General features: G+C 44.7%; 4 protein-coding genes and 1 non-coding gene across 7 annotated transcripts; 3 read left to right on the plus strand and 2 right to left on the minus strand.

Annotated features, from left to right (window-relative positions):
- Positions 1 to 14,841: 14,841 nt before the first annotated feature.
- On the minus strand, positions 14,842 to 32,961 carry C9H9orf43 (chromosome 9 C9orf43 homolog). Of its 3 annotated transcripts, none has more exons than XM_040324310.1 (12): positions 32,883 to 32,961; positions 29,039 to 29,252; positions 27,506 to 27,650; positions 26,773 to 26,872; positions 24,709 to 24,809; positions 23,399 to 23,486; positions 22,675 to 22,787; positions 21,328 to 21,532; positions 19,645 to 19,759; positions 16,924 to 17,033; positions 15,905 to 16,019; positions 14,842 to 15,070 (listed from the first exon to the last, which is right to left on the minus strand). In XM_040324310.1, exons 2-12 carry the CDS (start codon positions 29,187 to 29,189, stop codon positions 14,886 to 14,888), a joined length of 1,428 nt encoding a protein of 475 aa, XP_040180244.1. In that variant the 5' UTR covers positions 29,190 to 29,252; positions 32,883 to 32,961; the 3' UTR covers positions 14,842 to 14,885. The 3 variants fall into 3 exon arrangements, with proteins under 3 accessions (XP_040180244.1, XP_040180243.1, XP_040180246.1); XM_040324309.1 differs by having other exon boundaries at positions 16,924 to 17,039; XM_040324312.1 differs by lacking the exons at positions 29,039 to 29,252; positions 32,883 to 32,961 and adding an exon at positions 28,277 to 28,395 and having other exon boundaries at positions 16,924 to 17,039.
- Positions 32,962 to 33,049: 88 nt separating this feature from the next.
- Positions 33,050 to 44,568, plus strand: POLE3 (DNA polymerase epsilon 3, accessory subunit). The gene is made up of 5 exons (XM_040324313.1): positions 33,050 to 33,150; positions 36,537 to 36,611; positions 37,566 to 37,651; positions 40,006 to 40,124; positions 44,189 to 44,568. Exons 2-5 carry the CDS (start codon positions 36,546 to 36,548, stop codon positions 44,371 to 44,373), a joined length of 456 nt encoding a protein of 151 aa, XP_040180247.1. The 5' UTR covers positions 33,050 to 33,150; positions 36,537 to 36,545; the 3' UTR covers positions 44,374 to 44,568.
- A 26,215-nt stretch (positions 44,569 to 70,783) lies between these two features.
- On the plus strand, positions 70,784 to 106,649 carry ALAD (aminolevulinate dehydratase). The gene is made up of 12 exons (XM_040324314.1): positions 70,784 to 70,890; positions 83,898 to 84,026; positions 84,115 to 84,165; positions 91,964 to 92,060; positions 92,336 to 92,471; positions 92,976 to 93,059; positions 96,442 to 96,530; positions 99,548 to 99,603; positions 100,970 to 101,057; positions 102,576 to 102,662; positions 104,731 to 104,860; positions 106,371 to 106,649. The coding sequence occupies exons 2-12, from the start codon at positions 83,914 to 83,916 to the stop codon at positions 106,430 to 106,432; spliced, it is 993 nt and encodes a 330-aa protein (XP_040180248.1). The 5' UTR covers positions 70,784 to 70,890; positions 83,898 to 83,913; the 3' UTR covers positions 106,433 to 106,649.
- LOC120914657 lies at positions 80,713 to 80,871 on the minus strand. The gene has a single exon (XR_005743701.1). It is a non-coding gene; the product is annotated as a U1 spliceosomal RNA (small nuclear RNA).
- Positions 106,650 to 124,245: 17,596 nt separating the features above from the next.
- On the plus strand, positions 124,246 to 130,821 carry HDHD3 (haloacid dehalogenase like hydrolase domain containing 3). Its single transcript, XM_040324315.1, has 2 exons — positions 124,246 to 124,383; positions 130,042 to 130,821. Exons 1-2 carry the CDS (start codon positions 124,248 to 124,250, stop codon positions 130,767 to 130,769), a joined length of 864 nt encoding a protein of 287 aa, XP_040180249.1. The 5' UTR covers positions 124,246 to 124,247; the 3' UTR covers positions 130,770 to 130,821.
- Positions 130,822 to 139,835: the final 9,014 nt, after the last annotated feature.

Raw genomic sequence — 139,835 nt, forward strand, 5'->3', positions numbered from 1 at the left:
TGCAGAGGTTTCCATCCTGTCCAGAGGTATGAAGTTCAACAGTCAAGTTAAGTGCACACGTGGAGCCTGCTGCACAGTGCATGACAGGGCCCACTCCGCTACTAGAAATGGTAGTGGAAAACGCTGGACAGGTGGATGTAGACAAGGCTCAGTGTGTTTCTCCTAAATGCAAGTTACAGAGAAGGTGTACATTGTCACGGGGACCCGAGAGTTAACTGGAGAACAGTTGCAGTGCAAGTGTACACGGTGTACGTGAATTTTTGGAGTTGGCGGCCATCGGTGCTTATAACATTACCTGAAAGGGCCTGGTATGGATTAGAGGGGGACCCCAATTTTTTCCCACAATTTTATTTGCTAGCAATGTTTTTTTTTTTACATTCAGCTGTCAGCGGTGACATTCTGTTGACAGTCATCTGGGTCATTTCTTAACAACAAGCTAATGTTGTAGACACTGGTGGCCGCCGGCTCCATAAATTTGCATCTGAACTGCATTTAAATCTTTGGACATTTGCAGTGAAAACTGAGGGGAAATTCGCACCAGACGTGTGAACCTAGTTTCAAGATTAGTGGGGAGAAATGCCTAGCTCTCTGTTTAAGTTTAGGATTTTCTTCCAGATAACTTCCTGTGAACTCTTCCTTTGCAGACATATCAGTTAGCATTGTTCATAGTTATCTCTTTTGACTACAAAACACCTTCCCTTATGTAATGGAGATGTTTGAGGTGTTAGAATTATATAACACACTCTCTTCCTGGTTACAGTACAGTTGTCACCCTTGGAGAGCAAGTAGGGAAAAACTAAAATACTTTGATAAATGTGCTGAAGGGGGCTTTATTAGAGGAACAGATTTATGGCTGTAGTCTGAACACCTTCTCATAGTCATTCATCAATGTTTTACCTTTTGTAATTATTGGCCCAGATTCAAGAAGCTATTGCGCCCGCGCAACCATAGGTTGCGCGGCGCAATAGCTGTTTTGCTCCCGCGTAGCGAATGCCCCTGATTCAGGAACATCGCTACGCGGACTGCAGCCTAGGATATGACAGGCATAAGCCTCCTTATGCCTTCATATCTCAGGCTGCATTCTTGCGTTGTCCGCTAGGGGGCGCGGCCATTGTAAACGGCGTATAGTATGCAAATTGCATACTACCACCGATTCACAAAAGTTGCGCGGGCCCTGCGCACGCAAGGTACGGAGTTTCCGTACGGCGACTTTAGCGCAAGGTTGCTCCTGCTATAGCAGGGGCAACCAATGCTAAAGTATAGCTTCCCGCTCGTGAAATTTAAATTTCACGTCGTTTACGTAAGTGATTCGTGAATGGCGCTGGACGCCATTCACGTTCACTTAGAAGCAAATGACGTCCTTGCGACGTCATTTGCCGCAATGCACGTCGGGAAAGTTTCCCGACGGAGCATGCGCTGTTCGTTCGGCGCGGGAGCGCGCCTAATTTAAATGATTCCCGCCCCCGGCGGGATCATTTACATTAGGCGCCCTTACGCCGGGCTATTTAGCATAGCGCCCGCGCAATTTACGGAGCTACTGCTCCGTGAATCGCGGGCATATCAAAATATTTGCGTGGGCGCAGAGCAAAAATCGTTGCCCTTTGCCCACGCAAATATTGCGCGGATCTACCTGATTGTATACAAGTTTACAGATTGTCATTGTATGAGAAAAGACATTCCTGCGATGTTTTCAGGTAATACATATTTCAGATGTTCACAATAGCATGGAATAAATTCAGGTATGTGAACTGTAAGTGCTACACATTGTTGAATTGTAAAGAAGACACTGGAATAACCACATTCTCCGTGACATTTTAGCTCTTATGTTTTATTACATACTCAGTGAAACTATGTGCACAACACAGTTTATTGAAAGTGGACCTAAACTCAACAAGTGAAGATTTAAAAGTGATAATTGTGCTGAAAAATGTACCATTTGTCTTGATTTCTTCCCGAAAAATAGCAGAGAACTTCCTGGTATTTGAGAGTTCCTAGGCACTTTTGTACCTACAGCCTCATAGCTTTTGTATAACGGGAGAATAGATTAGATGTGATTCCCTTACCTGCGCAAATACATGCAAATATAAAAAATGTAATGGTTAGATTAGGGGCTGCTCGCTTTGAGGTTAAAGAAAGAAAAAAATGGTAGTAAACCACGCACCCTATTAATCCAAACTATGTTAACAATACTGTGGGCGGAAGTGACGTATCACGCTCGACCAATCCCAACATGTTTCGTCAACACGTCTGACGTCATCAGATGTGACCCCTGATGACGTGCTGACAAAACGCATTGTGATACATCACTTACGCCCACAGTGGAACGTAGGTGGAGTGCAGTTTGGCATCCCTGCTCCCACCTTCTTTACATTTTATGTACACTTTAAGTGGATTTTAAACGCTATTTTAAATAAAAGGCATATGTACTTTCCCATGAGATTGTTCCTTTTTACATTCCCTTACTAACATCCAGATATCTGGTGGCTGTTGATTTGATCGGCCTTTGGAGGCTTCTCTGCTGAACTATTGAGACGAACATCCGGAGTAACCTTGTACCCAATTGCTGTACAGTAAAACCTTGGTTTGAGAGTAACTTGGTTTGAGAGCGTTTTGCAAGACAAGCAAAATGTTTTAATACATTTTGCCTTGTTATAAAAAGCGATGTCTTGATATAAGAGTAGCGTCATGTCACAACTGAGTTTAAAAAAGAAGAGAGGAGCCTCTAAGTGTAGCAAAATGGTTACACTTAATGAAGGTACAACATTTAGCAACTTATTGCTACACTTAGAGGTGCCTCTCTTCTCTTTTATACCCTGTAAAAAAAAATGCTTTAATATACAAGTGCTTTGGATTACAAGCATGTTTCTGGAATGAATTATGCTCGCAAACCAAGGTTTTACTGTATGTGACTCCTGTAATGGGGGTCATATATATCTGGTAAGTAGGCTGTGTGACCGTGTTGGTGTAAGAAGATTTTAGTCACTTGATTGTCGGATCTATGGAAACTTATGCACCACTGAAAATTATTTGATATTTTTTAGACATTTTTCACTTTTTAATAATACCATAATTGGGTTTTTTGGACATTACACATATAGAAAAAATACTGCTATAACGATAAGTACCAAAATAAAATAAAAAGACCAGCATACTGCAGATGTCAGCAGTATGCTAGATCTAACTGCAGAAACTTGATTTTTGGGTGAACTCCCGCTTTAATGGAACTCAACATGTAGATATATGTTGTCCTGTCTGCTACTTGTTACATGTTTATTCATATCCCTGTACTATAGTCAGCTATAATAGTAGTTCTTGAAGTTACATGCTGTGCTGCCACCTTGTGGTTACACATGTAATGACATGTTACTTCTCTGAGTTTAGTAGTTCCGTTTGTTGTTAGTGACAATTCACAACAGAAACAAATGCTGCTGGTGTACATAGACAGTCAGATATCTCGCTGGTCAGATATGTCTGCCTGTCCCCAAACATTTTTTTTGCAGCTAGGATTTGCCTCCTGGATAGCTGATATGAAAGGATGCTTTGTTCCCTTAAGTCCACCAAAAACAAAAAAAAGCAAAGATCAGTTATCAAAACAGAATGCCCTAAAAATTCTTATTGCTAAAACAATTACTACAATAGGTGAAGTGCTCATTAAACATTTGAAAGTAGAAGGTCATCTATGTCACCTACTTAAAGCTGTTGTATACCCCCAAACCAAAAATCATTATGAAATACTTACCTTAGAACGAGGTCCCCGCAGAGCATCCCTGGTCAAAGCAGAGGGAGCTGACACTTTCCCCTCTGCGTTTTCCGAATTCGTGGCTCTGGTGCCGCTGATGGTCAGGAAGTGCATGTAGGGTGAATGTAGGCATGTAGGGTGAATTTAGGAGATATTCATTTTACCTACAGGTAAGCCTTATTACAGGTAAGCCTTATTATAGGCTTACCTGTAGGTAAAAAATATAAAAAAGGGGTATATAACCACTTTAACACTTTAAAGTGTTTAAAAAAAAAGAAAAAAAAACGTATTTTGCTCTCAGCCTCCTCCAAATTCTGTTTTTACCCCTGATGTGATTTGGCTTCCTGTTAAGGGGTAGCTACGTTCATTCTCCATGGTCCCACTGTATGTAGGTGTAGCACCCTGCAGTCTAGGCAGGGTTGCTCTTAAATTTACCCGCCAGGTATAGTTGCCTTAGTCAATTGTTAGGGATCAATTGATTTCACCCTGTCTGGAATTCTGGAATTGCTGCACTTCTCTCTTCTGTCACTGGTTAGCCGGGTACCTGGTGACATTAGATAAGACAAGGGTGATGCAAGGACAGGTTAGGAGTATATTGCGTGTCAATGAGAAGGGGTTTTCTTGGGCCCCTTAGCCTGCTGGGAGAACCTACTGTATATATTTGAGTCAGATGATCAGGGTTCTATGCCACCTGGATGTCTGTCTTGGTGGATGTGCAAAAATACTAACTTTAAACACTTATTCATAGGTGGACTTCATATGATATTTGAATGAGGCCTGCAGCTGCAGGCATCATATAGATATATTTTTTTTCAGCTGGCAATTCCCTCACAAGTAAAAGCAATCATAGCGGCTGTTTAGTCGCTTGATTGCTTTTTCAGGCGACAGGAGGGGACGTTCCACCCCCACCCTCCGGTGCTTCTCCTGGCTCGCCATTGTGCGATTGGGGAGCCGGAGAATAAATCGACAGTGGCAGTTTACCATAGAGTTGGTCCCCGGCCATCTCTATGACCCTCGGAGGCAGGACGTCATGTCACTTCCGGTGCTGGCAGACATAAACACTGTCGTTTTTTTTATCTAGAAAGCCTGAGATCGATTTTATATATATATTATATATATATATATATATATATATATATATATATATAAACATTTCAGGCTTTCCAGCATAGAGGAGAAATCTGGGGACTTGTAGAGTGCAGGTTTTTTTTGTAAAGAGGACCTGAAATGCACTATTTCTATTACAAGTGATGTTTACATTTCTTGTAATAGGAATAAAAGTGATCAAAAAAATAATTTAAGGGAAAGTGTAAAAAACTAAAGCGGGTTTCCCAGCTGACTTTTTACCGCCAGTAAACCCGAGGGGAAAACCGAGAAGCGGCTCGGTAACTTTTTCCCCCTACACATGACCGGGTTTCCCAACAGTAAAACTGCCATGAGAGCTTTGGTCGGGAATCCAAGCCGTGTGTATGCTTCATCGCAGTGTTTCCCATAGGAAAATTGCTGGGTTAAAAACCACCGGCAATCCCCGGCAGTTTTCCTGTCGGGAAAACTGCGATGTACCATACACACGGACGGTTTTCCCGGCCAAAAGCTCTCATGGCAGTTTTCCAGATGGGAAAACCGGTCGTGTGTACGAGGCTTAAAACGAAAATAGACAACATTTTTTTTTTAAAGTGTCCCCATCCCTTCGTGCTCGCACGCAGAAGTAAACGCATACGTCGTAAGTCACGCCCACAAATGTAAGTGGCGTTCAAACCACACATGTGAGCCAGAGCAATGATATTAGCACAAGACCACAAAAGATATTTAAAACATTGCGTATGGAGACTTTTAGATCCCAAAGTCTGGTGCCATTCCACGAGTGTGCACAATTTAAAAAGCGTGACATGTTTTTTTTTAACATTCCGCGTTTATTTAGGAAAAAGATGTAGTTGTAATACAAAGAAAATTATTGAAGATGCAACTGCTAACACCAGGAACATTTAGGCCCAGATTCTCAAAGGACTTACGACGGCGTAAGTCCTCGTACGCCGTCGTAAGTCCGAATGTGTGCCATCGTATCTATGCGCCTGATTCTTAGAATCAGTTACGCATGAATTTTGCCTAGATACGAGCGGCGTAAGTCTCTTACGTCGTAGTATCTTGGGGTGCATATTTACGCTGGTCGCTAGGGGCGCTTCCATATATTTCCGTGTCGAATATGCAAATGAGCTAGACACGCCGATTCACGAACGTACGTGCGCCCCGGCGTATCAAGATACATCGTTTACGTAAGGCGTCGGACCGGCGTAAAGTTACCCCTCATAAAGCAGGGGTAAGTCATGTTAGGTATGGACGTCGGAAACGTACGAACAGCGTCGTAATTTACGTTGTTTGCATAAGTCGTCCGTGAATGGGGCTGGGCGTAGGTTACGTTCACGTCGACTAAGCATTGAGCGGGCGTAATTTACTTTGAAAATTCGACGTGATACTGAGCATGCGCGCGCATGCGCGCGCATGCGCCATTCGTAAAGCGTGTCATTTACGTGGGGTCACGAATCATTTTCATACAACATGCCCCCTACCAGACTACTTTGAATTACGTGCGCTTACGCCGGCCCATTTACGCTACACCGCCGTAACTTAGGACGCAAGTGCTTTGTGAATGCTGCACTTGCCTCCCTAAGTTGCGGCGGCGTAGCCTATACAAGATACACTACGCCCACACAAAGTTACGCCGCCCTACGTGAATCTGGACCTTGGTGTAAAAACATATGAGCATACACACAAGGAAACCAGCCGCCTGCCAGCGCTACACCAATAACTTGCTAAATGACTCTGCATGGCTAGAAATCACTTTACCACAATAACATGTGTAGACAGTCATACCCCTGAACTGGTAAGTCTAAGGCTGCATTCACACCTAAGCGTAGGTCGTTCAGTCGTTTTTTCCGGCGTTTTGTCGCGCGTATTCATGCTTATTTGCGCGTTTGCATACAGCGTCTTCCGACGTTTTTGTACTTCGACGTTTTTTATTTTAGCCAATAGGAAAAATTATCATCTTTTCATCACTTGTTGCTATGTTGGTAGATTTTTTTTATCTTCTGGGTGAAATGTTCTATTGATCTATTGATGTAAACCATCTCCATAGGGAATAATGTATTTTTTCCCCTCTTGAGCGTCGCGCTTCAGGCGACAAAACGCTCAGAGACCTTAAAGAGAGTCCTTTCATCATAAGGGTATAAACACAAACAAATACTTGTTAGCTCAAGGTTATCAGTATCACCTGCTAACGCACTTCATGTTTCACATCATAAAGAGAAGGAAAAAAAGGAAAGGAAAGTTGAGAGATACACAGATATAGAGGTAGTATGAAAAGGATTGTGGCAATCATAGTTAGCTAAAGTATCTATATGAATTTCAGTGAGGTATCAGGGACGGATGAGTCTACAAATTGCTTCGTATGATGAGACTATGTGACCCGAGGAGTTAGAGCTTCACTATAAGCTTGCGAGAATCTGAAGACAAGTCCAGGCTGCCAAGTTTCGTGAAACCTCTCAATTGCATGATTGGCCTGTGCTAGGGTCTCCTCCATTTCATACATTTCTCCAATCTTATGGAGCCAGTCTGCAATAGATGGAACCCGCTGAGTTTTCCAATGAAGTGGGATAAGGGACTTGGCCCCGTTTAGTAAGTGCCGTGAGAGCGATCGTTAATATTTCTTGAACGAAAAATTGGTAACGTACAATAGACAACACGTGGCATTCATGGTGAGATTGGTCTCTGTAATCTGTTTGATCAATCTGATGACCCCTTCCCAAAATGGAGCAATCAATGGGCAATGCCACCAAATATGGGACAGTGAGCCCCTCTCATTCAAGCACCTTCAACATTCTGCCGGAATCTGTGGGTTCCATCTATGCATCTTGGCTGGAGTGTTCTACCAACGTGTCAGCAGTTTATAAGCCGTCTCTTGCACTTTTGTGCTAATTGAGCATTTGTGGGTGAAGATGCATGCATACCTCCATTGCTCAGACGAAATCTCCTGTTGTAGCTCCTCTGACCATTTCCCCCTGAGTCCATCCCAACTGGTCGACTTGGACGTTTGTAGCCATTTATATGCCGCAGAGGTGGCCCTGGGAAACTGTGCACCCCTCCGACAAACGGTTTCCAGCTCTGTGAGAGGCCTGCAAAAATGTTCCCTATTCATCTGCCCCCCTAGGTAGCTGCGTAGTTGTAGATATGCCCAAAAGGGCATATGCGAAAGATTCATTCCCTCCTTTAGAGAGGCCCATGGCTTCAGCTTGCCCTTGTCAAAACAATCCCCGGCCAACAGAGTTTCCAGATGCTGAGATGGTCTGAATGTTGGATTACCCAAGCCAGGAGAGAAGTCGGGGTTGTCTAGGTACAGTGTTAGTGAGCTAAGAGAGGAGGTGATAATTGAGTGTTTGGCTACGCCATGAAAGATTTCCAAAGTGTTTCCCATCAACGGGTGTCTGCGTAGGTCAAGGGGGTAACTCTTCCATGGAATCCAAGGGGAGAATTTCAATGAGAGGGAAGTCAAGTCCGCTTCAAGAGAAACCCAGTCTTTTGATTTATCATGACAATGCCAGTCTAAAAGTCTGGTTATGTGCGAAGCCTGGTAATAATTTTTAAAGTCAGGTAAACCCATACTTCCCATATCTTTAGGTTTTGTCAATAAGGTAAACTTAAGTCTTGGCTTCTGTTGGTTCCACAAGAACCGCAGCAGGATAGACCTTAAAGTGGTAAAAAATCTAACAGGGATTTTAATTGGTAGCGTGTGGAACAAAGAAAGCAACTTGGGCAGGACATTCATCTTGATTATGGCCGCACGGCCAAACCAAGAGAAGTATCCAGTTTTCCATCAAATTAGATCTCTTTCAATCTTTTTGATAAGGGGTGGAAAGTTACGCTCATACGTGGTAGAAAGAGTGGGTGTGAGCCAGACTCCTAAGTACTTAAGAGCCCCGGGATCCCATTGAAAGGTGGAGTTTGCTTTAGTCTGTGCTAGTATCCACTCTGGGAGTGAGACATTTAAGGCTTCAGACTTCAAATAGTTTATTCGAAGATTGGAGACACGACCGTATAAGTTAAATTCCTCCATCAAACTCGTAAATTAAATGACCGGGTTAGTCAAAAAGAACAGCAGGTCATCCGCGTAAGCAGCGGTTTTAAATTCCCTTTTCTTGACCCTGAAGCCCGGAATGTCTGTTAGCATTGACTAGTCTAATAAATGGTTCTAAGGTCAAGATGAATAGTAGCGGGGAAAGTGGGCAACCCTGTCTGGTGCCATTTTTTATAAGGACCCTATCAGAGAGCGTGCCATTAAGTTCGAGTCTGGCTGGTGGGTTTTGGTAAAGAGCAGAAATTCTAGCCATCATATGCAGGCCGAGGCCTATTCTTTCACACACCGCCAGCATAAAGTCCCATGCCACCCGATCAAAGGCCTTCTCCGCATCCGTGGACAGGAGAAGGCCCTCGATGTGCCGCATGGGTCAACAACATGGCTTTAATGACATTATCCTTGGCCACGCGACCCGGCATGAAACCAACCTGCTCCGGACCAATCAGGCCCGAGAGCAGTGGACTGAGTTTGGAGGCCAACATTTTTGCAAAAATCTTTACATCTAGATTGAGCAATGAGATAGGACGGTAGCTGGCACAATCTGCGGTATCCTTACCCGGTTTCGGTATCACCGCCACTAAGGCAGAGAGGAAATCAGGAGTAACCGACCTAGCTTCGGATAGAGAACCCAAAGCTGCTGTAAGTGGATCAGTCAAGATATCAACAATAGTTTTGTAGTAAATGGATGTATATGCATTTGGACTCGGGCTCTTGCCAGTTTTCAGGTTTTTAATTGCAAATCTAATTTCACCGGCTTCTATCGGGCTCTCTAAAAGCGCCACGTTCTCATCCGTTAATTTGGGCATACCACTTCTATCCAGGTATTCCCAGATCAACTGCTGTCTGCCCACTCCCTGGTCTCTCTGCCCTTGCTGCAATGGAAGATTATACAATTTCGTACAGAAAGTATGAAAGTGTTGCGCTATCGCGTCAGTGGACAGTGGTCTAGTCTAGTATGAGGTTATTAGTTGTTTGCTCTCTCAAAGCCCTAGCAAGCAGTTTCCCCGGTTTATTGCCAGACTCATAATACCTTTTTTTTGAAGAACAAGAACCTCTTTGATTTATAGTCAAAGATCTGCTAGAGGGCCTTTCTGGCATTCAACATTTCCTGCGCCGTGTGAGTAAAAAGCAACTGTTTATGGAGTGTTTCCAAGTGGTTGATACGGTCTGACAGGTCTTTGATGTGTTTCTCCTCTCTCTTTTGCACTGTGCTCCCATTCTAATGAGTTCACCCCTGATGGTGCACTTGTGTGCCTCCCACACCATAAGTGGATCTGAGTCAGGTGCATTGTTACGTTGGAAAAATTCCTTCTAGGACGCAGTCAGTGCCGTAAGTAACGTTGGATCAGTCAATAATGATGTGTTCAGTCTCCACGTTTGAGACTTCTGTGAGGGAGACATTGGGTTCAGGGAAAGAGACACGGGTGCATGATCCGAGAAGGACTGAATCCTTATATGCGGACACCGAGGTCAGGTCTCTCTGGGAAATGAAAATGTAGTCTAGACGCGTATGTTTATTGTGAGACGTGGAATAGTGTGTAAAGTCACGTCCCCCAGGGTTCATAAAGCGCCACGTGTCAATCAGTTGTAGTGACTGGAGCATGTGTTTGATTTTTTTGAGAATTTTGTATGTAATACATGTTTTCCCATTGGAGGTGTCAGTTAGGGGGTTCAGGGGTATATTAAAGTCCCCACCCAAAACTAGGCAACCTGATACAAAACCTAGCAAATCCAGGACCATCCTATGACAATAGGAGACATGGGACTTGTTACGGAAGTATACATTGGCCAGCGTGATAGGGGTGGCATTGTAAAGTCCTTTCAAAAAGATGTACCAGCCCTTAGGATCGATCATTGTTTCTTTGAGTTGAAAAGTAGCCTCTTTGCTAATTAAAATCGAAACCCCCTTAGACTTGGAGTCATCATTAGTAGCATGATAGACCTTAGGAAAGAATGAATCTGTCAATTTAGGTACGTGATGTGTCCTAAAATGCATTTCTTGAAGAAACACAAAATGTGGCCTACCTTTTTTGAGCTCTCTCAGTAGGGTGGACCGTCATTCGGGAACATTCAGACCTCTCACATTGTGTGATATCAAGAAGGGGCAACACTCCAGCGATGAGTACGCCATCCGGTGGACTCAGAAGGAAGCAGCCAACTCCTAGCAATGAAACAGAACTGGAGAGAGCCAATCAATATTCAGTAACAACACTTCAATCCGAGAAATGTAAGAACTATGCCAGAATGTATAGAAAAGCAAAGCAGAAATGAAAAAGTAGAAAAAGAAGAAGAGAATTTAGGTGATCAGATCACATGAGAGAAGGGGTATATCCTTCTTGGCAGGTTATAATACCTCAAAAGGATGGTATAGTAGTGTACCCGATACTGTGTAAATCAGATATCAGGACACTTAGAGGGGGTAAGATGGAGGCGATATGTGACCGAATGGGTCAAGCAATTGCCACTGTCGGTACTCGCCAAAAGCGGCAATTCCTGGTGTAAAAAGGAAAAAATTTAAAAATAAAAATAAACAAGATTTCAAAACACAAAAGTTATAACTATGTTTATAGCACACACAGCCTTCTAACTTGGGGCATAAAATTGTGCAGAACAAATACGTATACCCGACTAAACAATGTGAAGGGTTTAACCACGTGGCTAATACCCTTAGCAAACCCAATGCCAGCTCCCCAACATTTACCTGCACCAATCCCTGCCACCCGCCACCCCAGCAGGATTATGATCAAAGTAGACCTAAATCCCCCTGTTGCAATCCCAAACCTGGTGCCTCAAAAAGTACACACATGTATACAGTCTAAATCAATCTCAGGTGAAAGCCCAAGAAAACCAACAGCACCAAAGGAGGTTTAGCAGTTTCAAGTTCAAAGGCTCTTTGGGAAAGAGAGTGGAGGAGTGGAGGGAGGGAGAGAAGGAAATGCCAGAGCCCAGGAATCTCCAGAGGCAGGATAGTTCAGGGCACACCATGGGTTTTTCAAACATGACATTTGCAACTCAGGAAAAGTATGGGTGTTTGGTGGCATGGGGGGTGGGAAAGGGGGCTCCCAGGAGAACAGTCCAAAATCCGGACTGTGAACTCAAACCAAATTCTTCTGGAAAACAGCAGCAGTCATGCCTTACGTGTCAATCAGTGAAAAGCAGTGAAACAACTGACAAGCGAGCCCAGCCGGGATCAGTCCTCATCATGGTCTCTGTAATCTTCTAATGGACGACAGGGTGTCCCAGCCTTTGATCCTCCAGGGCAAAGCGGTTTCTGCTTTTTTGCCTGTCACTTGTCCGGCGTAGAGAAAGGTGATCTTTGAGGGCTCTGTTTCGGTGGGGCAACTGTAAACTCTGCATACCAGTCCGGCAAATCAATGTAGTCCAGATTCAGAGCTGCACAGAAATCTTGAAGGTCATCAGGCGTTCACATAACATGCTGCTGGCCATTACATGAAACAGTGAAAGCGAAGGGAAATCGCCAAGTGTATTTCAATTCCCTTTCCCTCAATTTCTCCAGCAGAGGGCGCAGGGCTCTACGATTTTTCAGAGTAATCTGAAAAAGATCCTGAAAGAGCATGATATTGGCGCTATTGAATATAATCTGTTTGTTTCGTCTGGCCTTGCGCATGATATCCTCTTTGAGAGCAAAGTTCAGTAAACAGCAGATTATATCCCTAGGGGGAGCCGCATCATTCCCCCTCGGTCTAAGAGCCCTATGCGCCCGAATAAAATCAATCTCTCTGTCCTCCTGTCTTTCCAGCAAACTATTAAAGACTCTTTGTAAAGCAGGGATGATTTGGTCTGATTCCACCGACTCCGGAATACCTCTCAACCTGATGTTATTCCTCCTTCCTCTGTTGTCGAGGTCCTCAATGTGCCTATTCATTTCTATGAAATGGCGAGCCTGTGAGGAAGTGACCCTTTCCAACCTGTGGACCGCTTTATCCCTGTGTTTGCATGCAGCCTCAACCGTTGCCATTTTCTCTGCCATTACTAAGAAGTTTGTCTTTAAGTTTAAGTTATGGCTGCCAAGAAAGTGGATTTAATGTCTGCGGCTATCACAGACATGTCAGCATAGGTTAGCGGGTGATCTGCGTGGGATCGTCCCCTACCCGAGTCCTCAGGAGCCGACTGCGAGTCCTCGCTGATGTCTCCCTCATGCTGAGTCAGTGCCATCTTAGACTTTCCCGTTTTGTGGCGGGCCTCTGGCTGTGATTTAAATATGTCTGCGATGTTTCTGGCCGAAAGAGTTCGGTTCCACTTCTCAGGCGAGAGTGCGAGAAGCCGTATAGCCGATTAGCCGTCATCTGGTGCTGGATGGTCGGGTAATGAGCTTAAGAAGGCCGTGTGTGCTGTGGAGCTCTCTCAATGTGCGACCATTCACCTCGCGCGCCAAGCCACCCAGTCGTGACATGTTAGGTATCTATTTACTTGGCATAATATCATCTTTAACTTGTGTTTTTTTTTTTTTGTTCATGAGTGTTTTTTTCCTCAAAAAAAGCATGTTTGAAAAATTGCTGCGCAAATAACGTGTGACATAAAGAATTTCAACGACAGACATTTTATTCTCTAGGGTCTTTGCTAGAAATATATATATATTGGCTTGGGCTGAAAGTGGTACATTCATAACACCATAACAGAAAGTAACTACATTCTTCTTGTCAGATCATATAGAATATCAGCTTGCTTACATATTCTAAATCAGATCATCCTACACCTTTCTGTTGTTGAGGAAATCAGACACAAGGATTATTCTATAACACACGGTGGAGCTGCCCGCTAATACAAAGATATTGGGGGAAAAAATCCAAATAGTTATATCATCCCACCCAATCCCTGGATTATGTTATTCCACAGCACACCACCTTCTGTCCCTAGATATTAAAGGTCAAAGTTACCTTTTAAATGAGGGTGATTCCTACACAATGGAAATTTTTAAACATATTTTGGCCAACGTACCAAATTTGTTATAACCATTGGACTGGTTATCTTACAAAATTAATGAGATAAATTATATTCCTGTCTAACAAATTTGCATTGTACCCTCCATCTCTCACAACTTCTTTGTGTTGACTGGTTCACCCCTTCTTGTTGTGATATGTGGGCATTGTTCTCTGAAGCATTACATTGTGTGCCCAGGCTGAGTGTGGCAAATGCCCAGGGGTGTGTAACTGGCAGTCTTAGCTCACAGCAAGGGGTTTGGATGATGCTGGGAGTCATTCAACACAGCAGCGGGGCAGAGACCACTGGCAGAAGAGTCCACCAAGAGAAGCTCTATCTTATGGAGCAGGTATGTTTTGCAGGAATAGCTTTCTTTAACTTAGTTTGGCAAAAACGTATTTTCGGCAAAAAAACAAAGCTGGAATTGTCCTTACAAACAAATGGAAATTTAAACTGGTAGACCCTTGATGACAGCTGTCAAAGGACAGGAAAGGAAAATGTTCTGGATCTAATGCCGCGTACACACGACCATTTTTCATGATGAGAAAAGTTCACTAAAAACGACCGTGTGTAGGCTCCAAACCTTTTTTCACGACGTGAAAAATGGGCATTAAAAATTTAGAACATGCTCTATTTTTTCTCGGCGTTTTTTACGTGGGCGTTTTTCACGTCGTGAAAAATGGTCGTGTGTAGGCTTTAACGACTGGGAAAAAATGTGCATGCTCAGAAGCAAGTTATGAGAAGGGAAATTTGCATAATCAAGCCCAAAAGGTGGTGCCATTCGAATGGAACTTCCCCTTTATAGTGCCGTCGTACATGATGTACGTCACCGCCCTTTGCTCAAGCATTTTTTTTTTCGATCGTGTGTATGTAAGGCAGGCTTGACAAGAATCACGTCAAGAAAAATGTTGTTTTTTCCATGGCATTAAAAACGGTCGTGTGTACGTGGCATAAAGCGTTCTAATTTTATAGTTATCCTTTTTTTAAAATATCTATCCATATATTGATCAAATATTATAACCGTCCTATTACATATTTATCTACAAGTTTTATTATGAACTCTCTTACATACATAATTCAGTTTATGCCCAATTGTGTTGGGGAGGGAGGGGGAGGATAGGGCTGTGGTGATGGAATTCTCTGCTCAGAGGAACCATGGCCTTCAGTCACTTCTGTATCTTGGCTAATGGGTTCTGAATTGTTAGGCAATTCATTTTCTTTTGGAGACTCCCCTTTCCTGAGAAGGTGTTCACTTTCAAAGTCTGTAATCAGAAAAAAACAGAAAGATATGTACCTGTGTTTTTCTTAGTTTATAACGCATGTATACATTGGGCCAGATTCAGGTAGGGAGCGCGTAACTCTGTGCGGGCGTAGCGTATCCTATTTACGCTACGCCTCTTCAACTTTGACAGGCAAGTGCATTATTCACAAAGCACTTGCTCCGTAAGTTGCGGCGGCATAGCGTAAATTGGCCGGCGTAAGCCCGCCTAATTCAAATGTGTAAGATGTGGGCGTGTTTTATGTAAAATCATCGTGACCCCACGTAAATGACGCTTTTTACGAACGGCGCATGCGCCGTCCGTGAAAGTATCCCAGTGTGCATGCTCCAAATGAACCCGCAAAAAGTCAATGCTTTCGACGTGAACGTAAATTACGCACAGCCCTATTCGCGAACGACTTACGCAAACGACGTAATTGACGGAAAATTTGACGCTGGCCCGACGTCCATACTTAACATTGGCTGCGCCTCATATAGCAGGGGTAGCTTTATGCCGGAAAACGCCTTACGTAAACGGCGTATCTGTACTGCGAGGGCCGGGCGTACGTTCGTGAATAGGCGTATCTAGCCGATTTACATTTTCTAGTCGTAAATCAGTGTACACGCTCCTAGCGGCCAGCGTAAATATGCAGTTAAGATACGACGGCGTAGGAGACTTACGCCGGTCGTATCTTAGCAACATTTAAGCGTATCTCTGTTTGAGCATACACTTAAAGTTGCGACGGCGCGGATTCGGACTTACGACGGCGTATCTACTGATACGCCCGTCGTAAGTCTTTCTGAATCCGGGCCATTGTGCTGTTCTTTTATGACTGACCTGGAGGTTCTTGTGGGGTGTTCTTGACTCCTTGCAGTTGATTAGACTCTGCTTTTCCAGTCTGCTCTCCTGGGAAGTCTTGTTCATTTTTCTTTCTGGGTTCCAAATCTAAAGGCTTTAAGATGAAATGTTTGAGGAACGTGTGTGGAAGATTGCTGCAGAATTTTACCATGGGAACCTGTTATCTAGCACAAGTGTTGTTCCAAAGCCACCCGGTAAAGTCACAGGGACATTGAAGGGTGTTCATGCTGCAGCTCACTATTTTTGCCAGCAGATGGCAGAAGTACACACAATGAAACCAAAAGAAAAGATGCCACCAAGGGGTCTGGTGACACGGTTAGGGGGCCCCTGGCTGCCCAAAGTAAGACTCTCCAATTCCTTCGATGAGGAGAGCCCTGGAATTTTTTATTTACATTTTGAGGGGTCTCTGGAATGCTTTGCATAACTTAGGAGTACTGTATAGGTACATGTGGAATGTGATAATTTGTCTTGTATTATTTTCTTTTTAAGTTTGTCTTTTAATGATGTTTCTCTTTTTTCTAAATTAATAATAAAAAAGAATTTAAAACTAAACTAAACAATTCCTTAGATGAACACAATGAACACTTGGGTCCCCTGAGCAATAACATATAGCTTCTGGCATCAGGGGTCTCAGACACAGGGGAGGGCTGGCAGGGGGGGCAGGGTGGAAATCTCCCCCCGGGCTGGTGACACTATGCACAGCCACCGGCCGTCACTACGTGGACTCTGATGTAAGGTGGGCCTCTGTGCGGACTCTGATGTAAGGGGGGCCTCTGTGCGGACTTTGATGTAAGGGGGGCCTCTGTGCGGACTGTGATGTAAGGGGAGCCTCTGTGCGGACTCTTGTGATCATGAAAAATCTTAGACTGTTTTCCTCGATCCATCACTTTTCCACGCTCTATGGGCCACTTGACTGGACTTGCCCCCCAGGCCTAAGGCTGCCAGCCCTCCCCTGCTCAGACAATTGAAAATTCAAGATAAATGAACACAATACTTACTGCGTCAGATGGTTCCAATTCTGTCCAGGAGGTCTGTGAAAATCCAGTCGAAGAAGGAGAGTCTCTGCTGTCTAAATCGTGTGATCTTTCTGTATAACAATCCACCGAGCCTGTGGCTAAGACAGAGACCTTCTGTGGTCATACTACATATACATCAATATTCTAGCTAAAGACAGTGGATATTGCTATCTTCTCTCTGTACACTTCACAGTATTGTTCCATTGCATGGCCTGAATTCTACCACCCATTCATAAAATGTAGGCCGTGGCATGGAGCCTGCAGCGTTGTATGGAGTTTTCTCTGCCTAACACATGATAGGAGGAGAGGCCAGTCACATGACTTTGACAGGCCATGTGACTTGGCTATCCTTCTGCCTTATTTTATTTTTTAGGAAATACATTTATTTTACTTAGCAATTATAAAATGCTTTATCAATGTGTTGTTTTTAAACACTGTTTTTTGTTAAACAGTGTGGCCATGATGATGCTTTATAAATTAAAATATTTGTGGTGTTATTGTTTGAACTACCTTACAAAGCTCCAAAACCCATCACATCATTACTCGCTCCAGGAATAATTAATGGCAATATACACTTTCGCTGTTTTAACTAGGTAATAATGTAGTTATATTTCCTGTTTTGTTTGTTTGCCTTACCTTGTAATGATGGGCTCTCATGTTGTAGCTGAAGTTTGTAGTGGCATGGCTGACTGATTCCCCTATGCCCATTGTGACAGGAAGTCAGGTAAATCTGTGGGTGTTGTCACAGACGGGACATACATTTCTGCCTTGTTTAGACAATACACCAATTGTTGTTAGGCGACAGCTGCAAAAGTAGCCAGAAAAGGTCTAAGGGTGTTGGAAAACTTCAGCTGTTCAGAATGAGGCAATTAAGGCCTCTATAAGTAATCCAGAGGATTACCCCTGAATTGCTGCATCCTGAGGCTTTGTGAGTAAGGAGAGCAGTGTACTGAAAGTCTTCTGAGAAGGTTAGGAGAGGATTGATTTTTCTGTGTGATAAAGATCAAAAGACTATTGTTTTTCTGCTGTATGACCAGCAGTGTCTGCTCAGCAGTAGGCTGTGCCAGACTCCATAGATAGGTTCCTGTGTGGTGAAGATAGACGCCCCAAGTGGCCAGGGTTTATTTTATGTTTGATTTTGTTTATGCTGTTTGGATGCTTGCACTTGTTTCCAGCAAGATGGAAGAATAAACCAAAATCTTTGTTTTCAACCGTCTTCGACTGCCTGTCTGTATAAATTCAGTGTGTAGTGAACCCATCCAAGGAGTCACACACCCCGCTACCGAGCTAACCCCTTACACCATATATTCATTCACCTAGCTTGTCCCTTTTTGCTAAAAGGACAATCAATTTCTTTCTTCTAGCCACACAAGCGCCCAATCCATGAGTTGCCATTTACTCGGTATTTCATCACAAATGTGGAAGTGCTAATGTGATGAAAACGCGTCTCTTCCTGCATGCTGATCTCTCTGTGAATGCTTTGCCTGTTTCTGACTATGTCATAGCTAATGACTGCACTGGCACCAGTGCTAGACTGAAAGATCCAGAGATTGTGGGATATATAGTTTCAGGGTTTTTTACTCCATATGATCAACACACATCTTATGTAGTTGCAAAATACAAGATGCAGGTAGGAAGGTTTATAATGCCTTTAAACATAAGATCCTTACCATGATCACACAGATATACAAACCTGACACTGCTTTAGGGTGAAAGACAATTCTAGTGACTTTGTCACCATTGGGTCACTTTTAACCTACAGGTAACCTGTAAAAGAAGTGTCGATATACATGCCTTTCCAGCAGCCTCTGAACAGCTGCTGCTTCTCTACTCCTCAGCCTCTACAAGTATTCTCCACTTTCGGGTGATTGGAATACTACCTCCCCGCTCTACAGGACATAATGTATGGGGCAGAAGCAGGAACCACATTGACTGGTGAGGGTAGCAAGTATCCAATTCATTCCACATACGAACAGCAGCTAGGAAAAGGAGATTACAGACTGCCAAAAATGTAAGTATATTCACACTTTGTTTACATGTGACCTATTGACATAAGCCTACTACACATGGGCCAAATGTTTAAAAAAAAAACAGTCGACTCTCGGCCCGTGTGTATGGCAGGTGGTCCGACATAAGTCATGCTGGAAAACTAGCAGCCGACCGACTCCCGATCAGCACTCTCAGCCAATGGCTAAGAGCGCTGCCTGGAGTGTACTGGCGGGGGGCCACCCCCTGTCAGAACACAATAGCTCAGCAGGGGAGATCGCTGTACTAACATCAGAGCTGTAGTTTTTTTTTTTTCCCTGGGTTGAACAAAAAAAAACTAGTGGTGTGTACTGGGCTTAAAAGAGACCATACGGTCACTTAAATGACAAAGTGCACCTGTCACCTACAGACTGCACAGGCCTTAGTTTTATAAGCGTAAATGGTTCACAGAATGCAGTCTGCTAATTTATCGGGAACTTACGTGAGTGTTATTTTAGCTAACAATTGGCTGCCTCCTCTAAGTATAGCGGAAATTCCACAGCCAGCATATTCTATTTCTATTTCCTATTCTATCTGAAACTAAAAATGTGTTATGGCTGGAGTTTCAATTTTAGTTGATCACGTAAAAAACAATAAGATAATACTAATATTTACCTTCATTTATAAGAAAAACTTCCATTAGACCTTGACTTTAATAGTTATGTGAGCTGCATTTACCTGGTGGCTGTATTCTGCTGCTGGGTCCGGTTAGGCCAATATATTTCTTCCACAAGTAAGTTTGGTTCCTAATGCGGTTCAAATCAATTCCTAAATTGTCAAGAGCATCAAGGTTCTAAAAACACAAAATGTAGTGAGACGGCACAATGACCTTGCGATTCTGCAACACATCTAACCGATTGCTTATCTTGTGTGAGCTTTGTTAACTGCGATTATATTGCATGGTCAGCATAGAGGATTGCAAGGATTGGCATGTGGATAAAACAAATCCATCATCAGTTTCATCCATCGTTTCGTTTTTAGAATTTCTGTTGGATCACCTGCAGTAGTAATTGCTCAGGGTATGAAAATGAGTCTCAGGAAGATCTGATTTATTTGGTATGTAAGAGAAGAACCCTTTCTTGAAAACAGCCTGGTGTTGAAATACATTTGTAAGTTGTCATTGCTGACCTCATTCTTAAAATTGTACACAAATAGGACCCTTTCTGATCATGTCCGCTTGTCAGTTATTTAGGCGGACTTAATCGAACACTCCATTTAACCCTATGGAGCAGCGAATGTAAGCGGTGACATGTCTGCTGACACCCGCTGCTATCCAATCCTCTCTGCCAAATTCTGACAGATGGAGATCCTATGTTCTATCCGTCTGGCGGATCGGATCAAATGAAAAATGGACAGGGGGTCCATTTTCCTCCGATCTCCCCATAGAGGATAGGGGGACTCTAACAGGTCTGTCGCGGCCCAGTGACTAGAGAAGTACCTGTCATTCGCCTGCTCAGCGGATCGATTTTGCCTGAGCAAGCGGAGTCCGTCAAACAGACAAGCCCTTGTGAAAGGAGCCTTTTGCTTGGGACCCAGGCACCATCAAGGCAGGGGGGTGACTACATGGGCCCCCTATGTTCCAGGGGGCCCATGCAGCTCCCCTGTACACCTATATAGGATTGGCAGCGGGAGTGGCATATAGAGGCAAATAGCCGCTGAAAGCCTGCTGCTCCTCTTCACCCTCCCCGCAGGCGTTCAGTTTCTGCAGGAAGAAAATAGAAGGGACTGATTCCCCTATATGCTGCCCCTCCAATCCAGCATACTCTTTTTGCTGCCACTGAGCACTCTCCTGGCCCCCCTAGTGCCCCGCAGTTCTGCAGGCTTGCCCTCCCCCTGGCTGCTGTGGGGTGTCAGGATGGAGAGTGGGGAAGGGGCTGGTAAATAGGTAATTTACCGACCCCCTTCCTTTTCTGAATAGACAGAGTCAGTGATCGTAACAGACTCTGTTCATTCATAACTGAAGCATAATAGTCATATGCTTCCGTTTGTGATGAACAGAAAGCTCTGTGAAGAGCGATTTCTGTCCATTCATGCTGTGCAGCAGAGATTAAGGGCTGTTTCCTCAATCTCCTTTCTCTGTCACAAAGGTGAAACATCAGAGGTCTGATATTACAACAAAGCCCCCCAACTGGGCTCATAAAAAAAAATTGTAAAAAAATAAAATGTTAAACAAAATAAAAAGACTACTGACACCAGGGTCACACTTGCTACCAGGTCCTGGCATACTGCACGGGGAATAACTGCACAATTTACTAAGGTCAACAAAAAATATTTTTCTGGCACAATGTTGCAGAAGGTTCAGTGCTGGTTGGATGCACAGACTGACACTATGCTATTTGTGTGTCTATAGTAACCACTGACCTGCTCATCCAGCTTGTATACCGGGCTACTCTGCGAGATGGTTGGACTGCTGCGGTGTTTGCTTCTGCTATCATATAAAACCACACGTCGGTTCTCTGGTGACAGACTGCCCGGGCCAGGATCATGCTGGGATTCTGAATATGAGTGATGCTCATAAGATCTCCTCTTGCTTCTGTTGACCTCCTCTCGGTTTTCCTTTACAGAGCTGAAAAGCAGAAGCTGAGTTTGTATGTTGTATGCCGTGTGTATGCTCCTCGCAGTTTTTCCGATGGGAAAACTGCCCAAAAACCAACGGACAAAAAAAAGAGAACCTGCTCTCTTTTTTCCCGGCTGACTTTTTCCTGGCAGTTTTCCTATGGGAAAAACTGTGATGGAGCATACACACTGTCATGATTACCGACCAAAGCTCTCATCTGAGTTTTCCGGACGGGAAAACCTCTCGTGTGTACGGGGGAAAAGTTACCGAGCAGGTTCTCGGTTTCCCCCCGGGATCTTTTCCCGTCAGGAATCCCGGTCGTGTGTACCAGGCATAAGAGATTACTTTTGATTGGATGCTTGGAATTACTGCACTTTTTACATCACAAGACACAATGGGGTTGATTTACTAAAGACAAATAGACTGTGCACTTTGCAAAGTGCAGTTGCGCTCTGCAAGTACAGTTGCTCCAGGACTTAGTAAAAGAGGACACTTTCCACGTGTAAGGAAAAAAAATACAAAAATAGCATTTCTGCTTGGACATGATTGAATGATGGAAGTCAGCAGAGCTTCTGTACATTTACTGAGCTCTGGAGCAACTGCACAGTCTATTTGGCTTTAGTAAATCAACCTCAGCGTTACCACTTGGAACTCTGAATTTTGAGCTAGTTGCCTCATTTTACTTTGCATTGACAAGGCATTCTGAGACACTTACTACCTCATTTGTGAGACTGCAGCTAGTAGGCTACGAAGCAATATAAGAGGGAATTCAGAGACATTTAGATCCTCCAAAGTCTATTGCCCCGTACACACGAGTGGTTTTCCCGTCGAAAAAAAAGCGATGGTTTTCCCAACGGAATTCCTCTCAAGCCTGCCTTGCATACACATGGTCGCATGCATGGTTTTTCATACAGACAAACGGTTTTCCCGCTAGGATTTTTTCCTAACGAAAAAAAAAAAATCCTACTGTTTTTTCCCGGCAGTTTTCCTGTAGAAAAAAGTCCGATGGAGCATACACGCTGTCGGGATTCTTGGCCAAAAGCTCTCATCTGACTTTTTCCGACGAGAAAACCGGTCGTGTGTACGGGGCATACGAGTTGCTAGTGGCCTTTGTATGAGACAGATATGCAAGCAATAGTGAATTGTCGTACCTTGCTGTCATCCATTTCCTGGAATGCGTCTGTCTTAGTATTGGGGATCTGGTAAGAATCAGGTTATGAGGGCATCCTCCTGTAGGTGTCTTATTCACTTTCCGAATTTTTGACTAACCAAAACAACATGAAAAGTTTATTAAAGATTTATGTAACGTACACTTTTACATTTGGTTTATTAAAAAAACAAAAACAACGCAGAACCTTAAAATCTAACAGGTCTCTCCAGCAATGAGCTATGACTAAGCATCTATTCATGATGTGAAACATGTTAGCTTTTTTGTCCCCTATGTCCACTTTTTACCATTGATTGCAGTGTTGCATGATTTTTTGGATGTTATACAGCTTTGGATTTTATCCTTTGTTTATTTTGTTTCAATAAATCACCTTTTAGAGTGCGGCAGTCCAGAAACATTTATTTTCCAGGTCTCTCCAGCAAGTTATGTTAAAGCAGATCTATACTGCTCCATCATAGCAGAGCTATACTATTTGCTCCATCATGACCCTCCTGCCACATAACAGATAATAAAGGAGATCCTAAAATACCCATTCCATAAACATTTGCTCTGGGATCTAATGCCTGCTGGTTGGGTGGCCCAATGCAACAAGTGATCAAGTCGTGGTTTGGGGCTTGCAGAGGGTCGAGGAATCTCTTCTCATCCCCAAGTAACAGTGCTGGATACCTGAGTGGTCAATCTGTGTAAAATTCAAGCAACTGACTCACCACATCTGGGTCCTGATTTCCCCTTCTCAGCTGTCCAGCCACATCTGTAAATGTCAGCTCTTTAATCTGAACTTTTAAAGGTTTTTCTCTAAATGGAAAAATATATGCAATGCCCCATTACTGACTTTAAAGCTACATTATTTTAGAAAAAAAGGTTAGCAGGTTTTCCATAAGCCCTGGTTCACACTGATGCATTTTCTAAGGTGGTTCAAATCACATTAAACTACATGACAAGTGAAATTACATGATTTTTTAAGGAGTGCGGCTGCCATCTGATTTTGAAAAGGGTCCTGTGCAAGTTTGGTGCATTGCAGTGCGATTCTGAGGTCAATAGACTTCAATGGAAACACTTTCAGATCGCTTATCTGTCCAATTGTCATACTGATTTACAGCAGAATTTCAGTCATTTTTTCATCTTTCCATCTATAAAATTTTCTGCTTTTGTTGTTTTAACTTTGGATAGTAAAACATTGTTTTCTGCCAGTAAATACCTTATACAGCCCACTTCCTATTTCTTGTTTGGTAAAAAGCCAAGGCTTATGACATCATGCACAGCTCTTTCTCTCAATGTCGTGAGAGTTTGCCAGGAAGGGAGGGGGGATGAGTCATAAGAGGGCCACAGAGAGCTGCAGGTGTGTGTTTGTGTAAACAGGGCTAATCCTAGGCAGGGTGCACAGGGTGCTTTGCACCCAGGCGCCTGTAGAGGTGGGGGCGCCAAAGTGGCAGAGTTTTCCCCTCCCTCCTTCTCTCCTTGTTTGTGTCCATCCAGAAATGGAAAGGAATTTTTTATTTTGATTATATTTCATTTGTGCACTATCACACTTGCCTTTAATGAGCACTTTTTTGATTAATTTACAATACTAATTAAGTTTTCATGTCACCCATTGTATTTTATCACATTGTTTGATATAGCACTGCATTTTTTTCACTTGTTTATATATGCCTGGTATCAAGGTTATAGTGTTCAGCAGCTGATTATTTGGTCCAAGCGCAGATAGTCCCCCTTTTTTCTGTGTATCCAAATCATGTCCAAATCGCACCCAGATTGCATCAGAATCACATTGTAACCCCATCATTTTGCACTGCAACATCCTAGGAAATTGCACTGCATCAGTGTGAACCAAGGCTGAATAAGTAGGGAACTGCTAAAATAGTTATTATCCATCTATAAAAGTCCAATGTTTTAACCCCAGAATAATTTTGGACTGTGAAAGGAAACCCAGAGTACTCAGAGAAAAAGTCCATATAAACACTGGAAAAGCATGCAAACTACTTGGTGACAAGTGAACACTAAACCACACAGTAAATACCTCTTTTCTTGTTGCTGGAATTTCTGCTGGGAATTTGGCACCCAAACCATCGTCGGGTGGTTGGTCTTTAGATCTTGTAAGCATGGGTCCACTGTTGCCACCTGAAAAGCAGTGCATTGTGGGTAAAGTATACCAAACTGGAATACCCAGAGGGTGTACCTCATTATTTTACAGCTCTGTGCATTTATAGAAGGAACATAAATACATTATTTATAGCCCATATGTATTCAATTTCCAGAGCAATGTCTAAAGTCATCTTTATACTGTGCTAAACACATTTTCCCATAATCCTTTTTTATGTTTTAGTCCCTTTCATCCACTGCATACTATGTACTTCACACCAGGCTGACAGGTGGAGTACCTGAGGGGTGTCACTTATCTGAGAAAGAACAGGCAGGGGAAAGGTGAATGACACAAACTATATCGGATTTTTTTTGTGCATACAGATTTGTTACGGTTTGATTGCTTAGTCAATCGATAATGTGGTACTTTTATAAGCATGTTTATCAATTGTATTTCTACTCAGACATCACACTCAAGCTCCTGAGGAAGCGTTAATTCGTGAAACATGTAGAGCTTCATCAGGCATCTTCTACTGTTATCAAGTGGAATTGGCCCTCTACAAAAAAATTCCCAAGCTAGCATGGCCCGTATTCATTATTCACAGTTAAGCATGGTGTTGTGATAGAAGAAATGTTATCCTATTGTGTCAAATGTTTTTTATCCATCTTTTGTATGAAATAAAATTTTTACTTTTATGAATTTTCCAAATGCCTAAAAAGTCCATGTTGTCTTTCAATATTTTTTCGGTGGATATATAACCTCATAGGAAAATTTTTGTTAAAATGGATGGTCTGGCGAAAAGTTCTCTTTAACCACTTCAATACCAGGCAATTACACCCCCTTCCTTCCCAGGACAATTTTCAGCTTTTAGCGCTCTCGCACTTTCAATGACAATTGCGCAGTCATGCAACGCTGTACCCAAATTAAATTTTTATAATTTTGTTCACACAAATAGAGCTTTCTTTTGGTGGTATTTATTAGGGATGCACTGATACTGGCCATTTTCGCGCTTATTGGTACTCATGAAGATGCTCTGATACCGGAAACCGATACCGGAAATGACATCACTTGGGAGTGACATCACATTGGTATCACATCGCTGTGTGGGCACGCAATCCCCCTCCATCTGAGGGAAGTTCCTGAACGTCCACTCAGAAGGAGGAAGCGCCCACTCGGCCGAATATGTCAATTGGCCGGGTGGGAGGTGGTTAAAGTGAATTTCTTCATACCCAGAAGTACTATTTTTAACTGTACTGAACAAAGTAATAAGGGAGTGAGGTATTAAAGTGAAGGTCTTAAATTGCCTATTGACAGCAGTTTGCTATACTTTTGGCAATATAGTGTGGATGAGCGAGTTGGGGGTGGAGGAACTTGACTGGCCTTCACAGAGTCCTGACCTCAACCCAATAGAACACCTTTGAGATGAATTAGAGCAGAGACTGGGAGCCAGGCCTTCTGGTCTACATCAGTGCCTGACCTCACAAATGCACTTCTGGAAGAATGGTCAAACATTCCCATAAACCTTGTGGACAGCCTTCCCAGAAGAGTTGAATCTGTTATAGCTGCAAAGGGTTGGCCAACTCAATACTGAACCCTACGAACTAAGACTGGGATGTCATTAAAGTTCATGTGCGTGTGAAGGCAGGTGTCCCACACTTTTGACAATATAGTGTATAACTGGAAAGCTGGTAGTGCCATATTACATGTATTCGTGTCTGAATTAAAAGTCCCAGTGCTACCACAGGCTGGTAGTCAGGGTAGTTGGATGCAGAGAGCAAATGAAAGGCCAGGTAGATATAAGGAGCCAATATCACTCAATAGATGTCTATTTCGATGGAAATATAGAAATGTTTAAATCTGATCATCCACTGGCATAAAAGATTTCCATACTGAGTTCTCAAACAGTGTCAAAGATCCAGCAGTTCAAAGAGCATTTTCCCGCTCCATGTAAACCAGCTAAGTTTGCTTTTCCCAAGCTGGTACTTAACGATCTACGCTTACCTTTCCAGGTTTCTTGGTAGAGAGGAATGAGGCCACACTTTTGGAGGCCACTGTGATTTCACTGTAGGAATTCATGCCCGGAAAGAGGATCTTGTCCATGCTGTGAAAAACATAAATAAAAATAACGTTGACAGCATTTAAGTTCATTTGATATCAGTTTATCCAGGACAACATCTACAAGATGCTCCCATTCGCTTAGTATTGCCCATGTAAACTAGCAATTCTGTCAATAGCAGAAACTCGCAGTCAACACCAGAACACTTACCTGCTTCCATGACTTTCTCACTGGTGAAAATCCTGCAGAATTATGATCACCAGTAGAGCCATAAAAGCAGACAAGTGGTTATTCTGCTCCCCTGGTGATCCTGTTACTGGTAGTTTGCTGTCAGCAAAAAGGTCACTAAGCTGGGTATAAGTTTGCAGAAGAAAATTTTAAATGGAGCTCAAGTTCACTTTAAGCAGGTTACATGTAAAATAACTATACACTGGCATTTGCAGTGATATTTGTGCATCTGTGTACAAGACGACATATCTGTTCTTCCATGGAGGAAAATCAAACATGTTAACACAAGTTCCTTTTAATAAATAAATATATATATATATATATATATATACACTTTTTTTTGGATTAGTGTTCTTCTCCAAGACACTCTTTTGTGGGGTCTGCTTAGTATCTGGCCCCAATGACTGCACAGCCTGAACAGGAACTGTGATATGCATTTTCAAGTATTACCTGAAGGTGGCACTGTTGTAGAGGTTGTACATAGAAGAAGGCAATCTACTAAAGGTAACTAAAGAAGGTTCACCCTGGACATTCTGTTTATTCGGAAGGTTCTGGTTATTTGGCATAGTGGTTACACTCAGCACTGGAAGTCCATCTGTTAAAAATAAAAATCAATAGTTTTACTGGGTGCAGTAAGGGGACAGGTCGTTTTAAATGTGGGGTACATTTGGCTAAAACACATTTTCCAAACTTGGGAATGAATAGGTGCTGATTAGGTGACAACAATATTATAAATGTAAGTACCCATCAAACACAATGTGACTTTAACTTGAAGTTTAGATATGGCAATTTTTACATAGTTACAGTTGTCTAGCTTGGACTAATGTAAGTATGTATGTGCCATACCTGTAGGATCACTCTGAAAGCTGGAAGGCACTGCTACTACAGTGATCTCCACTGGTTCCTGGGTCCTCATGCCATTGGAAGGTATGCTTTTAGTGTGACATTCTATATAAGTTTAGATACAAACTATTATTCATTTCAAAACTCTTTTCCTTGAAGCGTTTCGTGGTCGGCCATCGCTTCTTCAGGACTGGGTAGTTGACAGTATGCATATACAATTTCAGTTGATCTAAAAACTAGATAACAAGCAGATAGGTCCTACTTGTAATCAGACTTGTCCAAAACAGCCATAAAATGGTCCCAGATTTTTTTTTATATATATATATAAAACTGAACACCATATACACAATCATATCACCTGGTATCAAAATAGCCTACCTGGTCCATGGGGGAGCCCCCCTTACAAAAACTCATAGACCCAGGGAGGTAGATCTGCAGATCCTGAAGACTGGGTCAGACAAGAAGTGTTGGGTAAAGGTGACCTCTGAAAACCTCTGAAAACCGTGAGAAACCTGGTCATATATACAGGCTACAAAAAACAAACAGAAGGGCAGGTAGCAAGATCAGGGCCGCTGGTAGGAGGGTACCACCGGCTCTACTGTAGGAGGCCTGGGCAGCAGGGGGAATTGGATGTGGGCAGGGAGGATGATAAGTGCAATTAATGGAAGCAATCCCAGTGTGGCTCTCTTTGCAACAGCTAATATCCAGCTTTATCTCTTCTCTCTCCTGCTGGCTCAGTCCGATTCCGTTAGCTGCCCAGGGCCCCCTGTGTTTCGGGAGGGAAATACAGAGGGTCAATTCCAGTACATGCCTCCTCCCACTAATTGCCATCCCTACCCACATCTGATACCTGCTGCCTTGCCTCCCTGTGTGCCCCTTTGCCCAGCAGCGCAGCTGGCTTCCCCTCCTTTTCCTCCTGCTGGCTGTGCTTCAGGTACACATGGGGATCTTTTCAGGAAGGAAAGCAGAGGTTACAGTGAGTGATCGGTACCAATCACACACTGTGTTCATTCATGCCTGAAGCATTTCAAACTGTGTTTTAGATTACATTAGACTTTTGGGAGATACTGTAAGTTAACGAAGCAACCATGACAAGATAAGATCTTGGAATAAGCTAAGGACCTCAAAGCAAGGCAGTACCTGGATCCATTTGGGGGGTCCTAGTAATAGAACCTAGTGGCCGGTATCGAGGGTGACCCAGTTTGAGCCTCCTGAAGGTCACCCAACACTGCGGATGCTGACATACTGGTGTCTTGCACAAAGTCTCATCCAGGTCCAATAAGGTGGCCATTCCACTCTCAGGGTGTGACAGGTGGGGTCCCTCCACTACCACACATCCATGTGCATGGGGCACCTGAAATACAGATATAGAGAGTCAGGAGTGGTTTAAAATTAAATCCATTCTCATAAACACTTTCAGCTGACACTTAGTGCTCTGGATTGAGACAAGTACACACTATAGAGGGAAATGCTTTGTTCATATTTTATGTCTGAGGAATACAAGTACTTTAACCATTTTTCGACCAGCTATAGCGCAGTCGCCCAGCTCTGGGAGGCCGTCATATGATATCCTCCAGTCATCGTGCCCGCAGTGTTAATTTCGACGACTAAAAAATTTCCGTCTACTAAATTAGCACTATTTTAGTCAACTAAAAGATGACTAAAACTAAAACAATTCAGATGACTAAAATATGACTAAAACTAAAATGGCATTTTAGTCCTAAATACGATGAAAACTAAAATGGCAACTAAAACTGAATCGCAAATTGACATAAAAATGAACACTATTCTGCTGGTCATTTCTAAATTAGCAACACAATTCCATCCAGTAAAAGCAGATAATACAAAGCTCAGAATCTGTAGAAGTCCTTCGCAGGCTTGTGATAAATCCCACAGTGGGTGTTCTGGTTCTGATGCTCTCTCTCCGGTACAGACATTAATTCAAAGAATAGAGCAAGTGTTTCATCAGATTAGGCAACCCGTCAGAATGTGTGACGTTTCGTCGCTACACCCTGCACTCCTCCATAGTAAGGATACACTGAGAAGGGGGCAAGCAGACATCTTGTTACACCCACTGGAGTTTTGCCTTTTAAACGTTTTTTTTAGCAGTAAATATATATTGAATTATTGAATATAGTGAAATACAGTACTTAGAACTCCGGCGGGTGTAACAAGATGTCTGCTTGCCCTCTTCTCAGTGTACGTCACTTCCGTTACAAATTCTGACAAGTCGTATAATCTGACGAAACACTGCCAACTCCAAACGTTCTTGTTGCTTCTTTATTGGTGCATAAAAAGAAAAGTGAGTAAAAATATACAGGGACTCGCGTGTTTAGGCTTACAAGCCTTGATCACAGTACAATCCCATCCAGAGCCTAGAATAATAGCACATTAAAGTTTAACCACTTCCATACCAGGCACTTACGCAGCTTCCCGCCCAAGCCAATTTTCAGCTTTCAGCAGCACTGTCGCACTTTGAATGGCAATTGCGCGGTCATGCTACACTGTACCCAAACAAAATTGGCGTCCTTTTTTCCCCACAAATAGAGCTTTCTTTTGGTGGTATTTGATCACCTCTGCGATTTTTTTTTTTTGCGCAACAACTAAATAAAGGCTGAAAATTTGGAAAAAAAATTACGTTTTTATTTTTTTCTGTTAATTTTTTTGTAAATAAGTTTTCTCTTTCAATTACGGGCACTGATATGGCGGCACTAATGGGCACCGATGAGATGGCACTGATGGACATCGATGAGGTAGTACTGACGGGCACAGATGAGGTGGCACTGATTGGCGGCGCTGGTATGCGACACTGATGGGCACTCATAGGCAGCACTGATGGGCACACATAGGCGGCACTGATGGGCACACATAGGCGGCACTGATGGGCACTCATGGGCGGCACTGGGCACTCATAGGCGGCACAGATGGGCACTCATGGGCGGCACTGATGGATACTTATGGGTGGCACAGATGGGCACTGATAGGTGGGCACTGGGCATGGATGGGCACTGTGGGGTGGCACTGATGGACACTGGGGTGGCGCTGATGGACACTGGGGTGGCGCTGATGGACACTGGGGTGGCAGCACTGATTTTTGCCAGGTTGCCAGTCAGTGCCCATTTGTGGGCACTGACTGGCATCTTTTTTCTTTTTTTTAATGCTTTTTTTTTTGCGGGCTTTTTTTTTTTTTTTTTGCCCACCCTGGTGCTCCAGGGTGGGCATCCCTGGTGGTCCAGTGTGGCGATCCGAGGGGGGGCTGCGCTGATAAACAATCAGCGCGAACCCCCCCTGTCAGGAGAGCCGCCGATCGGCTCTCCTCTACTCGCGTCTGTCAGACGCGAGTGAGGAAGAGCCATCAACGGCTCTTCCTGTTTACATCGTGATCAGCCGTGATTGGACACGGCTGATCACGTGGTAAAGAGTCTCCGCCGGAGGCTCTTTACCGAGATCGGAGATGCAGGGTGTCAGACTGACACCCCGCATCACCCATCGCCGCGATGCGCGCCCCCACGGGCGCGCGCGGCATGAAATCCTGCAGGACGTTCTAGAACGTCCTGTCAGGATTTCATAACCACTTCCCGGATGTAAATCGGCTATAGGCCGGGCGGGAAGTGGTTAAACATGTATTCCACGCTTTACCGCATAAGGATAAGTAAGGGGCATTTAGTCAAAATTAACACTGCGTGCCCTCTGCTACACGTGGACAGCGTGTTCTGTGACTGAGGTAAATAGCCAATCAGCGGCTCTTTACTCCGTGATCAGTGTCCAATCACAGCTGATCGTGATGTAAACAGAAGGCGGTTATCGGCATTTAGGGTGACCACGTGTCCCGGATTGCCCAGGACAGTCCCGTAATTTGCAGGTCTGTCCCGGGCACATTCATTCCAGGACAATACAGTGTCCCGGAATGAAACTGACAAAGCCACCCCCCGGGCCAATCTGATGCCCCCAAAAAAGGCCGCCACATCACCGCTTTACTCACTGACAGGACTTGTCCTGGCCGGGAATACCTGGAGGAGCACAATCCCCGCCCCTGCTTGTGATTGGAGAAATCATAAATCCCGCCTCTTGTGTCCAATCACTGTGCTGTGATTCGTTACAGCACAAGCTGATTTTTGGGAAGGGGGGTGTCCCTGAATGGTAGTTTGGAAATCTGGTCACCCTATCGGCATTCCGTTTCTCACATTGACAGCCTGAGGAAACAAGAAAACCAATAACCGGCTTGTGTAAAAGGTAATCGGTGCGACCCATCAGTGCCTCCTCATCAATGCCCATCAGTGCTGCCTCATTAGTGCCACCACGTCAGTGCACATCAATGAAAGAGAAAATGTACCTGTTTGCAAAATTTTAATTGGTTAAGATAACATGGCGTAGCCTTTAGCACTGACTGTAACTGTAGATCTGCCTCATATGTCAGGAGGAGGGAGGCCAGGTAGGATCTGCCTGTCAGCCTTCTGTCTGCACATGCTGGCCCCCAGCTCCAGAGTGTGCATAACTTCATAGAACAGACCAAAGTAGTTGCTCTTGTGCCTTCTAAGGGGGATCATTTGACACTGCTTTGCCCGCTCTATGAGTGTGAACTTAGGACAGGTCAGTAAGGCCCCTTTCACACCAGTGCGACTTGTCCTGCAAAGTCATATGACAAGTCGTTCCCCATAATTTCCAATCATAACCATTCAGATATGTGTGACTTCAAGTCGCACCGACTTCAAAACCGTCCCTGTACTACTTTGGTCATAGACCTCAACTTTCCACAGGCATTCCCTCAAATCGCAGCAGTGTGTAAGGGCTGATTTACTAAAACTGGAGAGTGCAAAATATGGTACAGCTGTTCATAGAAACCAATCAGCTTTCGTTTTTTGTTTTTTTTTGTCAAAACTCCACTCCTATAGTAAAGTAGGGATAATTAGCAGAGGAAAGATGGCTGAACATTCTGCTTCCCCTCAATTGAAGGGTCCCCCCCGCTAAACGTCAATACACTTACCCAATGCCCAGCTCAGGTCGCCAAGACAACATAGGACGCCTTCCCGCCCCCTCCATCTGCGGGAGCTGATTGGCCGCGCTCGCACACGTGTAAAGGACGACGGAGAGGTGGAACGCAAGGCTGGAAGATGGCTCTGAGCGGTGGAACGCAAAGAAGACCTCCAGGGGGCGGGAGACGAAGAGCACGTGGTACACAGTGGAAGTGAGGACTCCTGGCGGGAAGCGGGAAGCTGGCAGCCCCGTGATCGGTGATCGGGAAGTATTGGAGGGTATGGATGTGTTAGATGAATACCAAACTACACACTGCACGACATAGAGGGCGATATATACTGTAACCCGGAATAGTATTCTAGTAACATTATTAATGATGCCTCAGGCACAGTGCAGCCTCATGGGAGAACAAGGTGCATTGCTACATTATATGTTTACTAAAGGGGCACCTCACCCTGGGATGGAATACAAAGTATATTGCTGGGACTTCAATGAGGATTTCAGGGCCTTTGTCACCACCTGACAGTTCACCGTCTTCGGAAAAATCCAGGCGGACCCCCAACTGGGGATGATGTCATCGGACCCCCAACCGGGGATGATGTCATCGGACCCCCAACCGGGGATGATGTCATCGGACCCCCAACCAGGGGATGATGTCATCGGACCCCCAACCAGGGGATGATGTCATCGGACCCCCAACCAGGGGATGATGTCATCGGACCCCCAACCAGGGGATGATGTCATCGGACCCCCAACCAGGGGATGATGTCATCGGACCCCCAACCGGGGATGATGTCATCGGACCCCCAACCAGGGGATGATGTCATCGGACCCCCAACCAGGGGATGATGTCATCGGACCCCCAACCAGGGGATGATGTCATCGGACCCCCAACCAGGGGATGATGTCATCGGACCCCCAACCAGGGGATGATGTCATCGGACCCCCAACCAGGGGATGATGTCATCGGGCCCCCAACCAGGGGATGATGTCATCGGGCCCCCAACCAGGGGATGATGTCATCGGGCCCCCAACCAGGGGATGATGTCATCGGACCCCCAACCAGGGGATGATGTCATCGGACCCCCAACCAGGGGATGATGTCATCGGACCTCAGGAATTATGTGGTTCTGAGCCCCCCGCCGCCCTGTGAAGATGTTCTTTATTAAAGCGGAACTCCAGACTCATTCTTTCTTTGTTTTAGATTGAGTGAAGATAGGTTAAAGCGGAACTCCACCCTAAAGTGGAACTCCCGCTGATCGGAACCCTCCCCCCTCCAGTGTCACATTTGACACCTTTCAGGTATTTGCACCCATTTCCGGCCACACAGTCTCGGGCAGACTGCGGGCATGACGTGTCTTCCCCCCCGTTTGTTCTGGGAACACTCGGCTCCCAGTACACAGCGGGACCCAATCAGCAGGCTTAGCGTGACTCGCGCATGTGCCGTAGGGAACGGGGCAGTGAAGCCGGAGCGCTTCACTTCCTGGTTCCCTCACTGAGGATGGCGGGGGGAGCAGCAGAGAGATGAGCGATCCCTCGTCCTCTGCTGCGGACGGCGCTGGACTCCAGGACAGGTAAGTGTCCTAATATTAAAAGTCAGCAGCTGCAGTATTTGTATCTGCTGGCTTTTAATATTTTTTTTCAGCGGACATCCGCTTTAAGCAAAACTCAACTGCTTCTAAATGCTGTCCTACCCCAACCACGCCCCCCCCGCATGTGGCATCAGTGACTTCCAGGAATTTGGGGACTGGCAGAGACCGGCAACACAAATGCCACCACTGTAGTGCCCTGCGGCATTTGTGCCCATGTGCGGACACCTGCGCATAAACTGCAGCCTACTAACACACCGTCTCCATGTATGGCTGGAACATAGCAATCCCAGGTGTCTGTGGAATCCGGCTTAAGGTAGCAACCAGGAAGAGAAGGTAAATTAAAGGAGAATTTAGGGCTATATCTACACACATTATATTACCAAAAGTATTGGGATGCCTGCCTTTACATGAACTTTAATGGCATCTCAGTCTTAGTCTGTAGGGTTTATTATTGAGTTGGCCCACCCTTTGCAGCTATAACAGCTTCAACTCTTCTGGGAAGGCTGTCCACAAGGTTTAGGAGTGTGTCTATGGGAAGGTTTGACCATTCTTCCAGAAGCGCATTTGTGAGATCAGGCACTGATGTTGGACGAGAAGGCCTGGCTCGCAGTCTTCACTCTTATTCATCCCAAAGGTGTTCTATTGGGTTGAGGTCAGGACTCTGTGCAGGCCAGTCAAGTTCCTCCAAAGCAACGGGTAACACCGCTCCAGGTGATGATAATTTTCCTCCACCCCAAACTCACTCATCCGTGTCTTTATGGACATTGCTTGGAGCACTGGTGCACAGTCATGTTGGAACAGGAAGGGGCCATCCCCAAACTGTTCCCACAAAGTTGGGAGAATGAAATTGTCCAAAATATCTTGGTATGCTGATGCCTGGAGATTTCCCTTCCCTGGAACTAAGGGGCATAGCCCTGAAAAGCAACCCCACACCATAGTCCCCCCCTCTACCAAATGATTTGGACCAGTGCACAAAGCAAGGTCCATAAAGACATTGAAGAGGGAGTTTGAGGTGGAGGAACATGACTAGCCTGCACAGAGTCCTAACCTCAACCTGATGATTGGAGACTGCGAGCCAGGTCTTCTCGTCCAACATCGGTGTCTGACCCCACAAGGGGTCATTAGAGGTCATTAGAACTAGTGTCCCCATTGGAAGAATTCCCATCTATGACTTTTCTGGGGGCAACCCAAAATGTGGTATTTCTTTTTACTTTCTCTTTCAAAAATAATGGTAGGGGGAATCTCCCTAACAGGGGGCACAGACCACAAAAAAAAATAATCCCTCAGGTGTTCTAATCCCTCTACAGCAGGGATCCTCAAACTACGGCCCTCCAGCTGTTGCAGAACTACACATCCCATGAGGCATTGTAAAACTCTGACATTCACAGACATGACTAGGCATGATGGGAATTGTAGTTCCTGAACAACTGGAGGCCATAGTTTGAAGACCCCTGTTCTGCACTGTCCAAAACAAAAAAAAATTAAGTTTTTCCTTTAGTTATACGTTAACATTTGTCTGTGACCTGATTGGGTAGATTTCTTACTTACTTTCCCCCCCCCCCCCACCAAACAAACATTAAAGTGTGGTTGTCACCAGCAGGGATAAGCTCAGGTGTGGTCAGTTTCTCTCTTCCGAACCCAGCGAAGTGATCCCACCGGGAAGCTGTTACTGCAGAGCGGCCAATGCATTCCCCACTCCTTTATGTATGCGGGGCAGGGAATTTCTTGGTTGCCTATCATTGGCTTTATACAGGGGTAGCCTAGGTGGGTTTGGACTAGGATGTAAACACCTGAGCTCCTTTCTAGTCATAGGACAAGCATGCGGGCAGGAAGGTGCTCCTAACTGAGAAAACCCCCTCCTGGAGACTCCTGGGATGGATGACTTAACTTGCCTAGGCAAGAAACCAGGAAGTAACTGAAGAAATGTAACGTTTTATACAATAAATAGGATATACGTTTCTATCTATTTACTAATGCTAGCAGCATGGCCAATGTTTGGGAGAGTGAAGTTCCATGATTTTCTTTGTGTCTGTAGAATTCCAATTCCTAATGGTCGTGTTTCTCTTCTGTAGCTGGTCAAGATGGCCGAGAGACCAGAGGATCTCAATTTACCCAATGCCGTTGTCACCAGGATTATCAAAGAGGCGGTAAGAAGTATTTTTGTATTGTTCAGAGAGTCTCCCGCTCCCTATGAGTCCATCATGTCCGCAGTAGAGGTTGGTCGCCCACTAATTCACATTGTGAAATGATATTCATGGGGCCTCCGACAGGGGGACGTTTTGGCGCATTTTAGTTGATCAGCGCCATCATATGGGTGGCGCCAACCAATCAGCAGTCGCTTAGCCCATCCTGTCGGCTATGGAGCAGACACAGAGAGGATTTCATACCCCAGGCTCCTGACGTGGATATACCAGGGCTTAGAACCGGAGATTGTGGCTGTACGGGTCAGCGGGGGGGGGGGGGGGGGGTGAGGAGGGGGACCTGTGTATGTTCATCTTCTAGAGTTTTCTGTAAAGGTGAACCTAAACATCTAGATAGGCAACGCTTTAAAGTGTAAGTACCAAAGTTTGACGCCATACCAAGAGCGGGTGCAATTTTAAAGCATGACATGTTAGGCATCTATTTACTCGGCATAACCATCTTTCTCATTATACAAAAAAAAAATTGGGCTAAGTTTACTGTGTTTTTTTTTTTTTTTTTATGAATTAGAAAAAAAAAAAATTCCCCCAAAAAAACACATTTGAAAAATTGCTACAAAAATACCCAGCAAAAAAAACCCTTTTTTATTCCCTAGGGTCTCTACTAAAATTATATATATATATATATATATATATATATATATATATATATATATGTGTATGTATGTATATATATATATATATATATATATATATATATATGTTTGGGGGTTCTGAGTAATTTTCTACCAAAAAAAAAAGATGATTTTTCCATGTAGGAGCGAAGTGCCAGAATTTACCCGGATGGGACGTAGTTAAGGAGAGACTCCCATTACACATTTAGAGAAAATTGACAACGTCTATGTAAAGCCATCTTACACTTATCCAATGTAAGTAGATGATGTTTCTTTTTCTGTTTTGTAGTTACCAGAGGGAGTAAATGTATCTAAAGAAGCGCGCAGTGCGATCTCACGGGCAGCCAGTGTCTTTGTCCTTTATGCAACATCCTGGTAAGTGTCTAATGAGGCAATGATGTTATATTTTAGGTGGAGGCATTATGTGTTCTTGTAGGGGGAAAAACCAGCTGAGGCAGCCATGTTGTGGTGACAGAATAAGTTACCAATACCTCTAGTCTAGTGGATTGATTGGCTGTCTTAAAGGGGTTGTAAAGGTAAAAATCTTTTTTTCCCTAAATAGCTTCACTTACCTCATCCTTCAATTTTGCTTTTAAATGTCCTTATTTCTTCTGAGAAATCCTCACTTCCTGTTCTTCTGTCTGTAACTCCACACAGTAATGCAAGGCTTTCCTGGTGTGGCGAAAGCCTCTTGAGGGGGGAAGGGGCGAGCAGGAGTGTCAGGACGCCCACTAACACACGGCTCCTTTCTCTATCTGCAAAGTAGAGAGTGTCCTGACTTGCCTGCTCGCCCCCTCAAGAGGCTTTCTCTACACCAGGGAGAAAGCCTTGCATTACTGTGTGGAGTTACAGACAGAAGAACAGGAAGTGAGGATTTCTCAGAAGAAATAAGGACATTTTAAAAGCAAAATGGAAGGATGAGGTAAGTGAAGGATGACTGCAAAAGGTAAAGGATGCTTTTTAGGGAATTTTTTTTTTTTTACCTTTACAACCCCTTTAAGAACGATGGAGATAAAGAGCATACATGACAAGTACTCTTTGATTTATTTTTTATTATTGGACAGAATTTACAGTGGGAATAGAAAAGAATCATCCCCCTTTTTAAAATCAAATTGTGTTGCTCTGCAGCGTGAAATGAAGACGGACACAATTTTCGTTTTCACCAGCTGTATCGATTAGTGCCATTTATAACATCCAAGTGAAAGATATAACGCCAACATATTAGGAAAAAAAAATCCAAAAATGGAATCCCTGAGTTGAACTAAAAAGAAACCCCCTTGTGTCAGTATTTTGTTGAACCACCTTTTTGCTTTGATTATAGCCTTTAGTCTGTTTAGATGTGCAAAGTTAGTAGACATATCCCAACTCTTCTTTGCCGAACTGCTCAAGTTCAGTTAAATGTGATGGTGACAATTTGTGGACTGCAGCCTTCAAGTCACTCCACAGATTTTCAATGTGGTTGATGTCTGGGCTCTAAATAGGCCATGCAAGGACATTCACCCTTTTCTCCTTCAGCCACTATGTGGTAATTTTGTGGTGTGCTTTGGGTCATTGCCTTGTTGGTAGGTAAACCTTCTTCCTATTCACAACTTTCTGGCAGAGGGCAGCAGATTTTTTCAAGAATTTTACAGTATTTTGGCCCATTCATTTTTCCTTCTATCCTGACAAGTGCTCCAGTCCCTGCGGCAGAGCAACACCGCTAAAACAGGATATTACCACCTCCATGCTTTGCTGTAGGAATGGTATCATTTGGATGGTGAGCTGTATTGGATTTCCGCTTGTTGTTGAGGCCAAATAATACAATTTTAGTCTCATCTGACCATAACACCTTTTTCCATGTGGCCCCAGAATCTTTAAGGTGCGTTTTTTGGCAAAGATTAATCGTGATTGCATGTGGCCTTTCTTGAGGAGTGGCTTTTTTTTCTTGCAACCCTCTGATAGAAGCCACATTTGTGGTGTTGTCGCATGCACACAATGATCACTCTGTCATAAATTCCTCCAACTGTTTCAGAGTTGCTGTAGGCCTCTTGGTAGCCTCTCTGATCAGTTTCCTCCTGGCTCTTTCATCCAGTTTGGAGAGACGTCCTGATCAAGGGAGGGTCTGTGTTGTACCAAATACCTTCCACTTCTTAATAATAGATTTCACTGTGCTTCTAGGCATTGATAAAGTCTTTGAAGTTTTTTTTGTATCCATCTCCTGACTTGTGCTTTTCCACAACTTTATCCTGGAGATCATTTGTCAGTGTCTTGCCACCCGTAGTTGATAGATTGCTATCCAGGGACTGAAATGCTCCAGGAAAGCTCTTTTCATTCTGAGCTAATCAAAATAACCACAGCTAATTACAGTTGAAAGTCGAATGGCTTTGTGCCATTTGAGAAGGTAATTACTGATTAGCTACACCTGATTGAGTTTAAAGTCATTTTTAGGACGTGGGTGATCCCTTTTCCAACTCTGTGATTCTGTTTAAAAAAAAAAATCGGATAAGTTGGTGTTATATTTTTCACTTTGAATATTATAAGTTGCACTGCGTAACTACAGCTGGATAAAACAAAAACCGTCTGTCTTAATTTCAGGCTGCAAAGCCACAAAATGTGATTATTTTAAAGGAAGTGTTTCTTTTCTATGTCCACTGTATATAGCTTCCAACAGTTTTCAAAGAACGATTTGGTTGGTGTTTTGAGCCTAGGTTAGTGATTCTTTGATACATTGACTCTATTGCCTTCTTTAGCGCCAACAATTTTGCAATGAAGCAGAAGAGGAAAACGTTGAATGTGACTGATGTGATGTCAGCCGTGGAAGAGATGGAGTTCCAGCGTTTTCTGGGTCCCCTGAAAGAGGCTCTAGAGGGTAAATACTTTGTTTTAATAGATTTTCAAACGTGCTTGATTTTTTTAATCCAGTACAGGACAGTTTCTTTTAACCTCTTGACCACCGCCCCATGTCAAAAAGACGTCCTCTTTTTAAAGTTGAATATCTCGATAACGGCAGCAGCTGCTGCCACAACCGAGATATTCATCTTTTCAGGGGGCGGTGGTGTACACGATAACGGCGGTCTCCGTGGCGAATTCGCCGCGAGATCGCCGTTATCGGTGGCGGGAGAGGGGCTCTCCCGCGCCCTCCGCCGCTTACCGGAGCCGTCGGTAGCGGTGGAGGGGATCGGATGTGTCCGGCAGCTGAGCGGGGACGGGACTGAAGGAGAAATCTCCTTCACCCATCCTCATAGCTCTGCTGGGCGGAAGTGACGTCAAAACGTCAGTCCCGCCCAGCCTCTTAAAGAAACATTTTATTTTTTTGTCATTTGAAAAACTGACTTTTTTTTTTTTTATTTATTTTTTTGCATTTAAGTCTAATTATGAGATCTGAGGTCTTTTTGACCCCCAGATCTCATATTTAAGAGGACCTGTCATGCTTTTTTCTATTACAAGGGATGTTTACATTCCTTGTAATAGGAATAAAAGTGATCAATTTTTTTTTTATTTTTTTTTCAGTGTAAAAAATTATAAAACGAAATAAAAATAAATAAGAAAACCCAAAAAAAATGTTTAAAGCGCCCCGTCGAGCTCGCGCGCAGAAGCAAACGCATACGCGAGTAGCGCCCGCATATGAAAACGGTATTCAAACCACACAAGTGAGGTATCGCCGCGATCGTTAGAGTGAGAGCAATAATTCTAGCCCTAGACCTACTCTGCAACTCAAAAAATGCAACCTGTAGAATTTTTTAAACGTCGCCTATCGAGATTTTTAAGGGTAAAAGTTTGACGCCATGCCACGAGCGGGCGCAATTTTTAAGCGTGACATGTTGGGTATCATTTTACTCGGCGTAATATTATCTTTCACAATATATAAAAAAATTGGGCAAAATGTATTGTTGTCTTATTTTTTAATTCAAAAAAGTGATTTTTATCCAAAAAAAAATGCGCTTGTAAGACCGCTGCGCAAATACGGTGTGACAAAAAGTATTGCAATGACTGCCATTTTATTCCCTAGGATGTCTGCTAAAAAAAAATATATAATGTTTGGGGGTTCTGATTAATTTTCTAGCAAAAAAATTGTGATTTTCACATGAAGGAGAGAAGTGCCAGAATTAACCCGGTGGGCAAGTGGTTAAAAAGGTTAAAGTGATAATGTCGGTGCAATTGTATGTAAAACATACCAACAAATAGACTACATATACTTACCTTTCTGGTGGCCTGTTTCCTCAAAAGCTGCAGCTTTGCATTACCTGTCGTCGTTGTCCCCGCCCCCCGTCCCCCTCTGCTTGCTATGGTTCCTCCCTCCAATTGGTATGTCACTACAGTATGTACAGCCTGGTGGGGGCAGATCATTCAAAGACCCAGAAGTTTGAATACTTGCAGAGAATGGTGGGCAGTCAAGTGATGACCTTTCAAGAAATGGGGGGCAGAAAGATAAGTATATGAGTTTTTTATTTTTGCAGGTTTGCTGTATAAACACTTGACCTTGTTATGACCGGGTCGCTATAAGTCAAGCTCCACTTAGAGTAAACATTTGAATCTGCGTAGAACTTTAGCTGCTTACATTTCTGTATTATAATTTTATTTTATTTTTATTTTTTTAACAATGCTACACAAGCAAAGCAGGGTGAAAAAAAAATTAGCAATAGCATGTACATATTAACGATATGTAAATGCTATTGATAATTTTTGTTCGTCTTGTTTTGCTTGTGTAGCATTGCAGGTAAAACAAAAAAAAAAGCTGATCAAAATGTATAATTTGTACAATAGTCAACATATGGATATTCGCCAGCTGAATCTTTGTGTGCTCTACATGTCATAAATCATAGGAACCACAGACCATCAAATAGTTTTTCAAGCGTTTGTCTCTGAAAATGGCACTTTTACTTGCCCACCGTACGCTGTCATATGATGTCATTTACTTTGAGGGGAGATATCCCCTCCTCCCGACATCCTCCGGTCTCTCCCATTAGATTGGGGAGCCAGAGAATGAACCACTGGCAGCGCACGGTTTACCATAGAGCTGAACAAGGACCAGATGGCCCCTGGCCATCTCTATGACCCTCGGAGGCTGGATGTGACGCAGATGTTCAACACTGCTTCCTTTTTTATTTATTTTTTAATCTAAGGCCGCTTTCACACTGAGGCTTCAGCGGTCGGCGGTAAAGCACCGATATTTTTACCGTAATTGTTGTGTCGCTATTCGGCCGCTAGTGGGGCTTTTTTTAACCCCCGCTAGTGGCCAAAGAAGGGTTAAAACCGCCCGCAAAGCGCTGCTGCCCATTGACTTCAATGGGCAGGGGCGCTTTAGGAGTGGTGTATACACCGCTTTTACAGCGCCTCAAAGATGCGGCTAGCAGGACTTGGTGTGGTGAAAGCCTCTTGAGGGGGCGAGCAGGAGGGTCAGGACGCTCTCTACTTTGCAGATAAAGGAGCTGTGTGTTATTGGGTGTCCTGACACTCCTGCTCGCCCCCTCAAGAGGCTTTCTCCACACCAGGGAAAAAGCCTTGCATTACTGTGTGACGTTACAGACAGAAGAACAGGAAGTGAAGATTTCTCAGAAGAAATAAGGACATTTAAAAGCAAAATCAAAGGATAAGGTAAAGGAAGCCATTTAGGGAACATATTATAATTTTTTTTTTTTTTTTTTTTTTTTTAACCTTTAACAACCCCTTTAAATCTCCATGAAATTAGGTGTGTGATGTTTCTGTGGCCCCATACATACACTATGTTGCTGTGCTCATCCCATCATTTCTTCCGCCCACACACTACTTCACTCAACACAGAGTGAAAGCAGAAATGACATTGGTGGAGTTGCCACTATCTTGGTGGAGGGCATCCCTGTGTAGTCAGGCTGGAGAGGACCACAGTGGGGAGAATCAGGAACACAAAATGTCCCCTGATGCTACCCTATAATGTATGGGGCAAGCTCACGGGCATACTGTTTTCATGGGCATCTGCCAACCACCAGTCAGGTCACTAATAAAAAAATAAAATAAAAAAGATATCCCATTCTGCAGCTGCAAAATAAAGGTCAGAATCGAACAATAAGCTATATACACATCCTGTGTAGTATTTACACAGATGAGAGAAATTTCAATAATATAAATGCTAAAAGGCTACAATAGTGTATATCTCTTCTAGTATGTTGCAAATTCTTTATTAGCTACAGACCAGTTTGAGCTTGGTAATGTTTCTTCAGTATGCCAATATGTTGGCTAGTAGGGCTAGATATTTTCCCAGTTTCTATTTGCGAAGCTTTCTATGTAAGGAATTCTGCAAGTGCATAGCACTAAATATATTAATCCATGATTTGTTTCCCAAGTGACCCGATGTTTCGGGTAGAATCTGTTTTTCATTAGATAACCTGATCACCCTTGCTTCCAATATCATTTTTGGGGTGCTTCCATGAAAACCTGGACCCCTCACTTTATTTGGTCTTGATAGTGACTATACCAGGCTAGCATAGTTGAAATAGATGTAAGCACAACTGCTGGATAATTTTGTCCCTGATTACATTATCATTGATTTGTAACCATAGCTCTGCACGAGTCTACATGCATGTCGTCGATGTACCTAGGCCACACCAGAATGTTTCACTGGTACTTGGAAATTCCTTAATTCGAGGCCTTGGAGTGTTCCCACCCCCAGATACAGGTTAGCGTATGGCGGGGCACATTGTTGCGATGCAACTTTTCACATCTGGAGGAAGTGGGAGCCCCCAAGCATTCCTGTTTAAAATGTGTTTTCAGAAGCTGTCACCAAAATAGTTATGTCTGACTGCCCCTTTTCTCTCTAAGGCCCCATCTTGTGGGAGATGCTGCCATAGAATGCATCCACCTTTATTGCTATGACTGTGTCAGAAAGGAAAGGAAAGGATGTAAGATAATTTATTTGCAGCAAGCTAAAAATCAGTAATGTCTACCTTTTTTCTGCAGCTTACAGGCAGGAACAGAAGGGGAAGAAAGAAGCCTCAGAGTTGAAGAAGAAGGACAAAGATAAGAAAGCAGACGGAGAGGAAGACAAAAGCAAAGCGGATGACAATGAAGATGAGGAGGAAAAGATGGAAGAGGAAAAGATGGAAGAGGAAGAAGTGATAGAAGATGAGGAAGTGGAGAACTGAGCAATCCTCTGTAATATGACATTGGTGTCAGTGTTGTGACACTTCATGTGCATAGAGAATTTGCACTTCATGCCTATCTAATGGTTCCCCAGCCTAAAAAATGTCTCCAAGACTGTTCAATGACCTGGCTGTAAGGGTCGATCCATATTTGGCAATGTGATCTGACAGTAGTAAGATGATTTGTTGCACAAAGAAGAACATTTGTTATTGGGTCCTTTTTTTATTTTTTTTTCATTAGAATTGTTAGAAAAACAACACAAAAAAAGTTTCTTTTTTAATTAATTAGCAGTTTTTGCGTCTTTACTGTATTTAAAGAAGTGTTGACCTTCATGTATATACACCATTGACATTTGGCAAAAGCATCACATCATTCTCTAGAGAAGAGGCTAATCTTCCAATACTTTGACTTGCCAGCATGATGAAATACTTCTTTCCTGGAGAAAGTGCTGCTCTAGGTTCCCTTCAGTGTTTCTTGCATGTCTGATGGCTAAAGCGTTTGGTTATAAGAGTTTAAGGCAAGAGATGCTGATCTGAATTCATCCCCAGATACTATACCTGGGGAGCATTGTCTCCATTACAGTATTCTCAGCCCTTCCAGTTATGTATCCCAGCAATGATATATTAATTGACCCTAGATTCCCAGAACAAGTGATTCTGAAGTTGATTTAGAATCTCAGTACTGTACAACAATTTATTTCCAAACTCCTAACCTCTATCTTGTAGCCTCTGAGATGGAATTGTCCAGCACCCAACTTTGGTGCTTCTGGCAAGATATAGCTTCCTCCAGTGTGGGACCCAAGAACCAGGTATTATAGCTGAATATTGCACCCAAGAATCTAGCCGACACTAGCTTAGGAACTCGCTTTTTGAAAACTCGCACAGAATTTATATACCACACAAGATCGAATCAAATTATGCAAACAAGAATATAAATAACATAGCTAAGCAACAGCCAACATAACTATAAACATTCATCTAATTAAACAGTAAGCTATTCAACAATTAGTCATTTAAACAAGCCTATGTGACTTGGTGCCCTCAGACCATTCGGCACCAGTGTCCTAGTAAGACCTAGGGCTGTCCAAATCTGTAAAAGGATTATCAGACCGAAACATAGGCAGCTCAATTACCAATGGAGCATCATGGGAATATAAATATTTTCTATGATTGGAGCAAACCACTTTTCTCCCTGGCTGTAGCCTGGGGAGGTGCACATGTTCCTTAGCGCTCTCTTTAGGCCTGCCTAATCAATCAATAGGAAAATGTGGGGGAGGGACAAATGTACCATTTTGCATTATTAAAATTCACATATTTACATTGCTCTTCATACCTGGCTGATCCAGTGACTTCAAAGACCAGATTAGTAAAATGCAGAGTTCTATACATCGCAAACCTTTGGAAGAATGTAGACCAAAAAAAAAACACCTCACGAGGGTCACTGGGAGTGTACAACCCTGAAATGCTGTGTAATTACTCTCTATGCTTCCCATCTTTCTATTTACATCCAAACTTCCAAGACAGGTTTGAATATGTTGGTTTTGAGAAATGTCTTGGTGGTAACATAAGAAGCTCACAGTGGGTGTATTTTGGAATTACTGATATGAATTACAAGCTAGGGTTCCCAAATCATCAATTACTGACAGCAAGTAGTGGGGTATTCAGGTGTACTACAGCAATATATAAACAGATAAAAAAAAAAACCTTTCCCAGCTAACTTACCAGCTAGCCTGCAACAAAATCAAACTGACCCTAATATTAACATTAAAAACTAGGGGTTTAGTCACACACTATTGCAAATATATGTGTTTTTTTACTTCAATACTTTTTTTTATTGTTTCCATACAAATACAAAGAAAAAAAATCCATTTTTTTCCATTCCTAGTGCATTTTATGTGCATACAAGCGAATAATTATAAACATTAAAAGTGTCCATTCGTCCCATTCCCCCCTCCCTCCCCCTCACCTCCCTCCTATCTTACTTTAGAGTGCATACACGTTTTTATTCTATTCTTTTCCTTAGATTATTACCCATCGTTCCTTAATTTAAAGTGAGCGACCTATTTTACATAACCACTGTTCCCATATTGCTTCAAATTTTTTGAGGTTACCCCTTCTAATCCATGTTGCCCTTTCCTTCCCAATTGTGCTATTTAATTACATTAAACCATTCCTCTACTGTGGGTGGATTTGGTGCTTGCCATTTTAGTGCTATTAGTTTCCTCGCCTGAAACAGGCATCTTATAACTGCTTCTAATGTATCCCTCTGCCCCATTCCCTCCTCAATACATCTAATAGGCAGACCCTAGCTTCAAGTTCCAGAGTGATGCCGAAGTTGCATTTTATAATGTCCAGAATTCCAACCCAGTACCTATGCAACTTTGGGCATTTCCACATCATGTGGATGAGGTCCCCTGTATCTTGGCATCTTGGGACATTTGTCATCCAGCTTCCATCCAAATCCATATAATTTCTTTGGAGTATAATAGACCCTGTGTAGGAGAAATAAATGGGAGACCCGTTGTGACGGGGCTAATGAGACCCTTATCCCCAGTTCCAGTATCCTATCCCATTGTCATTCGTTAAAGGTCCAATATCCTCCTCCCATCTCTGTTTGTTGTTCCTGCTCAACTTCTCTTTTCCTATTAACTGATCACTAATCTGTTCATATAATTCTGAGATAAGACCTTTCAGAACCCCCGTCTTAATTAGTCTTTGGAGATGCGTGAGCTTTTGCCAGCTTACCGGCTGTAATTTAAATTGGGCTTGTAGTGCGTGTCTAACCTGTAAATAAGTAAAAAACATGGAGTTTGGAATGCTAAATTCACTGCTTAGCTCTGAAAAGAGTTTTAATGTACAACCTGTATACAGTTGTGCCACTCTGGTTATCCCCCGTTTCTCCCATTCTTTTAGTTTCCCCCATGGCCAAAATTTCTTTTAAATTATTGTTATCCCATAGTGGGGAATATTCTGTTAATCCTTTATAGCCCAGAGCTAATTTTGCTGCTTGCCATATCCTCATCACCATCTTTACTGTTGGATTCTTCACCGAGAAGAAATTGGCTTCTAAGGTCTCTATTACAGATCTATGAGGAGACCCACTTAGTATCATTTTCCCACTACGCGTTTCCTCCGCCCTCTATACTACACCCCCCCAAGTGCTGTAACTGTGCCGCCAAATAATAACTATAAGGATGTGGAACCGCCAGCCCTCCTCTGTTTGTTGGTAATTGCAACGTTCGGAGACTGATCCTTGCTATTACCCTTTTTCCAGATTAGGGTCCTAAAGAGGGTCCCTCTATCTTTTTAAACCATTGGTTGTCAATCCATACTGGGGAGTTGTGGAGTACATAGAGCAATTGTGGCATCCATATCATTTTGATTAAATTACTGCGGCCGGCCACCGACGTGGCAAATGCCCCCATATCTCCGCTTTACGTTTGAATTTACCCAGAAGTGGCACTAGGGTTATCATTCACAAATTGTTCTGGGTTACGTGTTACCACTATGCCTAGGTACTCCATCTTCTCCCCAGTTTTTAATTGAGGGATTCCTATTCCATCCATATTATTTGCCGGCTTCCACTACAAGAGTGTTGACTTTTCCCAGTTTATCACTAAACCCGAGAATCGTCCGAACGCTTCTACTGTTTGAACTGCAGTTTTAAGGGAGGTTGTAGAGTTGCCTAGAAAAAGAAGGATATCGTCCGCATACAGTGCGACTTTTTCCTCCTCTACTCCTCTCTGAAACCCCTGTATTTCCTGTGTTGCTCTAATAGCAATCGCCAGAGGCTCAATTGCCAGGGCAAAGAGGAGGGGGGACAATGGGACATCCCTGTCGCGTTCCCCTTTCCAGTTCAAACGACTGTGAGACTTCATTATTTATTTTTATTTTGGCCCTTGGGGAATTATACAGTAGCTTTATCCATTTAATAAAGGATGGACCAAACCCAAATTTCTCCAGAGCGTGCCAGAGATATTTCCCACTCCAGACTATCCAAAGGCTTTGGTGGCATCCAATGATAGAATAGATCTATCTCCCACATTATCCGTTTGGAGTCTGTAAGTTTAGGTACAGCCTTCTTATATTTATACTCGTGGACCGATTTGGAATAAATCCAGATTGGTCTGGATGTATTAATTTCTGTTATATATTTGTTTATTCTCGTTGCCAATACCTTAGACAATATTTTTACATCTAACAAAGCAAAGATATGGGTCTATAGGATGATGTATCTAATTGATCCTTCCCTTCCTTCTGGAGCACTATAATAATTGCTTCCATCATTGAGGGGGGGGTTAGCCTTCCTCCTTCTTTCGCCCAATTCAGCGTTTTTAATAGTTCAGGGAGCAGCACCTCACCATATTGCTTATAAATCTCCGCTGGCAGGCCATCTGGCCCTGGGGACTTTTGATTAGAGTCTTTGACTGCCTGTTGTAGTTCCGTTAATGTAATTGGGGATTCCATGACATTTCTGTCTTCCTCTGAAAGAGATGGGGTTTCTATTCCTTTAAAAAATTCTTCCATCTGCCCTTTAGCTTCCCCCTTTTTTGAACTATATAAATCTTTATAGTAAGGCTGCAAACGTATCCACTATTACAGATGTTTCAGATGATATCCCACCTCCTACCATCCTAACTGCTGGAACATTAGAGGGTGCCATATTAGTTTTTGCTAGGAGGGCCAAAGTATGGCCCACACTTTCCCCTCCGAAAAAAGCACTCTGCTCCTGAAATAGATGCTTATTTTCAACTTTCTTATTAACCACTAACTTATATTCTGTTGCTTCTCCAGCCATAGTTGCTGTTTAGACAATGTTGGATTTTCCACATATTGCTTTTCAGCCTCTAGGCCCTCTTCCCTGATTTTCTTCCTCCCATTCCCTTGAGTTTCTCTTTTTTTTGCAAATAATAAGTTTTGTTTATTTTCATAAAATGTCAGTACAGAATATAGCAGCAGTTCAAGTGCAAAAGATGAAAGGAGGTACAAAATTCCAGCTAGCTGGGCTACACAGTGGCTCCATATCTAATTTCTGCTATCAGTGACATGTAACACAATTGGAGATCTAAAAGAAGGAGTAAAGAAAGAGAAGAGAAAGGGAAAGAGGGGGGGTGGATGTAAGGAGGGAATGGGGTGAGGAGGGGGGGACAGGGGCGGGGGGGGGAGGCGAGAAGAAAAGGGAAGAGGGGATGGGACAGGGGAGATAGGGGGGGGGGGGGCAGGCAAGATTTGTCAGGGTGAGCAGTGTACCTTGGCGGCCTATTGTCGACTCACGGCGGGTCCTCCACCACGTGCCACCTCTCCCCGACCAGATCATGGGCATCCAACCGATCCTGGATCCTAGCCGTCATTTTTTCCATGGAGTTCTACATCTTTGACCCTAGCATAGAGGGCTACTTGTGATGGGGGGATAGGTTACTTCTTCCAATGAAGCGCTATCAAGCACCTCGCAGCTGTGGTATGTGTCTCAAGCAGTTGTTTTTTTTCTTTTAGTAGGGGCTTAGCTATGCGAGTGTTGGGATAGGCCCAGCAAGAACAGCTGCGGGGAGAGGGATATGGGCGCCTCCAGGAGGCGAGATAGAAGCTCTTGCGTTTTGAGTCCAGAATGGGACAATCAGGGGGCACGTCCAGTAGATGTGGAACAGTGTGCCCTTGGCTTGGCTGCAGCGCCAGCATCGGTCAGAAGTGGAGGGGTAAATCCTGTGGAGGACGTCCGGGGTCAGGTACCAGAAGAACAGCACTTTATACATATTTTCCTTATAAAGGGTGCAGATCGAACTCTTGGCCGCCTGCCTCCAGACTGCCCTCCACTCGTCCTCCGAGAGCACCTCCCCCAGCTCCCTCTCCCATCGGAGCATATATGTATGTTTACCTTTGGTTTGTGCGGGGTATTCATTGAGGATTTGGTAAATGTCTGATATGAGACCCCTTCGGGCAGTGCCCTCGAGGATGATTCGCTCAAATGGGGTCGGTTTTGAGAAGAGGAGCCGAGGGGCGATTGTTTGAGCGTAGTGCCTGATCTGTAGGTAGCTGAAAAAAGCTTGCCGTGGAATGTCATGTTTGGCTTGGAGATCAGTGAAGGAGTGTAGGGTGCGGGATCTGGGTCTACTAAATGACCAAAGTGAAATAGGCCTCGCGAGCCCAGGGCCAGGACATCTGATGGGTGAGACTGGTCGGACTTTAGGGTTGTAGAGGAAAGAGGTCAGCAGGGAGCTATCGGACCTAAGTCGACCGTCTTGGGCTAACCTCCTCCAGGTACTTTGAAGCTGCCGCATGGAGCCCAGTAAACGTCCGGGCTCCACTGCCGCATTTGCGTTCCACAGGAGGTTGTTGGGTATAGGCGCCAACCAGATCTTTTCCACCTCCGTCCATCTATTGTAAGACTTCTGGGGGAACCATGATGCCACCGCCCGAGCTGCGAAGCCTGGTAGTATTTGACCAGGTCTGGGAAGGCCAGGCCTCCCTCGGTTCGTGACGCCGTCATAACCGAGCGTGGGATCCTGTGGCGTTTGTAGTTCCACACGTACCGGAGGAGGTCGGCTTGTAGGGCTCGCAGATGTGCGCAGGGGACCGGGATAGGGAGGGTCTGGAAGAGGTATAGTAGTTTTGGGAGGACTACCATCTTTATTGCCGCTATCCGGCCTAATAGGGATATCTGATGGGACTTCCATTTGTGGATCAGCGCCCTTATTGAACTGTATAGGGGGGGGAAGTTGGCTTGGTACAGGGATGTAAAGCTTGGGGTCAATTGGACCCCCAGGTATTTCAGGGAGGTTCGCTCCCAGTGGTACGGGAAGACGGACTGCAAGTGTAGGGCCTCTGGTTCGGGCATATTGATCGGCATGGCCATGGACTTGGCCGTATTAGTCTTGTATCCCGAGAGGGCCCCGTAGCATTCTAATTCCCTGTGTAGGTTAGGCAGGGAAATGCGGGGGCGCGTTAGTGTCAGGATAATGTCATCGGCGAAGAGGGAGATCTTAAATTCCCTCCCCCTTACTGGGATTCCACGGATATCCGGGTTGCCTCGGATCGTCGCTGCTAAGGGCTCGACGCAGAGAGCAAAGAGGAGGGGGGAGAGGGGGCACCCCTGACGGGTCCCATTAGTAACGGGGAAGGTAGATGAAGTGGCAAAGGGCGTTTTCACCTGTGAGATCGGATTGGTGTAGAGGTGTCGGACCGCCCGGAGGAAAGGTCCCCTAAATCCCATATGCCTTAACGTGGCGAGCATGAAGGGCCAGCCAAGGCGGTCAAACGCCTTTTCTGCGTCCAGACTCAGGAGCAGAGACTCCGGGCCCTCCCTGCTCGCCACGTCAATTAGGTCGATCACCTTTCTCGTGTTGTCCCCCGCTTGGCGGAGGGGGACAAAGCCCACTTGGTCTTTATGGACCAGAGAGGGTAAAACTACATTTAGGCGGAGGGAGAGGACCTTTGTGAAGATCTTGAGATCAGAGTTCAGCAGGGCTATCGGCCTGTAGCTTGCACATAGTGAGGGGTCCTTGTCTGGTTTGGGGATGAGGGTGATGAAAGAGCGCTGCATGTCCTGCGGGATGGGGGTCTGCTGTAGGAAGGCATTGAAGAGCTTCGTCATGTGAGGGAGGAGTGTGGGGAGGAAGGTCTTGTAGTATTCGTATGGAAACCCGTCAGGGCCTGGGGATTTATGGGCGGGTAGGGACTTAATGGCTGCGGTCAGTTCCTCTCCTGTAATGGGAGCGTTAAGGGAGGCTAGGTCGCCGGTTGTAGCCGGGAAATGCCCGCCCGAGTTAGGTATTGTGTCATCCTGTCTAACAGGTCGGGGGGGGGGTGGGTCATGGGGGATTTCTGGCTTGTTATACAGGTCGGCGTAGAATGCTGCGAAGGCATCCGCAATACTCTGAGGGTGTGATATAATATTGCCCGAACCATCCTGGACCTGGTGTGGGGTGGATGCGAGCGAACGGTCTGCTAGTTTCCTCGCCAGTAGCGCCTGTGCCTTGTTGCCTTTGTCATAATATACCTGGCGGAGGCGTACTAGAGCTTTCTCGACTCGACCCATCGCAAGGTCCCGGAGTGTTGACCGTACCAGGGCGATACGTTTAAGTAGCGTCAAGGAGGGGGAAGACTGTAGGCGAATCTCTAAGGCCCGGAGCTGCGCTTCCGCCTGTTTTCTAGCCGCCTCGGCATTCCTCTTAAGGGCCGAGGAGATGGCCATACACCGTCCCCTAATTACCGCCTTATGGGCGGCCCACAGTGTGGTAGTGGAGACGTCCTGTGTGTCATTTTCGCTGAAGTAAAGTTGCAGGGTGGAGTCTATTTCCATTTTGGAGGGGGTGTGTTTCAGGAGAAAGTCATTCAGGCGCCAGTTATAGGGCCTGCGGGTGGGAGTGTCGAGGTCAAGGGTCAGGGTAATGGGGGCGTGGTCGGACCAGGAGATGGGCAGGATCTGTGCGGAGTCAGTGAACGCGTAATGTAGTATTGTTGACTAAAAAGTAATCTATGCGTGAGTGCGTATGGTGGGGGGATGAATAAAAGGTGAACTGGCGATCCCCTGGGTGAAGCGCCCTCCATGCGTCGAATAGAGCATGTTTCCTCGTCAGCTGACGGAAAAGTTTAGAGTCCCGCAGGGCTTTCGTTTGAGAGGCTCGGGGGTTCACCACCAGGCGGTCCCAGGTCGCCGAATGGGGCAGGTTAAAGTCCCCCCCCACTACCAGTAGGCCGTGGGGGGATCTAGCTAGGCGGGTGAGAACCCGGCTTAGAAATCTGTGCTGATGTGCGTTAGGGGCATACAGGGTGCATAAAGTTATGTCTCGTGAGTGCCATGTCCCCCTCAGAATGATGAAGTGGCCCAGGGGGTCAATGTAGGAGTCTTTACAGGTGAAGGGAGTGCCCCGTTTGATCAAGATTGCGACCCCTGCCCGTTTGCGCGGGCTAAAGGCCTGGTATATTAAGGGGAAGTACCTGGATGCAAACGTGAAGGAATCGCCCTTAGAAAAGTGCGACTCCTGCACCATTATAATCTCCGCCCCTGTTTGCCTGAATTCCCTAAGTGCTAGGTGACGTTTTCTATTGGAGTTAAGCCCGTGTACGTTTAAGGATAGCAACTTAGCCATACTGTGGGTGGAGAGATCGCGGTTTGTACTTAGCTGGAGTTGGTCGAGCTGCATCTGGTTCTGGGAGGGCGAGTGGGGAGACCGCCGTGGCGACGGCTACCAAGGTGTGCTGTCGGGTGCTGCCTGCACGGGAGAGGAGAGAGAGGTGTCTGAAAAGAGAGAAAAGTGAGAGCAAAAGCAAAACATAACACATCAACAATCAACAATGGGGGCCCGAGGGCCCTCAGGTCCCAACAGTTCCTTAAGGACCTCCCGACCAAAAAGTCCAAAAACATAGGTCGGGGGGGCAGGGGGGTGGCGTGGAGGAACTCCACTGTGGGGGTTAGGGGAAGAGGAACTCTTAGGCTATCAGCCATGGGGGGGTCCGTGATCAAAAGGGCAGCCTCTTCGACGTCTCATCCGAGACAGGCCCGATGTGTGGCGTAGGGGTAAGGCTGGGGCAACCGGGGGTAGATGGCGGGGTAAGAGCAAGAGAAAAAAAAAGGAAAATACAAAAACAACAGCAAAACCGGAGAGTCTCCTGCGGTGCTCGAGGCGAATTTCGTGGCCGGGGCGACCATCTTAGTGCTTGTGCCTGGGGGAGTTGCGGGCAGGGTCCCGGCCCCTGGGGCGTTTAGGCGGCGGGACTCTCTGCCAGACTACTGGTGGAGGGGGTGGCGTGGCCACGAGATCCCAATCCGGCAGCCGGGGAACGGGAATGTCCAGTGCTCTGCAGAAGTCGTCCAGGTCCTCTGGGTAGCGTAGGGTGGCTGAGGTCCCCTGGTGGTTGGCGGACAGGCTAAAGGGGAAGCCCCATCGATACACAATGTCCTTGTCTTGCAGGGTGCGGAGCAGGGGTTGTAGTAGGCGTCGTTTCTGCAACGTGATCCAAGAGAGATCCGGGTAGAGTTGTAGTGGGTTGTTGTCAAAGAGGAGGTTGCGCATAGGACGGGCTTTGCGCATTATGTTTTCCTTCAGCGGGTAGGAGTTTATGCGGCATATGACGTCCCGTGGTTTGGAGGCTGGTCCCTTTGGCTTGAGGGCTCGATGGGCCCTGTCCATCTCGATGGTCTTGTCTGTTGGTTCCCCCAATATTTCGTTGAATAAGTTCTGAAGGGTGAGCTGTAGGTCTTCTGCCCCATCCGCTTCAGGGAGTCCGCGTATGCGGATGTTGTTGCGGCGCCCCCTGTTGTCCAGGTCTTCCATATGCCGCTGCATGTCTCTCAGCATGAGACGGTGGTCTGACGCCTGGGTCTGGGTGCGGTGTACCGCCAGTTTAGTCTCCTGAATCTCTTCCTCAGCCATTTCCATTCTGTCATTTAAGTGTTTGAGGCCCGTTTGCAATACTTGAATTTCAGCGCGGCAAGTCGCCCTGACGTCCTCAACAAGCTGTTTAAAGTCCTCTTTCGTGGGAATGGCCTGCAAGTAAGATTGCCATGGTGGGGGGGGATGGTATGAGGGTCCCCTGACATCATACATAGGCTGCAGTGGATCAGTGGGGGATGGATGGCGGGTGGAAGCTGGTTCCCTGTGCTGTCTGGCCTCGAGGGGGGGTTGCTGGGGCAGGTCCCATGTGTTGGACCAGGCCTCGGCCTGATCTACTGGTGGAGTAGGGGCCCTTCCCTGCCAGGGGGTGCTGGTGGTGGCCATGGAGGCATATGATGGGGGAGAGATCCCCTGCTGAGCTCCGGTCCCCGGATGGATGGCCGGATGGGTCTGTCCCTGGGCAGTAGGGAAGGTAGGGTCTGGTCTAATGCCAGCAGAGGAGCTGCCTTGCTCTGAGGGCTCCATAGAGGCCTGGGTGCTTGAGGCTGTAGGGCCGGGAAATCCTCATCAAACGTGGGTGATGTGGTGAGCTGGGAGCCGCTCTGCTGCTCAGGGTCTGGGGCTGTACATAGCAGGCGGGGGAAGGCCCCGGTGCATTGGGTGACCTGCTCTGGAGAGGGAAGGGGGGCTGCGGCCTGTGCCTCGTGGTCCGCCGCGGGGGGGCGGGGGTGCTGCGATCCACTCACCCATGTCTGTGATCCATCCGGGCCCGGGGATGGAGCGGTGGTCTGCGGTCGGGTTGAGGATGGCTCCGGATGGTAAGGCGAGGAGGTGCGGGGAGAAGAGGCTCCTGTTCTGAGGGTGGTCGCGTCCGGCGCCATCTTGTCCCCTCCGCCCGGCGGCATTTCGGGCGCTTTAAAGTATTTTTGCAGGGTCGTAGCGGAGCCTGGCGGGGGTTGAGATGATCCCCTTGCTTTGCTGGATCTTGTGGTCCGCGATCCGCCCATGGATGGCGGCGAATACCCCCGGTTTAGTGCCTATAAGCTGCGGGCTGGAGAGGAGCTCTCAGGGGTTGCTTCCTTCCAGGCTGGCTTCCGGTCACGCCCCCCCCCTTGAGTTTCTCTTAATCTTAGCTACCTGCTGGATCAATATACCCCTGAGGAATGCCTTTAGGGCATCCCACACCACTCCCTCCGGCGCTGTCCCCGTGTTAAAGTCCAGGAATTCCCTCAATCTAATACTAATTTCTTCTGGCTTCCCCATCACTTCTAACCAGAAGGGACTTATTTTCCAATTACTTAGGGGACATTTCTTCCCTATATTTAGTGACAGCACCAGAGGGGAGTGATCAGAAACCCCTCTTGGGTAGTATGATATTTTACTAACTACTTGTAAACATGCACCATTTCCCAGGGCCATATCTATTCTTGATAATGTGGAATATGTACTTGAAAAACAGGAATACTGCCGCAGATCTGGATGTTTCACCCTCCAAATGTCCCACCACCCAACCTCTTTCAGAAATTGATTTAGATGCCCCTCCCCTTCCCCTCGGCTCCGTGCCCCTGGTGGAAATCTATCCATCGTTCTATTTAGCACGTTATTTAAGTCTCCAACCACTAATACCGGAATATTTACTTTATTTACCACAAATTCCATCAATTTATATAAAACCTCCATCTTAAAGGGAGGAGGTATATAAATATTGGCCAATACATACGGTACGTTTTCTATCAAACAGTGCAAAAAAATATAACGGCCCAATTCATCTATTTTTGCCTCCATGCATACAAATGGTACGCCAGTTTTTACCACTATGCTCACTCCTCTAGAGTAGGAGGTGTAGACAGAGTGGTACTGGCTTTGATATTTTCTTTTATTAACCAATCTTAACTTTGTTTCTTTAGTCAAATGGGTCTCTTGAATACAGATCACCTCTACCCCATACCACTCCAGGGTAGTGAAAACTGCAGCTTTTTTCACTGGGTCCCCCACCCCCCGGACATTCCAGGAGCCTATATTTATCATTTTAGGTCTCATACCCAACCAAAGATATCAATCTAAAGCCGGCCCTTAACATCAGAAGGTAAAAAAAAGAAAAAAAATTATATACCATTTTTAAAAATACCCAGGAAGAGAGAAAAAAAAAAAAGAAAAAAGCATTTGAGTGTATATTCAAATGCAATTCCTTCCCTTGTGCTAAATGAGTATAACGTGATACTTGTGCTATGATATAATTTAATTTAACCCCCCCTCCCCCCCTCCTACCCTCCCCCCACCCCCCTTCCACCCCTCCCCCCTTGCCTATCAAGGCCAACCCTTAGGGCTGTACATGTGACCTCTTCCTTCCATCCCTCCCTTACATTACCCATATCTATCGTGATCCTGCGCAACCACCTCCCCAACACTCGCTCCAAAAAAAAAAAAAAAAAGGGGTTTCCTCCCTTTCCTTCCCCCCCCCTTTCTTTTTGGTATTCAATCCTTGAAAATACCTATTAATATTATGTGAAAAAATATATATTCCTTTTCTTCCCCTCCAACTACCCCCTACCCCATTATATATCTATCCATATCCTAACTTCTATTTTTAGTGTTAATTTTTAAATATGTGTTTAAAGTGCATTTGCTTTACTATTCTTTTCTTCCTTAGTATTTCAAAACATAATTCCTCCTTATTCCAAACCCCCCCCAAAAAAAAAAAAAAAAAAAAGGGAACCCCCCCCCCCCCCCCCATTGCATTCCAAATTTATAACCCTTATTCAGTCTACTCCATAATATCCAGTCCATCAGCTTGTAGTTTCCTGTGCTTTATTCTGTTCCAGCCACTGTGCTGCTTTTCCTGGTGTATCGAAAAATTGAGGACCCTCTACTGTCATTATTCTTAAACGTGCTGGATACAATAGCGCATATTTAATTTTGTTCTTTAACAGGTTACGTTTGATAGGCGTAAACTCCGCCCTACGTTTGCTGAGTTCTGGAGAAAAATCTGGGAATAATGAAATCCTTGAGCCATTGTGAAAAATGTCTCCCTTTTCTCTTGCTTTTTGCAGAGCTGCGGTTTTATCAGTAAAATTAAGAAACTTCAAGAGTAATGGCCGAGGGTGTCCATCCCTGAGGTGCGCTCTGAACGGGACTCTATGGGCCCTTTCTATTGCAAAAAGTGGTGAAAAGGCATCCTCCCCAAAAATGTCTCTAAACCATCCTTCACAGAACTTTATGGGGTCAGTACCCTCACTATGTTCTGGGAGGCCCACCACCTGAATATTATTTCTGCGTAGCCTGTTTTCAATTTCATCAAGTTTAGATGCCTGCCATCCATTTTGTTCCTTTAATTCTTGCATCTGTTGTTTTAATATATACACCTCATCCTCTACTTGACTCACTCTCTCTTCCACTGATGTAATCCTCTGTACAGTCTTTTGTAGTTCCTGGCCCATTATCCCTAATTCTTCCTTTATTTCTTGTATCTGGTTGGTCAAATTATTCAATGACCCCCTGCATGCATTTATGGCGCTTAATATCTCCTTTAGTGTTGGCTCTTCCTCCCGCCTGGGGTCATCTGCTATATTTACTAAGGGAACTTCTACCAAAGTTTTTGCTGATGCCATTGCACCCCCCCTTGGGGCTCCACCACAGGGTTTTTTTTTACTTTGGGAGCTGATGAACCTTGTCCGCTACTTTTCCTGTCCATTGCAGCCCCGTCTGATTTTTAACCTGTGTTTGTGAATGCTGTGCCGCTTTTGCAGGTGATTTTACTAAGGTATGTGTACTCTGTTCCAGTTTAGCTGCTGCTACCGCTGCTGCTGCCGCCTGCGCGGCCTTCTCTTTATCTTTCGCCGCTCTTGTTATTTGGGGGCACCCACTCTCCTGGTTAGATTGTCCTTTTTTTATAGCTGCTGCCATTGTGACCTATCCAGAGAGAAGTAGGGGTCTTTTGAAGTTCTAGAGTGTTTTATATTGGTCTCGGAGGCACAGCAGTTTAGTGAACCTCTCAAAATCTATGTACCCCCTGTTTTCGCTGTTATATTTCACTGGCCCAGGTCCTCATATACTTTCAATGTCTCACTTATGGACATACAGTGAAGAATTGGTAAGTATATAGCGGTAGAAAAAACTGAGCTTTAGCTGCCCTTATGGGCTGCAACTAACAGGCGTGCAAAGTGTTCAGTCCAATAAATGTATCAGCAACGTTTTTTTTTTTTCCCCCGTCAGGGGAGCTCAAAGCACCCAATCAGCTCAGCGGAGCAACCGTGAAGAGGAGAGGTATGGAGAGGGGATACATACAGCTGCTCGCCGGCGCTTTCTTGTTCCACCCTCCAATCACACCATATTACGCTGTTTCGATCCGTATGGGGGAAAGAATCCCTATCCCTATGCAGCAGGGGGGGAAGGCTGGAGCAAGACAGTTGGGATTCACCTGATTTTATCAACAGAGGATACGAGCCAATATCCTTAATTAAACAACTCTCTCTCTCCTACTTCCTTAGGCTATGAGAGGAAGGAATAAGGTGGTTAAGGGGATAAAGTGCAATATGCAATGTGCAGAGTTCAAACCATTGTGCGAATTCTAATTAATTAATTGCCCCAGTCATTCAAAACTCTCTGGTTACAATCCAAGGAAAGCAAGCCGGCTCCTTAATTTCCCCTTTCACTTTAGTGGGTGATGTTCCATCACAGTTTTATCTGCGCCCCCACCATAGACACTGTTCATGTGCTTTAAAATGTTTTTTCACGCTGCTCCTGCCAAGGGGGGATCTACTCAATTTACTGATCCCAAAATAGCCATCCCACTGCGCCACTGTTGCCAGATAATGGTGTGTTTTGAATATTACTGACCAGCTCTCCTCCTTATAGCACACAAACTGCTCCAACTCTTATGCAAAAGATCACTTAGGGGTTACCTCCACCAGTCCAGTCCCCCCGAAGCGCTTCCAGCCTGGCTGCAGTCGTTCCTTACACACACCGCCGCTCACCTCTCCACGCTACTCTGCGCCGCCGATCACCTGATCTCCCAGCTGAGTGGTCCCGAATCGGCTTCAGGCGCGCACGAGGGGGGAGTATCCAGCTGGGTCCCAACGGCTCCACAATCAGCTGCCACGATGTCCAAGGTAAGGTAAGCCGTTTGCAATGCTGTGCTGTGCAGTGTGTGGTTAGTGCTGCGCGGTCATTTGGCGACAGATTCCCATACAGGGGGGAGGAATTGGAGCGAGGCGGCTAGGGGATCACACAGGCTTCATCACCCCTCACTCCTCACACGCTCGCACCTTCCACATCCGGTCACGCCCCCGATCCCGCAAATATATGTGTAAGCCGCAGTGGCCACGTCAAGGCACCCCAGTGTACTTTGGTCCTAACTATAATTTTAAGAGTCTCACAAATTGGAGCACATATATAATAATAGAGTAAAGGCAGGTTTGCCTAGAGGGAGCCCACCCCTTCTTAAAGATACAGGAACACCCAGCAAGGGCACAATGGCAGCTGACTGTATCCAGTGCATCCCCTCACCGATTCACCAACCCTTCCATGTGCTTCTTGCTGCAAAGGCTAGTTATGGATTGGGCTGGTTGCCATTTGTTTGTACTACAGCAATACCTGGATAAATTGATGTTATGCTCCCTTTAAATATATGTTTTTTTAAAAACGTATAAAGGAAATTGTTACTGGGCAAAATGGGGCACGCCGTTTCTGGAAAGTCCCGGCTGTCCTTGGCTGCAACCCTGCCAGAGTAAAAGAGCTTTTAAACTCATCTCTCTAGCAGCTCCTGTCCTACCTCCTCCATTCCAGCACTGCAGCCTTTGTCAGTCTCTTTGTAATTCTAAGGTGTATTGGATACTTGTGTCCCCCACCATGTACCATAGTACCATCCTCCAACCCATATGTGACTTATGGGTCTTGTAGTTATAGAGGTGGCGGAAGATGGAGCCATGGTGCATGGTGGGGGGCAGATATCTGACACACCTGGAAGTCTTAAATGCCAAAGAGACTACAGGGAAATGGCAGAAGGAAGATAGGAGGCAGGGCTCCCAGAAAGGTGAGTATAATAGCTCTCCTCCTACAGGGCAACTTTATATGTACCGGTATCTTTTATTTCCCCTAATAAGGCGCCTTTAAAACACCTGACCTTGAACAAGTATCCAGATCAGGAAAGTCAGAACTCCTAATATGTATACATATGCCAAGAGAGCCACTAATGAAACCACTGGATTACCATGACAGGCAGGCAGAATGGCATGAAAAAACACCAAATTGTAATAAAAAATACATAAAATGTGCTGTCAATCCACTTGAGGGCAAAACCTTATGAAGTGAATGTTTGAATACCCTATGGATATAAACAAATGGGTGCAAAGTGACAAAAAATAAACAAACCAGTGAAACAAAAACTGAAAAACAAGGCGTCGATATATCTATGCCAAGTGAGAATATTCTCGGAAGTCTGGTCATTAGAGTCCACCCTAAACAAGTCACGCTCCCACCCCGCCCCCCCCCCAGGTACAGGTTGGCGTATGAGGGGGCACAACCCACCCCCATAGCCACTCCCTGCACCTGGAGGTAGTGGGAGTGCTTGAAAAGGAAGATATTATTGGTAAGGATGAATTCCAGCATTTCCATTATAAAGTTGTTATATTTCCGCAAATCTTTGTCACGTTCATTCAGGAAGCTTCTCACCACCTGTATCCCTCGCAAATGAGGGATAGAGTTGTAGAGAGCCTCAATGTCTATTGCCACTAGCCAGGCATTTTTAGGTATTGTCAAACCGTCAACGATTTTCAGGAGTTCTATAGTATCTTTCACATGTGAGAACAAACTTCGTACATGGGGGTATAAATGTTCATCTATTATTTCGCTTGCATTCTCGGTTAGTGAGCCACATCCTGACACTATAGGTCTTCCCGGTGGGGGTATGACCCCCTTATGTACCTTAGGTAGTGCGTAAAATGTTGGCATTGTTGGGCTTTCTATATTGAGGAATTGTAATGTATTGTCATCTATGGTGCCAAACCTGTGTGCCCGATTCAGAATCTCATGATATTTTCTGGTACTATATGAAACCGAAGAGGCTGGTACAGGTCTATACCAATCCCTATTTTTGATGATGTCGTAGCACATCTTTTGGTATCCCTGTCTTTTCATGATGACAATGTTACCTCCTTTGTCGGAGGGTTTCACTATCATATCATCGTTGTTACGTATAGCATTCAGGGCCGTTCTCAAATTAGGACTAAGGTTGGGGGGGGGGCCCAACTTCCAATTCGTGGTTTCGATCTCTTTGGTGACCTGCAGGACAAAAGCCCAAATATTGGGGTTGCCCTGCAGGACAGGAAAGGATCGTGATCTAGGTTTGTATGTTTTGGGAACAACGTATACATCCTTCCTCCTCAGGGTTGCTTTCGTCCCATAGGGACATCAAGTCCTGTAAGGCTTGCATTTCCTGTAGAGAAACGTTGTCAAGGATGGAGTTATCATTTACCCAGAGGGTTGTAGGTTATCATACAGGACTTTATACATTAAGCGCCTAGCAAATAGATGCAAATCCTTAACCAGTTCGAATTTGTCTGCCTCACCATCTGGGCAGAAGGATAAGCCCAATTGTAATATAGTTTATTGATCAGGTGACAATGAGAACGTAGATAAATTAATAATATTGTTAGTGTCCCGGCCTACCCTGACGTGGTGGACGGGACTGGATCTTTTAATTCTTGCTGTGTAGTATGTAGGGCCTGAGTGTTTTTTTTTATCCATTGCAAAAATGGGCGCAGTCCGTAGGTCTGCGGTAGTATTGGAGCCTGAAGGGCCTGAAGTATGCGGCGGTTGATAGGTCATTGGAGGTGCAGGAGTTGAGATCGGATCCACTCCCAGTATTGGTGATGTTAATGTTACCGAAGTATTACTAAGTATACTTGTAACATTTGCATCAGTAGATTGAGTTTTACGTGTTCTCTGTGACCGTGACCGTTTGCCTTTTAATGGAAATTGGGCCCTAGAGACTTCATGAAGACTGCTATGCAGATCGTTCTTCCTTTTCTTATTGTCAATATCGTTCCAGCGACCCACAGGAATGTAGGAAGCCGAAGACATGGATGATGTATCCGATTCCCGTCGGACCATATTGGTTGCTGAGAACTCTTTATTCTCAAACGTTTTTTCATGGTATTGCATTGCTGATTATTAGACCATTTGTAAGCTTGAGCGTTATGGTACGCTTGTTTGTCACGTTGGAATTTACTTTCTTTTGTTTTATTAAATTCGTAGCATATTTGGTTAAGTGTGCTTTTAACTTATTGTCATAAGTCAACTGGCATCCTTAAAAATCCCACACCATACCCCGGTTTCGGGAATCTTCTGATTAGGCCTTTGAAATGGTTGACTGGACACACTCAACATGTTGAGTATGTATTTCTATCAAAGAGCTGGTGCCCATAGATTAGAGGAATAAAAGCAGTCATAGGATTTTTTTTTTACTGACACTGTTATGCACATTCAGGAGGCAGGAGACAGCGTGTAATGTCAGGCAGTTGACAGCAGTAACAATCAGACTTCATGTGACCATTCCCTTTTGGTACTCTGCCAAAGTACCAGAATTAAACTTTATTTTTTATTTTTGGATAGAGTAATGCAGGGTTAAAAACCCTATCCTGTATATTTGTTTGCCATCTGTGCCCTATTAGGGAGATTTCCCTTCACTTCCTGTCCCATAGTCCAAAAAGGAAGTGAGAGGAAATTCCTATAAAGTGAGGAAATCCCTTATTGACACCAGGGTCAGCAGAACTAGTGTCCCCGTTTGAAGACATCTCCTCTATTCCAGTTCCTGCTGACAACCCAAAATTTGGGTTTACTTTCCAACAAATAAAGTCACATTAAAAGCAAATATGGATCTTTAACCACTTGCCGAACAGTTGCCGTCATTATACTGCGGCAGGTTGGCTCTATTGCGTGAATCGCCGTAGCTGTACATTGGTTCGCGCAATAGATACAGTGGGCGCGTGCCCGCGGCACTAAAGCCAATGCGCATGACCGGCAGCCGCAATGTCCACCGCCACCCACGATCACTCCACAGAGAGCCAGGACAGGGATCTGTCAATGTAAACAAACGGATCTCCATTCTGACAGGGGAGTAGAGAGAGATTGTCTGTTCCTAGTGATCAGGAACAGTAATCTCTCTCCTCCTCCAGTAAGTCCACTCCCCCAACAGTTAGAAACAACTCCCAGGGAACACTTGACCCCTTGATCACGACCAGTGTTAACAACTTCCCTGCCAGTGTCATACAGTAATCAGTGCATTTTCATAGCACTGATCGCTGTATAAATGTCACCTATTCCCAAAAAAGTGTCCGATGCAATGTCGTAGCTCTGCTAAAAATGGCTGATCACCGCCATTACTAGTGAAAAAAAAAAATTATAATAAAAATGCCATAAATCTATCCCCTCATTTGTAGACGCTATAACTTTTAGGCAAACCAATCAATATTGGCTATTGCGGTGTTTCTTACCAAAAATATGTAGAAAAATACATATTGGCCTAAACTGAGATTTTTATAAAAATATTTTTTTTGGGGGGGGGGGGGATATTTATTATAGCAAAAGGTAAAAAATATTGCTTTTTTTTTTTCAAAATTGTCGCTCTTTTTTTGTTTATAGGGCATGAAATAAAAATCACAGAGGTGATCAAATACCACCAAACTCTATTTGTGGGAAAAAAAGGACGTAGTTTTGTTTGACAATTGCGTGGACGTGTGACGCTGTACACAGTTAAAGTGACGCAGTACCTTGTTGCAAAAAATGGCCTGGTCATTAAAGGGGTAAATCCTTACGGTCCTTAGATGGTTAAAAAAAGTAAGGTTGCTCTTGTCAAATATTTTAAGACTGAATGGTTAAAGGGGTTGTAAAGGCTCATGTTTTTTCACCTTAATGCATCCCATGCATTAAGGTGAAAAAACACCTGGCAGTCACCGGAGCCCCACCCCCCCACATTATACTTACCTGAGCCCCTTCATCTCCTTAGTGGGGACGCGCTGCCCCTCTCTGCACGTGGTCCCGGCTCTTGACTGGATAGATTGATAGCAGCGCAGTCATTGGCTCCCACTGCTGTCGATCAAACCCAATGACGCGGGCACCGGGGGGCGGGGCCGAGTCCAGCATTCATGTCTGTGGACGCAAATGCTGGATTTGGGAGCAAGCCTGCAAGGTAACCCATTTGGGAGAGAACTTCTCCTAGGGCTGTGATGGCGAACCTTGGCATGTTTTGGAACTACATTTCCCATGATGCTCATGCACTCTAAAGTGTAGTTGAGCATCATGGGAAATGTAGTTCCAAAACATCTGGGGTGCCAAGGTTCGCCATCACTGTCCTAGGAGGTTATCTAATGCGGGGAGGAGCCGCCGGAGGACCCCAGAAGAGGAAGCGGCCGGGGGACCCCAGAAGAGGTTGTTCGGGGCCACTCTGTGCAAAACGAGCTGCACAGTGGAGGTAAGTATTAAAAAAAAAGACCATGTACAATCACTTTAAATTTCAGTTACGAAAGTTTCCATCTACAGCATGAGACACAAAGCAAAGAAGTGTATATTTGCATGTGGCTAATTGGAAGTGGCAGCTCAGCTTGGCGGCCTGGCACAGCAGAATTATCTTTTGCCTAAAAGTCAGCTCTCATAATCTTGGCATTCACGCCAAACTGACCAGACAAAATTCAATGTGATTTGTTTTTCATTTCAGGACCTTGTCTGCAAATTCCTAATATGTTTACATATTCGGAGAATCCTTTCCTCTGGGTGATTTCAAGATAGAGTGCTTGCCCTGGGGTATGCTGGCCCACAAAGACATGGGTACAGGACAGAGCCAGGCTGGATGTCTCCTTAAAGTGGAACTTCACTCCCTCAAGCGGCATTTTTAATCCTTATGCTGCTAGAATTATTAAATAGATGAAAACGTATATCATATTTATGTTTTAAACTTTTTTTTATTACATTTCTGCAGTTACTTCCTGGTTTCCAGGCCTAGGCAAATTATGTCATATATCCCAGGAGTCTTCAGGGTGGGAGGAGGGGCTTTCTTAGTCAAGCACACCTTCTTGCCTGCGTGCCAGAGCTAATGGCAGATGGTTCCCGCAAGGTAAATGCTCCATGAATCATCTGCCCTTACTCAAGTTGGCCACGGACAGAAATGTTAGGCAAGTGCTTTGTGATTTCTTGAATGGGTGGGTGAGCTTGCTTTTATAGGATCCGTGAAGTTACAGTAGACTTTTCAGATTAGACTGGCAGGTTGAATCACCTATAGGGTTCTTTTTTTCTCTTGTAAAACTATAGGCAAAAAAAAATGTCATTTTGAATAGAGCAAGGAGGGTTTATAACCCCTGACAGGTTTTTTCCACAATCTGTGTTCCATGCTGAGAGTTCCCCCTCACTTCCTGTCCCATAGACAAACAGGAAGTGAGAGGAAATCCGGCAAATTAAAATAATTCCCCTGGGGGACTCCCCAGGTCACCAGAACTAGTGTCCCCAATGGAATATTTCCCCTCTATTATTTTTTGGGGACAACCACAAATGTGTATTCTTCTTTTACTTTCACTTTCCAATGATAATGGTAAACAGGACAATAGAGAGGGGGAAATCTCCTTAAAGGGACACAGACAGCCAATAAAAAATCACAGGTGTTCTACTCCCACCCCACTCTGTCCAAAACTAAAAAAAAGTTGTGCCATTAGTTATACTTATTGGGTTTCCTATTTTAATTTACAGATAACTGCAGTATTAGCAGTGTCTCTAGAAAGGCATAGAGTGGATGCAATGGAAGCACCACGCAACTGGAGACTTTAAAATAGAACTATAGGCAAAACTTTTTGGGGGGGGTAAATAAGGGAGGCATATAACCCCTGTCAGGTTTTTTTTTGTCATCTGTGTCCAATTGGGGATATTTACCTTCACTTCCTGTCCCATAGCCACAACAGGAAGTGAGAGGAAATCCCTGAAAATTAAGCAAATCTCTTGTGCCCCCCAGGTACCAAAACTAATGTCATCATTAGATTTGCCCTCTATTACATTTCTGGAACAAACTAAAATAAAATTTGTGATTTGCTTTTCTTTCGCTTTCGATAACAACAGTAAATAGGACCAAATAGAGAGAATTAACACGAGTGGGGACACGAAAATCAATAAAAACCTGACAGGGGTTCTAATCCATCTCCCTCCTTTCCCAAACTAAAAAATTGCCTTTAAGCTATACTTTAAAAAGGGTTTATTCAAAAACTATGGCCAAATATGTTTTTCCTTTGGATACAGTGGAGAAGAATGAATCCATCATTTGACCCTGTTGGAGAAATTTCCCCTGACTTCCTGTCCCTGTGAGGCCCATACAAAAAATTTGGGGTGGTGGTATCACCAGGACAGGAAGGCACAGCCAGTAATAAAAACATTGTTAGATGTTCTAATCCAGTGGTTCTCAACCTGGGGGTCGGGACCCCCTCGGGGGTCAAATGATGATTTGCCAGGGGTCACCGAATCCTGGGCTGTTCCTGAGCTTGCACTGCCCTCCTAGCCTTTTTGGGCTATCTCTGGAACCTGTGGGCACCCAGCTGAACTGTTCCTGGAGCCCGCGGCCGCCCACTCAGCCCCTTCAGTTCACGCCATGGCTGGGGGACTGAGACTAGAGGTCAGCTTACTGGTGAGGAATGTGAAGTGGGAGGGGCTGGAGGAGACCTCCAATTTTGGCATAGGTGTCACTGCTGTGAGACACCACAAAGTTGGAGACACATTGAGTAACACTACCTGTGATTATAGTCGCTATTAACTGCTTGCAGACTGCCCACCGTCATATTACGGCGGCAAGTCGGCTCTCCTGCGCGAGAGCCCGTAATATAACGTCGCGCAGGCCACTAGGGGCGCTCGCGCCCTAAATGTCCATGGGTTAGGGATGGAAAATCCTTGTCTTGCCTTGGGTGCTGACAACCCACACTACGTAAATAATTTTACTGTTAGGGGTCCCCACACCTTGGGAAATGTTATCAAGGGGTCACAGCACTAGAAGGTTGCGAACCACTGTTCTAATCCTTTGTTACTCTAATGAAAATGTGTTTTTTGTGTCCCCACTGAAGTGGTTTTCCATCACTTGCTGTACTAACACAAACTGCAGTGACATCTCCACAAGAAAGTTGCTTGACGCTTTAACAAGGTACACACCTGCTGAATCTGAAGCTCTTCCAACAAGTCAATAGAGGTGTTCTGCTTTACTTTAATCTATTTTTGCCTAGGCTAGGTTAAAGATGAAGTTTAGTAAAAAAAAGAATCCCTACAGATATAGATATAGTCACATCACTTACTTGTAATGAAGTATCTCCTACATTGTACAGGCAGATGGATCCCTGAGAAAACTATACTGCACGGATGCCCTTTCCTCTTCCTGTCTCTGAACTTCCAGAGCTGCAATGGTTAACAGTTTTGAATGTTCAGGCAGAACAGCAGTACAGATGATCCAGCAGGGGACACACCGACTCCCTCCGCCACAATCTGTGAATAGGTGAGAATCTGATCAGTCACACCATTCTCTCCCCCATTTACAGATCGTGTTACAAGCAGTGTAATCAATGAGTAGACTTTTCTCAGTGGAGGAGAGGGCAGAAAGGGGGCATGTCCCTGCTGACCATCTGTACTGCTGTTCTGTATTGTAATGGAAAATTGTAAATTTTGTATACTATTGTGTATGCATTGCCTATGTATTGCACACTGCACTGGTGCACACGGCACTAAAAAACTTTTCATTATGTGTTTGCATTCTTTCGAGTTCTGATTAATATTAGCCTGCCTATGTTACGCCCCTTGTTACCATAAAAGTACAATTGTAATAATTATGTGATACCTACGTAATCACGTATATAAAAACCTTCAATTGTATCGAATAAACAGAACAGTTATTTGGAAAGATGCTGAGTGTATCTTTTGTGTCTGTTCCCTGCTGCAGTAGTTATTAATTTGGAACCACTAATAAATATGAGGATAAGAGTTGCCTATCTATAATTTTTTTAGAATTTTTAGATTTTATTCACCATCACAGAAAACAGCAACATTTTGGAGCCTCACAGGACCCCTTCATCAGTCATGTGACGTAAAGCGCTGCGCAAACTGTTGGCGCTATATAAATCCTGTATAATAATAATAATAATAATAATAATGTGACCTAAATTCCAGCTCAAGCTATTAAACTCTGTAAACATGCTTTTTTAATAAGAGGAGAATTTTTTTTTTTTTACATAGCAGTGTAAAGCCCCATCTGCATTTATTCCTTTAACCACTAGCATGCTAGGGCAGAAGTCTATCCAGCAGTGGCGGTGTGTCCATAAAGGGCACACTGGCGCTGCCCCCTCTCTCATGCCCATTGTCTATCACCATAGATATGTAGAAAGTAAGACCCAAATGAAAAAATACCGCAGGCTGCTTGTGGCCAATTGGCATCAATGATCATAGGTCAAAGAGAGGGTTTTTAATTGGGACTTTCACGGCACTGATAGGAGACCAGGTTGATAAATAAAAAACAATATTTATTTACATAAAACAATTACAGTTTAAAACACTTAGGGACAGACCGCACAGATCAAATCAGATAATAGAACCATCTGTATCTAATGGGTGGAGCCAATGACCTCGACCGGTTTCGCGGTTGTACCGCTTCTTCAGGAGGGTCTAAGCTGGTCAAGGCGATCAAGCACTGGGCCTGGGTATTTTTTCCCCTTTGGCGCATGAAGGGGGATAATTTAGGACGGGCTCATGAGAGCTAAAGTAAACTCATATACTGGGGCACATGAGGGCAGGTAAAAATCAGCCAATGGATTAACAGTAGGTATCCAAATACTAGCCAATATATGGCAATTTGTCATAGCTGTATGATGCACCGTGTGTCCCCAGGGAGAGCGTCCGTAGATTTATGCATTGCATGAATCTATCTATGGTCGCCGCTGCCACACCCTATTCAGGTGACCGGCCCCTTTTCGGGTGCCGGGCACCTGAATTACAGCGGTGAGGTATTTTTTTGGAAGCACCTGATTAGAGCCATAGGCTCTAATAGGCGTCCAAAAAAAGATGAACAGCGGACGCCATGCTGGTAAGTGCCGGGCAGGTGAGGGATGCACACTGGCAGCATTTTATAAGCACAGAAGCGGCAATTGATGGGCACACTGGCAACAATTGATGGGCACAATAGCGGCAATTGATGGGCACAGTTTCAGCAATTGATGAGCACACTGTCAGCAATTGATGGTCACAGTAGCGGCAATTGACAGGCACAGTGGCAGCAATTGATGGGCACAGTAGTGGCAATTGATGGGCACACTGGCAACAATTGATGGGCACACTGGCAGCAATTGATGGGCATAGTAGTGGCAATTGATGGGCACACTGGCAGCAATTGATGGGCACACTGGCAGCAATTGATGGGCACAGTAGTGGCAATTGATGTGCACACTGGCAGCAATTGATGGGCACAGTGTCGGCAATTGATGGGCACAGTGGCAGCAATTGATGGGCACGCTGGCAGCAATTGATGGGCATAGTAGTGGCAATTGATGGGCACACTGGCAGCAATTGATGGGCACACTGGCAGCAATTGATGGGCACAGTAGTGGCAATTGATGTGCACACTGGCAGCAATTGATGGGCACAGTGTCGGCAATTGATGGGCACAGTGGCAGCAATTGATGGGCACGCAGGCAGCAATTGATGGGTACAGTGGCAGGAATTGATGGCACAGTGGCTGAGTTTGATGGGCACAGTGGCTGCAATTGTTTTTTTTTTTTTTCAAAGAAAACTATTTTGAGCACCAGCCGCCACTGCTATGAAGACATGTATCTCCATGACTGCACACTAGACCTCTACTACAGCCACAACCTGTGAGCCCATCATTACAAGATAAGGCAAACAGACAACACAGGGAACATAACTACATTAATAATTAGTTATTCTAGTGAGAAAGTGTACAATGACTTTAAAATAAAATTCAACTCTATAAAACCTATTGAATCTGATCAGAACCTGCTGTACTTAATTTTCACCACAAGATGTCACCAGGCTGTACACAGTGGAACAAATGGGAGTGGGTATGACAATGAAGGGGGCGGTGCTGAGGCCAGTTCCGGATGACATGTGTTTTTATGACATGAGGACAGAGGACATTGATCTGCAGAGTGTATAGAGAGGAGATCGGGGACAGGTGAGTGACCAGACTGCACGCTGCATTATCATCTGTACTGCATATAAATGAGAGGGGGGGGGGAGTTTTGGGACTTTATTGGGGCACAATAAATGTACCGCCATCCCTGATTCAGGTAAACAAGAAACATTTCTTTCTTGTTTATCATCTGTACTGCCATAGCTGTGTGCATATATTTATACTGAGCCTCCTGTATACTGGGATCTTCTCTGCTCGATGGGGTACATGAGATCACAGATCTGTGCAGTATACAGTGGATGGGGTACATGAGGTCACACATCTGTACAGTATATGAGGTACATGAGATCACAGATCTGTGCAGTATACAGTGGACGGGGTAAATTAGATCACAGATCTGTACAGTATACAGTGGATGGGGTACATGAGATCACAGATCTGTACAGTATATGAGGTACATAAGATCACAGATCTGTGCAGTATACAGTGAATGGGGTACATGAGGTAAGAGATCTGTGCAGTGGACGGGGTACATGAGGTCAGAGATCTGTGCAGTATACAGTGGATGGGGTACATGAGGTAAGATCTGTGCAGTATACAGTGGACGGGGTACACAAGATCACAGATCTGTACAGTATACAGTGGATGGGGGACATGAGATCACAGATTTGTGCAGTGGACGGGGGACATGAGATCATAGATCTGTGCAGTATACAGTGGACAGGGGACATGAGATCATAGATCTGTGCAGTGGACGGGGGACATGAGATCACAGATCTGTGCAGTATACAGTAGACAGGGTACATGAGGTCACAAATCCATGCAGTATACGCTTATATATGTACTATATAGCAGTGTAAAGGTGTATCCGAGTGGTTTGTTGAACTAAAAGTTCCATCGTGCCTTTCCAAATTAATATCACTGTGAAAAATTGCATGCCCACTCTCATGCAGCATGTATAAATACTGACTAAAGACTAAGAAATTGGACTTTAAAGGCACACGGATAAGAATGTAAAATAACTAGGGTTTTTTTATTGTAGAAAAAAATATTATTAAAATTGTTTATACATATACAAATCTGTATCAATAATGTAAGATGGCTCACACAAAAATTCAAACAACACTTCCAAAATACGTAATTGTAGTACTAAACGCAATCGATACAGAGGTAGGATATCCAATAATGGTCGCCAGACAGTACAGTCATGGAGTGGAGTCCAAAGGTAAGGGAGATTCGCTCTACATGTTACGCGCAAGGATACGCTTCTTCAGGAGCAGGAACATAGAAATCTATGAAATATGTGTAAACAAAGAAAAGAAACAACGAATAAACATTATTGGACATAAACATAAAATCCCGATAATCGAGAAGTATATAACAATTGCTCTGATCTGACCAGGCGGCTGCCAGAACCACCCTCAGAAGGCTTCCAGAGGGGCAGAGAAGCAAAGCCCCTCAGTTGGGACGCACATATATTGTATATGTATAAAATAATAAGGGTTAAAAAAAATAAATGAACTATAAGCTCGCTAAACAAATGTTTACTGAACATCTCAAACGGAACAGTGCATACTCAGAAAAGGCCATTTATATAAACAAACTAAGGCCCAGGGCTTTGACGGTGTATCAAAAACAAGCAGCCAGTCCAGGATATATGATGTATATCCATAGCTACATAACAGTCTAGAAAGATATATACTATACAAATATAATTATATTTAGATAGTAGGTATATTGTAGTTTAGAAAAGCTGGGGATATGAACAAGCGGAATTGAACAACTGACCATATGGATTAAACATATGCATTGTATTATGGTGAGGGCGCCCAAAGTGAAAATGAATTATATTAATAAAGCAGGGTTCGTCAAATCCCAGGCGCCAGGTCGCCATTGCGACTAGAATTAGCGACCTGGCGCCTGGGGTGACACAGCTGGGGTATCCTGTGTCTCCGTGCACCCCCACCTCCCCTGCCGTGCGATTGTGTCGGGCCGCGCAGGCTGGTAATTGAGGCTGTGGCTTTGGGCCCTGCTGCAGGCCTATGCGTCCTTCTGTGATCTGGCGCCAACTTGTGGTGGCCATTGATATGACAAGACAACCAGCAATGCTAATAGGGCTTCCCCTGTCTGTTTTCACTGCCAACTCCTTCCCCCTAATTAGAACCCCCAAACATTATATATATTTTTTTTATTCTAATACCCTAGAGAATAAAATGGCGGTCATTGCAATACTTTCTGTCACACCGTATTTGCGGAGCGGTCTTACAAGCACACTTTTTTTTTTTAATTAAAAAAATAAGACACCAGTAACGTTGGCCCAATTTTTTTTATATTGTGAAAGATAATGTTACACCGAGTATATTGATACCCAACATGTATTGCTTCAAAATTGCGTCTGCTCGTGGAATGGCGACAAACTTTTACCCTTTAAAATCTCCATAGGCAAAGTTTAAAAAATTCTACAGGTTACATATTTTGAGTTACAGAGAGGGTCTAGGGCTAGAATTATTGCTCTCGCTCTACCAATCGTGGCAATGCCTCACATTTGTGGTTTGAACACCGCTTTCATATGCGTTCTTCTGTGTGTGAGCTCGGCGGGACGGGGTTCGTTCCTGGCTCCTAACTTTTTTAGCTGGCTCCTAGATTCCGCCAGCCAACCGCAGTCACTCCACAGAGAGCCAGAACGGGGATCTGTCAATGTAAACAAACAGATCCCCGTTCTGTCAATGGAGTAGAGAGAGATTGTCTGTTCCTAGTGATTAGGAACAGCGATCTCTCTCTCTCTCTCCTCCTCCAGTCAGTCCCCCTCCCCCAACAGTTGGAAACACCTCCCAGGGAACACATTTAACCCCTTGATTGCCCCCCTAGTGTTAACCCCTTCCCTACCAGTGTCATTTTATACAGTAATCCGTGCATTTGTATAGCACTAATCACTGTATAAATGTCACTGGTCCCAAAAAAGTGTCAAAATTGTCTGTCTGAGATGACAAAAAAAATAATAAAAATGCCATAAATATGTCCCCTATTTTGCAGACACTATAACTTTTGTGCAAACCAATCAATATACCAATATACGCTTTTGCGTTTTTTGTATGTAAAAAAAAAAAATCTATATTGGCCTAAACTGATGAAGATATTCGTTTTCAGTTGTTTTTTTTGGGGGGGGGGGGATACTTATCACAAAAAGTAAAAAAAAAAAAAAAATTGTGTGTGTGTATATATATATATATATATATATATATATATATATATATATATATATTATTATTATTATTTTTTTCCTTTCAAAATTGTCGGTCTTTTTTGTTTATAGCTCAAAAAATAAAAACCGCCGAGGTGATCAAATACCACCAAAAGAAAGCTCTATTTGTTTGGGTACAGCGTTGCACGACCACACAATTGTCGGTTAAAGCGACACAGTGCAGTATTGTAAAAAATGGCCTGGTCATTCAGGGGGTAAATCCTTCCGGGGCTAAAGTGATTAGAGTAGAACTTTTTTTTTTGTTGTTTTGTGATCTGTGTGCCTTTTTTAGAGAGATTTTCCTGTCCCATTGCCAAAACAGTATTGAGAAGAAATCCCTCCAAAGTGAGGTGATCCTTGAGTTTTGCCTTCGGTTACATATTGTTGTACTTTAATGTTATGTTTACTTCCTGCCCTGTGGCTACGAACCCAAAAATGAACATTGTTGGCTTTCATGTGCTCCTCTCACATGACAGAGACATTTCTAGACGGTCATATTGATTTCTTGGTGTCTGCCGTCCTACCATCTGAGGTCTGTAAACCTACAAGTGCCGTATGAAAACTTTTAAAAAAATGTATCCAGAGCAAAAGTACTACAACTAATCCCCAGTCACTCATGGAATGACAAATCCTTTAAGCAGATTTTGGGAAAGGTCTCCTTTCTCTCATTCCTAGTCTGGAGAATGAAAGAAATGTCACATGGCTATCAATTCCGTGCTTCCCCCTTTTTTTTTTTTTTTTCTCTTTTTCTGATGGACTGTGGAATAGAAGCCAGCCCTAGTCAGAATTTTACTGCTATCTGTGCCCTACTGGAGAGGCTCACTCTTCTGTTCTTCTGTCTTGGTGATTATTGTCACTGAGGCAGAACGTAATGGAAAATTCAAAGTTTTCACAGAAACAGGAAGTGAGGGTAAATCTCTGATAGCTGTCTTATAGTAGATTTCCTTCTACTTCCTGTGCTACAGATACAGCAGGAAGTAAAGGGAAAGCTGCTCAATGGGACACAGAATGAGCATTACTCTGTCTCATTGGTTTGTTTTCCCTTCACTTCCTGTCCCATAGCCAAAATGAGGAGTGAGAGGAAATCCCTGGTAGTCACTAGGTTCCCGATTGAAAAATTTCCCCTCTATTGCTGTTTTGGTTACCGCTCAAAATTTTTGGGAGTTTTTTCCAGTCTTCGTGATGGCGGTAAACACAGCGAATCTTTCCTAACGGGGACACAGACGGCCATAAAAACCTGACAGGTCTTCTAATCCTTTTCCACCATGTCCTAAACTGAAAAAGTTTTGCTTTTTAGATCTTCTTTTATATGTTCAATACTTTTGGTATTGAGTCTGTTATAAGCTGGCAGCCTGTGCGCCATAGTACACTTTATTCTTGGGCTACTTTCCTATGGGCAGCCGGGAGTAAACAGTTTGCTGCGTTCACAGACGGTTAAATGTGGACACAGCCTATAGCCAATAACCTTACTAATGCTGGCCATACACGGGTCAAATTTAGAAAGATCTTTCTTTCGAAAATCAGAAAATTTGAGCGTTTTGTGATCCGATGGTGCCACCATTGACCGACCAAACCTTCAATTTCACCTCATGTTCCTACAGAAAATAATTTTTGTGTCTGGGAATCTTCCTTCTTGCTGGGAACCTTTGTTTCTTCCTGGGAATTTTCTTGCACATGCGCATTTCTTTTTTGATTACGTTTCTCGCACGATTCTCCCATCATTGATTTGAAAATCGTTAGTTTTTTCAAATAATATCCAACACGTTGGATTATTACAATTCGATGGCCGCCCGAAAATCGGCTGTTGCTGCAGCCCACTAATGGTGCGAAATACAAACGAAAATTCTTAGATAAGATTTTCGAAAGAAAGATCTTTGGAAATTCGACCCGTGTATGGCCAGCATAAGGTTGTGTCCAACCAGCCAACGACCAGGTGTGAACCATTTGTACATTAGGTACATTTTTTTTTTTATTATAGATTTATTTGCAGTAACCTAATTCATAATAGTTCATTGTATTTCGAGATGTAATATGTTTTAGCCCAGGTTCACACTGGGTATGATTTGGTACGATTTGAGATGCGATTTCACATGTCAAATCGCATCTCAAATTGGCAGCATTTGCCGGCAATGACACCGTCCTAATCGGTGCGACGCCTCATCTGCGGCGCTGCACCGATTTCAAAAAGTAGTTCCTGTACTACTTTTTGCGATTTTGGGCCGCGATTTACATTGACATCTGTGCAGAAACCTTATTGACATCTTATTCCCTTCTCCCTCCCTTTTTTGTTATGTCAAAATGTAAAGCTAAATAAAGTTTTATACATAAAAATAAAAAATGTGAACACAGAAACACTCTGTAGTGTTTCTGTGTTCACATTTTTTATTTTTATGTATAAAACTTTATTTAGCTTTACATTTTGACATAACAAAAAAGGGAGGGAGAAGGGAATAAGAAAGATTCTTCTTTCATGGTCTCAAGGACAACAATAAGAAAAACAATTAGGCTAGGTTCACACCTATGCGAATTGAGTGCGGTTTAAACCGCATCTAATTCGCAGGACATTTCAAAATACATTGTTTTCAATGAGGCTGGTTCACATATGTGCGATGCATTCGCACTGCGTATTGCCTCCAAACCGCATGCGGTTTTTATGTCTTGCGGTGCGGCTCAGGTGCGAATTCAGTCCCATTATCTTCTATGGGTACGCATCTAATTCGCACATGTGTTCAGTTCTCTGCAGGAGTTTCTCTCATTCAGCTCAATACAATTCTCCCCCACTCTCCTCTCACCCGGAAGTTCTCCCAGGTCTCCAAATTCGCACCTGATCTGCAGCTAAACCGCAGTTGATCTGCAGAACACCCTCTAGAGAAATCTGCAACGACAACGCAGCTCAAAAAAGCAACGCACTAGTGTGATTCCGGCCTTAGACATTAGCAATATGTTATGCTAGCAGAGATGCCTTCCCTGTCCTTGTGGACATATACAAACTGGGTGATTGGCCACAAGTGGTTTGTATGCAGTACCTTGCAGAAATGCCAACCCTAGACGCACACGCGTTGGTCGGAGGCACTATTCACATTTGAATACTCGGGTGTAAACAGCGGTGGTGCTGGTGCTAGATTTGTACAGGTTTAACAATGTAACAGCTGTTGTTCATACACAGTGTGTGCAGACAGCATTTAGACCCGCTGGCAGGAATGACATTTTCATCGCCTGCTGCCCCTGTGCAGCCAAGTAAATGCAGCCTTATATTTCATATGAGCTCCATTTGCTGCCATGTGGAAAATTCCTAAACACTACTGTAGCTTTGTCACCACTGTGTGACTTCAAAGGTGACTGGGAACAGATTCAAATTTACTGATGTTGTGTAGTCAGCGGTTCTGTTATCTGGACCCTCCAGACTGTAAACTGCTGGTAAAAGTTATAAGAATCTCTCCGGTCACCCATTGTCCATGTGCAAGGGGTTATACTACAGCGTGGTTGTGGGAATAAAAGGTGCGGCTGTGTAGGCATTGGAATTATTGCTTAGTGGAGGGGACTTTACTCTAATCACATGGTCAGTCCCAGTGTTATAATAACATATACTGCATTCCTCCTAATTCATTTTGTGCAGTAGACCTCAGTATGATGTGTTCTCTGTAGTGGACTGACAAACAATTCCAGGAGAAGGGGGAGGGGGTTTGGGGAAATTGCATTTGCAGACTGCTTCCTATCACAAGAAGGAGAAATTGTCATTTTCTATTGTGCTTCTACAGACATCTCTGGCTTCAGGTTGAAATAGAGAAGTCATCTGTTCCTTCATACAGGGATCTTTAAACTACGGCCCTCCAGCTGTGGTGGAACTACACTTCCCATGAAGCATTGTAAAACTCTGACATTCACAGACATGACTAGACATGATGGGAATTGTAGTTCCTGAACAACTGGAGGGCCGTAGTTTGAAGACCCCTGTAAGACAAATGGCTATTGCAAACAACCAAACGGAAAAATAAGTTGTGCAAAAAGTGTCGCCAAATAATGAAATCTTGTCTATATTCCTATGGGACACGTTCCTGGAAAACAAGGCTCATCAATGGTGGGTGCTGCAGCGATTACCAGCTGGATCTTGGAGACATCAAGAAAGTGTTCATTTACGCTAGCACACCATTAATCTACAATCACAAATGATGTGCTGGCGAATATGTACACTTACAAATAATAAACAATCATTTCTCAGTGACAGCTGCACTAACAATGTCCATATAAGCATTATACATATTAATAAGAATGAAAAACGTGTTGCGCCATCAATCTAAAGTGCATAAATTCATTCAAGTAAGAAATATATATCAAAAACTGTAAATAAAAATGTGGTAAAAAACATTCAAGAAAAGAAGTGCTCTTGTGCAAAAAGTTTATATTTGTGTATGGACAAAAATCCTTATTTCAGTGTGGATAGCAAAATCTTCACACCTAAAAGTGCACAGCCAACTCTCGAGCCGCTTACCAGCTACTCCGACCCCTAGATGGGGATCTGGCTGCACTTTAATAGCTAGATTCAGAAAGACTTAGGCTGGCGTATCAGTAGATACGCCAGCCTAAGTCTGAATCTGCGCCGACGCAAATTTAAGCGTATTCTGGTAACCGGATACGCTTAAATTAGGCTCAGATACGAGCGGCGTAAGTGTCTTAGGCCGTCGTATCCTAAAGTGTACTTTTTAGGCTGACCGCTAGGTGGCGCTTCCATTGCGGTCGGCCTAGAATATGTAAATGAGTAGATACGCCGATTCACAAACGTACGCTTGCCCGACGCAGTAAAGATACGCCGTTTACATAAGGCATTTTCAGGCCTAAAGTTATTCCATCAAATAGCTGGAATAGTAATGTTAAGTATGGCCGTCGTTCCCGCGTCGAAATTTGAAAATTTTCCGTGAATAGGGCTGGACGTAATTTCCGTCCACGTCGAAACCAATAGGACCGTGCGGCGTACTTTGCCGCAATGCACACTGGGATATGTACACGGACGGCGCATGCGCCGTTCGTAAAATACGTAAATCACGTCAGGTCACCCCTCATTAACATAAAACACGGCCCCTCGGCCGAATTTGAATTAGCCGCGCTTACCCCCTCCCGATTTACGCTATGCCGCAGTAACTTAGCAGGCAAGTACTTTGTGAATCATGTACTTGCCTCGCTAACTTACGGCGGCCAGTATCCCCATGGGATGGATGGATATCGGGAGCCAAGATTCCAGGATGGGTTACCATACAAACAGATTGTTTAACAGTGGGCTCAGTAAAAGGGAGAGACAAAAGAAGGAACTTGTAGTGTAGTAATTAAAAATCCATCCCTTTTTAATGAAGTTTAAAACTAGGGCTGCAACTAACGATTATTTTCATAATAGATTAGTTGGCCGATTTATTGCTTCGATTAATCGGTTAATACAGTAAAACCTTGGTTTGAGAGCGTTTTGCAAGACAAGCAAAATGTTTTAATACATTTTGCCTTGATATACAAGCGATGTCTTGATATAAGAGTAGCGTCATGTCACAACTTTTTTTTTTTTTTTTTTGAAAAGCCTATGGCGTGTGAACACACCCAAAAAAACTCCACCCGGTGCAGAAAAAATGTGCACACACATAAAGAGTGTTCACAAAAACGTGCAGACGGGTGCAACGTCAAGTGGTCCTCCTGTGAAGAGGGACCCAAACCCTGATCCCCCGGGGCGTTAGGCTCCAGACGGGGACTGAGGTACTGTGGTCCGAGCAACCGAAGCCGACACGGACCCAACTTCCTCGGAGGGACTGCTGAAACAGAACCCTCCCAGTACTAGGTGGGGCTCCCCCGAAGGGAGACCCCATGAGAGCAGGCGAACTAAGCCAGAAGGCCATGTCCACCCACTCCCAAGACGTTCAGGGCTGGCCCGAGGACCCGCACCCTACTAATCACACAGTGACAAAACGTGCACAACAAAAAAAGACAAAAAAGTGACAAACACAGGCTTAAATAAAATAAAGTGGGGGAAGGGATAGTGGAGAGGAGAGTGAAAGAAGTGGCCATTGTGGTGAAACAATGACCAGGCCCTCTGGCCAGGAATAAAAAATTCCTCCGGTCCTAGCCAAAAGGCCCGGCCCAGGAGGCAGGTGCTAAGAAAAGCGTGTATCTGGTGCAGTGACCGTGGTATCCTTCAATCAATGTGTCCCTCACACACAGTGATCTTCAGATACCCCTGGACTGCCACTCCAGGGGCACATGCACCATAGGCTTTTCGTTCCATATCCGACCCCCCGACCGGCCAGTGCAGCCCTCCACCCCTGCCAGCCAACCCAGCGGATTTGCATGGTTCTGCCCCGTCCTACCACAGGGCATTACCAGCTCCTCCAACCGGATCGCTGACAGAGATAGCACTTACACCAGCCAGCCAGAAGGCCAGACTAGAACTCGGCAAAAAGACCAAGCGCAGCACCCATCCTCACCAGGAGCACCCTTCCAGATGGCTCAGACTCAACCATGGGCCGGCCCCCAGTATTCTATCGGGCAGCACAGCATAGTCCCTGCTGAAACCATCCTTCCAGGTGCAATGACATCATTGGATTGCATCCACCCTCCCCATGTAGGAGGTGCTTCAGCACTCCGCTGACAACTGATAAGGACAGATACCACACCCAGTCCCAGCCAAAAGGCCGAGAAGCGGCAGGGAAGACAACCACGATCAGCACGGCCTAGAGTGTGCAATAGCCGTGCCTCGCCCTGGGAGAACCACCTTCATGATCATGGTGTCTCCCCTGCCAGGTAAGTAAGCGTCATGTCACAACTGAGTATAAAAAAGAAGAGGAGCCTCTAAGTGTAGCAATATGGTTACATTTAATGAAGGTACAACATTTAGCAACATATTGCTACACTTAGGGGGTGCCTCTCTTCTCTTTTTTATACCCTGTAAAAAAAATAAATGCTTTGATATACAAGTGCTTTGGATTACAAGCATGTTTCTGAAACTAATTATGCTCGCAAACCAAGGTTTTACTGTAACTTTAAAAAAATAATAATCATTTTGCTGCGATTTGCATTTTTTCTTCTTTTTTTGGGGCCAATTTGTTGTTGGGCAGATTAAAAAAACACAAATTGCTGCAAAAACACATTACATACTTCTCTGCAGCTTTTGCATTAAAGTGTATTGAACCTAAAAAACAAAATCGTACCGTTTTTCGTAAAAATAAAATAAAAAAGTCCTTGTCCTTTCCAAATACACAGCAGCAGATGTGAACGTGTCTCATAGGAAACCATGTAAATGAACAAATAGTGTGTTTCTGCAAAAGCAACAATAAAACACAGAGGTGTGACCCAGGCCTGAGATGTTGAGTAACAAAACTAAAATTATTCCAAAAAGGGCAAATAATCACTACTGTAAGGGGTTCATTTTTTACTGTGGGACAGTGAAAGTAATATTTACAGTAAGAGTATTTGCTCTTTTAGTACCATAAAGGGATAATTATTATTTTTTTTATTTTTTTAACCCCATTATGTTACTGGCCGATAGCCTACCAAGACATTTTTGACAATTTCATGCTCCCAACTGTGTGGGAACAGTTTGAGGGTGGCCCCTTCCTGTTCCAACATGACTGCGCACAAGGCAAGGTCTATAAAGACTGGGATGCCATTAAAGTTCATGTGTGTGTAAAGGCAGGTGTCCCAATACTTTTGGTAATATCGTGTGTGTGTGTGTGTATATATACTCGTCAGAGATCCCTCTCCTCAGAACTACATGTCTTATAATCCCTAGTGCATGTGCGCCTCAGATATTCACAAACTTTTGAGCTGCTATGCCAGCTGGCACAGGTAGTGCCCTCATGGCAGCCAGTAGCGGACACAGCATGGTGGCTTCAGTGGGGCTCCATAGGAACCTGGAAAGCGAGACCGCCAGTATAAGGGGAGATCTGGGTGAAGCTGAAATTGTAAAAAATAAATAAAACTAAAGCTAAAGTTAGGCTTCCAGATTGCGTTTTATTGTTTTGGGAACTCAATTCTTTGGCTTTGATTGCTGACCTTGAATGTCAGATAGTCAAGCGCCAGGAATGAGCAGCGACGATCACATGTTCTCAGTGTCTGGGAATTATTATAATTATATTATTATGTGTGTGTGTGTGTGTGTGTGTGTTTTTTATATATAATATATATATATTGTGACAGGAAGTCAGGTAAATCTGTGGGTGTTGTCACAGACGGGACATACATTTCTGCCTTGTTTAGACAATACACCAATTGTTATTAGGCGTTGGCTCTAAAAGGAGCCAGAAAAGGTCTAAGGGCGTTGGAAGACTTCAGCTGTTTAGAATGAGGCAATTAAGGCCTCTATAAGTAATCCAGAGGATTACCACTGTTTTGCTGCATCCTGAGGCTTTCTGAGTGAAGGAGAGCAGTAGCTGAAAGTCTTCTGAGGAGGTGAGGAGGAAATAGATTTTTCTGTGTGATAAAATCAAAAGACTATTGTTTTTCTGCTGTATGACCAACCGTGTCTGCCCAGCACTAGGTTGTGCCAGACTCCATAGATAGGTTCCTGTGTGGTGAAGATAGACGCCCCAAGTGGCCAGGGTTTATTTTATGTTTGATTTTGTTTATGCTGTTTGGATGCTTGCACTTGTTTCCAGCAAGATGGAAAAATAAACCAAAATCTTTGTTTTCAACCGTCTTCGACTGCCTGTCTGTATAAATTCAGTGTGTGGTGAACCCATCCAAGGGGTCACACACCCCGCTACCGAGCTAACCCCTTACTAATATATATATATATATATATAAATTTTTTTTATTATTATACGATTTTGAAGAGTCTGTCCATCTAAAACTGATCTATCAGTTTTTGGTGATGGAGAGCTAAACCACCTGGCAGTTTTCTATATCTCTCTTCTTAGTGGGATCGTTCCAAGGTCTGCACACTTGTTGTGGTCATTAGGAGGGACTCTCGTCTGTCATGCTGTATTTTTTTTTTTTATTATTATTATTTGTTTTATAAAAATACAACTGGAGGAGCTGGAACATGCTATTGAAATATATAACCTGTTGGCATATATTATCTCCATACCTGGTTGAGCCAATGCCAACAGACCTCTAACCACCTTTTCTATACAGCACTTATGTACCTTTTGCAAAGTTGGAGGAAGCATGTATGTTAAGGAGGGAAACAGGAAGAGCGGGCGGCAGTTGTTTGTGAGATATAGGAAACCTTTTAAATCGGGGATGTCCAACCCTGTGACCTTCCTGGGCCACATTGGAAGAAAAGGAATTGTCTTGAGCTGCACATAAAATACACCAACAATAATGATAGCTGATGAGCCGGAGAAGTCGGGCAGATCACAATATAACGATCACTGATCTCTTATGTATCACCTGAGGCCAGTCACTTCACTTGGTATATCTAAAGCCTGGTATACACTATTTGTTTTTTTTATTTTTTCATACAACCCATCGGGCTGAACAAAAAAAAAACCCATGGTGCTTGTTGTACTAGCTATGCGATTTTGTGTTGGGCTGCATTCAAAGCCATCTTCAGCCGCAGGTTGGACACCCCCTGCTTTATACATACCTGCTCCTTGTTTACTCCTGCAGGCTTTGGTGAGATAGGTCAATGGGCATGCACTCCCCAAAGGGATGTCAGGATTGTTATTTGATATAACGCCTTGTGTAGAATGCACTGTCGAGGCCTTTGATGAACATAGTAAAGCTCTTGTAGGACGGCAGCAATGAGAAATCTATAAAGTTATTTTTGCTAAGCTATTATTTGCTTATTGATTTTATTTGCACTTTTTAGTTATGATATTTTCTTCCTATGCAGTCACCATACAAGCAAGATGGACCCAACTTCTGTACTACACAGTGGATACTTCCACCCGACTCTCCGAGCCTGGCAGACGTCGGCCACCAGCCTACATTCCCACAATTTCATGTACCCCATCTTCATCACGTGAGTGAAAACCTTCAGTTCCATGTCTGGCTTGACTCTCTTTAGTGAATCATTCTTCATGAATTAATTGTTCGCGTTGGTTTTTCAGGGATGATCCAGATGGTATTGAAGTGATCGCCAGTCTGCCAGGACAAGCACGGTGAGGGGCATTTTTCAAGTTCATACTTATGCAGTATCACTTTAATTTACAACTATTTATAGGGGTGCAACGGATCAAAAAACTCACGGTTCGGATCGTTCCTCGGATCAGGAGTCACGGATCTGATCATTTTTCGGATCGGCAAAAAATAAAAAATTCTCCCCCACTGTAATATCCACATCTCTCCCCCCCCCCCACTGTAATATCCACATCTCTCCCCCCCCCACTGTAATATCCACATCTCTCCCCCCACTATAATACCCACATCCCCCCCCCCCACTGTAATATCCACATCCCCCCACTGTAATATCTACATCCCCCCCCACTGTAATATTCACATACCCTCAGGCAAGACAGCCCCCCTCTCAGGTAAGACAACCCCCCCCCCCCCCCCCTCAGGTAGTACAAAGTCACTTCCAGCGGTGTGTCCGAGTGCGGGCTCCTCCTCCTCTGTGGGTGTAAACAGAGGAGGAGGGCCGCTGCCGGGTGTACCAAGATGGCCGCGGCTCCGGAGCTAGGCCGAAGCCACGGCCTTTCCTAATGTTATTGCCGCGGCTCCGGAGCTAGGCCGAAGCCGCAGCCTTTCCTAATGTTATGGCCATGGCTCCGGAGGTAGGCCGAAGCCGCAGGCTATAACGTTAGGAAAGGCTGCGGCTTCGGCCTAGCTTCCGGAGCCGCAGACATAACATTAGGAAAGGCCGCGGCTTCGGCCTAGCTCCGGAGCCGCGGCAATCCGCGGATCACAGTGTGTGCCGATCCGAAGGGGGTGACCCGTTCGGATCACGGATCACCTGTGATCCGTTGCAGCCCTAACTATTATAATTGTATTTAGATGCATTGATCCTGTCATATCTTTCTGCATCTTCTCTATACTGTGAAATGCTTTTTGGAGTGACTGCATTTTCCTTTGGACAAGTGGAGGCCTCAAAGTTGACCTGCTATTTAAAATATCATTGGAAAGTGAACAAAAGAGTGTTTGGGAGCTGTGACTTAGCTTGGGTGCCCCCCATAGCAAGCTGCTTGCTATGGGGGCACTCAACAGAAGGGAGGGGCCAGGTTTACAGAAGAGGGATCTGAGAATAGGAGGATCTGGTCTGTTCTGTGCAAATCTACTGCAACAGAGCAGGTAAGTATAACATTTTGTTATTTTTATAGGGGAAAAAACAAGCCTTTACAATCACTTTAATGTTTTTAAATTGAAATAAGAAACATGTTATACTTACCTGTTAAGTGCAATGGTTTTGCACTGAGCAGCCCCAATTCTCCTCTTCTCGGGTCCCCCGCTGGTGCTGCTGGCTACCCAAACCTATGCAGAGCGCCCCCATAGCAAATGGCTTGTGTGATTAGGCAAATTCTTCCAATCGTCATCTGTGGCTAGCTCAGTGATTCTCAATTCCAGTCCTCAGGCCCCCCCAACAGGTCAGGTTTTCAGGATTTCCATTATTTTGCACAGGTGATTTGATCAGTTTCACTGCCTTAGTAATCACCACAGCCTTTTCATCTGAGGGAAATCCTGAAAACCTGACCTGTTGGGGGGGCCCGAGGACTGGAATTGAGAAACACTGGGCTAGCTTAAAGTGATATTAAAATCTTGTTTAAAAAAATCAAATAAAAATAACAAACATGTTATACTTGCCTGCTCTGTGCAATGGTTTTGCATGGAGCTGTCTGGATCCTCCTCTCCTCGGGTCCCACGCCGGTGCTCCTGGCCCCTTCCTCTTGCCAGTGCCGCTTGCTGTGAGGGCACCCATGCAGGTGTGCTCCCAAAGCCGCGGCTCTGTGTGTCCATTCCCTCCCCTCCCAATCTCCTGATTGGCTGACTGGCTGCGATTTACATCTGCCAAAGGCCAATCGGGAGCTCTCATGGACATCGCTGGATCGAGATGGGGCTCAGGTAAGTATTGGGGGGGGGGGGGCTGGGGGGGATGCTGCACACAGGTTTTTTACCTTCGTACATAGAATGCATGAAGGTAAAAAACCTTGTGCTTTTACAACCACTTTAAAGGAGAAGTCCAGCCTGGACTCGTTTGGCTGGGCTTCTCCTCTGGGTCACAGGAGTGTGGTTCGTTTTGCACTCCTGTGACCCGTTTTCAGCAGAGAACGGTCTAAAGTCCGCTCTCTGCTGACGTCACGGGATTCAGACCAGGCACTGCGTCATCACGACAATAAAGTCTGGATCCGCCAGGTGTCTGGACTGATACCTGTCTCGGCCTCTCGGTGAGCCACTGAGAGCCTGAGACTTCCATCGCTCCGGTGAGGGTGGGGGATGGACACTGGGCCATATTCTCAAAGAATTTACGCCGGCGTATCAGCAGATACGCCGACGTAAGTCCGATTCTAAGGCCGTCCTATGTTTAAGTGTATTCTCAAACTGAGATACACTTAAACATGCCTAAGATACGACGGCCTGCGCCGTTGTATCTTAGGCTGCAATATCTACGCTGACCGATAGGTGGCGTTTCCTTTGCGGTCAGCGTAGAATATGCAAATGACTAGTCACGCCGATTCTCTAACATACGCTTGCCCGTCGTAGTGATTTTACGTCGTTTCCGTAAGCGATACGCGGCATAAAGATGCCCCCTAGGTGGCGTACTCAATGTTAAGTCGTTCCCGCGTCGAAATTTGAAAATTTAACGTAGTTTGCGTAAGTCGTCCGTGAATGGCGATGGACGCCATTTACGTTACCGTCAAAACAAATGACGTCTGTGAGACCCGACGGAGCATGCGCATTACGATCGGCGCGGGAGTGCGCCTAATTTAAATGATCCACGCCCCCTACCAGGATCATTTGAATTAGGAGTGCTTGCGCGGGTGGACTTTACCCTACGCCGCCGCAAGTTTACAGGTAAGTGGTTTGGGAATCAGGCACTTGCCAGTTAAACTTGCGGCGGAGTAACGTAAAGGACATACGTTACGCCGCCGGAGATCTCTAAGAATATGGATCAGAGTCAGCAGGTTTCTGCTTTGGGAGCTAAGAGAACCGAGTCATCAGTGGTGTTCAATCGCATCAGACTGATTGCTGCATCCACCTAGAGTATGATTCTGGGGAAAAAAACAAAAACATACTTCTCTTTTAAGGTTTACTGGGACACCCAGATCATACTCCGTCATCGATTCACTCAGTTGTACACTCCCTAAATTGTATGATGTACCCATGAGACATCTTGTGAGGGCTTTTTGGTGTCCTCTGCAAACACAGTAATGGTACTTTTAAATTTCCAGACTTTATATAATTTATAAACATGTTAAAAGGTTTTGTGACCCATAGTAATCTGACAGAGAGCTATTCAATGATTTACTCCCTTGCCAACCATGTAGGGTGGCAAGGAGGGAGGGCTTTGATGCCTGCATGCTGCACATGCGTTAATGGTGGCCGTGGTTTCTGTGCTGGGAGGACGCTCTCTGCGCACTCCTAGCATAGTTATCAAGCTGTCACAGACCATTTCTGGTCTCTGGTTATGATTGGGAGCCAGTGGGATGGGTTATATATCATGTGACCAGTATGACAGCCACGAGGTTAAAATAGTTCTTGGCTCTTAGATGGTCCCTGGACACAATGAAGAAAAAGGAATGATTTGGTCTTATTCTGTTTGTTTGCTTTTCTTGTCTTGTTTTTTTTGTTTTTTTTTATCAAGCTATACATTTAGTGCAATGCATACTTTTATCTTAATGGTGATCATGAGGATTGTACTGTTGTATGCACACTCTTCGGTTTTGATGATCTACAATGCAGGACTGTTGCATTGTGACTTTTATGAAGCTGTTTGCGACCCATCATGTGTAGGATCATAGTCTGGGGGGTTTTGTTGTAAATGAGATCAAGCAGAGATCGGTTCAGGTCTCTGCCCCTTGGCTGTGCATTGATATCTGCTGATGGTATTGAGAGAGAGCCACCTCCCTCATTGTTGCTGTCACAGATAAGGCCAGCATGCCCTGCTGTTCTGCTCTGATATGCAGCCACTGCCCTGATAATGGTCCTTTTCATCTGCTGATCCTGGAATACTAATTGCAGAACTCAAGAAACAGTCATTCATTCTATAACGTGGGATGCTACTTTGTATATCAGGACCTGATGCATTACGTTTTGTGTGTATATTATATTATATTATATTATATATATATATATATATATATATTAGGGCTGTTACTGATCAAAATTTTTCTGTTCGATTAATCGTTTTTTTTTTGTTTGTTTTTTTGATCGATTAATCGACTAATTTCGATTAATTATAACGCACATACAGATCCAACTACTTTTAGCTGATCTCCTTGCAGGCTGATTCCCAGTGCAACTACCAACCACTGGAAAAATGGATAGCAAGATACAAAAAACACACAAAGGCAGCGCTCAATGGGAATAGCATTAAAACTTTTATAGTCTTCAAGTAGGTAACCAAATAAATATTGCACTGGAGATAAAATCGATGTAGCTACATAACCTGTAAAAATGGTGCGAGTAATACCAAACGGTACCAAAAGCAGTCATAAACCAAGGCGTGCATCCCGCTTCTGTGGAAGAGCACTAGCCCTCTGTCTGTGGCGATGTGGCTGCGTAGGGTGGAGGAGATCAGAAGACTGGAGGACTTGGTCCAGGCGGCTCAAGATAAACAGGAACAACACACACGAACATGGCGACCTTGGTCCATGTTTATATATTCCGATGAAGGGGTTGCTATGCTGGCCAATTGAGGGATAAAGAGTAACTATTGGAGTAAGCGGCATACCGTCTGTGTGGTCCGACCCCCTCGGGCCCCCCCCCCCCCCAATCTCTTTCTCTCTTTTCCCGTTCTTTCTATACTCTTCTATCTTGATCTGAAACGTGCACAAATGACAGGTGTAGGGCATTAAGGGATGTTAAGTGCTAGATTAATGGTGTGGGCCTGGATCCGGGTACAGGATGTGTCAGTGTGTGGCAGGACTTAGGCCCACCTGGTGGTACTTCAGGGCTCAAGGTTGAGTCATGCTTGGCACTCACATCGGGCCTAGTGGTCTCTTACCGCAACATAGTAGGGATTGGAGCTATGCCACCCATATGCCTGTATATGTCAACTTTCAAATTTTGTACTGTGCTGTACTTTCACTGTTTTTCTCTGTTCCTTCTTGATGGAAAAAATAAAACTTATATTTGAAAAAAAAAAAGCAGTCATAAAAACATGTAGCTAAGTATGATACTGGTTTAAAAATGTGTACAACGATACCACTGCTGAATCCAGATGAGGAGAGGTTAACATCAGTCCGTCGGCATGTAGATGTCCCATGAAGGGAACTATCACAACTCCCAGTGGATGGTTGTAGAATCCCAGGTTGATAGAGGGAAGTGTAACAGCCCTTGCGTGTGGCAGATAGTAAGGTCCCCCCGGCATGCAGATATGAAGGCACAGCAAAGGAACCCTTCAGATGGACACGGCAAGCCCCGCCGGTGTCCGTGACGTTACTGGATCTCCGACGGTACTCCCTGAAGACCCGCAAGCCGGCTGAGAGGTGAGTACCAATCAAAAGAATTTTAATCGGTCAAAAAGATTTTGATCGATCAAAAAAATTAAAGATTAATCGATTAATTAAAAGTTAATTTGCACAGCCCTAATATATAATAAATGTGTGTGTAAATAATTTAATTTAATAATCATATAATATAATCTGTCCCCTGTGCAGCTGCTTATGTAGAGCAAGATAGGGGGAAAGCTACCTAATGCATGGTTGAAGCAGATTTAATGTTCACTTATGACCTGCTGTGGAGGGTGTGTGGCCATACACAGCTGTAATTGTTTTTAATTATTTCATAATATATTTATTAATAAAATATAATCATAATATTTAAAAATGTTCAATTAAGAATTTTTAAATAGGGCTTTTTTTTTTTACAAATGCCCAATTTTTAAGGGGGCGGGTATATTGAGTCAATTTTATTTCATTATTTTTATATATTTTATAGGTTTATATGTTTTATTACTGTGTTTTTTTTTTTTTTTTTCCCTACTATCCATTACAGTAATTTTTCTTTTTCCCAGCAGGCCACCATCCAATAAGTGGTTTGTCTCATTCATCTGTATCTATTATAGACAATACACTTTTCATAACACTGTGCTTATGAGGAACTGTACAGCATGTGAAAATGAGACTAGAGCTCCATCTGCTGGATGAATGGAGAGCTACATAATAGTCAGTCATGTACAGGATTTTATATTTTTACCAGAGGTCGACCATATATATATATCGGCGTATAGCTCGCACAGGCGTATAACACACACCCTAACTTTAAGAGGGCAGCATCAGGGAAAAAAACTGCCACAGCCGCCACGTAGCGGATCGTAATTTTAGTCCGGCGTAGTGTATCGTAACGCTACGCCGCCGCAACTTTGAGAGGCAAGTGCTGTATTCAAAAGCACTTGCCTCTAAAGTTACGGCGGCGTAGCGTAAATCTGCCGGCATAAGGGCGCGGAATTCAAATGTTAAAGATGTGGGTGTGTTTTATGTTAATTTTACTTGACCCAACGTAAATGACGTTTTATTTGAACGGCGCATGCGCCGTCCGTGGGGGTATCCCAGTGCGCATGCTCCAAATTAACCCGCAACAAGTCAATGCTTTCGACGTGAATGTAATTCTACGCAAAGCCCTATTTGCGAACGACTTACGCAAACGACGTAAAATTTTCAAAATTCGACGTGGGAAAGACGTCCATACTTAACATTGAGTACGCCTCATATAGCAGGGGTAACTTTACGCCGAAAAAAGCCTTACGGAAACGACGTAAAAAAATGCGCCGGCCGGACGTACGTTTGCGGATTCGTGTATCTATCTAATTTGCATACTCGACACGGAATTCGACGGAAGCGCCACCTAGCGGACCATTGTAAATATGCACCTTAGATCCGACGGCATACTAAGATGTACGCCAGTCGGATCTAGCCCAGCTTCAGGCTTATCTTGTTTTGTGGATACAAAACAAAGATATGCCGGAGCAAACTAGCAGTTACGCGGTGTATCAATAGATACGCCAGCGTAACTTCTTTGTGGATCTGGCCCAATATTATATATATATATATATATATATATATATATATATATATATATATATATATATATATATATATATATATATATATATATATATATATATATATATATATATATATATAATATTTTTTTTTTTATTCAGTAGCTACAAATACTGCGGCTGCTAACTTTTAAAAATAAGGACACTTACCTGTCCAGGGTGCCCGCGATTTTGGCACCCTAGGCCGACTTGTTCCTTGGATGCTGCCGCCGCCATCTTCGGTAATGGGAATCAGGAAGTGAAGCCTTGGGACCCGTGTGTCTCCCAGAAGACAGCGGGGGGGGGGGGGGGGACAGGAAGTGACATAGATAGCCACAGAATCTGTGGATATCTATCCACAGGTATCTACACCCCCCTCCCCCCGAAAAGTGCCAAATGTAACACTGGAGGGGGAGGAATCCTGACAGCGGATCAATTGCATTGAAAACGCAACAAGAAAGCATCTTTAACGCACCCGTGTTACATTTTGATGAAGTTTTCGAGTCGCATGATCTATGAAAAACGCACCATAAGCACAGTAATCATGGGGAAATTGGGCCAAAATCGCAGTGAATTTGCAGTAAAATCATCACAAATTTTCTCTTATCGGCATTCTACCGATAACACCATTTTTATGTTTCGGTGTATCTCTATCATAATGCCAATGTACATTCCTTAAAACAGAATATAATGTTTAGTGGAGCTCTATGGCTCATGCTGTGGTTTCAGTGGGGATGAGTGTGACTGTTCTGTGCCATCTGCAGGTATGGAGTGAACAAATTGGAAGCCATGCTGCGCCCCCTGGTGGAAGATGGCCTGAAGTGCATCCTGATCTTTGGCGTCCCCACCAGAGTCGAAAAGGTAGAAAAAATGTGAAGACTTTATGTTTAGAATGATAAGCAAACAACCAAAACACCTTCTTCTTCCTTTTTTTTTCTGTCTGTGCAATCCATTTCCCCCATATCTTGCCCACGTGTCACAGGGAACAAGTGTGTGTAAACCTCACCATTCGGTTCACAGGCAGAAATAAAATCCTGATGCCAATTTAAAAAAAGATTTGTCTGGATTTAGGCTTCATGTGCACCTTGTGTCTGTGGGATGAATTGTACTGAGCAGTGTCTTGTGTATGTATATAGGATGAACGGGGCTCAGCAGCTGACTCAGATGACACTCCTGCTATATTAGCCATCCGGAAGATTCGCTCTCTCTTTCCAGACTTGCTGATTGCCTGTGATGTGTGTTTGTGTCCGTACACCTCCCATGGGCACTGCGGTAAGTATTCAGGGAATGCACAGTGGGCCCATCATTAATATTTATACTTTGGGGTACATGTCACCATTGCCACAGGCACTCTGCTAAAATCCACACGTTGCAATTACATTCACCCTTGGATTGCTGTGTAATTGCTTAGTGGCACTACATTTTTATTCAGGCGTTAGGCAGCTGGCTGTACTGCTTTTTAATCCCCTACGTTTGCCAGGATCCCTGTTTCCACCACCTCCCCACTCTCCCACTTGCACACATTGGAGCAGAAGAGGGAGGTTGCATAGCACAAAGGCTGCAATCATTCCAAGAAGCACTGTAAAAAGCCAGCTGAATCAACCCACAGTGAATTATTCACAGTAAATTTCAGATTAGAGGTAATTTAAGGGGTTTCTGACTTCATCGCCATTTCCAGCATGGCATTAGCAGATCTCTAGTTATTATGACTTGTTTCCTCCAATGTTCCTAATCTCATTGTGAAACCTGCTGATTGAAAAACCTTCTTTATGGCAGGAATCCTGCGGGAAGATGGCAGCATCCAGAATGAGGCCAGCTGTAATCGGCTGGCAGAGGTGGCTCTGGCTTACGCTCGTGCAGGTACATTATTCCTAAGATTCTGCTCAATAAGGTAAAGTGGTATATTGTCACATAGGGAGCATTTGGGAAATTCACATTGGGGATGGTTGGTATTCTCTATAAATTATTAGATTTGATCTATGACAGATAATCTTTAACCACTAGCCGACCAGCCACCGTCATTATACGGCGGCAGGTCGGCTCTCCTGGGCGAGAGCCCGTAGCTATACGTCCTATCGTATAGCCCCCAGCTCGCCCCCGACTCCCGTGCGTGTGCCCGGCGGGCGCGATCGCCGCCGGGCACACGCGATCGCTCGTTACAGAGCGGGGACCGGGAGCTGTGTGTGTAAACACACAGCTCTCGGTCCTGTCAGCGGGGGAAATGCTGATTTTCTGTTCATACAATGTATGAACAGAAGATCAGTGTTTCCCCTAGTGAGGCCACCCCCCCCCCCCACAGTAAGAACACACCCAGGCATACTTAACCCCTTCCCCGCCCCCTAGTGTTAACCCCTTCACTGCCAGTGGCATTTTTATAGTAATCTAATGCATTTTTATAGCACTGATCGCTATAAAAATGCCAATGGTCCCAAAAATTTGTCAAAAGTGTCCGAAGTGTCCGCCATAATGTCGCAGTAACGAAAAAAAATCGCTGATCACCGCCATTACTAGTAAAAAAAATATATTAATAAAAATGCCATAAAAATACCCCCTATTTTGTAAACGCTATAACTTTTGCGCAAACCAATCAATAAACGCTTATTGCGATTTTTTTTTTACGAAAAATATGTAGAAGAATACGTATCGGCCTAAACTAAGGAAAAAAAAAATTTTTTATATATTTTTGGGGGATATTTATTACAGCAAAATGTAAAAAATATTATTTTTTTTCAAAATTGTCGCTCTATTTTTGTTTATGGCGCAAAAAATAAAAACCGCAGAGGTGATCAAATACCACCAAAAGAAAGCTCTATTTGTGGGAAAAAAAGGACGCCAATTTTGTTTGGGAGCCACGTCGCACGACCGCGCAATTGTCAGTTAAAGCGTCGCAGTCCCAAATCGCAAAAAGTGCTCTGGTCTTTGACCAGCAATATGGTCCGGGGGTTAAGTAGTTAACATGTATTTGTTTTGAAATGGATAAGGTTTTCATTTTTTTTTCGGTCTGTGTCTTGTTGGGGAGATTGTACTTCCTGTTCCAAAGACACAACAGGAAGTAAGAGGAAAGCTATCTATAATAATAATAATGTTTACACTTGTATGTACCCAACTCAATGGTACTCATCTTAACCACTTAAGACCCGGACCTTTATGCAGGTAAAGGACCTGGCCAGTTTTTGCGATTTGGCACTGCGTCGCTTTAACTGACAATTGCGCGGTCATGCGATGTGGCTCCCAAACAAAATTGGCGTCCTTTTTTCCCACAAATAGAGCTTTCTTTTGGTGGTATTTGATCACCTCTGCGGTTTTTAGTTTTTGCGCTATAAACAAAAATAGAGCGACAATTTTGAAAAAAATGCAATATTTTTTACTTTTTGCTATAATAAATATCCCCCAAAAATATATATAAAAAATATAGTTTTCCTCAGTTTAGGCCGATACGTATTCTTCTACCTATTCTTGGTAAAAAAAATCGCAATAAGCGTTTATCGATTGGTTTGCGCAAAATGTATAGCATTTACAAAATAGGAGATCGTTTTATTGCATTTTTATAAAAAAAAATTTTTTTTACTACTAATGGCGGCGATCAGCAATTTTTTTTGTGACTGCGACATTATGGCGGACACATCGGACAATTTTGACACATTTTGAGGACCATTGTCCTTTTCACAGCAAAAAAATGCTATAAAAATGCATTGTTTATTGTGAAAATGACAATGGCAGTTTAGGAGTTAACCACTAGGGGGCTCTGTAGGGGTTATGTGTGACCTCATATGTTTTTCTAACTGTAGGGGGGCGGGGCTGGACGTGTGACGTCATTGATCATGTTTCCCTATATTAGGGAACACACGATCAATGAAGCTGCCACTGTGAAGAATGGGGAAGCTGTGTTTACACTAGCTCATTATGCCTTTGTCTTGCAGGTTTTTTTTTTTTTTTTTTTACACATCAGGTTTACAACCACTTTAACCACTTAAGGACCCCTTCACGCCGATATACGTCGGCAGAATGGCACGGCTGGGCACATCCACGTACCTGTCCCTTTAAGCCCAGCTGTGCCATTCTGCCGACGTATATCGGCGTGAAGGGGTCCTTAAGTTAAAAAAAAACAAAAAAACCTGCAAGACAAAGGCATAATGAGCTAGTATGCATAGCATACTAGCTCATTATGAATGACCTTAGATCGAAGCCCCTGCAGGGGACCTCGCCCCCCCCATCCCCCTTCGGTGGCGACATCTCTCCCGGGGGTTACTTCCAGGTATCACGGCTCCAGTGCTGTGATTGGCCGGAGCCACGATGTCACTCCCTGTGCAGGTTTAGGAGATATCCTGGGTAGCTACAGGTAAGCCTTAATATAGGCTTACCTGTAGCATAAAGTGGCTGTAAAGAGTTTACAACCACTTTAAGCGAGGGGAAAGGTAGTTTTGAAATTCCCATCACTTTCTATACTGGAGACAATGGGGTTTATTTACTAAATCTGGCGAGTGCAAAATCAGGCAAACTATCTGCATAGAAACCAATCAGCTTCCAGGTTTTATTGCCAACGCCTAATCGAACAAGCTGCACCAGATTCTGAGTGCACCAGTTTTGGTAAATCTGCCCCAATTATTAGAAGCCATGCTCACCCCAGACTGAAATGTTACTATTGGATAAATTTAGAATGAACAAAATAGTTTTGTTGCTCATATCATTTAAGAAATGAAAGCAGTAATCTCATTGATCTGCTGATCAATAATCACCTTTCTCTAAGGCCAGCCATACACAATGCTAATTTCTTTCCTGCAACTCTGCAGGATTTCCCTATCAACACAGACAGTGTTGCAGGGATCGATCCACTGAGTAGGAGGATGACAGTCACTGTGCTGAGACGGACCTGTAGAGTCCCGCTTTCCTTTATTGTGAGACCAGATGAAAACAGACCGCCTGTCCGTTTTCATCCGTTCCGATCCACCAGACGGATGGAAAATAGGGTCTTCATCCGTCTGGATTTCATAGAGAGGATCGGATTGGACAGCAGCAGGTGTCAGCGAACAGACCACTGACATCCGCTGCCCCATAGAGAATTGAATGTCCGATCAGGTCCGCTGGAAAAACTGACAAGTGGACCTGATCGGACCGCCTCAGTGTAAGGGGCCTTAATGTTTAGAATCTTGTCCGGTTCCTGCTAATTGTGTATGACCAGCCGAATTCTTTAAACCCTGGTGAGATCTTCTTTGGTAATGCCCGCTGTGTTGTGTTTTGGCAGGATGTCACATTGTGGCTCCCTCTGATATGATGGATGGCCGGATTGGCGCAATTAAGAAGGCTTTAATATCCAATGGTCTAGGAAACAAGGTGAGATATTTATTACATATTCTATAAGCTTATGGAAATTGTGTTTTTTACTGTATCTGTGCGGTAAATATTCAAGACTGGAAATTAAAAGTAGCGTTGACTGCACCAAAATGGTACGAATTTTAATCCTGTCCAGCTGCTATCTAATTGAGGGACCTCCATCAAAATAAAAAGTGCAAAAAGACAGCGCTATGTTCAGGTGTTCTGTTAAGTAATCTCAATTGTATAGCAAAAATATCTCTATATACTGGTACCCAATGTGAATGATCCTGCAGTGATAATAGCATGTGGAATTCAATAACAAAACTTATGATCCTGCCTCTCGGGGGATCAGGAAGGAATTTTTTCCCCTGCTGTAGCAAATTGGATCATGCTCTGCTGGGGTTTTTGCCTTCCTCTGGATTATCTGTAGGTATAGAATTGGGTATATGGGATTGTACAATATTTTTTATTTTTATGGTTGAACTGGATGGACTTGTGTCTTTTTACAACCTAACTAACTATGAAACCAGGTGTACTACAAAATATAACCCAAAAACCAAACTAATTGCCCGTACACACGATCCGAATATCGTACGATTTAAGTAGAAATTAAATAGGTTATTAAAGGGGTGTTCCAGCCAATTTTTATGTTTATTAAAAGTCAGCAGCTACAAAAAGTGTAGCTGCTGGCTTTTAATAAACAGACACTTACCTGCTCCAGCGTTCCAGCAACGCGCCGGCCGGGGCTCCGCTCCTCTCCCCCCCTCCCCGGCCGGCGTCTTCATTTCAACTGTGGGCACCCGGCCGTGACAGCTTTCGGCTTCACGGCCGGGCACCCACTGCGCATGCGCGCACGGGGCCCGGCGCTGCGCCGTCTGATTGGACAGGAGATCGCCTAGGACCTGTGATGTGTCCTAGGCGATCGCCTACAGGGAGGGGCTGCTGTAGACGATTAAGCTTAATCGCCTAACCAGCCTCCCGGCGGAAGGAGGAAGTGGGACAGGAAGCCCCACTCCTCCTGAAGCCCCCACTCCCCCCCCCAAAAAAATTACATGCCTAATGTGGCATGTAAGGGGGTGAGGAGTGGGATAAGCGGAAGTTCCAATTTTGGGTGGAACTCCGCTTTAAAGTCGCGAAAATTCTCGTACGACAGAAAAAAAAAATCGGAAGCGATGTCATGTGTTGTAATATATTTGTATTGTATTTTCGGATGACAACTGTACTGACCAAACGAAAATCGTGTGATCTGGTATCGTACGAGGAAAATTTTCGTGCATGTCCGATAAAATAATATCGGAAGAACTGTCATGATCGGCTCTCGAAAACTCTGTACTAACGATCCGATTATCGTACGATTCTTCCACGGACGACATTTTTCGTACAATATTCGGATCGTGTGTAGGGGCCAAAATTAATAAAACACAAGTGCGTACGTGTGGAAAAATCTTCAAAAAAAAAATATGAAAAAACTAATATCAGTGGAATGTTCTGATAATAATTATTGTACTTCTATATGTCCAAAAAAAATTCACTTTTTAAATATTCAAGACTGAATTCCAAAGAAAAACAATATACAGTAATTAACTTTATGGATTCATTTTAAAAGCTGCGTACATAGAACTAGCACAAATACTTCAATATGTCTTCTATAATCTTCTGCACAGCACCACATGTGATGGTGAGGAACAGGAAGAAAAAGCACAGTGAGCAGAAGGATGATCTCATTGGTCTGCTGCTTCTTTTTCCTTGTCCAATCACCGTCTGGGGGCCAAACTGTATTTATTATTGGACGCTGTTATTGGGATAAATAAATGCTGCAGATCTGAAGTGCATGCACCTATATCCTAATCTTTTCAAAGCCCCAAAAAAATAAAAAAAGCTTTGGCTGAAATTTTACCAAAAAGAGTCTTGGGGAAACGAAAACCCAAACTGCTGCAGTGTGCACATACATGAAGCAGCCTCTCCAACCGTCTCATTGTGTCTGAGTCTCGGACAAGGTTTTGGCAATTCCTAATTGTGTCAAAGATTTTAGGCCCCTTCCTGCAGATTCCTATTGGCCAGGGAAGGTCCAATAGAAATACACGGGAGCCAGGGCTTGGCAGTAAAGTTGCTGGTAGTGTCAGAACTTTTGTAACTTTGCCTGTCAAAACAGCCCAGGATTCAGCTGTGATAGGAAGGTTCTGGAGCCTGCTGCAGTAATGTGCACCTCTAGGTGCCTGTACCTTCATACCTGTAGCTCTGTTTTTTGTTCCCCATATACTTGTTCCTATTTAACATGCTATACATTTTTGGGGGGAAAAAAACATGTATCCCACCCCCTGTCCTCTTAATCAAAGCTCATCACCATGTTGTAATGTTCCATACATAGGCGTGCGCAAGGGGTGTGCCTGGGCACACCCTAATCCCAGGCTTGGCAACCTGTCAATGGTGGGCAGCTGATGGGTAAATCGCAATCCTTTCTTGCCGACTCTCAAAACCTGGACAGAAGATGTTGCGGCGGTGGAATTTAGTGGAACCGATCTGTATTTTCCTCCTGCAGCAGCTGAAAGTAGGCTTCTCCTCCTCTCTTGTCAATATTCAGCTGTCACAGGAGTTAAATATAGGGGATCGATACTAATGTATGCCACCCCTTCTTTCCCTGTTCCTTTTCCTTCTGTTGTCTTGACCCCCCATGTGCTCCGTTCCTCCCATTGTTTCAGGATGGAGAGCGGGGAAGAGGCCGGTAAATATGTCCATCCCATATGTGTTGGAGCTTTGGGGTGCACACCCTAATGCAATAGGCTGCGCACACCTATGGTTCCATAGAATTGAGATGATGACATCCCCATGTTCTTATTGCTGCTGTTGTGTTCCAGTGCTCTGCTATGTCAAGCATGTGTCAGGATTGGCCACATGTAATCACTTCCATACTGGGCAAGTGAGCTGAGCTTGGCACGCTCCCATCCTAGGCTGGAAGTGAGAACCTGATGGAATATACCTTTTGTATGCCATAGTATTGATTGTGTTAATGTTCTTTTGTTTTGTTTTTTCCCCAGGCTTCAGTCCTGAGTTACAGTGCTAAGTTTGCCTCCTGCTTCTATGGCCCATTCAGGTAAGATTGGCTCCATAGATAACAGTTCACAACTTTCTGCCAGACATTATTTTTCTGTTTAAAGCGGATGTTCCGCCAAAAAAAAATATTAAAAGCCAGCAGCTACAAATACTGCAGCTGCTGACTTTTAATATTAGGACACTTGCCTGTCCTGGAGTCCAGCGCCGTCCGCAGCAGAGGACGACCCAAATAATGGGAGACAGTAAGAGAGATGGGGAAAAGGGCCCTCTCCAAAAAACGGTTGTAGACAACTCCAGCGACCCATGCGTCCCAGTTTGCACATCCTCACATGCTGGAAATTAGTATGATTTTTTTTTTTTTTATCTTTTTCCCAAAATAACTCTTATTCGGCATGAAAAAAAAAACGTTGTTTTTAAAAACGTCATTTAAAATGATCGTGTGTGGGCTGCACATCGTTTTTCAGTTTCTGAAAAACGACAAAAATAAAATTCGAACATGCTGCATTATTTAACGTCGTTTTAAAAAAATTTTGTTTTTTGGGTTGTAAAAAATGATCGTGTGTGGGCTAAAACGATGTTTTAAACCCGCGCATGCTCAGAAGCAAGTTATGAGACGGGAGCGCTCGTTCTGGTAAAACTACCGTTCATAATGGAGTAAGCACATTCATCACGCTGTAACAGACAGAAAAGCGCAAATCGTCTTTTACTAACAAGGAATCAGCTAAAGCAGTCCAAAGGCGAATAGAACTTCCCCTTCAGAGTGCCGTCGTACGTCACCGTGCTTTGTTCATCATTTTTTTTAAACGATGGTGTGTGGGCAACGTTGTTTTTAATGATGAAGTTGGACAAACGTCGTTTTTTTGGACATGCTGAAAAACAATGTTTTCTTTAATGCCGAAAAATTATCGTATGGACGCGGCATCACAGAAGAGAATTTTCCTTCCCAGGGGTAGATTTCCTCTCACTTCCTGTTGTCTCCCTCCCTTTGTAAGTAGGAGTCGTTTGTAAGTCGGATGTTTGTAACTAGGGGACCCCCTGTATATGTCTCTTGGGCTCTATTGGTGAGTCCTTGGTGCTGCGGCCGTTATGAAGGGTTCTCGCCAACCCTGTTGGAGTTTTACGTTATATAATGGAGAATGTAACAAAAGGAGCTGGAACACACAAACATGGAGGAAACAAACAAAACTTTCAGGTGGACAAGTAGAGAGCCAGGAATTATGGCACAGGGATCCCACTGTTGGTGTCCAATATGCATAAGAAGTTATCTGGAGTCTAAAAGATATGTTTTTTTTTGTAACAAGGGCCCCTTTTCCTCCTGATTTCCCTTTTTTGGTTGGAGTTTTATTTTTTTTGGACCTGAGTTTTCTTCTAAGTAAAAAATGTTTACATTGATTTTACTATTGCAGAGATGCAGCCCTGTCTAAACCCGCCTTTGGTGATCGCAAATGTTACCAGCTGCCTCCTGGGGCAAGAGGACTGGCCAGCAGAGCGGTGGTAAGGACAGAACAGTGAACTTTTCCTATTATATTATAGATTCCTGTTTTGGCCGACTATGGTGTTGCATTTAAACTATTTTCATACATACTCCACGCTGTTTTTCAGAGTCTCAGCAAACCATTAAAATTTAACTATTGTACTATATAGTTCATGGTGGATCTAAATGGGATTGTAAAGTCAGATTGGAACGTGTGTGTGTGTGTGACATTTCAATAATCTCTACTTTATAGTTTATAGAATGTCTGCTTTCTAAGGAATTACAGTAAAACCTTGGATTGCGAGCATAATTTGTTTTACAGGGTATAAAAGAGAAGAGAGGCGCCTCTAAGTGTAGCAATAAGTTGCTAAATGTTGTACCTAGGGTTGTCCCGATACCAGTATCGGGACCGATACCGAGTATTTGCGGGAGTACTTGTACTCCCGCAAATACCCCCGATGCCTAAATAGAATACTTGCCCCCCACCGCCGCCGTTGTATATCGCAAAGCCGCTGCCGCGTTAATCACCGCGCGGGGAACATTAGAGTCAGCTTTCGTTTGAATAGCTGTTTTCCCCACCGCGCATAGACACTCCCTCTTGCTCGGGATTGGACGGATCTGTCCAATCGCGAGCAAGGGGGAGTGTCTCTATACACAGCGCGGCAGGGAAAACAGCTATTCAAACGAAAGCTGACTGTAATGTTCCCCGCGCGGTGATTAACGCGGCGGCGGCATCATTTAGGTACGGGGGACATGGCTGGATATGTGGGGGGACATGGCTGGATATGTGGGGGACATGGCTGCATGTGGGGGGACATGGCTGCAATATGTTTGGGGACATGGCTGCGTATATGTTTGGGGACATGGCTGCGTATATGTTTGGGGACATGGCTGCAATATGTTTGGGGACATGGCTGCGCATATGGGGGACATGGCTGCAATATGTTTGGGGACATGGCTGCAATATGTTTGGGGACATGGCTGCAATATGTTTGGGGACATGGCTGCAATATGTTTGGGGACATGGCTGCATATGTGGGGGACATGGCTGCATATGTGGGGGGACATGGCTGGATTTGGGGACACATTTAAAAAAAAGTATCGGTACTTGTACTCAGTCCTAAAAAAGTGGTATCGGGACAACCCTAGTTGTACCTTCATTAAATGTAACCATATTGCTACACTTAGAGGCGCCTCTCTTCTATTTTATACTCAGTTGTGACATGACGCTACTACTTATATCAAGACATTGCTTGTATATCAAGGCAAAATGTATTAAAACATTTTGCTTGTCTTGCAAAACGCTCTCAAACCAAGTTACTCTCAAACCAAGGTTTTACCGTATATTATTGTTTGTATTACTATTATTCTTCCTTTTTTTATCTATTTAGAAATGCAATCTGGTGCATTTATGTTCCTGCGACCACATTTCTCATCTTTAAAATTTACAGCAGATAGTACTTTATTGCTTTCTGTACACAGTGTAAGCATTTCTGCTATATTGATGCATGAGGCTGTTATGTGATGTGTCTGCACAGGACCGTGATGTACGTGAAGGAGCAGACATGTTAATGGTGAAGCCAGGAATGCCATATCTGGACCTGGTGAGAGAAGTGAAGGACAAGGTAAGTAGAAGGAGCATCTAATCCTTTCCTGTTCAGTTTGAAATTTAAAAAAGGTTTTAGCTGGAGTTGGACTTTAGGGCAAAGCAACACCCCGGCTCCCCCCTCCTCTTCCCAGCAACAATATACTCCCCTTTCCTTTACTCCCCCCCTCTGATTTGTTCAGGGCTTGGAGCCGAAGACAGTGTGTTACTTCCAGGTATGTCATTTGCTCCATGTGACTGCATGGGGCCAATCAGTGCTCTCACACAGAGGCCCGGATTCACAACGGAGTTACGACGGCATATCTCCGGATACGCCGTCGTAACTCTGAGTTTGCGTGGTCGTATCTATGCACCTGATTCATAGATTTCTATTAGATCCGACCGGCGTAAGTCTGTTACGCCGTCGGATCTTAACTGCATATTTACGCTGGCCGCTAGGGGCGTGTACGCTGATTTACGCCTAGAAATCTGTAAATCAGCTAGATACGCAAATTCACGAACGTACGCCCGGCCGATACAGTACGTATATGTTAGGCTTTTCCCGGCGTAAAGTTACCCCTGCTATATGGTGGCGTACATGCGGCGTACCAATGTTAAGTATGGACGTCGTTCCCGCGTCGAATTTTGAATATTTTACGTTGTTTGCGTAAGTCGTCCGTGAATGGGGCTGGACGTCATTTACCTTCACGTCGAAACCAATACGTCCTTGCAGCCTACTTTGGAGCAATGCACACTGGGATATTTCACGGATGGCGCATGCGCCGTTCGTGAAAAACGTCAATCACGTTGGGTCACAAGTTATTTACATAAAACACGCCCCCCTGTTCCAAATTTGAATTTGGCGGGCTTATGCCGGCCTATTTACGCTACGCCGCCGCAACTTACGGAGCAAGTGCTTTGAGAATACAGCACTTGCCCGTCTAAGTTGCGGATGCGTAACGTAAATAGGATACGTTACGCCCGCACAAAAATACGCCGATCTACGAGAATCTGGCCCAGAGTCTATAGCTTTAGTGTGTATATATAAACTACAACAACTGGTAACTTATAAAAGGCTTTCCTGGCTGAAACAAAGGGTGGAGGAGGAAAATCTGCTGGGGAGGGCCAACCTAAAGGCTGAATGTTTTTTTTTTATCTTAATGAATTCTATCCATTAAGGTAAAAAAAACTTCTGAGTACATGCCCACCCTACCCCCCAGGCCCCCTTTATACTTACCTGAGCCCCATCCCGATCCAACAATGTGCATAAGAGCAGCCACTCTCCCTGTTCTATGTTTTTTTTCCCCCTTGGCTCACCCAGCAGTGAGAGCCATTGGCTCTTGCTGCTGTCAGTCCCCGCCAATGAGAAGAGAGCGATGGATGGGGCCGAACCGCGCTTTGTGTGTGAATAGACATTGTCCATTTAGAAGAGCGCAGCTTGGAAGCAAGCCTATTTGCTATATGTGGCATGGTGGGGAGGAGGAGGAACCAGGACCGTGGGCGGGGGACCCAAAAAAAAAAGAAGTTTGGAGCTGCTCTGTGCAAACCTATTACACAGAGCAAGTAAGTACTGTATAACTTTTTTTTTTTTTTTTTTTCAGATGGGGACCCCCCCCCAGCTAGCTGCCACAATTATTTAAAAAAACACTCAACCCACCCAGATGTGTCACTCATTCGCAGTCCTCTGTGGATGGAATACTACAAGTCCTGACAGCCTTTGCAGCTGTCAGATTGTTATTTTTTTATGAACTACCACAGCGATTCGTATTACCGTGGTAGTTCATTTAATCTTCCTGTCATATTGTATCTGCTTGCCCATATGATGTACAGAGCACACAGATACACTGACAGGTCTGCAGGAGACTTGCATTATACCATGATCTGCTGATTGTGCGTGCAATGCTTTAGAGACTCCTTTTTAAATTACAACCTTTAGAATCACTTTAAAGGGAACCTGTTGCTTTGTCCTGCAAGGACTTGTGTGAATAATATACAGCGTCCCATTGTCTCACAAGGCCCTTCTGCAGTAGCAACAACATGTCAACCTATAAATGTTACCTCACCCTGTAATGTAATACTGTGTCACTTTTTCCATTGATATTTTTCAGCACCCTGACCTCCCGCTTGCTGTGTATCATGTATCCGGGGAATATGCCATGCTTTGGCACGGCGCAAAGGCTGGGGCTTTTGACCTGAAGGTGGCAGTAATGGAGTCCATGACTGGATTCCGCAGAGCGGGTAAGGGCAAACTCATACCACCTTATCCTGGCTGAAAGGTTTTCAATAATGTCCCCACTTGCCACTAACCTCTTTTTTTTCGCAACGAGTCTTAAGCCTTGTACACACAATCAGATTTTCGGTCGGGATAAACTCCGACGGAATTCCGTTCAAGCTGTCTTGCATACACTCTGTCGCACCAAATTCCGACCGTCAAGAACGCGGTGGCGTAAAACACAACGACGAACCGAGAAAAATTAAGTTCAATGCTTCCCGAGCATGCGTCGACTTGATTCTGAGCATGCGTGTTTTTTTTTCTCTGTCTGAGTTCCCTACAGACGAACAGAATTTCCAATACAAATTTTTTCTTTTGAGGGGGGAAAAAAAAGAGAATTTATTCTCTTTCTAAATTCCGACGGAAAAAAGTCCGATGGGGCACACACACGGTTGGAATATCAGATGAAAAAATTTCGTCTGACTTTTTCCATTGAAAATTCCAATCGTGTGTACAAGGCATTAGTATCCAAGATGTTCACAAACTGTTACCTTCTTTGTGCAAGGAAAAATAACAAACTTATGGTTTGCTGGACTTCATCTCTAAGGCCCCTTTTACACTGGGGCGGGAGCCACGGTGGCGGTATAGCGCCGCTAAAAATAGCGGCGCTATACCGCCGGATTTGCCCGCTAGCGGTGCGGTATTAACCCCTGCTATCGGCCGATAAAGGGTTAATACCGCCCGCAATGTGCCTCTGCAGAGGTGCATTGCGGACGGTATTGCCGCAGTTTCCCATTGTTTTAAATGGGAAGGAGCGGTATACATACCGCTCTAAAGATGCTGCCGACGGCTTTCACATTGAGGTTGCTGGGCAGGAGTTTTTCAGGCGGTATAGCAGCGCTGTACCGCCTGAAAAACTCCTTAGGGCCCTTTCACACTCCTTAGGGCCCTTTCACACAGAGCGGATCCGTATTGATCCACCCCGTGTGTGTAAGTCGGCTCAGCGGGGATCATCCGTAAATTCCCACTGAGCAGAGACCGCCCTGTCTTTCCTCCGCTCTCCCCTGTGGGGAATCTGATGAATACGGACCGCGTGTTCCGTATTCATCCGATCCGTTCCGCCGGACGGAAGAAAAATAGGGTTTTCTTCCGTCCGCAAAAGCGGATCTTTGCGGACGCGGATGTTTGCGGATGCATCATCCGCTAACGTCTGCAATCCCATAGGGATACATTACAAGTAAACGGACTTGTAAAAAACGGACCGTTTGTCCGTACGTACGTGTGAAAGGGCCCTTGGTGTGAAAGGGGTCTAACTGCTAGGTTCATGTGCATAAATTTGAATCTTGGCTCCGGTGTAGGCAGCCTCTCCTGCTTGGCATGTTGTAGGTATGAACCAGAAAAAAAAGCAATAGAAACTTACTTTGCTCTAATGCTGTATGTGCTGAGCTGATCTGATTTAGTAGAGGAACTGGCCAATGGTTTGTGAGGGTTGCAGGCAACGGTTGATTGGTTTTATATTCCATTTCTCATCTACAGGTGCAGATATCATCATCACATATTACGTTCCTCAGCTTCTCAAATGGATAAAGGAGTTGTGATGCCCTAATGGAATGAGCCCGAATCCTGAATGACCCCTGAGGCTGTACACCAATTGGCACCTGGCAGCCTAAACATGGCATTTATGCTGCTGCAGTCCTTGAGTTCCGGATGTGACAGAGGACTCTGTTTTAACTACAAATGTGTATTAATGTTTTTTGTTTTATTGTTCTGCAAACACTGAAGAGTAAACCTAATCGTTTTTTGGGTGCTCCTTAATGGTGGCCATACACGCTTCAATTTTATTATCAATCAAAATAACTAAACAGTCAAACAATTGAATGGCCATAACTTCCTTTCTGATCAATTTAGATCGGACTTGAGCAAACTGGCCAGGGCGGAAATGTATTGATCATGCAGCATTGATCGACAAAGCTGAGATACTGTGGTCATGATTTTGATCGATTAGGTTATGGGATTGCATTGGAAATTTAGAGATCAATCATTTTTACAATTTGTATCTTTTCACTATTGATCGAAATCCACTTCCCCATGTGTTATATCAATTGAATGGGTTGTTGACTATAGATTGCTTATTCCTATCTGCAGAGATCAATCAGAAAAGAAATTGATCATTTGTTGAAATGTGTGCGGCCATCACAAGTGTCCCTGTCTCGCCTATACAATGAGCACAGCCAGTTTCAACAGTATTCTGGGAAGAGTGCAGCCCACAAGCACATTGCAGTAAGGTCAGCACCTTTACATTTATTGATAGGTTGCAAATCCTTTGACCGCCAACATGTCTGTCACCTTTCCCTGTAGGTGACAGGTACACTTTAAACAGGACATAGGCGGTAACTTAATATTTGATTTCACTTGAGATTTAAGCTCTTAGTTAAAACGGAGGTCCACCTAAAAAAAAAATATTAAAAGCCAGCAGCTATAAATACTGCAGCTGCTAACTTTTAATAAATGGACACTTACCTGTCCAGGGTTCCCGCGATGTCGGCAGCTGAGCAATAGCTCGGCTCTCGGCTGCCCCCGCCGCCATGCTCAGTAAGGGAATCGGGAAGATAAGCGTTGCAGCTTCACTTCCCGGTTCCCTAGTGCGAATGCGTGAGTCGCGCTGCACATCCTCACTGGTCCCCGCTGTCTTCTGGGACCTGTGTGTTTCCCAGAAGACAGCGGGGGCGGGAAGGGGCGTGATTCACGCAGGAGTATATGCCCAGAAGTGGGTGCAAATACCTGTATTATATAGGTATCTGCACCTCCCTCCCCCTGAAATGTGCCAAATGTGACACCGGAGGGGGAGGGGGGGTTCCAAAAAGCGGAGGTTCATTTTTTGTGCGGACCTCCGCTTTAATATATTTGTTAGATGTTTAAATTTGTTTAAAAAAAAAAATGCAAGCCTAGGCTCTGGGCATGGGCAGTTTATATATTATCTAGATTGCTTTTGTGTAATTTTTTTACTTTAGAAAAGGTGATTATGTAGTGCTAAAGAGAACCTGTGCTGTATACATGCAGAGCGAAGCAGCTTTCCTCCTGCACTTTCCTCACTCTCCCCAACACCTACCCCCCGAGATTTTTTAACTCTGAGAACTGTTTTGCGTTTTTATTTTTTCTCTTGGTATGGGGAGAACATGTCACTCGCTCCCATTCCTCCTACATGACAGCGTTGGCGCAAATTGTAACTTGCCCAAAGCCTCTTCTCGCCCATGGCATTGAGCAAAGCTACAGGAGAGGTGAAGGGACAGTAAGTATAAGATGCTGTGATGGATAGCTTGCTTTGGCGGGCATAGTCAGAAGATAACAAGTGCCTATAGTTTGTTATGCTGGACCTGAAGTGTCTCATACTATGAAAAAATATCAGCTGCACTCCAATTCGCTCTTCATGGATTTTTTTTTTTTTTTATAATCCCTGAATTGCAGTGATGTTTGCAACCCAAAAATCAACCTTCCTAGGGGAAGCTCTAGTCTACTCTTGTTCCTGGACAGATTTAAAAATGAAAGGGTTAACCTGGTCACCATGAGTAACACAAGCCATTCTTTATCTTAGACATTTAAGCCAGACCAGCAACTTCTAATACATGGGTAGGGTGTGTCCATGTTTTGCTGCCCCACCTTTCTCACATACAGTATCTTCTCATCAGAGAGGCCGGTGCCCAGATTACAGAATGCTGTGTCCCTGAAGCCTGGAAACAAAAGTATGGGAAGATTATAAAAACAGGCGGACATTAATTATTATTTTTTTATATATATATATATATATATATATATATATATAATGTAATTTTATTTAACTTTATCATTTACAAACAACACAACATTCAATACAAAAAAAAAAGTAAATAAATAAGAGAGTAAGCCGTTATACATATACTTCCATTCTTATTCCTATACATGTATCTCGACTCTTATATATTACTCAGTAGGTTTAATTCTATACAATATATAAAACCAGCCAAACCACACCTACCTAATTTTAGAAAAAGGAAAAAGAAAAGAAAAAATTACGTTTATTGGGGCTGATTTACTAAAATCGGAGAGTGCAAAATCTGGTGCAGCTGTGCATGGTAGCCAATCGGTTTCTAACATCAGATCACTCGGTTAATGCAGAGGTCCGCCTAAAAAAAATATATATTAAAAGCCAGCAGCTACAAATACTGCAGCTGCTGAGTTTTAATAAATGGACACTTGTCCGGGGGGCCCGCGATTTCGGCAGTCGAAGCCGATCAATCGCTCGGCTCTCGGCTGCCCCCGCCGCCATCCTCGGTGAGGGAATCAGGAAGTGAAGCATTGCGGTTTCACTTCCTGGTTCTCTACTGTGCATGCGCGAGTCGCGCTGCACATCCTAACTGGTCCCTGCTGTCTTCTGTGACCTCTTTGTTTCCCAGAAGACAGTGTGGCAGAGGGGGGGGGGCGGGAAGGGGTGTGACCCCCGCAGGAGTCTATGCCTGGAAGTGGGTGCAAATACCTGTATTATACATGTATCTGCACCCCCCTCCTTCGGAAAGGTGCCAAATATGACACCTGGGGGAGGGTTCCAAAAAGCGGAGGTTCCATTTTTGTGTGGATCTCCGCTTTAAACTTAAACAAGGAAAAAAAAATGCAAGCTGACTGGCTACCATGCACAGCTGTACCAGATTTTGCACTCCCCAGGAGTCAAGTCAATGCAGTGGGGGTTAATTATGCAAAATCTGGTGCAGCTCTGCAAAGAAACCAATCAGCTTCCATGTTTTATTGCCAAAGCTTAAAGGGGTTGCAAAGGTAAATGTTTTTCACCTTAATGCATCCTATGCATTAAGGTGAAAAAACATCCGACAGTACCGACCCCCAGGCCCCCCTTTTACTTACCTGCCCCCTCGAAAGTCCCACGCTTGTCCCCGTTATCCTCTTTGGTTCCCAGCCTGGCCGTTGATTGGATGGATTGAAAGCAGCGCAGCCATTGGAAAGCGTTTCATGGTTTTGTTACACCATAGCCCTGATCAGTCACCAGGGGGAGCTGTGCCTTTTTAAAATGCTTTATTGTATTGTTATTAATACCAACAAATTAAACATTCAAAAAGTGAACACTACAAAATCCTTACAACTTTGAAAAGTGATTTGTTAAGCTGAAAACCTTATGTAACAGACGCACAACTGCTCTTGTGTTTTCTTGATTTTTACTACAGTCCGGTGCTGCTTAAATCAAATCTGTGGCTTTGTAACATTTAAGGAAAAGTGGTGGGTTTGTTTTAAGCCCCCCAGCACCATATATACAAATTTTGTCTCTAAAGCTGGATATACATGTTGCAGTTTTATTATACAATTAGCGTTGGATCCACAAAAACTATATATTACATGGGCCTACCTCAACAGTCCATTTGATTTCTTTCCAATCCTGAGCTTCTAGTATGTTTGTGGATCAAAATGTACAATTGGATTACAACATGTATGGACAGTTTAAGATCTTGGCAACCTCACAGACTTGTGCTTCCCTAGACAGACCTGCAATGAACAGCTAGGTGCTGATTGCTTTCTTTGTTTTTGTACCAGATAGTAGTGATAGCAAACACTCATCTGGTATGGTAGTTGTGTTTATATGACTTACTAGCTATGTCACTCTTTCCTGTGACCAGGGAAGGCTCGATGTGCCTTTTTAAAAGCTTACCCCACCAAAAATAACAATACAGCCATTGGTAGGCCTGATACTGTGACTGCAGCTGTGCCTGTACATTAGTTTGCATACCATAAAAAAAGAAATGCTTTTGACTTTTTCTTCTGTAAGCCGCATGATACAGTACAGATCATTCAACGCACTAGTAAAGCCACTATATTGTTCTTCTGTATCCAAAATAAATCTACTTATATTTCCAGTTCTGGTGTCTTGTTCCTTTTATGTGTGATTTTATAAGAATGTTTGTTTGTTTGTTTTTGAATATACTTTTTTTTTTTTTTCAAAGTAGAGTTCCACCCAAAAGTGGAACGTCTGCTTTAAGGACTCCTTACCCCCTGACATGCCACATTTGGCTAGGATCGCCACCTCATCCCTATAAACCTGAACACATATTAATTACACAGGTTTTCTGGCTGATTAAGGTGGTAATTAAACTCGCTTGGTGCCTTATCTGCATTAAATTAGCCTCAGAACCCGTGTAATTCATACGTGTTCGGGTTTAAAGGGATGAGGTGGCAACCCTACATTTTGGCATGTTGTTTTTTTTGGGGGGTACCTAGTTTTGACAGGTACCCAGCTCCCACTTCCGCTCGCGCTGACTCCTCCTTTCACACCTTTCCTGGTGCTTAATCATGGCTGATGAGTGGACACAAATATGGGAGCACTCACTGGGAGGGAGGGGCCAGGAGCGTAGACGTGTGGCCCAAGAAGAGGAGGATCTGGGCTGCTCTGTGCGAAACCACTGCACCAAGCAGGTAAGTATAACATATTTGTTATTTTTAACACCAAAAAAACAGACTTTAGTATCACTTTAAGACAGCGTGTAGGGTTCTTCTCCCTCACAGCAGCTCTCACTTTTTTGAAATTTCAAGGATCTGTGAATGAATGGACTATAAATCCTGCCTGCTTGCCACTATAGCAGATGGAACTGCAAGGGAACCCTATTATGGTAAACACTGCACTCGTAGTCCATTGACACTTTCCCTAGGGATAGGAAACTGGAGGAACAGTCTGCAGGAGCCTGGAATTGCACCCACGGTCAGTGGATTGCAGGTGCAGTGCTTTGCAGGCTCCTATGCAAAAAAATTATAAACACATTTTTTTCCAGTAAGTATACAGTACTGTGAGAAAGTTTTGGGAGGGTGTGAAGAAATGCTATAAAGAAAGAATGCTTTCAAATATATATATAGGCCTGGATTCACATACATCGGCGCATATTTATGCCGCCATAGCGTATCTCATATATGCTACGCCGACGTAGCGCAGAGAGGCAAGCACTGGATTCACAAAGCCAGTGCTGCTAAATCTGTGCTGGGTTTCCTCGGCGTAAGTCGTCATAAGTGGAAGTGGGCGTGAGCCATGCAAATGAGGCGTGACCCCATGCAAATGATGGGCCGAGCGCCATAAAGATACGAATAACGAACGCGCCGTCCCGTGGACGCATTCCCACTGCGCATGCTCAGAATCACTTCGGAACTACTCCCTAAGATACGACGGATCACTACCTACGACGTGATCGTAACCTGCGCCTAGTCATATTCACGTACAACGTAAACGACATAAGATACGACGGCTTGTGTTCCCTGGTCCATATTTTTGCATGGGTTGCGCCTCCTATATGGGGAATAACTTTACGCCGGACGTACGACTTACGCAAACCGCGTATATTATGCGCCGGGCGCAACTACGTTCGTGAATCGCCGTATCTCCCTCATTTCCATATTTGAATAGGAAATCAATGGGAGCGTCACTCGCGTCCAGCGTAAATATGCGCCCACGATACACCGGGGTAGGCAAGTTACGTCGGTCGGATGAAGCCTATTTTGAGGCGTATCTTGGTTTGTGAGCACGGCGCATAGATACGCCGGCGCATAGTTGCACTTACACGGCGTATCTCGAGATACGTCGGCGTAAGTGCTTTGTGAATCCGGGCCATATTGTTTATTTTTATTTTTTTATCAATTTACCAAATGCAAAGTGAGTGAATAGAAGAAAAATCAAATCTTTATTTGGTATGACCGCCCTTTGCCTTGAAAACAGCATCAATTCTTCTAGGTACACTTGCACACAGTTTTTGAAGGAACTTGGCAGGTAGGTTGTTCCAAACATCGTGGAGAACTAACCACAGATCTTCCACCTCAAATTCTTCTGTCTCTTCATGTAATCGCTGGCAGACTCTATGATGTTGAGATCAGGGCTCTGTGGGGGCCAAATCATCACTCCCAAGACTCCTTTTTTCTTTTTTTTTCTTTCACTGAAGATAATTCTTAATTACATTTGCTGCATGTTTTCCTTGCTGCAGAATACATTTGGGGCCAATCACACACCTCCCTGATGGCATGGCTGGATAAATATCTACCTGTATTTTTCAGCATGATTCTAACCAAATCTCCAACTCCGTTTGCAGAAATGCAGCCCCATACTTGCAAGGATCCTCCACCACTGTTGCATGCAGACACTCATTATTGTACCGCTCTCCAGCCCTTCCTGAACAACAGTCCAGAGCACCTGCTGCCATGTTTCCTCACCCCGGTTCTTATGTTTTCCTGCATAGTTGAGTTGCTTAGCCTTGTTTCCACGTCAGAGGTTTGGACTATCTGATAGTATGACATGATGAATAAGTATCTTCCTGCATTTCTGCTGATTGAACAAAAAAAATTACCAGATTCTCAATGTGGAAGGGGGAATACTTCCATCATTTTCAGTCATTTTATTCTGACAGTGGGGAGAAGTCCCCGCCATCAGAATACACTGCTCAGTGCTGCACCCTATAGCCGGCGATGCTGATCAAGTGGGGAAAATCAGACAGCGTGGTTGTACAGAAGATAATCTGTAGGTTGTCTTCTGTACAACCACAGTGCCCCTGCATGGATAAAACTTGGCCAGTCCCTGCTGAACTGACTGAATTTTGATCCATGTATGGCCAGCTTTGGGCAGTTGCAAAGGGATTAACAGACTGCGTATGCTTTACATTTGTTTTCCCTAAATGACAATGTTGTTATAATAAAACAATTAAAGGGCTTGTAAAGGAAAAAAATAAATTCATAATAAGCATCCTTTACCTGCAGACATTCCTCTTTTCACTTCCTCATTGTTCGTTTTTGCTCAGAAGTTGCTCTATTTCTTCTCTGTTCTGTTCACTTCCTGCTTGTCTGATTTTATTGACCACCGTGATGGGAGGCTTTACTGCGGTGGTCAGTAACGTGCTCACCCCCTCCTGGGAACTACATCTGTGCGGCAGGACGCTCTCTACGTGTTAGAGACTTCAAGGAGGTGTGAATTACTGGGCGTGCCGCAATTCATACTGGGAAATGTAGTTCTTACATGAACGAGCGCCGCAAACCAGGAAGTGAATGAGAGAACAGAAACTAGAATGCCGGAGGTGATATAGATGAAGGAATTTAATAGGGATTTACTTGTTTTTTAACAGAATCATTACACTATTCTGTCTGTCTACCTTGCAGACATTAATTTTAGGCAAAAAAATGTTTTCCTTTACAACTCCTTTAAGTCTGTATCAAGTCTCACAGATTTTTGGCAGATCCAAAATGGATTGTATAACCAGACAATGCTAATAGACATTTTTGCAGTAGTCACTTACCTAATCAGTGGTAATATTGTGCCAGGCCAAGTCCATTGGCGGTGCTGAGCTCTTGGTCCTGCTATCCAATGAATTCCCCAGTGTACCTCCAACTATGTTCTCTGTGCCAGGGATGCCATACTCCATGCAGCAGGCTACTTGTATTTTCACCACAAGTTCTCCCCAGACTTTGGGAAGAGACACCCAACCAAGGACAGGAGCACATAAGGGAGGATATACAGTGGATTTAGAAAGTCTACACACCACTGTTAAAATGTCAGGTTTCCGTGATGTAAAAAAATGTTAAATGTTAAATGTTAAATAGGAGTCAGTACACACCTACCATCATTTAAAGTGCCTCTGATTAACCCCAAATAAAGTTCAGCTGTTCTAGTAGGTCTTTCCTGACATTTTCTTAGTTGCTTTCTACAGCAAAGGCCACGGTCCACAGAGAGCTTCCAAAGCATCAATCTCATTGTTAAAAGGAGAAGGGTACAAAAAATGTCCAAGGCATTGGCTATACCCTGGAACACAGTGAAGACAGTCATCATCAAATGGAGAACATTTGGCACATCAGTGGCATTACCAAGAACTGGGTATTCCTCCACATTTGATGAAAAGACAAGAATAAAACTGGTCAGGGAGGTTGCCAAGAGGCCTACAGAAACATTAAAGGAGCTGCAGGAATATTTTGCTAGTATTGGCTGTGTGATACATGTGACAACAATCTCCCATATTCTTCATATGTCTGGGCTATTGTTACGGAACCATGAACCAGACGTACAACAAGAGATAAGTGAAAAATAAGAAGGCTTTATTGAATATCAAGCATTAAAGCAAAAGTCCAAAACAGATGGTGAACCCGAATCAGAGTCTTGCGAAGCCAGAGGTCAGGAACCAGAAGGGTAGTCAGACGAAGCCAGGATCAGGAACCAGCAGGGATGTCAGACGAAGCCAGGATCAGGAACCAGCAGGGAAGTCAGACGAAGCCAGGATCGGAACCAGAAGCAGCAGCAGTCTTAGAAGCATGTGAACACAGGAGGACCAAGCAAGGAACTGAAGCCACAGAACTCCTATATATATGAGCCAGGCATCCAGCTCCTCCCAGTGGGAAGGAGGAGCCGCAGGGTGGGAGGCTACAAGAGACCTGGAAACCAAGATGGCCGCCAGCACATGTCAAACGAGGGAGACAGGAGAGAGGTAAGACCATGACAGTACCTCCCCCTCAAGGGCCCCTCCTCCGCGGTGCAAAAAACGGTTTCTGAGGGAAGCGTGCGTGGAAGGCTCGGAGCAAGGCAGGAGCATGGACATCTGCGGAGGGAACCCAGGAACGCTCCTCTGGACCATAACCACGCCAGTGGACCAAAAACTGCACCCGACCGCGGACCAGGCGTGAGTCCAGGATATTGCTCACTTCATACTCCTCATGATTGCCCACTTGGACCGGACGAGGCCGAGGAACCGAGGAAGTGAAGCGATTGCACACCAGTGGCTTCAACAGGGAGACATGAAATACGTTGGAGATCCGCATGCCAGGAGGAAGCGCAAGGGCATAGGCTACCGGGTTTACCCTGCGAAGCACTCGGAAGGGACCAACAAAGCGAGGAGCCAGCTTGGGAGTGGGCACTCGAAGGTTGAGGTTGCGAGTGGACAACCATACACGGTCTCCGACCTGGTAGGAAGGAGCAGGCGCTCGTCTGCGATCAGCCTGGAGTTTCTGGCGCTGCGCAGAGACCTCAAGGGACCTCTGGATCTGTACCCAAGAAGCACGTAGAGCAGAAAGGTGATCCTCCACAGCCGGAATATCCTGGGGAGAGAATGCCTCCGGTAACACGGCAGGTTGGAACCCATAATTGGCCATGAAGGGAGACGTCCCAGAGGAAGAGTTCACAGCCGTGTTCCTGGCAAACTCAGCCCAAGGCAGGAGGTCAACCCAATTGTCCTGGTGATCGGAGACATAGCAACGAAGGAATTGCTCCAAGGCCTGATTGGATCGTTCTGCGGCCCCATTGGACTGAGGGTGGTAGGCCGAGGAGAAGGAGAGATGAATCCCCAACTGGGAGCAAAAGGCGCGCCAGAACCTGGACACAAACTGACTCCCCCGATCCGACACTATCTCTTTGGGCAAACCGTGCAACCGGAAGACCTCCCGGGCAAAAATCGTGGCCAACTCTTGTGCAGAGGGTAACTTCTTGAGAGGAACACAGTGGCACATTTTGGAAAACCGATCCACAATCATGAGAATGACCGTATGGCCTCGGGATGCAGGGAGGTCCACAATGAAATCCATCCCCAGGTGTGACCATGGGCGCTCCCCGGTGGCTATGGGTTGCAGCAGACCCAACGGAAGGTGCCGAGGGGACTTACTTTGGGCACAAACGGAGCATGCCGCTACATATGCGGCGATGTCGGAACGTAGGGAAGGCCACCAGAACAGACGTGAAACAGCCCAGGACAGCTGATTCTTACCAGGATGCCCCGCGGTCTTGGAGTTATGGTAGGTTCGCAACAACCGAGTGCGCAACTCCTCAGGCACAAAACATCTGCCGTTGGGTGTCCCAGAGGGAGCACCAGACTGAGCCGCCAAAATCTGCTCACCAAGGGGAGAGGTCAGGCTGGTGCGAATGGCGGCCAGGATCTGATTCGGAGGTATGACCGAAGTCGGTATAGATTCCTCCCTGGACAGCTCGGAGTACTGCCGTGATAAGGCATCCGCCCTGATGTTCTTGGAACCAGGTAGGTAGGAGACCACGTAATTAAAACGTGACAAGAACAGAGCCCATCTGGCCTGACGTGGAGTCAATCTCTTGGCCTCAGAAAGGTAGGTCAGATTCTTGTGGTCCGTCAGGATGAGAACCGGAACCGCCGAGCCCTCGAGCAAGTGCCTCCACTCTTTGAGAGCCTGCACTATGGCCAATAACTCCCTGTCACCAATCTGATAGTTGCACTCCGCGGGTGACAGTTTCCGGGAGTAAAACCCACAAGGAAGCAGCGGACCCTCTGGTGTCCTACGCTGAGACAGAAGGGCGCCTACTCCCGTCTCGGACGCGTCCACCTCGAGGACAAAGGGCAACCCAGGGTTGGGATGAGACAGAATCGGAGCTGACACAAAGGCGGATTTTAGGGCCTCAAAAGCCCGGATGGCCTCGAGCGGCCAGACCTGGGAATTACTGCCCTTCCTGGTCAGATCCGTGAGAGGCTTGGCCAGCATGGAGAAGTCCCTGATGAACTTCCGATAATAATTGGCGAAGCCCAAAAAAACGCTGCAAGGAACGAAGACCACTGGGCTGAGGCCACTGTAAGACAGCCGAAACCTTCTCAGGATCCATGGAGAACCCCTCAGCGGAAATGATGTAACCTAGGAAGGTTACCTGGGATCGGTGAAATTCGCATTTCTCAAGCTTACCGAACAGCTTGTTCTCTCGTAACCGTTGCAACACTCGTTTGACATCCAGAATGTGGGCCTCCCTGGATTCAGAATATACCAAGATGTCATCCAAATAGACCATCACACACTGCTGCAACAGGTCACGGAAAACATCGTTGATGAATTCCTGAAAGACTGCGGGCGCATTGCACAACCCAAAGGGCATAACCAAGGATTCATAATGACCGGTCCTGGTGTTAAAGGCGGTCTTCCACTCATCGCCCGCCTTGATCCTTACCAGGTTATATGCCGCCCTCAGGTCGAGTTTGGTAAAGACCGTGGCCCCTTTAAGGCGATCGAACAGCTCGGAAATCAAGGGTATCGGGTAAGCGTTCTTGATCGTGATGCGATTGAGACCCCTGTAATCGATGCAAGGCCTCAACTCACCGCCCTTCTTTTTCACAAAGAAAAATCCAGCCCCTGCCGGGGACAAGGATTTGCGAATGTGACCACGGGACAGCGCCTCCATCACGTACTCCTCCATGGCCTCATTCTCCGCAACCGACAGTGGATAGACCTTGCCGCGAGGAGGAACGGCACCAGGTTGTAACTCAATGGCACAATCATATGGGCGGTGCGGAGGTAGGGCAACTGCGCGTACCTTATCGAATACATCCCGGTACTCCTCGTATTCAGGAGGCAACAGAGAGTCCGAGGAAGTACACAGCAACTTGACAGGCCCATGGATGCACTTAGCCCCACACTGTGGTGACCATGAGAGGATCTCGGCCGATCTCCAGTCAAAAGTCGGATTATGCTTCTGGAGCCAGGGGTACCCCAAGACCACCGAGTAGTGTGGAGACGAAATAACTTGGAAGCAGACCGACTCTCTGTGAGCGGCACCAATGGCTACCCCCACTGGAAGGGTCTCATTAATCACGTGTGACGGTTGGAGGGGTCTGCCGTCTATCGCCTCTAGAGCCAGCGGGGAACCTCGAGCCTGTAGAGGAATGGAATTGGCGGCAGCGAACTCACTATCAATGAAAAAAACCACCAGCACCAGAGTCCACCAACGCCTGGGTCGTCACCGAGCCCCCGACCCAGGAGAGGACAACAGTGATCAGTGGTTTATCAACACGGGAAACCGGGGACGAGGAGACTCCACCCAAGATCTGCCCCCGACAGGATCTCAGGTGCGAGCGTTTCCCGGACGGTTCGGACATGCCAACCGAAAATGCCCATCGAGACCACAGTACAAGCATCGGCCCTCGCGTCTCCGGAGTACCCTCTCCCCCTCGGACAAGCGAGCAAACCCCAGCTGCGAGGGTTCACCCCCAGACAAGTCAACACCAGGAGGCGTGGGAGGAGAGGGAGGCACGGGTGGGACAGCAAACGTAGGCGCCAAACTGTTAGGAGGCCTCCGCAGGCTCACCTTAAAGGAAGGTCTCTCCCTGAGTCTGGTGTCAATCAAAATCAGGAAAGAAATAAGAGCCTCGAGCTCCACTGGTAGGTCCTTAGCTGCAACCTCATCCTTCAAGGCATCCGAGAGACCATGAGAGAAAGCAGCGACCAGGGCCTCATTATTCCAACCTACCTCTGCTGCCAGGGTACGAAACTCAATGGCGTATTCGGCTACGGATCGTGAACCCTGTCTGACGGACATAAGGAGCTTCGCAGCAGAGGCGGCGCGAGCCGGCACATCGAATACCTTCCGAAGAGAAGCAACAAAACCGGAAAACTCGGCAACCACCGGATTGTTGTTCTCCCATAAAGGACTGGCCCAGGCCAAGGCCTTGTCCGAGAGCAGCGAGATCAAGAACCCCACCTTTGATCTCTCAGTGGGAAAGGCATGTGGCAGCAACTCGAAATAAATGCCCACTTGGTTAAGGAAACCTCGGCACTGAGTTGGCTCTCCCCCAAATCGCTGTGGAAGGGGGGCAGAACCGGACATACCCCGAAACACTGCAGGCGCAACAACAGGTGTCGAGGTAGAGTCTGGCGCAACAGTCGGATCGGCCGTAGGAGCGGGCCCAGGAGCGACGACCGACCCATCGGCAACGGGAGCGAAATGAGCCATGCGTTCAAGCAGGGTTTGCAACGCCACGGCGAACTGACCCATCAGGGACTCCAGCTGATCAAGTCTGGCAACCAGCGTGGGTAGCAAGGATGGCTCTGTACCGTCAAAATTCATGGCTTGGTCCTAATGTTACGGAACCATGAACCAGACGTACAACAAGAGATAAGTGAAAAATAAGAAGGCTTTATTGAATATCAAGCATTAAAGCAAAAGTCCAAAACAGATGGTGAACCCGAATCAGAGTCTTGCGAAGCCAGAGGTCAGGAACCAGAAGGGTAGTCAGACGAAGCCAGGATCAGGAACCAGCAGGGATGTCAGACGAAGCCAGGATCAGGAACCAGCAGGGAAGTCAGACGAAGCCAGGATCGGAACCAGAAGCAGCAGCAGTCTTAGAAGCATGTGAACACAGGAGGACCAAGCAAGGAACTGAAGCCACAGAACTCCTATATATATGAGCCAGGCATCCAGCTCCTCCCAGTGGGAAGGAGGAGCCGCAGGGTGGGAGGCTACAAGAGACCTGGAAACCAAGATGGCCGCCAGCACATGTCAAACGAGGGAGACAGGAGAGAGGTAAGACCATGACAGCTATGGGGTAGAGTGACAAGACTGAAGCCTTTTCTTATGAAGAAAAAACATCCAAGTCTGGCTAAATTATGCAAAAACACATCTGAAGTCTCCCAAAAGTATGTGGAAAAATGTGTTATGGTCTGATGAAACCAAGGTTTAACTTTTTGGCCATAATTCCAAAAGATATGATTGGCACAAAAACAACACTGCACATCGCCAAAAGAACACCATACCCACTGTGAAGCATGGTGATGGCAGAATTATGCTTTGGGGCTGTTTTTCTTCAGCTGGAAGAGGGGCCTTAGTCAAGGTAGATGGAATTATGAACAGTTCCAAATACCAGTCAATATTTGCACAAAACATCTTTCAGCATGACAACGACCCAAAGCATACATCCAAATCAACAAAGGAATGGCTACACCAGAAGAAGATTACAGTTCTGGAATGGCCCAGCCTGAGCCCAGACCTGAATCTCATTGAAAATCTATGGGGTGATGTGAAGAGGGCTGTGCACAGGAGATGCCATGAGTTGTACAGTTTATAGGTCACATTAAAGGTGGAAAAAATTCTAAAATGATTTATCTTATCATTTTTTTTATATCACAGAAACCTGACATTTTGACAGGGATGTGTAGACTTTTTACATACACTATTATCAAAAGTATTGGGACACCTGCCTTTGCACATGAACTTTAATCACATCCCAGTCTTAGTCTGTAGGGTTCAATATTGAGTTGGCCCTCCTTTTGCAGCTATAACAGCTTCAACTCTTCTGGGAAGACTGTCCACAAGGTTTAGGAGTGTGTCTATGGGAATGTTTGACCATTCTTCCAGAAGCACATTTGTGAGGTCAGGCACTGATGTTGGACAAGAAGGCCTGGCTCGCAGTCTCTGCTCTAATTCATCCCAAAGGTTGATATTTGGTTGAGGTCAGGTCTGTGCAGGCCAATCAAGTTCCTCCACACCAAAAGCGTTCATGCATATTTTTATTGAACCAGCAACATCGGCTGGTTCAAAAAAAAAACAGCCATCATTCAGCCCATGTGTATGGCAGCTGGTTCGGGCGAGCATGCTGAAAAACCAGCAGCCGACCAACTTATGATCAGTGCTCTCAGCCAATGCCTGATAGCGCTGGCCGGAGTATTAGTACAGCGGCTCCGACTGGAGCTGACAGTTTTTTAGTTTTTTTTTCTTCAACCTGCTGAGTTGAACGGAAAAAAAACTGCGTGCACCAAGCTTAAAGGGGTTGTAAAGGTACATGTTTTTTCACATTAATGCATTCTATGCATTAAGGTGAAAAAACATCAGAGGATTAGCGGCAGTTTTGCCAACCTACCAGATTGAAATTTACTGGCACGACAACCGAAATTTACTGGCGCAGCCACATTTTTACTGGCATTTCACAAAAGTTACTAAATTACATTTTTAGGTGCAAATTTCAGTATTTAGGTTACAAACAAGTACGCTAGGCAAATAGCAATGTGATTTAAGATAGATATTAAGGTAAAAAAACATATTTTTGTTATTTTTCAATATAATAAGGGCAAATTATTTAGTCACATCACCCCCTGCCTCCATCTCCCTCTGCCTTCACCCCCCTCTGCGGTGCCACAATCTCCCCTTGCCTCCAATCTCCCTCTGCCTCCAATCTCTCCCTGCCTCCAATATCCCCCAGGCCCCCTGCCTCCAATCATCCCCTGCCTCCATCGTCCCCTGCCTCCATCCCCCTCTGCGGTGCCACCAACAACCCCTGTCTCCATCCCCCACCCTCTGCAGTGCCACCATCCCCCTCTGCGGTGCCACAAACACCCCCTGCCTCCAATCACCCCCTGCCACTAACACCCCCTGCCTCCATTGCCCCCTGCCTCCATCCCCCTCTGCGGTGCTACCGCAGCCACCATCACCCCCTGCCTCCAAATTCCAAGCCGAACCGATCTCTGCAATTTTTACTGGCACATTCCCGCAACCACGGACATTTACAAACGGGGGAAAAAAGTGCCCGTTTTTACGAACTGTCCGTAAAAATACGAACGGTTGGCAACACTGATTAGCGGCCCTCCAGCCCCCCCCCCCCCCCCCCGTTTATTGATAGCAGTGCAGCCATTGGCTCCCGCTGCTGTCAATCAAATTAATGACGCGGGCGGCTGGGCCGAGTGATACTCTTTGCTAATTTTTAAAAAGAAAATATCTTTTTTTCTCAGTTTAGGCCTATATGTATTCTTCTATATATTTTTGGTAAAAAAAAAAAAATGCAAAAAGCGTATAGTGATTGGTTTGCGCAAAAGTTATAGCGCCTACAAAATAGGGGATAAAATTATGACTTTTTTTATTATTATTTTTTTACTAGTAATGGCAATTATCCAGCGATATCTGACAGGACTGCGATATTACGGCGGACACTTTTGACACATTTTTGGGACCATTCACATTTATACAGCTAACAGTGCTATAAATATGCACTGATTTCTGTATAAATGTGACTGGCAGGGAAGGGGTTAACACTAGGGGGGCGATCAAGGGGTTAAAAGTGTTCCCTAGGAAGTGATTCTTACTGTGGGGGGAGGGGACTGACCGGGGGAGGTGACTGATCGGTGTCCCTATGTACAAGGGACACACCATTGGTCTCCTCTCCCTGACAGGACGTGGATCTCTGTGTTTACACACAGAGATCCACGTCCCAGGCTCTGTAACTGCCAATCGCGGGTACCTGGCGGACATCGCGGCCGCCCGGCACGCGCATCGGCACCTGAGTAACGCAGCCCGCGCCCTCCAGGCGGCCAGGAGGCCAGAGGACGTCATATGACGGCCTTCCAGCATTGTAGAGCCGGGATCTTTTACAATAGCCGGGATCTTAAAGTGGAGGTTCCCCCTAAAAAAAATTTTTAACAATACATTGAGAAGACTGATTACACCGCGGGTATGCTGGGGTTTTTTTTTTTCCCCCGTACATACCTCGTTATCGCCGTTTCATCCCTCGCCTTCCGTGTATGATTCTTGCTGGACCTAGTCGATTGACGTTCCTCCGATTGGCGCATACTGCGCGTCACGACTTTCCGACAGAAGCCGAACGTCATTGCGCAGGCGCCGTATAGAGTCGGTCAGTAGAGCGAGGGCAACCATTCTAGCCCTATACCTCCTCTGTAACTCAAAACATGCAACCTGTAGAATTTTTTAAAACGTTGCCTATGGAGATTTTTAAGGGTAAAAGTTGTCGCCATTCCACGAGCGGGCGCAATTTTGAACATGTGACATGTTGGGCATCAATGTATTCGGCGTAACATTATCTTTAACAATATAAAAAAAATTGGGCTAACTTTACTGTTGTCAAAATAGTGTATTTTTTCCAAAAAATGTGCGCTTGTAAGACTGCTGCGTAAATACGGTGTGACAGAAAGTAATGCAACAACCGCCATTTTATTCTCTATGGTGTTTAAAGCGGATCTCCACTCTAAAGTGGAGTCCCGCTGATCGGAACCCTCCCCCCCTCCGGTGTCACATTTGACACCTTTCAGGGGGGAGGGGGGTGCAGATACCTGTCTACAGACAGGTATCTGCACCCACTTCCGGCCCTACGATACGGGCAAAGGACGGGTTTTTTTTCCCCTTCCCGTCCGTCCCCCGTTGTATGCTGGGAACACTCGGCTCCCAGCACACAGCGGGAGCCAATCGGCGGGCGCAGCGCGACTCGCGCATGCGCCGTAGGGAACCGGGCAGTGAAGCCGGAGCGCTTCACTTCCTGGTTCCCTCACCGTGGATGGAGGGGGGAGCAGCAGGGTGACGAGCGATCGGCTCGTCATCTGCTGCGATCACCGCTGGACTCCAGGACAGGTAAGTGTCCTTATATTAAAAGTCAGCAGCTGCAGTATTTGTAGCTGCTGGCTTTTAATATATTTGTTTAGTGGCACATCCGCTTTAAAAAAAATGTATAATGTTTGTGGGTTCTAAGTAATTTTCTAGCAAAAAAAAAATGTTTTTAACTTGTAAACACCAAATCTCAGAAAGAGGCTCAGCCTGAATATTCTACTTATCAAACTAAAAGAAATTAATTGGAGGTGTAAATTCAGTGTAACATGTATAAATAAAAGTTGTTTATATGTAAACGGCCGGGTATCCAGAACCACAAGAACTAAATGAGGAAATGCCATCTAATCCTGAACATGTTATCACACAGTACAGGATGGAACCTTTCTCTCCTGCTCTTGTTTCCAGAGCTGAGGGAAGATTATACAAGAGGCAAATCCTCACACATCCTCGGTCCTATTTCCGGTAAGTGGAAAGTTGGGGAGCAGAAAGCTCATGTAATCAGGGTTCTGTGTGTAGTGTACAGACGTATAAGGATTATTTTTGTCAATAGCTTTATTGATAATTGTTTATGTGTACACTGCAACACGATTCTGTGCATATACAGGATTATAAAGCAAAGTTCTGTACTAACTAGAAATGTGATTATATAGTAGGTCAGGCAGATCTTCGCCCTCCTCACCCACTTCTCATCATTATTCTCCTGATTTGTAATACTTGTTTTGGAAAACCTGGGTGGGAATGACACCCCTCAGCTGCCCTCAGCCTAGGGTTGTCACCTTTTTTTAAAGCCAAACCCCGAACACAGTGGCCTGGGGGTTGGGGACCTCTGTGGGTAGAATATAAAAGATGAAGCTAGGTCGAGTAAATAGATACTAAACATGTTATGCTTTAAAATTGCGACTATTCGTGGAAACAGTGCCAAAATATGGTCCCTAAAATGTCCATAGACAACACTTTGAAAGCCTTTACAAATTACCATTGCAGAGTTACACAGGAGGTCTGACATAAAAATAATTGCTCTGACGTTCACGGCGATACCTCATATGTGTGGTGCAATCGCCGTTCACATATGCGTGCGAGAACCTACGCCTGTATTTGCATTTGCAGAGGGGGATGTGGGCACTTGTTTTTATTAGAGGTGCACCGAAATGGAAATTTCAGAACCAAAACGAAACCAAAATAAAAAAAAATGTCAGACCGAAACCGAACATTACTTTTCTTTTTTCCCCCTATTTCAATTTTTTTTTTTAATAATTGTATGTATTACATGAGGCATTTAAATTAGCTTCATTGATTTAAAATAACCAGAATTGAAAAGCTCCAAGTCAATATAATAAAATAACCAAACTTTTATTTAAAATTGGACACAAATACATAGTATATTAATATATTAAACTTATTGTTGCAAAACAGGAACAACAAATCCAGTAATAAACTCAGCTCTAGACTTTAGCTGTGCCGATCCCCCCCCCCTCCCTCATTTTTAATGTGGCCATCTATTGATATATACCTGCACTGTACCGGAGAATTTCCGCCGCTCTCACAGAAGGTCAGTCTGAGTGGGGTCTGGGCAGAGTCAGGCTGCATTCACACCTAGGCGTACAAAATCGCGGCGACTAATTGCGGCGTTTTGTACCGCGATTTGCGGCGACAAAACGCCGCGATTGTGAATGCAGCCTCACCCCCTCTATGGAGATGGTTCACATCTCCTATGCCGAAAGCCGCCTGAAAAAAAGGTCCGGGACTTTTTTTCAGGCGTTCGGCGTGGAGATGTGAACCATCTCCATAGAGGGCAATGTGTTTTCATCCCTCCAGCGTCTCGGGGCTGCTGCAGCGTCACACTACAGGCGACAAAACGCCTAGGTGTGAATGGGGGCTCACAGTAGGTGGCGGGGGCTTCAGATTGGTGGGCACTGGGCAGTGTTTGGAGTTTGTACTGTGGGCGGCAGGGAAGGGCTGGCAGCCTTAGGCCTGGGGGGCAAGTCCAGTCAAGTGGCCCATTGAACCACCGAATAAGCTCACCATTCATGCCCACCTGTTTTTTCAATGCAGCCTCACCAGTGCCCATCCAATGCAGCCTCACCAGTGCCCATCCAATGCAGCCTCACCAGTGTGTATAAATGCAACCTCACCAATGTCCATCAATGCAGCCTCACCAGTGTCCATAAATGCAGCTTCACCGTGCCCTCATTGCAGCCTCACCGTGCCCTCATTGCAGCCTCACTGTGCCCTCATTGCAGCCTCACCGTTCCCTCATTGCAGCCTCACCGTGCCCATCATTGCAGCCATACTGTGACCCTTATTGCCGCCTTACCGTACCCTTATTGCCGCCTCACTGTGCCCATCATTGCCGCCTTACTGTGCCCTTATTGTCGCATTACTGTACCCTTATTGCCACCTTAATCTGCCCTTATTGCCACCTTACTGTGCCCTATTGCTGTCTTTCTGTGTCCTCATTGCAGCCTCACCATCATCATTGTAAATCACCATAATCACACTTACTCTGCCAGTCAGTGCGTGGACTACGCATCTCCCGCAGCTCTCACAGAGCTGTCTGAAATTTTCGGCCGCGTTGTGACGGAAGTCCCGCCCTCCTCCTAGACTAGCTCGTGTGATAGACGCAGTGTTCCGTCTATCACACGAGCTGCTCTAGAAGGAGGGCGGGACCTTTTTCACGGTACGGCCTAAAATTTCACAGTCCAGCCAGCCCCCAGGCTGAGCCAGTCACAGGATGCGTCCCTGCCATGCCCTGCCTCTGCCTGCCTCCGAGACGCCTGGCAGTTGTAGTTTGCTGCAGTTCCACCCATCACCACCAGGAACGGTGCAGCAGTGCAGACTACAAACAATGCAGCAGCCAGTCAGCCAATTGGCGGCCGCCACTGCCGACTTTTACGATCTAAAGGAAAAAATATAGCAGACAGGCAGCGCGGCCATTTTGAATATAAGGTAGCCGGCCTGGGGGGAAATCTCCATGTTTTCCCCCTGGTGGGCGAGCAGGGGAGGTGGGTCATTATCAGCAAAAAAAATTTTGTTTCGGCATTTCTCCAAAAGAGCTATTTTTGGCTGATATCTATCGGTGCATCCCTAGTTTTTATATTTTATTTTTTTAACACTATAACTTTACGTTTTTGTTGCTATTACAAGGGATAATAGTAACAGCAGCAACTCAAAAGTGAGTTTTCATTCTAAGGGGGGGTTTGCTGATATAAGGAGACTCTGTTCTAATGGGGGGGGGGGGTGCTAATATAAAGAGACTGTAATGTAATGGGGGTCTGTAATGGGGGGAGCGCTGATATGAGGTGACTGATACAATGGTGGTCTCTAATGGGGGGTGCTGACTGCTGGGCTAATGGTTGGTCAGCATTATATCAGCATCCCTCATTAGAGACCACCATTGTATCAGAGTTACCTTATATTAGCAACCCCCCCCCCCCTCCTTCCTTATAGACCCAATTAGATTAGAGTTTCTTTATATTAGCATCCACCCCCATCAGCTCAGAGTTCCTTTATATCAGTGCCTTCCCACTGTTTTACTGTGGTTTAGTAGAGCGATAAGGTGGGAGATCTTGTACAATTCTAACCAGGGGGCACAATCCCCAAGGGTCAATATTTGAAAAGTATGGAAAATTCCTGAGTTTCTTATATAAGGGAAACACAAGAGTGTAGGGGATTTTGACAGCGGTGCCGATAACAATAATCAACAAAAATAGAAAATATTAAACAAGTTAGTTTTATTATTCTAAAAACAGGTTTACAGTACTGCCAAATAAATCATACAGTCAACAGAACTCAAAAGGGTAATGGGATCGATGTGTTTCGCCCAAGTGAGGGCTTCTTCAGGATCCACTTTCCGCAATAGAGACATCAGTACAGCCGTTCAAACGACACACAGGCAGCAATGGCGACACCAAAGGGGTTTTACTGTGGTTTACTGCACGACATAGGTGTAAAGGGGCCATAATGCTGGCCCCACCAGACACCAACTACAAGCTTTGTGTAGGTGAGTTTATCTATTAGACTCTCAAACTGAAGAGTTGTCCTCAAACAACAAAAAGGTAGGCCTCGTACAGAGTGCAGAGTCTTCATAATCATTTTCCCAGGACCTGTATCTACTGTATACAGCCACCCATTGAGATGAATTGGAAGATACATCTACGTGGGTATCTTTCTAGAGCTGCACACAGACGCATGCCCCATATGCTGACGTATACATCCATGCAGTTGCTGTTTGCAACATCCGGCTCATAACTGTGTACAGCCACATCTTCTAATTCATCTCAATGAGTGACTGTACACCGTAGCTGCAGGTCCTGGGAAATGATTACGCAGGCTTTGCATGCTGTACAGCCCTGTGCACCACGTTCAAGGGTGCAGTTATGATACGTTCAATTGAAGTATTCAGATCCTTATGCGATTCTCTGTAAATGTTCTAACCCTCTGATAAAAGAAGAGCTGAAAAAGAAGAAGTTTGAATAGCTGGCACATATCATGTCTAAGTACATTGTAAATGTAAAGAAGTCATTTACTTTGCCAAGTTTGAGTACAAACCGTATTTCCAGACCATGCCAGGTGAAGGTGTTCAGGCTTGCAACTGAAAGGTGAACCGTTCTGTAGTAATGAGCACCTAATCTCTGTGTTATACACAAATTTACTATTAGACAATGTCCTGGATTTCTGCACATTGTTAGTGCTTTATGTACATGGTAACTAAATGTACACGGTGTGCACAGTCTGACCATTTATTAGAGCTGTGCAGAATGTGGAACAGCGTAAATGTTTTAAAGCCTCTGCACTACTTTTTGCTTCCTAATGTTTGATAATAGAAGAGTTCAATCACAGGCGATTGCAAACAGCGGTGACCGGGTTTGCCCGTACAAAGTAATGACAAGCTGACGGGTGCCGCAGCTGTATCCTGTGTTCAGGGCCAGTAATCTGTCTTAGCCAGAGGTAACCAATGGATGTGCAGTTAGGTGCAGAAAAATGCTCAGTTGTAAAATCAAGAAGAAAGAAAAGCTATAACATCACATGGAACCGGCTGCGGATCGCACAGGAATGCTGTACATCCCCATTCTCTAGTTCAGGGCTGAATCTTTGCCTAAATTCGGCCTTGAAACGGAGCTATAACTGCACAGCGTTTCTGTGCAGTGCAGTGCAGTACTTCCTGTTTGCCCTGGATTCCCCTCTCCAGTTGTATTTGTATATCGCTTGATGTTCAGATGCTTTGGTAACAACTTCTCATGGGATGGGTCCATAATGCCCTACCTTCACAAGGTGTTCTCAGTTTGTTCCCATTTTCATTCAGGTAGTAAAACTGATGACATCTATTAAAAGAATAGAATTACGCGTTCTCCATTCCCAAAGCTTCTGTAAACCATTTGCCGACCGGTGACGTTCCGGTATGTCGCTGGATTGGAGAGATCTCGGTCATTGCTGCAGCAATGATCGAGATATCCTTTTTTAGAGCTGGCGATTCCATTCAATGTAAAGATAATCCTAATGGCTGAGAAGCCGTTGGATTACTTTTACAAGCAGAGAAAGGGGGCCCTCCCAACCCCCGCCACCGCCTTTACTGGGCTTTCCTGTGTGATTGGGGAGCCCTGTAAGGATGCGACTAGCGGCATCTGGTTCCTGAGACACAGTGGGAGGAACTGATGATGTTCCTCCCACTGTGTGACATCAGAAACTGGAAGCAATGAAAATGTCATCATTGCCAGTTTCGGTCTCATGTAAACAAGCCATTACCTGCTTGAACAGGCATCTGATCCAACTGATCTTGGTTTGAACAGATGCTTTGGAGGTCAGATCTGGGATCTAATAGACCCTATATGTCTCAATACAGAGTACCTCTAGCTGCCCATGCTATCACTTTTGTGTTGACATTGTGTGGTCAATGAGCAAAATCTCTAACTATTGGAATGGATAGAAATAAAACTTTTTTTTTTTTTTTTCGAAACGGAATAGGAAGGGTAAAAATCAGGCTTCTGTTGTTGCCTGTGTCAACAGTAGGGTCACTAACAGCAGCACCGACTTGGCAGCAGCATAACCCTTTCCCATGCTAACAAAATAGAAAAAATAACTTTCAGCTGTTATTGGGCTATAAACTCCTCTCTCACTCTGCAGAATACAAGATGAAACTCCGGCTTCTCACCTGGGATGTGAAAGACACGTTACTTCGCTTACGTCTTCCTGTTGGACAGCAATATCAGGCCGAAGCCAAGAGGAGAGGGCTTCAGGTAGATCCATCTGTACTGGAGGCTTCTTTTCGACAGGTTTATCGAAGTCATTGGCATCTCTTCCCCAACTACGGCCTGTCTCAAGGCATGACTTCCCATCAGTGGTGGCTGGATGTGGTGTCTCAGACCTTTCACCTATCTGGTGTCCAGGACGAGAGGACTGTACAGCCCTTGGCAGAAAAACTCTATCAAGATTTCTGCACTGACAAGTACTGGGAGGTGTTACCGGGTGCCAGGAAAGCTCTCCAAGGTTGTAGCGACTTAGGCCTAAAGATGGCAGTCATCTCCAACTTTGACCGCCGATTGGAGGACGTCTTAAGGAACTGTGACTTAGACAGACATTTTGATTTTGTGCTGACTTCTGAGACTGCTGGGTGTGCCAAGCCCAATTCAGGGATCTTTCTCAAAGCTTTAAATCTTGCCAGTGTGTCACCTCAACACTCCGCCCATATTGGTGATGATTATAATAATGACTATAAAGGGCCTCAGCAAGTTGGCATGCTCAGCTTTCTATTCCAGACAGAAAATGACCGGCTTAAAGAACGGATTCCAGAGGATCATATTATACATTCTCTAGATCAGCTTGTTCCTAGGATTCAGAGAGTTATGAAATAATATCATATATACTGTTTGTGTGTGTATATATAATATATATTACAAAAAAAAATTGAGTTTTCTGCTAATGGGAAGTACATCTTACAATCTTATTTGTCCCAACATCACGTTTTTATTAGGATTTCCAAAAAAAGTAAGAAACCTAGGGTTGCACCAATACCAGTTTATTTTTTTTATTGGTGAGTACGAGTACTTGTACTTTGTCACAAACTCGCCAATACTGAGTACCGATACCTTTGAGACACGATTTGACCCTATACAAAATGATTTATTGTGTGCAATGCCTGTGACATTCGGCCAACACATTTCCTATAAATAGACCCTATGGGGCAGATCCACAGAGCGAGTATGCCGGCGTATCTACTGATACGCCGTCGTACTTTCAAATTTCTCGAGTCGTATCTTTGGTTTGAATCCTCAAACTAAGATACAACGGCATCTGGGTTAGATCCGACAGGTGTACGTCTTCGTACGCCTTCGGATCTTAGATGCAATACTTCGGCGTCCGCTGGGTGGAGTTCATGTTGTTTTCCGCGACGAGTATGCAAATTAGCTATTTCCGACGATCCACGAACGTACGCGCGGCCGTCACATTCTCTTACGTCGTCTCTAGTCGGCTTTTTCCGGCGTATAGTTAAAGCTGGCCGTCGTTCCCACGTTTATTTTGAATTTTTTTTTGTTTTTTTTTGCGTAAGTCGTCCGTGAATTGGGATGGACGTAATTCACGTCTATGTCCTTGCGACGTCATTTAGCGCAAGGCACGGCGGGAAATTTAGGGACGGCGCATGCACAGTTCATTCGGAGCGGGGACGCGCTTCATTTAAATGAAACGCGCCCCCTAATCTCCGATTTGAATTCCGCGCTGTTACGTCGCTTGAGATGCACTACGCCGCCGTAACTTACGGAGCAAATTCTTTATGGGTTCAATTTAAAGCCAGGTAAGGTACGGCGGCGTAGCGTATCTCGGATACAATGCGCCGGGGCAGATCTTTGTGGATCTGCCCCCTTATCTTTTCTACATTCTCAGATTTATGGCCATCCTAAAATACTGGTAAAATAGGAATTTAGCAAGCAGATGGATGTGAGAAGCAGAGCTGTTTATCAAGTAGGCTGTGCCTCCTAAGTCTATTAAGATGCAAAACTGAAAGCGAAAACATGACATTGCAATTGTTAACCATACACTGCAAATGCTAGTTGCCTGGCTGTCTTATTGATCATCTGGATTTATTAGTTTTGCGCTTCTGACCCAGAACAAGTATGCAGATTAGGAGCTCCTTACCTCCCTCTGACTTCACTTTCTGCACGCTTCTGTGAGGCCATTGTTCTGGAAACTGTTGAAGTTGGTGGATGAGCATGATGTCATAAATTCCCCACACAGGACACACACCTCTGTTTACATTGGAGCATTCAGTGACAAGTCGCATCCTATTGCCGGCAATGGCACTGTTCAAATCCGTGTGATGCCGACTTTGCGGTGCTGCACTAACTTGTAAAAGTAGCACATGTACTACTTTTGGCGATTTGGGGGGCAACTTGAATAGACATCTGTGCACGAAGCTGCACAGATGTCTTCAAAGTTGCACTCAAAGTCGCTCTGAGATGTGGCTTTGAAATAGTGCGATTTCAGATAAAGTCGCACGATTTTAAAACCACAGTCAATGTGAACGGGGGCTGAAGGCAGAAAAGCAAAATAATAAGACTCTTATTGACATCCCATGCAAAGGTCAGTATAAATGTGACTACATAGCCTGCACCATACAATGTAGAGGGGCATGCCACAGATCAGGACTAAAAATAAAGTAGACAGCAGGGATCCCAGTAGTTATACATTCTGCATTCCACAGTTGGTTGTCTGTGATACTATAAGATGCGGATGTGGAGGGACCGCCTTCCTCCAGCGCTCTGTGATTAATTTCTTCTGTGATTACACAAGTGCAGTGCAGCACAGAAAACTATATTACATCAAACACGAATGTTGTTCAGATACCTTAGGCCCCTTTCACATGGGGCAGACTCCGCCGGAAGTCTGCCTGCTCAGTAGATAATCTGTCCGCTGATCCCTGCTGACCAGACAGATCACAGGTCAATGTCCGCTCTTCTTATACAGAGCAGACACAGCCTGCTCTCCTCTATGGGTGGTCAGATGTAAACGGACCGTCTGTCCGTTTACACCCGACAGCTATTAGATCCGCTAGTACGGATGGGGAACGTCTGTTTTTAGCAGATAAGATCAGATGTCCATTGACATCCACCGCTCCATAGAGGGCAACAGATAGTCTGTCTAAAAACCTAAGAAAAACAAGTCTCTCTGTGCTCAATTGTTCATACACATAAAATGTTAGGAGAAGCTAAAAAAAGAAAAATTCTGCATGTTTCACCGCCTTCCAGCCATTGGTATAAAAGACACCTCTGATCTACCCATGGGTATACTTGACAAAGGTGACAGGACCTCTAAAACGAGTTGTATATGCCCCTTACACCCCCCGTGGCTTGTCACTCTGCCTGTAGGAGACACTGATACCACCTTAGAATCCCTCAGTGGATTCGGCAATCTGTGCATCACAGCCGGTTCTGATAGCCAGACGGCCACGCCGGCCACAGAAGCTTTCTCATCTGACCCAGCCATCTGCTTACCTAGATGTAAGTTTTTTTTATTATTGTTTTAAATAAATGACTTATGCTTTCATTGATGTATTTTGCTGTGGCTCCCCTTCTGTTTTTTCACACACCTAAAAATCTGACTGGCTTTACTTGTTCTAAGTCTTGGTCTGCAGGTACAGTACCGTTTGCAGTCAATCTGAATGTAAACAAAGCAATACGCTTTACATTTTCCCCAGCCTGTGGTGACAGCCTTAAATCACATGGAAATATTAGAATATTCCTAATTAGAGTTAAAGTGATTGTAAAGTTTACTTTTTTTTAAATAACAAACATGTTCTACTTACCTCCTTTGTGCATTTGGTTTTGCACAGAGCAGCCCGGATCCTCATCTTCTCAGTTCCCTCTTTGCTGCTCATGGCCCCTCCCTCCCTCCTATCGAGTGCCCCCATAGTCAGCAGCTTCCTATGGGGGCACTGGAGCTTCCAGCTCCGTGTGTCCATTCAGACACAGAGCCCCAGCCCCGCCCCTCTCCCCTGATTGACAGCTGTGGGAGCCAATGGTGCCACTGCTGTGTCTCAGCCAATCAGGAGGAGTGTCCCGGATGGCTTAGACATTCAAGTAAGTAATTAGGGGGGGCTGCTGCACACAAAAGTTTTTTTATCCTAATGCATTAAGATAAAAAAAAAAAAATTCTGCCTTTACAACTCCTTTAAAGCTGAACATATAAAAGACACAAATCAGTTCAGCTCTGTAATCATTAATGCATCATTAAATGATGTACACTGTATTGTCAAAAGTATTGGGACACCTACCTTTATAACAGCTTCAACTCTTCTGGGAAGGCTGTCCACAGTGTTTAGGAGTGTATCAATGGGAATGTTTGACCATTCTTCCAGAAGCACATTTGTGAGGTCAGGCACTGATGTGGACAAAAAGGCCTGGCTCGCAGTCTCCTAAAGGTGTTCTATTGGGTTGAGGTCAGTACAGTCAAGTTCCTCCACCCCAAACTCACTCATCCCTGTCCTTATGGACCTTGCTTTTTGCACTGGTGTGCAGTCATGTTGGAACAGGAAGGGGCTGTGATGTGAAGGGGAACTGAGGACTGCTTTAAAGGGGTTGTAAAGGAAAAAACATTTTTCCCTAAATGGCTTCCTTTACCTTAGTGCAGTCCTTCACTTACCTCATTCTTCGATTTTGCTTTTAAATGTCCTTAATTATTAGGAGAAATCCTCACTTCATGTTCTTCTGTCTGTAACTACACGCAGTAATGCAAGGCTTTCTCCCTGGTGTGGAGAAAGCCTCTTGGGGGAGGGGGGCGAGCAGGAGGGTCAGGACACTCTCTACATTGCATATATAGAAAGGAGCTGTGTGTTAGTGGGCGTCCTGACACTCCTGCTCGCCCCCTCCCCCCACAAGAGGCTTTCTCCACACCAGGGAGAAAGCCTCTCATTACTGCGTGTAGTTACAGACAGAAGAACAGGAAGTGGGGATTTCTCAGGACATTTAAAAGCAAAATCGAATGATGAGGTAAGTGAAGGAGGACAGCACTGAGGTAAAGGAAGCTATTTAGGGGAAAAAAAATCTTTTACAACCCCTTTAAGACCCCCTTTCACACTGCCAGCATGCCGTGCTAGCGGTAAAGTGGCGCTAGTTTTAGCGGCGCTTTACTGTAGTATTTAGTGGTGCTTTTATGACCACTGGCGGCCAAAGAAAGGGTTAAATGCACCCAAAAATCACCGCTGCTGAAGCGCTTTGCAGGTGCTTCGGCAGTGGTGCCCATTAATTTCAATGGGCAGGGGCGGTGGAGGAGCGGTGTATACACTGCTCCTCCACCGCCCCAAAGATGCTGCTTGCAGGACTTTTTCTAACATCCTGCAAACGCACTACCCCAGTGTGAAAGGCTTTCACACTGGGGCTGCAGGGGAGGCGTTTTTCTGGTGCTAATTTTAGCCCTTTAGCACCTTGAAAACGCCTCCAGTGTAAAAGGGGTCTAAAATGGGGAACTGTGATGTAAAGGGGGACCGTGGACACATATAAAGGGTGGCACTGTGCTGTGAAGGAGGCTGAGGGCAGACGCCGTGAATATCCCATCCCCAATCCGCCCCCAACCCCCCGATCCCTTGGATAATTGGCTGCCATGAAACCAGTTCCTGTTGCCAAAAAGATTGGGGACCGCTGCTTTAATGCATTCTTTCTAAGGTCACTTGTAAAACAGTGCATGGTTAATACTATGCTAGATTTAAAAAAAACTTTTTCTTTTACTATTATTAAAAAATATATATTTTTCTTCATATTTTCTACATAAAAACCCAGAAGAAATATGTGGCTTCAAAGGTTCATCAATGTAAGTGTATAAATAGCCGTTTGGCTAAGGTTTTACAAAGCTGTACTCGACCTGTATATGCGACCTTCATGTTCCAACATCAACTTTAACATAGTCGTCCTTTGGGGGGAAAAATAATGAGACAGTTTCCTTGTGGTCAAAGTCCAGCAGCGGCATTCTCAGTGTGAAACATAATTATGTACAGGATAATAAGTAATAGAAAAAAAAAATCAAGGCTGTGGATTGCTTATCAGTCGTCGGCTGACAGATGATGCTGCATTGCAGTCATTGGAAGGAGGTTGCTGTTCAACACACAGGAAAGGTAAATAAAGATTTGGCTTATGACCGTAACAGGCAGTGCCAAATCTGTGTCCTTTCTCCACACCTATACACACACTGAGGAATGTTAAAGGGACCTGCCGTGACTGGACTCAAAATTCAACGTCAAGTCTAACTTATGAAAATGTTATTTATTTATTTTTATTAACTTTAAAGCAGTATTAAATTACTTCATTTATTTTCACCTGGTGAGTCAGCTAGTAAGTCTGTTGTGTTTTTTTTAGAGGAACAAGCTGCCCTGCAGATGTAGCAGTTACAGAGTTGAGACAAACCATTTAACACCAACAGGGATGCTTACAAAGACCAGCTTTTATTTATATATTTGCCCTTTTTTTTATCCCATAAGGAAACACACCAGTTTGCTGTAACTGCTTATAAAGTGTTAGCTAGAGTTTGGCTTGAATGTGTTAGTGTATCGAAATCTGCTAGTCCATCTAATTATCCCCTCCCCCCCAGACTGACAATGCTGGTGACCAAAGGTGCTCCCTGTTCTCCCTCATCCAGAGTGGAGGCACTCTAATACAGGAGCTGTGTTACTGGCCAGATCAGCAGGTGAAAACAGAGGGGTAAAGCCTAGAAAATAAAAATAAAGCAGCCACCACATCCAATGATTGGTAAGCTGCAATATGTTACATTTTTGGTTTAGGATTTAATACAGCTTTAGTGCCGGTTCACACAGGGGCAACCCGACTTACAGTGCGACTTTGCAAGGCAACTTCAGCACGACTTTGAGCAACTTAACCACTTGCTTACTGGGCACATATACCCCCCTCCTGCCCAGGTGAAAATTTCAGCTTCCGGCACTGCGTCGCTTTAACTGACAATTGCGCGGTCATGCAACGTGGTTCCCAAACAAAATTGACACCCTTTTTTTCCCCACAAATAGAGCTTTCTTTTGGTGGTATTTGATCACCTCTGTGGTTTTTATTTTTTGTGCTATAAACAAAACAAGCAACAATTTTGAAAAAAAAAAACAATATTTTTTACTTGTTGCTATAATAAATAGCCCAATTTTTTTTTTTAAATGTTTCTCAGTTTAGGTCGATACGTATTCTTCTACATATTTTTAGTAAAAAAAAAAAATCGCTATAAGCGCTTACAAAATATGGGACAGAATTATTATTATTATTATTATTTTTTTTTACTAGTAATGGCAGCGATCTGTGATTTTTTTTTTTTATTGGGACTGCGACATTATGGCGGACACATCGGACACTTTTGACACATTTTTGGCGCCATTCACATTTATACAGCGATCAGTGCTATAAATATGCACTAATTACTGTATAAATGTGACTGGCATTGAAGGGGTTAACACTAGGGGGTGAGGAAGGGGTTAAATGTGTACCTGTATTGTGTTCTAACTGTGGGGGGAGGGGGGTGACTGGGGGAGGTGACCGATGCTGTGTCCCTATGTACAAGGGACACAGATCGGTCTCCTCTCTCCCTAACAGGACGTGGAGCTCTGTGTTTACATAACATTTTTGGTTTTATTGCGTTTATTTTGTTTTACTCCTGGTGACAGAGCCTTGTTGGTGGAAGTGTTGTGAACAAGGGCACTGGTGACAAGGGGTGTTAGAGAGATTTGGATCTCCAGTGTGCTGACAGACAGCTTTTACATATGTAAGCAAACACACCTAGTGGTTGTAACCCTAAAAAATACATTATCTTGTCTCTTTAAGGCACAAGATCTAGCACATTGCATCTGCCAATTGTCTATGTTATACAATACCTGGTTGATCTTGCCTGTTCCTGTCTTCTCCTCTATGTGCTGACCACGCTTTTGATGGCTGCTGATCCCCGATAGCGTGGTCAGATTTTGTCCCTCTGTCGTTCAGCATCTCTGCATCTCCCCCTCTCCCTGTCATTTCTGCAGTGTGTAGTCCCCGCCCCTCCCTTCCTTGATTGAGTATTCTGCTGCAGCTGCTCCTCCCCTTTGGTAAAGTGGTAACATCTGTTATATACTTTTATCCTCTCTGTTTCAGAAACATATTAAGTACAGTGTGTGTATTTCTTCAAGATAATAAGGCTAAATACTTACTATGCCTAACTCTGCTGTGTGGTCACATGTCCTTCCTCTGCTAGCTTGCAAATGTCAGATGGGAATCTCGGCCCCTCCCATTTCAATCCTTAGATTGGGAAGGAGTGCAGAAAGAGGGCATGTGACCACACAGCAGAGCTGGGCAAAGGAGGTATTTAGTTTTGTAATTAAATAAAAACACACACTGTATTTTAATACGTTCCTAAAACAGAGAGGAAAAAAATATTTAATATATGTGACTTTACAACCACTTTAATTACAAAAATGCCATATCCTTTACTTGTTATGTAGTCTGACTGTATATCAAGTAAAAAAAAAAAAGAACACAAGGCTTCAATTCATCTTTAAAAAATAAAGAGCTCTTTATTGAATAATCCTGTGTTTGACTAGCTGGAACGTGGGTCTCAGTACAATGAAACACTAACTATGTGAGTCCCAGAGCAACAGCACCCTGAAACTTGGTGCTATGACACTTGGGGGATCCATAGCTTCTCATCCAGAGAAGCTGCTGGTGCATTCATTCTGTGTGAAGCAGGCAAAGTTTAATGTTCTCCCTCTATTTCCTCTACAGGTTGAATGTTAGTCATTAATAAAAAAAAAAAATAGGTGGTTTGGGTAAATACAGCGTAGTGCTGTGATCATTTATTTGCCCATTTACCAAGTGTATACTCTTGTTATGCAGTGTTTGTTTGCCCTTTTCCAATATGGTTGCTATGCTCTCTCTCTCACCAAGGATGAGGTCATCAAGAAGAGCAGAGAATGGCAAGGGGTTTTGGGGGTAAGTGGGTGGAGAGAGACATGTGGGATAAGGAGAGAACAATGAATTCCTGCTAAGAGAACACAGGCTGTGTAAGTGCTGCTGCTGCAGATTCACCTCACTGAGACAAACATAGAGGGGCAGATCCACAGAGAGAGTACGCCGGCGTATCTACTGATACGCCGGCGTACATTCAAATTTCCTGCGTCGTATCTTTGGTTTGAATCCGCAAACCAAGATACGACAGCATCTGGGTTAGATCTGACAGGCGTACGCTGGGTGGAGTTCTAGACGTTTTCCGCGTCGAGTATGCAAATTAGCTATTTCCGACGATCCACGAACGTACGCGCGGCCGTTGCATTCTCTTACATCGTCTCTAGTCGGCTTTTTCCGGGGTATAGTTAAAGCTGCTTTTTTGCGGCGTATAAGTTAGACTTGCCATGTTAAGTATGGCCGTCGTTCCCGCATTTATTTTGATTTTTTTTTTTTGCGTAAGTCGTCCGTGAATCGGGATGGACGTAATTCACGTCTAAGTAAAAAAAATGACGTCCTTGCGACGTCATTTAGCGCAATGCACGGCAGGAAATTTAGGGACGGCACATGCGCAGTTCGTTCGGCGCGGGGACGCGCTTCATTTAAATGAAACACGCCCCCCTACTCGCCGATTTGAATTAGGCACCCTTACGCCGCAAGAGATACACCACGCCGCCGTAACTTATGGCGCAAATTCTTTCTGGATTCGAAGCAACAAAAAGTAAGTTACAGCGGCGTAGCGTATCTCTCATACGCTGCGCCGGTGCAGATCTCTGTGGATATGCCCCAGAGACTGTTAATGATTTCATGTTCCTGTTTGGAAAATACTTGGTTCACTGAATGTTATTTCTTCAATACAAGGACTTTCAAATACAATGCTGTGTGGATTACTGTCTATGTGAAGATCTAATTCTCAATTGGGATTTCACTTGCTATTCACAAGCCCCAATTGAGTAGAGGCACTGTGCTTGT

The sequence above is a fragment of the Rana temporaria genome, chromosome 9, assembly GCF_905171775.1.
Source record: "Rana temporaria chromosome 9, aRanTem1.1, whole genome shotgun sequence".
In the NCBI taxonomy this organism is placed as follows: domain Eukaryota; kingdom Metazoa; phylum Chordata; class Amphibia; order Anura; family Ranidae; genus Rana; species Rana temporaria.

What these genes read in the sequence shown, in the direction of transcription:
- C9H9orf43 (XM_040324309.1), bottom strand. Translation starts at nt 29,189, where the DNA reads ATGGCCACCTTATTGGACCTGGATGAGACTTTGTGCAAGACACCAGTA. An exon ending in TACAACAGTGCCACCTTCAG is followed by an intron (nt 26,873 to 27,505) that starts GTAATACTTGAA and finishes TGTTTTTCACAG; the next exon opens with CATGGACAAGATCCTCTTTC. An exon ending in TTCCAGCAACAAGAAAAGAG is followed by an intron (nt 23,487 to 24,708) that starts GTATTTACTGTG and finishes TTTTCCATTTAG; the next exon opens with AGAAAAACCTTTAAAAGTTC.
- POLE3 (XM_040324313.1), top strand. Translation starts at nt 36,546, where the DNA reads ATGGCCGAGAGACCAGAGGATCTCAATTTACCCAATGCCGTTGTCACC. An exon ending in CCAGGATTATCAAAGAGGCG is followed by an intron (nt 36,612 to 37,565) that starts GTAAGAAGTATT and finishes TCTGTTTTGTAG; the next exon opens with TTACCAGAGGGAGTAAATGT. An exon ending in CCTGAAAGAGGCTCTAGAGG is followed by an intron (nt 40,125 to 44,188) that starts GTAAATACTTTG and finishes TTTTTTCTGCAG; the next exon opens with CTTACAGGCAGGAACAGAAG.
- ALAD (XM_040324314.1), top strand. Translation starts at nt 83,914, where the DNA reads ATGGACCCAACTTCTGTACTACACAGTGGATACTTCCACCCGACTCTC. An exon ending in ATGTACCCCATCTTCATCAC is followed by an intron (nt 84,027 to 84,114) that starts GTGAGTGAAAAC and finishes TTGGTTTTTCAG; the next exon opens with GGATGATCCAGATGGTATTG. An exon ending in GACTGGATTCCGCAGAGCGG is followed by an intron (nt 104,861 to 106,370) that starts GTAAGGGCAAAC and finishes TCTCATCTACAG; the next exon opens with GTGCAGATATCATCATCACA.
- HDHD3 (XM_040324315.1), top strand. Translation starts at nt 124,248, where the DNA reads ATGAGGAAATGCCATCTAATCCTGAACATGTTATCACACAGTACAGGA. An exon ending in CATCCTCGGTCCTATTTCCG is followed by an intron (nt 124,384 to 130,041) that starts GTAAGTGGAAAG and finishes CTCACTCTGCAG; the next exon opens with AATACAAGATGAAACTCCGG.